This window comes from Artemia sp. Qi Xiang Cuo, chromosome 19 (assembly GCF_049724085.1).
Source record: "Artemia sp. Qi Xiang Cuo chromosome 19, ASM4972408v1, whole genome shotgun sequence".
Taxonomy (NCBI): Eukaryota; Metazoa; Arthropoda; class Branchiopoda; order Anostraca; family Artemiidae; genus Artemia; species Artemia sp. Qi Xiang Cuo.
Window position 1 is genome coordinate 43,431,999 of NC_142812.1, and position 144,179 is coordinate 43,576,177.

A 144,179-nucleotide genomic window follows, 5' to 3' on the forward strand; every position below is an offset into this window, starting at 1 on the left:
TATTAGTACAATGTCAGTAGCTGGTTTCGACAATACAGCTAAGTAACTAAATGTTTCGTCCATTGGTATTGATGTTATTAGTGAAAATAATATAAATCTGAAGTGTGTTGTTCTCTTATTTCATTTGCAGCTGTTGTTCAAAATATGTTCAACATTTTCGCTGGGTTCGGATAGCTTTCTTTGTAGAACCGTCACCTTAATATTAAAAAGGGGGAAGACTCCCTTCTGATTGGTCATCTTATAGACCTATAGCCACTGCATGTAACCTGAGTAAAATCCTTGAACATATTTTACCTCCTCATTTAAATGAAAATGTAATTTTCAGATCAAATCTAGTCGGGTTTCAATCGAGTACTGGTCTTCAACATGAACATCGTTTTGTTTTTTTTACCTTTAAGAACAACCTGGCTAAGAGGTCTCTACTTTGTATATATGCTTTGAGACTTTCTAAAACTTTCGACCGTGTAGTTCGATTTCATGCTTTTTTTTTCAATTTTTTAATAATGGTGTGAATCTCTCAGTTATTTTTCTTTTTCGTTTTTGGTATGAAAATTCTTTCTTCCAAGTTAGTAAATCTGGATCTCAGATTGTCCGTGTACGTCAGGGTGTCATACAGGGAGGGGTTTTGTCACCTAGTATATTCAAAATACGCATTTCTGGTATATTAGATGAAATTGGATCAAATTATTTCATTGGACTCTCACATGTTTCTTATCTTTCTTATGCGGATGATCTTCTACTTTTTCAAAAATATAAGTAAAGTTTCGAAAGTTTCACGTTTATTTTCTAAAATTGGTCTTTCTCTTAATTTTGAACAATGTGAGTTTCTAGTTTTTAATGGTCCTACTTCCTCTAATGCTGCCTTATTCTGTTGAGGTTTTTCTATAGCCTCTGTTTCTGCCTTTCGGTGGTTGGGTATAAGTGTTACTAATTCAATTTTTAGCCTACGGTAGTGCACTATTCGTAATGTTCAAAAGTGTTATTCAAATATTGTTACAAATCAAGGGAAGTATAATAGACGTGCACTGGGTAGGCTATACGCTACATTCTGTGATCATTCTGCCCTTTGTGCTCCTGGGCGTTTTCCCCTTCTTAAAAAAATGATGTTAACTAGATCCAGTCTTTTCATTTCAGATATTGGTCAACATGCCTGAGACTCTAGGCAGACATGCCTTTCCCATAACAAACAAACAAGCATATGTCCAACAAGAGAGTTATGCATACTCCCGCTATTTATCCGTGCCCTAGCCATTTAAACATTTGCCTTTCAATTACTTGGACTGTCTGTCTGTGCTTTTCTCTGTCTACAAGTAGCCATGTCTTGATGCAACCTTTGCAACCTACTGCAAAATACTTGATAACTGTGTTGCTAATATACCTCGAGTGTCTTTGTGGAGTTGTAAGGTCCTTGGTACGCAAGTAATTATGTAGGCAAACACAAATGTGTATGACCTAGTCAATATTCTCAGGCTTTGCATTAATTGCTTCACTGAACATTCTCCACTAGGCACCAAGAACTTCAAATGCATTTTCCATTATCATTCGACCGCAAGAAATCCTTTCACTAATAATATCCTCTGTTACTGGAACATAATCACAAAACTAGGGTCTTAATAGGTTTGTTTGCAAGGGAAAAGCTGCAGCTCCTACAATCACAAATTGTAAGTAAGTGGCGTTTCCTGTAATAATCTTATCACTGCCTAGAAGATCTAAAATACAGTCAAACACTTGAATTGCCAAACACAGAACCATCACTTTGCCGAAAATAACTGCGTATTTCAACATAGATAAACCGATTGTTTGCATCGCACATAGCCATCAAGACTATGCTGTAGAACTGCTTGTAGTTGAAATATTGTGACCCCGAGTTTGGTGGAGCCTGGATTCTAATGTGATTCCCATTAATAGCTCTAAGACAATTTGGAAAATGCCATTTCACCACAAACTCATGGGCATTTTACTTCCAGTCAGATTGCTCACTAGAAAATCATGAAAGTAATGAGGACAGCCTTTGGCAGATTGCATTCATAGTATTCCGTATCATTTAATTGACAATCTACCTTCCCAGGAAAAGTGTGAAGCTTTGGTTTCTCTGTGGACCACCAGCTGCAAGATGTCTTAATGTCACTTCAAGCTTTTCATTAGGTCAAATAGCAGCTACGAAGTTTATATTTTGTCTTTTAATATACGGTTTAAACAGAAACAGTAGTTAGTAAAATTTCCTAGTTTTTATTCTAAAATAGTCATGACATCAATCTGAATCCTTCAAACGCAGGCCATGTAATAGTTTATTTTTAATTTTAAAGCGTCATTTTCAATTCTCAATTTCAAAAATTCTTTGACCCAAAATAGTCTTTTTCTCATAGTCTCTGAGGCTTGTAAGCCTTTTCTCTTCTTTCTCCTTCTAAGTAAGCACAATAGCAAAACAGTTGTAGCCTCATGATCCATTTTTGAATCTTAAGCCAATTTTTCTGATGGCCAGAAAATAAAATCCATCCAGAAAAAGTATATGGACAGTATGAACTTTGTTCTGGAATGAACAATCTTGATTTCCAAGATGTTTTTCTATCCAGAAAAAAATTCTCCCCAGGAATATTTCTGGGCAGTGAGAACTCAGCTTTAGGAACTCAACTTGAGCACAAAATCTTGTACTTTGGCTTCCTTGATAATTCTTCAGTCATTTATATGAATCTTTCAATGTTTACCAGCATTTTTGATAATCAGATACTTATAAAAAAAAAGTGCTTTGAAGAACTTAGCAGCATAATTAGTATTCCCATCCAAACCAATTGAATCCAATGAAAAAAAATCAAATGCAAATCAATGCAAAATAACTCGGAGTAAAGTGATGTCCATGGGGGATGGGTATTTTGTATAAGAACCCCCTCTCTAACCTAATTTTTGAGTAACTCTTGAAAAAGTAAAAAAGAAAGGCATTTAAACATATTTTTGAAGCGTTTTTTCAAGTTGTTGTATGAACACACTTATTACTTCAACTGAATGCAGTTGCCGGTTACTCTGACTCCTGTTAGGATTCATTACTCCTGCAGAACTGACAAGACAAATGCTCCGAGCATACGCTAGCAGCATAAAAAAGTTAGCAAGGGGAAAAAAAACTAACAGACATCAATATAAAAAATTTTCTTCTAAAATTTATTGAGCTTTCATTGTTGTGTAGTACTTTTTTTCTATTAATTTATTATAATCGTTAGGCCTGTAAAGTCTAAGATGCAAACGGTTCCTATATACTAAGTAATCTGAGTTTTGTTGGATGTCGTCACCTTGGATCTTTCTCATTACTATGTCGTTATACACTGAGTAGTACAGCTTGTCTTTAGCTTGTTTTTGAAACCAGGGGGCGTTTTTCCACACTTAGTATTTGGTAACACTATGTCAACCGTGAAGAAGTTAGCGGGAAATTCAAAAACAGGAAGAATAAAGGGTTGAGTAGAGTAGCCCACGTAGAAGTAAATTTACCGCTGAATAGTTGGCTACTTCAGTATGCTTTTACCTAATATTAACTATTTATTTACGTTTTCTGTTTATAAGAAATTCTATTCATTGGTTTTCTTGATATATCCCAGGCCTACCTTAAATTGCAACCTAAATATTTCAGCTAAAGATTGTACAAGCGTCAGTGCATACCTTAGCCTAGTGAGCCCTTAATAGCCAACTACTTAGATGATATCATAGGCTAGTGTGTATTGAACTTTATTGGTTGCTGACTTGTGGGATATTTTAAATATAAGTTGAAATATAGTTGATACCACCAGATGGCTAATTTGACAGTGTACATAGGGTATATACAAATCTTGAAATTAGCCAACAAGTATTTAAAGCGTAGGAGTCCAGCTGAACATTAGAAAACATATTAAGAAAACAGTTATTACTCCATAATATGCAGAATAATCCTAGCTAATGCATTTTGCAGGGGGAGAGCCTTTATCTTCACTTCTTTCCTTGTTTTTCTAAGAAATTCCTGAATTTCTTAGGACCTATATATTCACAGAATCATATACACTATTGTACATGATTAATCATGTAGCCTACTCTCTCAGAGATCATGTACACTAGGTGATGCGGGCCAAGCGTGGCGGAACTGTCCTAAGTGTTTGTGTAGTGTGCCAAGCATGACTGAACTGTACACTTGATGTTCCAAGGTGTACACCACATGACGGTAAGTCAGCACCCCTCAGTTTTGTCTGGAGCGGAATATTAATAAGGTGTTTTGGTCAACCAAAACCAAAATAGATTCCATGGACAGTTAAAGGTGAAGATTCAGGAGAATCTTTACTGGAATATTCCACTTTGGAAAATTTGGAGTCCCCTCAATATCTAACCATCCCTAACCCTTGATGTACAGAGGGGGTGGGTCTTGCCTTTCACCAAAATCCCAAAGTACTGGGTACTAATTATTGAAATTGTCAAATTAAATCTGTTTTTTTTTCTATTGAGTTTCCCAACAAAGGATATTCTGTGTACAATCATGTCCCTAGCTATACTCTTGAAATACCTAACTAATCCTAACTATGCATGGGGCACCTAACACAAAACTATTTAACTATACATGATGTATTTTGATACTGATTTGATGCATATGCTTCCTGCTTTTGACCACCTTCTGGCTGAATAACCAGAATTCAACTTTTTTTCCTTTTTTTGTTCTATTGTCTTCAGAAGAAACTAGGCCCCCTTTACATTTACACAAACACACACACACCTTTTCCCTTGACCCCTTTTACCCAATTGTAGGCCTACCGTTTGGGTCTTCCAAAAATGAATTCATTCTTTCATGCTTGGATTCAGTAATGTTATGGATATTCAAACATACCTTTAGGACTAAATTCAGGCTAAGCTGGGTTGTTCTGTAATTTCTTTTTTATTGAATTTATTATTAATTTTTAAGGGACTATGAATTCTCCAGGAACTGGTACTTAAGAACCTATTTTAATGCCGAATTCAGGATTTTGAAAACTTTAACTCATGTTTTGCAAAGTCACCTTAAGTGGGATGTCAGAATGTTTTTAGGGGGGTTCTGTTTCTCCTTGTACACAGGTACAACAAGCAAGAAATTTACAGCAATCACTAGACCAGGTAATATCAAGAATAAGAAGAGAACAATATAAGAAAAGGTGATGTTTGAAATGCTCATGTGTCATGTTTTATTTAATAAAAAGAAAAACCGAAAACTGTATGAAATTGTTTTTAAAAATGTTTTATTTATCTTGGTTTTATTAAAAGTGAAAGAAAAAGAAGTTTAAAGTTGATGATGACTTCCACACAAATGCCAATTGGTCATTTAATCTACTAACCCTAATTGGGACTGGCCTGGGGTATGGAACACCCTTTTCTGCCAAATATTTCCCATCTTCAAAGCCACAATTAGAAAAAATTATGTCAGAGGATGCCACCTCCCATATTGCTGGAAACTGCTTGCTTTGTCTATTATGCTTTATCATGTTCACTTACTGAGCACAGTTTTGTCACAAGAAAGTTTCATTGTAATTCTAAATGGAAGGTATGTTGGGCAAGGTATCTCTGGAGATCTTTCCCCTAAAATGACAATTTTTTTCGCAGTTGTATCTACATTTTTTATATCCATTTTTTGCCCATTTTGAAGTCCCCACTCCAAAATGCTGGGAATTTCCCAAAACAGAATTACATTTGCAATTTACTTTATCATTTTTAATACTCATCACGGTCAGCATACATTGACACTTTTTCTAAGACCCCACTGCCTTTCCATGGCAAACAAATAAGTTCTAATGGGGATAAGTCCTTTTACTAGACAATGAAAAAAGATTGAACAAATCTGGATGTTTTGATCACTGGTGTTTGTGATCAAAATATCAAGTTTTTTTTTATCTATTTGAACTGTCTAATAAAAGGACTTATCCCAATTTAAACTTTTAATTTGTTTGTCAGCATACATTATAAAAACTATATTGTATTGCCTCTCTGTTGGAAAATGCAAGATTTGACCTAGTTGGGCATTTCCCTTTTCATGTGTCTAGCACATCATTACTACAAAAAGCATAGCAGCATCAAGGATAACAAAGAGAAAAGGGAGCTGTGGAGGTTTGTTGTAAAGAGAGAAATGGATATTACACCTCTGGATTCCCAGCTCTATATTTGACAGTCATCTTTATTTCCAAGAAATGGTTCTCCAAATGTTGCATAACTTAGTCAGGCCATTTTAGAGTAAAAATTAACTATGTTTAAAATAAGCTTAATTTTCCTTTTCGGGAGAAAAGATAATGCCAGAGAGGGCAAGGAGCTTTATTTATTTACTTACTTAGTTAGTTAATGCTCTTGTTCTGTAAGGTTGCTAGTGTAGATATAACTGGTTGACAGCACTGTCGTCATGTGGTATTATATTATAGTTCTTCAATTTGGGTGAGCAGTCAGTCTTCTCCAAGTAACCCTGTTCAGGGGTAGGGATGGGGCCTCATTTGAGCAGATATGGGTATCAAAAACGTTTTAACTGTGCACCTTTGTTGTCATGTAACATTATTTTCTAGTTCTTCAATCTGAGTGAGCAGTCAGTCTTCTCCAAGTGACCCTGTCCAGGGGTAAGGATGGGGCCTCATTTGAGTAGATATGGCTACCAAAAACGTTTTAACTGTGCACCTTGGTCATCACATAGTATTGTTTTTTAGTCCTTCAATTTGGGTGAGCAAAAATATAATTCAAGAGTGAGACACATAATCAGATGTGGATAAGTTGGCTGAAAGAGATTGTACTAATCTAAGAAATCTGACCAAATGCAAACATTATAGTCAAGGTCGTACCCAGGATTTTGTTCAGGTGAGAATCTTACAAAAACTTTGCAAGACGGATCAAAAATTTGTTATTATGCAATTTTGTTATTTTTTTTATGGGCGGGAAAAAAATTTTGGAGGGGGAGGGGGTAAACCTGTTACGTATCCGTATAGCTGTATCCAGGATTTTTCTTTTGGGGGGGGGGAGGGGTGGTACAAAAGGATTATTCTGCAGGGGTTTTGCAAAAAAAAGCTTTTAATAACGCATCAAAAATTTGTTTACATTTATTTTTGTTACGTTTTTTCGAGTCGGGCAAACATTTCGTGGGGAGGGGGTCAAACCTCCTACCCCCTGAACACGACTTTATTATCATTTTCGAAGCATTGTTATGCATAAACTAAATTTTAGCGTAAACACACTATAGATATTGATCATACTGTCAATAAAGCTTAAGTTAAACTTTAGCTTAAAGAGTTGGGGCTTACAACCACCAGGTGAAAAAAATCTCACTTATGTGGGATAGTCTCTTTTTGTTTTAAGTTTAAATGTCACTCTTTAATTTTGATTGGAAAAAAGTTTTTAATTTAGTCTTGTAAAAGTGTCTACTCAGTGGAAAAGCAATGAGTCTTTCTCTTGTTGTATAAATCATAAAATGGCATGTCAGATTTAAATGTGTAAGCTAGTTTTAGTGTGACTTGCATTTTCTAGTTTCTTTTCTCTCTCTAAATGATAAGTTGGGTGTTCCTAACCTGGTAAATATGGGGTTTAGCGTTGCACTAAGATTCATTTGAAAGCGTCAATCTTTCTGTTCAAATTCACTTTGGTAGTCTAGTTTGAGTCGTTTTTTTGGGAGCATTGAATAATTAATGTGGCACAGTTAGGAAAAAAAAATTATTTGTCCGTTTAAACCACATGGCTTGAAAAATTGGAAGAAAAATTTGAATGAGTGTTTTGTTGAAACTGAGTGAACAGTGGCAAAATAAAAAAAGAACAAGACAAAAGAATACGTTATTAATTATATCTAGTTCATTTGCATCTGGTCATTCCTGGTAATATCTTAGTGATTTCATGAAATTGAAGTTCAGTGATTATGAAAGCAGGGAGCACCAATTCAAGAAAACGTAGGGTATTTTTTAAGTGATTTACTTGACTTATATCCCATCTGGCCTTTGTGGCTGTATTGGGGCTTCTTCTCATCTCACTAGTCGTTGAATATGGCGACGGTATTTGGTTTTATCTGGTGCAACACCCAGGAGTTGGGTGAGGTTCTGGCCATTGAAGTTGTACCATCTCTTGCGAGATTGGCCACGAGGTTGTGTGCCATGTACCCGTCCTTCAAACGTGATTTTGGGGAGTTGATTTGATGACATTCGTCGGGTATGACCAAGCCAGCAGAGTTGCTGACTTCTAATTCAGCCCATGATAGTGGAGGAGTTTACAGAGGTCTTCATTGGATACTTGGTCAATGTAGGTGATCCCTGCTATGCGACAGAGACCTTTTGTTTCAAATGCGAATATTTGCCTTTTGTCATCAGCTTTAATTGACCATGTTTCACTTACATACATAGCAATAAAATAAAAGTTCAAAATAGGGATAATATCCTTTTTAATAGACAGTGTATAGAAAATTCACAAAAAATGCCAGATATTTCGGTCACATATACAGTGACCATCATCAGTAGTTTTACTACTGATGACGGTTACTGTATGTGTGACCGAAATATCTGGTATTTTTTTGTGAATTTCTATACACTGTCTATTAAAAAGGATTTTATCCCTATTTTGAACTTTTATTTTATCGTCATGGAAAGGCAGTGGGGTCTCCAAAATTATCTAATGCATAGCAATGGGGATTATGAGAGAGTTAAAGAGCCAGACCTTCAATGATTTTGATAGTAATTTTTGAGTGAATGTACAAAAATATATTTTTCGAAATCTAGAGGGGGGGGGTTCTTTATGAAAATACAAAGAAAGGCTTGATCTGAGCTTGAATCTCCTCCATTCAACATTTTTAATTTTTTGAATTCTCCACTGATGATAATTGTGATGAACATAGACCATTATTACATTGGTTTTATGGATTTTTTAAGTTAGCCTTGAGTTAAAGGACTTGTTTAAGAGTGAAAGGTTATATTTAATGTAACATAAACCACTTAGTATATAAATTATGTACGTAGTGTTAAAGCTGCTTAATGTTGGAAAAATTGCAGCTGAGTTAGAGGCTAAGCTGAAATGTCCCAAAGACACTAATAACCATTATCAAAAGTTTTATCTTGCCTTGTCCCTTAATGGTAAGTTCAGACTTAGTGTGGCTGTGGTAAATTCAAAGGACATTATGTAATACTCATCATCAGGGTGGTATTTACAACCCACCTATGAAATGAATCACTTTATTAATGAAGCACTTTATTAATGAAATAGCCTACTTGTAATCGCATTTCTGTCCAGTCCACTTTCCCATATCTTTCCCACTTCCCATAGGTCTCAAGTATATTAGAAGTATCTGGCGCCAGGGGCGTCCTGAGGCTCATTTTATTGGGGGGAGGGGGTTTGTAAATTCTACCAAATTGCTGCCTGATTTATGCCAAATTTTCTGCAGAAATCAAGAATTTTGCTAAATTTTGGCCGATTTTGCCAAATTTCTGCCATATGCCAAAAAAGTTGCCCCCCCCCCCTTGGGACGCCCCCGTCTGGTGCTCGGAAAAACGGAGGAGATTTACCGGGTTTTTTTCAGAGAAATTGCCTACGGATTGTTCAGGGTACCCGGCTGAATGACCGTATTTCAAACAGGAGGCTGCACGAAAAGTGTGGTTCAATCCCATTTTATATAGCTATAACGAGAGAAAGATTGGGATGGCTAGAGCACGTGCTGCGGATCAAGGGTGACAGATTACCAAAGATCGTCTTTTTCAGCTAACCGTCTAGGTCCAAACAGAAAGCAGGTTGTCCTTGCTTAGGGTGGATGTCGTAAGGAGAGATTTAAGTGAAATGGGAACTTCCTGAGTGGGTGTAAAGAGGGAGGCTTTGAATGGACTGGGATGGAGGAGGAGCATTCGTAGCTGTGTTGACCTCAGGTGGCTTGGTGCTGTGGTGAGTTGTTAGTAGTAGTAGCAGTATTTTTCCAAAATGAGATCGCCTTTTTTAGACACAGAAATAATCGATTATGTTTTTTTTTGTATAAACATTTTGTCTATCTTCGTGGCCAGATAAGAACTTTCCTTGTTCAAACAATAGTTCATTAATAACAAATGAAAAATACAGAACGGGCTTTTCAGTTTTCTTGCTCTCCTATAAAATTTAAATTTTTTGACATCTTTTCAATTGTGCAACCGCGTGCTAATTCAATTTCTCTCACTTACCATAAGATTCAGTGATGAGAAATACCTGCTGTAGCCTTGATGTTTTGACTGCATAATATTGGTAACTGGACTATGAGAAATTTGACAAGTCACAACATAATTTTAAGGGGTGGATTGGTCCTTTCAACTTCTTGCAGGCATAGTGGGTGTAATAGTAACAGCCACCAGTCAGCTGGCTTCTGCAGGCTCAGCTTATCAGTCCTTTGCTACTCTTGGAAGAGTTGCAGAAGTGTGACTCATGCTTACGCGTGTTGAAAAAAATGAGTGTCCACTGCCAAAAGATTAAACTGACAAAAGTTGACATAATAAATAAAAAAATGATGTTTTTGGAATTGGTTTCCTCAGGTTTAGACTAGCTTTGTAAGAATAAATATTCAAAACTTTGTGATAGTGAGACTTGTTTGTGAATAAACTTTCTGTACTGTAACGTGCTAATATCTGGAAGTGATTCGTAAACTTACCTTGCTCGATGCGTAATCCTGCCAAATAAGCTGTTTTTTATTTATCTACTATCATTTTTCAACTGAGAATACATACCTTGCTTCACCGTAATAGCAAAGACGAATTGCCACTATTTTTATATATACATATTTTATATAGCTACGTAATTCTAGAGACAAGTTTCCAAATATTTTTTTTGTGGCTTTGGCCCTCACACTACCTAATGATAAAATCTTGTGCGGACATGTGCAGACTCAGGATTTCTGCATGAGGGCCGAGCTCTTTGGCTGTTCATCAAATTCCTAGTTTCCTTTTCTCTTTCTATTTTCACTTTCTTCTCTCTTTACTTGCATTATTCATATCTCATTCTCATAAATAACTCACTTTTTAAACAATGCTCCGCGCAAGGGGTGCCCACTTTCCACCACATAGTACATCTCGGAACGCCACGCATGCTGTACAGTATCGCCACGCTTGGCACACTTTCCGCCACGCTTGGCACGCGCCACCAAGTATACATAATTTCTTGAAATTGGCACCCCCTGACTCTTTGTTGATGCCAGAATGTTATGTTGTAAATGTGTTCTGATTGCATGTATGATGGAGTATTCTTTCCTAAAGGCAGAACTCTTCCTAACATAATTTAACTGTGATCTTTTTTAGTATAAAGAACCTGTTCCAATCATGGGAAGATCTGCGATTCTGGGAGAGCAAAGAAATAACGATTTTTGTGACGTTGCGTGTGGCAGAGGCAAAACAGCTGATTCAACATTTGTTATTACTAAAGCTGGTCTTCTTTGTGAATTTAACAATAGAAGGGTACTTGACAAATGGAGTTGAGCTGAGGGTGAGTTTATTTCAAGGCTATAAGGGTTTCAAAAACTGAACATTCTTTTTCTTTTGATTCCAGTCTCTTATCTATTTTCAATTAAAGTAAAAGTCTTCATTATCAGGAGTTCTACATATACCATGAGTACCGAAAGGAAAATATAAAATTCGTTAAGTTTTAAGTTACTCTACAAAAGTTACAAGCCTAAGAAACTTTGCTTCGTTTACAGAAAAAAAGAAGAAAACACTTTCGCAACTATCTTCTTTCATTCGTGGATTGAACTCAAATATCAGATTCATCCTAGCTAATTTTCTACCATTCATATTTTGAATAGTAGAAATTTGAATGGAAAGTTTGATAAGATATTTGTACTTTTTTCCCCGTTGATTATCAGCCATCATATAATTATAGCTTTTTGTAGAAAATGAAATAAAAGATCTTTGAAAAAGGATTATTTATGCAACATAATTACGTTAGTGCAATATAATCAGCAATAAAATTAGGAAATATAAAACCAAAACTAAATATGGTTTGAATACTTTTTGTATGCATTTATTGTCTTTTACTATCTTGATATCTTGTTTTTTGGCTTGTGGGCTTAATAGAGTATTTAATTGCCTGAATTCTGTAGAATGCTTAAAGTGGTGGCTGGCGTTTATAACCCCCCCCTCCCGGCGATTACCCCCCGGAAAATAACCCCCCCCCCGAAAATAACCCACGCAGAAAATACCCCCCCCTCCCGGAAAATACCCCCCGCGGAAAATATCCCCCGGGAAAACCCCTCCCTCGGAAAATACCCCCCGTGGAAAATAAGGCTTTCTAAATTTTAGTATTTATTTGAGTTAATTTTTTTAATTTCCGGTGGGGGAAGGAATTTTGGTACTTGTGTATTATGCGCCACTCACTCAAGTTTATGCTGTGTAAAATTCGAAAACAAAACCGGTTTCTTCATCAGGTTTTTTTTTTCAGCTTAGCACGAGACAAGACAAAGACAAGTGACAGAATATATGGGAAATATATAATTTGGGCTATATATTTGCACATAGGGCGGGGAGGGGGATAAAGTATTTGGATGAAAACAATTCTTTCGAGGTACATAGCCACTAAATAATTACACAAGAATAGCGACGTGTCTGAAAATTTTGTTAACTAAAAAAAATAAAATGAAAAAGAATCCTAGTATAAACCCCCCCTCCCGGCGATTACCCCCGGAAAATAACCCCCCCCCCGAAAATAACCCACGCAGAAAATACCCCCCCCCCTCCCTGAAAATACCCCCCCGCGGAAAATATCCCCCGGGAAAAACCCCTCCCTCGGAAAATACCCCCCCGTGGAAAACAAGGCTTTCTAAATTTTAGTATTTATTTGAGTTAATTTTTTTAATTTCCGGTGGGGGAAGGAATTTTGGTACTTGTGTATTATGCGCCACTCAATCAAGTTTACGCTGTGTAAAATTCGAGAACACGCCGATTTTTTGTTAGTTTCTTCGTTACTTTAGAAATAAATTTGGGTTTTAAATTTGCACATTAGAGGGGGAGGGGGTAAAGTATAGTGGGTCTGTATGCACGATGTGTTTTTGGTACAATTATTCTGCAATAGATAGATAGATAAGTATATTTTAAAGCCAAATATACGACCATGAACACAGTTAAATAACAAATGAAAGGCACAAATACCATAAACTTTGATCAGCAATCATCATAAAACACTTAAACGAAACATTACATTAACCTGATAATAGTTCTTAATGCTTGGAAAAACGATGTTTGAAAAAAAAAAACATTTAACACTTGGAAAAAACACTTAAATGAAACTTTACATTTACTTTATACTAGGATTCTTTTGCAATGAAACAAATGCAATGAAATTCTCCTAGAGTGTAGTAATTGTAAAGAATTCCATCCTAAAGAGTTGACAACTTGCAACAACACTCAGCCTACATGTATCAATTGCAAAGGCCCACATGAATTTACCAATAAATCACTATGCCCTGCATATAAGAAAAGAGCACTAACACTCCAAATAGCAAATGAGAAGGCCATTCCATACCCCTTTGCAGCAATGGAAGCAAATGCTGCCCAACAATACCACATAAAGCCCGTAATGAAACCAACCAAAACCCCCAAGTCAAACGCCTCCAATGCATCAAGTACCCCATATGAGACACCATCCTCTAAGTCCCCTATCTCACATCCCTTTCAGAAGGAATCACCAATTAAACAAGCGTGCTTGTCCTGTGAGATATCGTCAGCCTGCCCCCCCCCCCCCCCTCCCAAGAAGAAACAAACCAGAAACACTACCAGGAATTAATCCCTTAACTGACAAACAGGATGCACAAACCAAACATGCAATCCCCAAATATATGCTTAACCTTAATGCTATAAATATTGACCTGCCAAGTGGAAGATCAATCCTGTGTAGAAATATATCCCGTCGTAGACTATCAGATATTAATTTTAATAAGAATAATCATATCCTTTCTCTCTTTCTCATTAATTGTTTTTATAAAATTTACCATATAATTCGTTCTGGAGCAAATGGATTAAATTTTGTTGCATTCTTATATAAGTTTTCTAATTCAAGTGGTTCAATTCCCCTGTACCCTAGTTGCAGGCATTGTAATATGAATAATGAAATAATTGACCATTGCCTGTTTGAATATAATACGCTGACGTCTGCAAAACATACCTTGCTTTGTAAAGTGTTAAAATGCTTCAAACACCACAAAATCTCACTATCAGCCAAGAGCCTAGCCAATTATACCTGTGCACAGAGCATAGAAATCGACATCTATAATCTCATAATTGAACTCCTAGAGTCAAAAGATCTACTGAAAGATATCTGAAAATATCCAATATATATGAGGCAATCAAGCCAGTAGCCCTGTAGCCCACAGAGCGAAGCAAAAGCAAAAGGGCTAAATAGTACTACTGAAAAGCCCGCCTGCTGTTAAATATAAGAAGAAGAAGAAAATATAGAAAATGAAGTATCGGAAGGTTAGCAGAAAGTCAAAAGCAAAAAAAAGCTAGTGCTATTCGCTATCCGTTTAGCCAAACTTATATATTAGACCTGTCTTTCGAATAATGTGCTGATAGCTAATTAGGAACTAAACCAGATGATTGGGTAAGTCGAAGGTAAATAATTAAGTCCTATAACATGACGTGACTTATTTATGTTGACCGAAACATCTTGAACATGAAAAAATCAATTTTTTTCAGTCAGATCTCTTATTCAAAAGATTCCCGAAAATCAGCAAAAACATAAGTAAAAATTAATTAATGAAGAAAAAATTAAGTGAAAAAACAAGAAAAGAAGATTTATGATACCAGCAAAAGAAAAGGGAAATATTCCACTTGTTCAGTGATTAATGTAGTATTTTTACAACGATATTATGGTTATCATACAATAGATTGTGACAAATAAATTAATAAGAAATCCAGTTACATTAAAGTTAATTCTGGCTTCAAACTTCTCTCAAGTAGCAAGAATCAAAATGGGTAGAAAAAAATCGCTAGTGCCATTTATCTCTTTAAGACTAGAACCACCCTGAATTACTTATTCAAGCGGAAAGTGAAATGAGAATGGGGATTGGCTACAAAAATTCTAAACAAACAACTGAAAATGTGACGTCACGATCAAAATGAAATATGGTAAACATTTTTTTTTCATGACAAGTGAATAAATATTTTCCTTAACGTTATATTTGCGGGGCCCAGGGCCGGAGCACATTGCCGAGGATCGAAAGCAAAAGCAAGCAGTCAGGTAATAAAAAGCCAGCCTGTCATGACTTTAAGCAGTTCTAGGCGTTTACCCCAGAGACGACTACCCCCCCCCCCCCAAAAAAAAAAATCAACCCACGGAAAAAAAAACCTCCCCGCGGAAAATACCCCCCCCCCCCCATAGAAAAGAAGGCTTTCCAAATTTTATAATTTATTTGAGTTTATTTTTTTAACTTTCGTAGGGGGAAGGAATTTTGGTACTTGTGTATTATGCGCCACTCACTCAAGTTTATGCTGTGTAAAATTCGAAAACAAAACCGGTTTCTTCATCAGGTTTTTTTTCAGCTTAGCACGAGACAAGACAAAGACAAGTGACAGAATATATGGGAAATATATAATTTGGGCTATATATTTGCACATAGGGCGGGGAGGAGGATAAAGTATTTGGATGAAAACAATTCTTTCGAGGTACATAGCCACTAAAAAATTACACAAGAATAGTGACGCGTCTGAAAATTTTGTTAACTAAAAAAAATAAAATGAAAAAGAATCCTAGTATAAAGTAAATGTAAAGTTTCATTTAAGTGTTTTTTCCAAGTGTTAAATGTTTTTTTTTCAAACACCGTTTTTCCAAGCATTAAGAACTATTATCAGGTTAATGTAATGTTTCGTTTAAGTGTTTTATGATGATTGCTGATCAAAGTTTATGGTATTTGTGCCTTTCATTTGTTATTTAACTGTGTTCATGGTCGTATATTTGGCTTTAAAATATACTTATCTATCTATCTATTGCAGAATAATTGTACCAAAACCACATTGTGCATACAGACCCACTATACTTTACCCCCTCCCCCTCTAATGTGCAAATTTAAAACCCAAATTTATTTCTAAAGTAACGAAGAAACTAACAAAAAACCGGTGTGTTCTCGAATTTTACACAGCGTAAACTTGATTGAGTGGCGCATAATACACAAGTACCAAAATTCCTTCCCCCACCGGAAATTAAAAAAATTAACTCAAATAAATACTAAAATTTAGAAAGCCTTATTTTCCACGGGGGGGTATTTTCCGAGGAGGGTTTTCCCGGGGGATATTTTCCGCGGGGGGTATTTTCCGGGTGGGGGGGGGGTATTTTCTTCGTGGGTTATTTTCGGGGGGGGGGTTATTTTCCGGGGGGTAATCGCCGGGAGGGGGGGGATTATAAACGCCAGCCACCACTTTAAGCATTTCCTTTTTTTAAATTGACTTTACAAAATTAAAATATGTGTAAATAAAATAGAGGATTAATAATCCAGCTATCTAAATAAATTAAATCAACAAAAACTTCTATATTTAACTTACCACAAAAAGATTACAAAGATCCATCCCAAAATAACAAAAAAATAAAAAAAGTTTTAATTATTATACTGACTAACCCAGAAATCTAGTTAAATTAAATCAAATCCCGATCATTCAGACTGAATTATAAAAATTTAGAGATTGTCCATATTTCAGATTTATTGTTACTTTACCTATAAAATACATGGATTACTATTTCGACTTGAGACCAAAGGGGGAGGGGGACACTCAGAAATAATACACACCAGGTGGCGCAAGCCAAGCTTGTCGGAATCTGTGCTGCACGAAAGCTGTGCAGCACACGTGGCTTTCTGAGATATAGGTCCCCCTCGCTTAAGACAAAAAATAGACAAACATCCATTTCAGTGTTAAAAGCACTTCGAATCTTTCATTTCATTAAAATACAACTACTGCAAATATCCTGATTCTACCTAATCTAGTTAAATTAATAAAATTCATTAAATTTATCTAATTGAATTAAATCAGCCTTGAATCATTCAAATACCATTTGAATTTAGAAATCGGACAGGTTCAAACATTTTTTATGACACCTGAAAAGACACATGGAGATTCATGATTTAATTTAACAGATGAATTGACGTAAATCCATTTCAGCATTAAAAACATGTTTACTCTTAAATTCAATCTTAGATTACTACCAGGTTCTTATAATCCTGATACTGACTAATCCAGCCATCTACATAAATTTGATCAACTTCCAATCATTCAAATTCTGTTTTAATATAGGCCTAGAATTCAGATACTTTTTTTTACTTTACCTAAAAATTAAAGAGATTTTTGTTTTACTTTAACAGAAAAAGTTGATACCAATGGCACAAAATTGTAGGAGGGCATTAGACCTACTTTAGATAACCACCTCCTTATATTTCGAAAAATACTTTTTTTATTTTGTCATTGAAAAATACCCTTTTTGTTATTTTTATAAAATCAAAAAATTGCCCCCTGCCTAGATTAAACAAATTATTTTCCCCTCTTCCCAGATTTAAAACAAAACCGATTTTATCCCCTCCCCCAGCATTTTCGTGAATTGGAACCACTAGTTGACACAAATCCATTTCAACACTAAAACTGTGCTTAATCATAAAATTCTGATTTCAGCGTGACTACTGTCAAGTTGGTTGGGCTTTCCGTAAATTTAACACTATAACTCTCTGGGAGTCAACACTTGTTAATGGTTTAATTATTTTCATGGCTCAACTTGGCAACTCTGAATAAAATGTGGTACTGCCCTAAAAATTTCATATTTCTTAACAGCCAAAAGAAAACAAGAAAATCGCTGTTTTCAGGTATGGTTAAACTGAAAATGTGTTCAGGGAGCAAAATATTTTTAATCTGATGTCCTTGGAGCTTTAATTTAAAACTGGAGCAGTCACAAATCAATTTCAGTGAGGCCCATTCAAACCAATATTTCACATGCAAATGTTGGAAGAAGGGGCTATTTAATACAAGGTGATTCTTTGTACACCCATATTAACATAACTACTACAAGGCTTATCTTTGAAAAAAAAAGTTATATTTGCTTTTCAGATAGCAATTAACTACATTTTGAATAGTGTCCAAAAGCATTCTCTTGATATCTAGCATGTCAAGACCTTATTAAAAGAAAATACACACTCAGGATTAAAAGAGAGAGGAAAAGCCCACGAACCCGTTGCAATTAATGTAACATGTGAGATGGATTTTGACGTTACATGAAAGATGACCGTGGACCACACCTGGCAGTAAGTCACATTGATTTGCATTCTTATTATATATAAAATAAGCTTCTTCAAATGAAAGTAAAGAGTGACATTAAGACATAAAACGAAAAAAAAAATTTATACTTAATACTTCTGAGGAGTTTTTCCTTGCGACACGGGGATTGAACCGGCAAACCTTCAACCGGCGTAAGCAGCTGTATCCACAACGCTTTCGCAAGGTATCAGGATCAGTAATTCGTCTAAAAGTCTATTCAGTTACTTTCAATAATAGAATTTTAATGGATGATTTAAAGCAACCTTTTTGTGCAGGCAAAAGCTGCTGTGAGGATTTATTTATGTAGGATTGTAGCTGACAATATAATTGAGTTAAGGTGAAGGTGAATACATAACTTGATGTCTTTTTTGTCCTTTTTCATGATACAATAATTAATTCTAGAGGAAATTAAATTTTGAGCCCTTAATAAGGCCCCAAAAGGTAAAATAGTCCATAGCAACCAAAAATTTCAAAGACCATTAAAAAAAAAATATCTAGCGAGAAAAAACTGCCATTTGTATAACTTGGGCGTTTCAAAAAGAAAAAGAAAGAAACAAAAGCCCTATTTCGAAAAGCTTTCTAACGCAACTTTTCTAATACTAAAGGCTGAATTTCTTAATATTGAAATTCAGATCCTTATAGAATCTAAAGTTTATACCTAATTATTTTGTCAATTATTTTTCGGTAAAATTTTTTACTTAAAAAAATATTACATGGTGGCTAGTTAGATTATGATTGTATTTTCAAAGTCAATCTTGAAGTGAAACTAAACCAGAGACTATGCCAAAACTATATATAATATAATAGGCTATAATTATGCTAATATACTATAGGCTATTAGTTATAGGCTATAATATACTAATAATTGGCTATAAACTATGCCAAAGCAGCGAATGAAAATCCAGGTTGCATTTTCGAGTTCGGTTAAAAAGTTATATTAGAAACGTAATGGAACTTCCTTGGGGTCAAAAGTAATGATTATCAACTGGAACAGGCACGTACGCAGGAATTTTTTTTCGGTGGGGGCCCAAATCCTTCAAAACAGTATATAAAAGGCGCATTATATTACGTAACATATACAAAAACCAAAAGCACACATATCAAGAAATAAAGACTCGCCCTACATTGCAAATTGTAACCTACGAGCAGAGCTAAGAGCAAAACTTTTCCAGAACCTCATCCACTCATAAAGAAACATCTCAATGGACGTTCAAAAGTGCCAAGCCATTTAGTCGACCTTCATCCATTCGGCTGCGGAGACAGGTTTTTAGTATTTTCGTTGAAGAAATAACCTCTCAGCACATGCTATAGAAATAGGAATGACACAGAAAAGCGGAGTAACATTTGGACGTTGGAAAATATGCCTCGCTCACACTCAGCCAGGCTCTGCACTGCCGTCTTTGGAAAAAGACTGGGATCTACTTTCATTCACTTAGCCCGCCATAGTTCAAGCTCAGCCTTGACAGCGGACTCCGAGCTTGTTAGATCTGAAGTATATGACTTGATCAGTTCTTTAGCATCGCCAATAGACTGTTTTACGACAAAAGATGCCAGAATTCCGCTGAGGCATTTCAGAATAACCTTGTGCTTTGTGAATCGAGATTCGAGTGATTGTATGAGTTGGTCCACAAATGGGATGAAAAGGGAAAATCGATAGTAAAATTCTATATGCTTTTCTGCAGCGATATCATTTGGGATGTTGACGTTGTTTCTCTTTCGTGGCATGGTAATGGTGATTTCCAGTTCTTGGCATATGCACGTGACTTCCGAAAACAGCTGACCGAACTTCTCCTCCGCCTTATTTCGTATATCTTGAAACATTTCTGTCACACTTTCGACACACTGAATGCACATAGCCATATCGATGTTTTCTGACTGCAGCAGCTTAGACAAGTTCAGTGTGTACCCCAGAAAAAAATCCATCAAACAGTTCGTGGTAACGAACTGTAAGTAAGGAGCGACCCGGCTCAATGGTAACCAAAACTGTAGAAAACAGAATTTTGATACGAATAGACATATCAAAAGAATCAGATTTTTAATACTGATTTCAAATCTATAAGTTTTATCAAGTTTAGTTCTACCCATCAAAAGTCACGCGCTCGAGAAAATTTGGCTGATTTTGAAAAAAAGGGGAAAAGGCCCCCTAAAAACTACGACGCCCTGCTAAAAATCACACCATCGGATTCAAGGCATAAGAGAACGCAATTACGGATGTGTGAAGCTTCTATCTACAAAAATGTAAAATTTTACATTTTTTGTCGGGAGAATTGTCCTAGGGGCGTGTTTAGTAGTTTGTTTATTGTCTTTTTTTCCCCAGGGGTGATCGTATCGACCCAGTGATCCTAGAATATCGGGGGAGGGCTCATTCGAACGGAAATTAAAAGTTCTAGTGACTTTTTTAAGAGACCAAAAAAATAGAGGGCAACTAGGCCCCCTCCCACGCTCATTTTTTTCCCAAAGTCACCCGATCAAAATTTTGAGATAGCCATTTTGTTCAGCATAGTCGAAAATATGATAACTATGTCTTTTAGGATGACTTAATCCCCCGAAGTCCCCGGGAGGAGGGCTGAAATTTATGAATTTTACCCAATGTTAACATATAGTATTGGTTATTGGGAAGTATACAGACGTTTTCAGAGAGGATTTTTTCTGTTAGTAGGGGGGGGGGATCGGGGGTTATGTGGGAGGATCTTACCATGAAGGAATTTTTCATGGGAGAAGGGACATTGCTATGAACGGGGATGCCGGATTTCTCAGCGTTATTTAAATAAAGATCAGAAATTATGTTTATAAAAAAACAAGTTTTTTAACTGAAAGTAAGGAGCAACATCAAAACTTAAAACGACAGGAAACATTACGTATATGATTGGGTTCATCCCCTGGTCAATACCTTGCTCTTTAAGCCAAAGATTATTTAGTACTTTCGTAAGAGCTATTTATTCTAATTAACGGCATTTGTGATTAAGGGGTCATTTTTAAAGAATTGGAACAAAATTCGAACCTTAGCTTAATGAGCAAGGTATTAACTAGGAGGCAAATCCTCTAATAAACGAATTAAGAATATAAGAATATAGAGGTTCGTTACGTAAGTTACGTATATTTATTACTAATAAAAACGTCCGTAAATAAAATTAAACAGGTTTCGAGAAAGCCATTTAACCAAATAAAAGTAAAATTGATATTCAATTTTTTTTTTTTTATTATTCATGTACGGTGAGCCAAAATCAAAACCTGCATTAATTCAAAAACGTTCAAAAATTAAATAAAAAAAACAAGTTTTTTTTAACTGAAAGTGAGGAACGATGTTAAAACTTAAAACGAACAGAAATTATTCCGAATATGAAAGGGGCTGTCCCCTCCTCAACGCCTCGCTCTTTACGCTAAAGTTTGACTTTCTCACAACTCTTATTTTTTTTTTAAACAATAAAAACTTTAGCGTCAAGAGCGAGGCGTTGAGGAGGGGACAGCCCCTTTCATATACGGAATAATTTCTGTTCGTTTTAAGTTTTAACGTCGTTCCTTACTTTCAGTTAAAGAAAACTTGTATTTTTTTTATTTAATCACAATAAGGGTCACTATATGGTCCAAGCTCAGGATGTTATTGAGCAGACTTCTGGCTTTTGAAGACACCAAGGAGTCCCCTTTTGTCTCTATGTGTTCTAGGGCCTTAAAGGTCGGAACAACTAACTGCTTTGATATCTGTATCGCATCGTGTCTTTCGACCCATCGAGTTTCGCACAATCTTTTCAGATTGACTTCAGGGTAAGTTTTTAAGACAGCGCTTCGCTAGGCACCGAAGTGAAAGAAATTTACTGTTTCACGAATAACCATCATACAGTGCTTGATATCAGGGATGTTGCTCGAGTCCGTCAAAACCAAGTTCAAGGAGTGGGAGACACAGTGAAAATACTGGATATTTGTTTGAGATAAAAGCCTGGGCTCCTGACAAATGCCCCATCATACCCTTGTCCTCTGCATAGTTTCATATCGAGACCAAGTTTCTCAATTCGAGTTAGTATAAATTGACAGAGGCTTTCACCTCGCAAGTCTTCAACAACAGCAAACTCGATAAACCCTTCCCTGATCTCAAAAGTTTCGCTATCCAAAAATCGAAGCCCTAGAGCCATCTGTTCCTGCCTCGATATGTCGGTTGTCTTGTCCGCAAGGATGGTGAAAACATGAGCCGATTTCACTTGATCAACAATCTCTGTGGTAATGAGCTGTCCGCAAATATCAACCAGTTCGTTCTGAATTCTGGGACTGCAGTACTGGGCATTGTCCGCACTTTTCTCAAACACCTCTTTCATTATTGGATCGTCTTTCATCCGATAGCGCAGCAAGATCCTAAAATTTCCATCGGTCTTTACAGGCTCTACAAAGGTCAATTTTCCCGAATCTTCATCCCCACGCAGTGCAAGTCCTTGCCGTCCACACAACAGTATTGTTTTTGTGATTAGACGGAGCCGTTTTCTGTTTATTTCTACTTCATCTCTTTTATGATTATTAAAGACTTCCATTATAGAGGACTTTTGCCCACTCATTGTTACCAGGAAACTTTCCCCCCAAACAACAGCGTCTTTACGGTAGGAGTTTGACTGGTGTTTAGAAAAGTCTTCCAGGGCGTTTTTACAATTCACGTGAGGCTCCAAGACAAGCTGCCCTAATTATTGGTGAGACCCCCTTCCGGCTTGATCACAAGCAAACAAAGCACAATATTTGCAGAAACACCCTTTTTTCACTGCAGAAAATACTAGCCAAGCGTACTTATCCATCCAGCTAACTTGAAACTTCCTTGTTTTTGAGCCTGTGACATGAACTGGGAAAGGGTAGCCCTTGTTTGGTTTAAAATGCCTTTTCAGTAAATTATACTTTTTTTCATCGGAAACCGAACCTCTTCCTTCTAAAAAGGTTCCAATGTCAACCTCAACGTTTATTTCTTCACGTTTGTCTGCTACTACCTCAGCATTTGGTATTGGTCCTTGAGCTGAAGTCGAAGGTTCAGTCGCAACGGCAATGTTCAGATGATCACTATTGTCATCTTTTTCCGAGTCAACCTCACTAATTCGTCGTTTTTTACCCCAAAGCTGGAGAACACTCTGTTGTTTTTTCGACATTTTTACACTTGTCCTTTCTTTAGCAACACTTGGTTTTAGACTGTCAACTGAATAGGCCTGGGTTTATTTGCAAGAACGACCGCTTTATTCCCTAGAGAAGGACCAGGAACAGGAAATGATCTTTCAAACTAACAGATAACTCAAAGATTGCTTGACAGAGGGTGAGAAGTTAGAAAGGAAATGGGTTAATTCGATGCTGGTGACCCTATTGGGTAATTACAGGCCGAAAAATCATCGAAAACGGTTAACAAATTCGGTCTAGATCAGTAATTAACCACTATCCCTTATTCTGCGTGAATGATCAGAAAATTATGCGAAAAAAAATTGTGAGATTTCGGGGGGGGGGGCGGATGCCCCCCCCTCTGATGTACGTGCCTGAACTGAATGCACAAAAGTAATGTATAACTAGAATACATAAGGTACTTAAGACTTCCTTTATTTTATATAACCCCAAGTATACACATTCAACACCTAAAGTATACCTTATAGGCTCATTGTGACGAAGTTCAATGAAGTCACTATAAAATCGCTCATACTTCTAAGATTAGAAAACTAGATCAATAAATTCTAGATTAAGATTAGAATATGCAAGAATTTTGGTTTTCTACGTTCTAAATATAGAATTCACTTGTCATCTACGAACAGACTGGGCCCACGTGTATTCTATATTTAGAACGTAGAAAACCAAAATTCTTGCATATTCTAATCTTAATCTAGAATTTATTGATCTAGTTTTCTAATCTTAGAAGTATGAGCGATTTTATAGTGACTTCATTGAACTTCGTCACAATGAGCCTATAAGGTATACTTTAGGTGTTGAATGTGTATACTTGGGGTTATATAAAATAAAGGAAGTCTTAAGTACCTTATGTATTCTAGTTATACATTACTTTTGTGCATTCCAGTTCAGGCACGTACGCAGAGGGGGGGGGGCCTCCGGTCCGCCCCCCCCCCCCGAAATCTCACAATTTTTTTTTGCATAATTTTCTGATCATTCACGCAGAATAAGGGATAGTGGTTAATTACTGATCTAGACCGAATTTGTTAACCGTTTTCGATGATTTTTCGGCCTGTAATTACCCAATAGGGTCACCAGCATCGAATTAACCCATTTCCTTTCTAACTTCTCACCCTCTGTCAAGCAATCTTTGAGTTATCTGTTAGTTTGAAAGATCATTTCCTGTTCCTGGTCCTTCTCTAGGGAATAAAGCGGTCATTCTTGCAAATAAACCCAGGCCCATTCAGTTGACAGTCTAAAACCAAGTGTTGCTAAAGAAAGGACAAGTGTAAAAATGTCGAAAAAACAACAGAGTGTTCTCCCGCTTTGGGGTAAAAAACGACGAATTAGTGAGGTTGACTCGGAAAAAGATGACAATAGTGATCATCTGAACATTGTCATTGCGACTGAACCTTCGACTTCAGCTCAAGGACCAATACCAAATGCTGAGGTAGTAGCAGACAAACGTGAAGAAATAAACATTGACGTTGAGGTTGACATTGGAACTTTTTTAGAAGGAAGAGGTTCGGTTTCCGATGAAAAAAAGTATAATTTACTGAAAAGGCATTTTAAACCAAACAAGGGCTACCCTTTTCCAGTTCATGTCACAGGCTCAAAAACAAGGAAGTTTCAAGTTAGCTGGATGGATAAGTACGCTTGGCTAGTATTTTCTGCAGTGAAAAAAGGGTGTTTCTGCAAATATTGTGCTTTGTTTGCTTGTGATCAAGCCGGAAGGGGGTCTCACCAAAAATTAGGGTAGCTTGTCTTGGAGCCTCACGTGAATTGTAAAAACGCCCTGGAAGACTTTTCTAAACACCAGTCAAACTCCTACCGTAAAGACGCTGTTGTTTGGGGGGAAAGTTTCCTGGTAACAATAAGTGGGCAAAAGTCCTCTATAGTGGAAGTCTTTAATAATCATAAAAGAGATGAAATAAAAATAAACAGAACACGGCTGCGTCTCATCATAAAAACAATACTGTTGTGTGGACGGCATGGATTTGAACTGCGTGGGGATGAGGATTCAGGGAAATTGACCTTTGTAGAGCCTGTAAAGACCGATGGAAATTTTAGGATCTTGCTGCGCTATCGGATGAAAGACGATCCAATAATGAAAGAGGTGTTTGAGAAAAGTGCGGACAATGCCCAGTACTGCAGTCCCAGAATTCAGAACGAACTGGTTGATATTTGCGGACAGCTCATTACCACAAAGATTGTTGATCAAGTGAAATCGGCTCATGTTTTCACCATCCTGGCGGACGAGACAACCGACATATCAAGGCAGGAATAGATGGCTCTAGGGCTTCGATTTTTGGACAGCGAAACTTTGGAGATCAGGGAAGAGTTTGTCGAGTTTGCTGTTGTTGAAGACTTGCGAGGTGAAAGCCTCGGTCAATTTATACTAAGTCGAATTGAGAAACTTGGTCTCGATATGAAACTATGCAGAGGACAAGGGTATGATGGGGCTGCAAACTTGAGCGGGCATTTGTCAGAAGCCCAGGCTTTTATCTCGAACAAATATCCAGTATTTTCACTGTGTCTCCCACTCCTTGAACTTGGTTTTGACGGACTCGAGCAACATCCCTGATATCAAGCCCTGTATGATGGTTTTTATTCGTGAAACAGTGAATTTCTTTCACTTCGGTGCCAAGCGAAGCGCTGTCTTAAAAACTTACCCTGAAGTCAATCTGAAAGGATTGTGCGAAACTCGATGGGTCGAAAGACACGATGCGATACAGATATCAAAGCAGTTAGTTGTTCCGACCTTTAAGGCCCTAGAAGACATAGAGACAAATGGGGACTCCGTGGCGTCATCAAAAGCCAGAAGTCTGCTCAATAACATCCTGAGCTTGGACTATATTGTGACCTTTATTGTGATTAAATAAAAAAAAAACAAGTGTTTTTTTTACTGAAAGTAAGGAACGACGTTAAAACTTAAAACGACGATTTCTATTCCGTATATGAAAGGGGCTGTCCCCTCCTCAACGCCTCGCTCTTTACGCTAAAGTTTTTCATTGTTTAAAAAAATAGAGTTGTGAGAAAGTCAAACTTTAGCGTAAAGAGCGAGGCGTTGAGGAGGGGACATCCCCTTTCTTATTCGGAATAATTTCTGTTCGTTTTAAGTTTTAACGTCGTTCCTCACTTTCAGTTAAAAAAACTTGTTTTATTTTATTTAAGTTTTGAACGTTTTTGAATTAATGCAGGTTTTGATTTTGGCTCACCGTACATGAATAATTAAAAAAAAATTTGAATATCAATTTTACTTTTATTTGGTTAAATGGCATCCGCGAAACCTGTTTAATTTTCTTTATGAACGTTTTTATTAGTAATAAAAATACGTAACTTACGAAACGAACCTCTATATTCTTATATTCTTAATTCGTTTATTAGAGGGTTTGCCCCCTAGTCAATACCTTGCTCTTTAAGCTAAAGTTCGAATCTTGTTCCAATTCTTTAAAAATGACCCCATAATCACAAATGCCGTTAATTAGAATAAATAGCTCTTATGAAAGTACTAAATAATCTTTGGCTTAAAGAGCGAGCTATTGACCAGGTGTTGAACCCAATCATATACGTAATGTTTCCTGTCGTTTTAAGTTTTGATGCTGCTCCTTACTTTCAGTTAAAAACTTGTTTTTTTTTAAATATAATTTCTGATATTTATTTAAATAATGCTGGGAAATCCGGCGCCCCCTTCATAGCAATGTCCCTTCTCCCATGAAAAATTCCTTCATGGTAAGATCCTCCCACATAACCTCCAACCCACTCCCCCTCCCTACTACCAGAAAAAATCCTCTCTGAAAACGTCTGTATACTTCCCAATAACCAATACTATATGTTAACATTGGGTAAAATTCAAGTAGATTGCTTCGTCTGGATTCTATACCCTGTATACACCTTTTCAAAGAGAGTGAGTATCCTCTCACATGGTCTTATGCCTCTTCCATTGTTATTCAATGGGACCTCTACACGTGATTAAACACGTTATAAAACTACGTGCTATTCGCTTATGTCCCGTTGGTACCATTCCAAACGAGTGGGGATTCCCTGCCTGTTCCTAAACATTGCAAAAAATATAACAGTATGAGTGTTTTTTTTTTTATTTTTTTTTATTTTTTTTTCTTGTTGTTGTTAAGAATTTAATAATAATTTAGGTTGGGACACTACAATCAGAATTGTTTGAATGACAGTTAAAAAGGGGTAGTGAGATTTGCGAATTGGAGTGTAGGATTTGCGAATTTGATCCTATTAAGGATTGACTTGAGAAAACCAAAAATACTCAGAATCGAAAATAAACGGGATATGCCTCAAGGGGAAGGCTCAGAGGTTCTTCGTTCCCCCATTTCTGAGGACAAGGGAGGGGAGGGGGTCAATTTTGGAGGGAAAACCAAAAATGAACAGAATTTAAAATAAATTGGATCGGCCCCAAGGTCAAGGAACATAGGCCATTTGGTCCACATCTTATGAGGGCAGGGGAGGGGTAAAATGTGTAGGGAAAACCAAAAAATGCAAAGATTCGAATATAAATGGGATATGTCTCAATGGGAAGGCTCAAAGGCCCCTCCTTCCCTCATTTCTGAGGACAAGGGAGGGGAGGGGGTCAATTTTCCGAGGGAAAACCAAAAATACTCACACTCTAAAATAAATGGGATCTGCCTCAAGGGCAAAGCTCAGAGGCCCCTCCATCACCCATTTCTGAGGACAATGGAGGGGAGTGGGTCAATTTTGGAGGGAAAACCAAAAATACTCAGAATCGAAAATAAATGGGATCTTCCTGAAGGGGAAGGCTCAGAGGCCCCTCCATCCCCCATTTCCGAGGACAAGGGAGGGGAGGGGGTCAACTTTGGAGGGAAAACCAAAAATACTCAGAATCGAAAATAAATGGGATCTGCCTCAAGGGGAAGGCTCAGATTCTGAGGGCGGGGGAGGGGGGGTCAATTATTGAAAGAAAGGTAGATCCGCCCTTTAATTTGCTTATTCAAATTTTAATCCTTTGGTATACTGAACTAATTATTATCAATATAATAATATAATATAATAATAATATAAATTTATTACCTGCCAAAACTGTAAAAGATACAATGGGCGGCAGAGTATAAAAAAGTGAAAAAAATGCAAAAAAAAACAGACAAACAACAAAGTACGGTTTAACACGAATATATACAATGAAATGGGCCCTCAACATCGACATTCAAATAACACATTCAACTCAAATCTGTCCCTGAAGAGTTACCCAAGGATGACCTAGAGTCATGAACTTTTTATGAAAACTCGCTACTCTGGCAGGAACTGCCAAGGTAGGGTCTATCTATCCAAATCTACTGATCAAATACCGGTTGTTGGACCATGGTGGTAGTCCAAGCAGATACTTAGCATATTTAAAATAAATCATGAGCAACTTTTTCGTCTCTGTCTTTGTGAAGCAACTTCAAAACGGAGAGATGTAGAGAAAGCTTGGTAAAACAAATGCATGATAAAATTGGGTCAAAATGTCATAACTATATATTGTCTTGCTCGTGACAAGCTTTCCATATGCAGAACGAACTGCTCTCAGGGCATCGGCGATAATAAGTAGGCGTGTGGCCTTGGGTGAAGCACCAATCGGGACTGCAAGGTAAGTAAGAGATGGAACAGGTTTGATTTCCGTATTATCTAGCATAACGCATATGTCCTCAGTCAACACTTTATAATTGAAAAATAACAATTCAGTTTTCGATGGATTAAATGTATTGCCGACACTAGCATATTCTACCTTTAATGCACTAAAACAACTCTTTATTCCATTCAGGGTTCTACTAATGTTTAAAATGCCGTCGGCATAAACTATGAGCGACACATTAATTCCATATAAAATACACGTTGTTGGTGCTTTATGTTGTACTTCGATTACGGAATTATTGAATAAATCTGGTGAATTTACTGCTCCTTGCCTAATACCCTTATTCACTGGTATATCAATTTCTAAAAGCATATCACAATCCCAACCAGGATACTTTATACTAACACGAAGATTAATATACATTGAATCAAGGGATCCGATGACCGAATTTTTTATGCCTCTCTCTGCTGCAGAGAGTTATATATGTTCGTGGATAGATGAATCGAAAGCACGGGCAAGATCATGGGCTGCGAAAACTAAAGAATCATTGTCATTCTCAGCTTCAGTCAGTATAGACACCAGAGAATAAAGGGCATGATAACATCCAAGCGATTGCTAGAACCTAAACTGATGTGGGGAACCGAACACTTGCTTCTAATTTCGTCACTAATAAGAAGCTCAAATAGCTTACATAGTGTGGTAGACACAGTAATAGGCTTATATGAAGAGCACTGGGAAGGAGGCTTCCCTCGTTTGAGAATAGGTGTTGTTACATCAATGCAAAAGGTATTTATGACGAGACTTCTTGTTAAAATAATTTGTAACAATAACAACATATGTTTAAAAAGTTGTTCTCTACCGTAGAGTAAATATTGGCCGCAAAGGTTATTGAGATCTCTCAACCGTAACTGATTTACTTATTTCAGGCCTTTACGCATTACACTTCTATTAAGTACCATGTTCTCTTTCGGCAATTTTAGCATTTCATCTAGCTCACTCCGGTAAGAATTCCGTAGCGCTTGGTCAGGACTTTTGAAGTGATCGGCGAAGTATGTATTCCAGGCCTCTTTTGTTGGAAGGGGGACCTCAGAGGTCGATTCTTTGGGCTTCACTAAATTCCGCCAAAGGAGTTTGGGATCGGACTTGCTTTTCTTGCTGTATTCGTCAATTATCTCTCTACGGTGCTTAAAAAAGGCATTGGCAAAGGCACGTTTAGTATGATTCTTCACTTTCCAGACTTGCCCAGATCTTGGCTTACCACTGTCACACCATAGGCGAAACCAGAACTTTGAAGTCTGGCATGCTTCTTTTAAATTTAGGTTAGCGGACCATCCTCTAATTTCAGTGTTTACTCGAACTTTTCGAGAGGGTACGGCTGCTGATTCGGCACACCGAAGGGCATGGCATATTGAGGCAGAGTAAATGTTCAACAGAAGTTTCTGCTCTTCGGCCGGGATGTCACTGTTGCACATCAGTAGCGGGAAAGGGACTTTGATCTTTTTAAGAATGCTATTACACACTTGTCGATACTATTGAATTGAAACATCTTCAAGCTTCTAATCTTACACAACTTTGAGCTTTAGAGCTGCGCTTTTTTTTTACTTCAGAGAATGGGCAAGCAAAACTCAAGGATATAGGTAAGTGATCGCTAAGTGTACCACCCATTAGTACCAACACAGATTCGTCCTGGACATTGAATGATTTAACAACATGGTCGAGATTAGATACAGAGCCACTGTTATGACAATAACTGAAGTTTTTATCTTTATCCACAACCTTGAAGCCATCTGGTAAGACTCCTAAAGCTATTTGTGTTCTAGGACTGTCAGTTTCAGTAAGGTCGCAGTTTAAGTCGTAAATAATTAAATATTCATGACCCGACTGCTTTATTCTCAACACACATTTAGCAAGTTTCTCGCAGGATAGGTTGAATTTTCTCTCTGAACGATCATTCTTGTAATTAGTAGGAAGGTAAACACAGATCAGAACAATACCATAGACGTCCACTGCGATAAAACTGTCTTGCTGCTCGACAAGTTTGGCGGAGATGTGATCTTTAATTACAATAGCAATGCCTTCAGATGGCCTTCCTCTACAGCTTGATTTCGCTTCTCTAATAAAGAACCGATGCTTGTCAGAGAACTTGATACAATCCAAGCTATCCTTGCTTAAGAAGTGTTCTTGTATGCAAACTAAGTCATGATCCTTGGCAAATTGTTTTATAATTGGCACCTTATCACGCAGATTTCCGTTCATATTCCAAGATATTACTTTAAGAGATGAAATGGTGGCTCTTGTCATTGCGGTTTCTTCATTGCTTTGAGGACTTCGGGACAACGGATGCTATAACAGGAGTGATTATTGGATTTGCAAAGCGCGCACCGAATAGGATTTTTGCAAGGATGCTCCTTTTTTGAAGCATGTCTTTCTTCGCCATATCTCGTTCAACGTTTAGAGTTTTCACATTTTAATGCTAGTTGTCCATAGTTTTGACAGTTGAAGCACCGGCGTGGGACATTAATAAACTCATCAATATGAATTCTTTCGTATCCTATCAAGGGCGGGTTCCGCATTGCATGTTGCAGATCACTTTTAAGGGAAAACTGCAGTTTGAAGGACCTGGTTGCTCGGATTTGCTCTGCTTTAACACAATTCGGGACCACGGCTAATACAGCATCAGCATCAATTTCTGTGGGTACAAGTCTAGCTATACCAGAAAAGGTAGGAGTTTTCATTTTGGGGTCCAAAGTCGCATTATCCCCGTTTAGAATAGCAACACAGTTTTTCAGCCACTTGTTTGTCTTTCAGGTTTATAAGCCATTCAGTTTGGGTTTGCTTCAGCTCACCAACATGATCTGTTATGCTTGAATCGTTGTTACATAGTTTGTCAATAAAAGCTTTTCTCCCAGCAGCGGAAGGTGGCGGGTTTGCCGGCTTCTTAAGAATGACAGCATAGGTGGAACTTGTCGGTGCTTGTGTTGGCAGGCTATGCGTTGTTCAGTCCTTATTTCGGGCAATCAGTGAATCTAACTTCGTATTCATTTCTTTAATATTTCTGGTAACAAATCCGCTGATTTGGCTACCGCAAGAGGGGACTTCTTGGGGCTCGGCAATAACAAAAGTCGGTAGCTCCACACTTTTCAGATCACATTCTTTTAAGATTTTCATTATGTCGAGAACATTTTCACTTTCAATATGTTTTATGGAGGGGCGTACGTTTGGATGAACAATAGAGTAGATGAGGGTTTTAGCCTCCTTGATCGATTCTTTCCCAAAGAAGTCGGTGCACGTCTTAGCTATCTCATCTTTCGGTACACCACTGAGCATTGATCTTAGCACAGTTCAGTACAGCATTCCAGACCAATTTTTTTGGAGTGGTCATCTTGGCCAAGGAAGAAGTCGCTCGTAAATTATTCACCGGCAACGTCGCTCGGCAAAAATTTCAAAATGGTCACCGGCAACCCTGCGCACGGGAGAAATTCTTTGGAGCTTTTACGTCAAGAAAAACGAGGGAAGCGTTGCTCCCCACTACCTATTCCCAGCAATTTAAGAGTCAAAGGACCCGGCAGGTACCTCTCCGGCCGTTGCACCAGGTGCTCTCCCCTCTTCTGCTCGTTTTCCTCCCAAAAAAAAAAACCCAAATCCCGCTAATACAAAAAAATATTGATTTGTGCCTTTACCTCTAGATGACGCTACGATGTAGACCTTCGTAGAAGCGGTGTACCTTAGGTGAATGAAACAGGAATGATTTCGATGCGGAAGAAAAGTACTTAAAGTCGTTATTGTTTGGCGTTGTAGAGATACTGGAAATTTTGGTTAATGGTGGGTATTTTAAATTTGAACAACAGAGAACCGTGTCCTGAAGACGTTTCTTAACTCTAGCATCAGATCTTCACTTAATTGTAGGTAAAATTCGCTATTCAAAGACTCTGTATATATATATCATAATATGAACGCACTCTTAAATCCGCTATTAAGAATTATTATAGATGACGCTGTTTTGCTTCCAAGCAAGGAGCATAAATTAGTAATAATGTTATAAGGCAACTCCAATTAAATAAATCTATTCTTCAACACAAATTATATGAGAAGAATTGAAAACTATGTTTCCTTACTGTTCCTGGGATCACAGATTCCAAATCGAGCACAACCTTGGTTAAAGAATCAAACTATTTCCATATAAAATTAACTTATTTCAAACTTGGTAATTTATTTGCTTCCACTAATTAGAAAGTTACTGTGCAGTTTTTTTTTTCTTTTTTTTTTTTGGAAAGAGACTATAATCCTTTGTCAGTTAAAAAAGAAGTTAAATCCAAAAAGATGTCTTTACACAATGGACTCTAAATCAAGACCCAGATAAGAAAAGAATATTCAATTCTATCAGTTTCCTGTTTTCAACACAAAACAAGCTCTTAACAATTTGTTTGCTATGTAATGTTCAAACTGTCATTACTTAGTTATTTCTCGGCAAAAAAAAAGTTGGGATCATCACTAATACATCAAGATACATCTGATCTTCTCTAAAATTAAGCCATATTGCCCTTTTCTTGATAAAATTAAGTTAAAATGGCAACTAATATTATTTTGACAAAACTATGTTCCAAATGTTAAAAATTCTTGTCTGAAGTAGTGGAATACAAGACCAACTAAAAATGTTCCTTCAGTTAAATTCAAATGCAGCCTAGATATTGACTTCTATTATGAAATTCATTTCTTTTGAGAATATCTTGTGGTAACCTTGTTGAAACTTTTTACAAAGAGTAAAAGGGCCTGTCAAAACTTCAGTGAACATGTAAAACAGATGATAAACAATTGATGTCGAAAATCAAGGGTCCTCTGACAAAAATAAAGTTGTCATATTTATGGGTACTTTCTCAAAATCAAGAGATTTTGATGATTATTATTTGTAACAATATTTCACATGTTAAAAACATTTTAAAAAGTTTTTTTTATATTGTAGTTTTACTGATTTGATGCTAGATTTCTCCATCTTCTGAGGAACTGCCGCTTGGCCTCATGCTATGTTCATATTTTTAAGCATTTGACTTGGCTGATCACAACACTCTAGTCTATTTATCACTGAATAAATTTGAAAATCACCCTCTCTTAGTAAATACTATATATGTTTTCTTTGATATAGATCCCAAGCTGTAAAATTCATAATATTCTCTCTGAACATTTCCCTAATTAGTGCAAAATTCATATTTCACCTAAAATACTTATAAAACATTTTTAAATCTTTTGTGTTACAAAATCCTAATAATCTTAAATAGGACATGCATATTTCAAGAATTCTAGAGTTTCCAGACAAACGATAGTCATCACTAAAATTTTTAAAGTAGATTAAACTAGTAGTTGCTGGACCAATGAAGCTGAGAGAAAGTGGGCCATTCCAGATAGCATTTATACAGAGATATATATTGTACATTATATTATGGTGACCTAGGTCACACAATTACACTTCAATATGATTATCCAATTTTGTCCCTATAGAGCACTTGAGGCAGTTTTTTGCTTCCACTATCTGAATAGTATTTTATACATTTACCCATTTAAAAAAGTTGAAGAGAAACAAAGAAATAAAGTAAAAAGAATATGCATGTCAAATTCACCTGGATCCACCAACAAGTACTCCCCAAGTATTTTGACATGCGCAAAATTGGGTTGCAACTTATGTTGAAAACAGGTAACTTTTTAGTTCTGTCAAATTTGTAGGTGAAAATGCTCCAATTTAAGAAAATCAGAGTTTTGTAACCTTTCCTGATAAAACTTCAAACTTCTAATCAGACAGCTGGATTTGTAGACATTTTTTCTATATACTTAAATCTTTTTCAAACCAAAAGTCTTTAAATTAAGCCTTCTGGAGTAGAAAAAGTGTTTTTTTTTACAAAACTTTAGTTTTTTAAGTTTTTACAAAACGTACCTTTAACCTAGTGGAATGCCAGGCTGACTAAAAATGTTCCTTCAGCCAAATTCAAGCATAGATACTGGCTTCTATTATGAGATTCCTTTCTTTTGAAAATATCTAGTAGTTACCTTGTCAAAACTTTTAACAGACAATAACAGGTCCTGTCAAAATATAGGTCACTGTTGAAACTTCACTCAACATGTAAAACAGATGAGAAACAATTACTTTATCAACAACAAGAGATTTTGATGATTATTATTTCAAATAATACTTCTCATGAAAGAAACAAACATAAAAACAAGTTTTTTTTTTTAATTGTAGTTTTCCTGATTTGATGCTAGATTTTTTCAATATCTGAGGAACTACTGCTTAGCCTTACACCATGTTCATATTTCTAAGAATTTTTCTTGGTTGATGACAGCATCCCAATTCATTTATCACTGATAGCTTTGAAGCAGACCCTCTCTTAGTAAATTTTGTACATGTTTTTTTGTATATGTTCACATTGGAGATGTAATTCTTGTGCCATATATGCCACACTGTGAAAAAAAGAAAAGTCATATGACCTAGGTCACATGATTACACTCCATATGATTATCCAAATTCCTTCCTATACTTGAGATAATTTTTTCAGTTTTTTGCTTTTACTATCTGAATAGTGTTTTATACATTTACACATTAAACAAAGTTGAAGAGAAACGAATACATAAAGTAGACAGAATAGGCATGTCAAATGCACCAGGATCTGCCCAAAAGCATTCCCCAAGTATTTTGACACATGTCAAATTGGGTTCTGACTTATGTAAAAAAAAAGGTAATTTTTGTTCCGTCAAGTTTGTTGTTGAAGCCACTCTAATTTCAGAAAGTCAGAGTTGTGTGGCCTTTTCTTATAAAAATTTTATCTTCTAATAACACCTATATATTTATATATTTTTTTAATCAACCCTTAAACCCAATTAAAAAAAAAACTAATTGAATGATTACTTAATATTCATGATGAAGTTGTTTTTTTTTTTAAAAAAACTTTTGACAAATTTTTGCAATTACTAAACGATGAAACTTGTCAACTAGTTGGCTATTAATGTCTCAATATGCTAATGTATGCACTGAAGCATTAAATAGCAAAATATCAATATAATTCCTTATAAACAGTTGAAATAGTTGTAAAATTCTAGTTTAGCTAGTACTTTTAACTAACATGAAAAGAGGTTAAGATAGTAAAAATGAAACTTTCAGTCATGAATCCAGGACAAAAAAAAAACATACTCAGGCAAGGTAATGCCAAGCTTCCATGTTAAATCTCCTCTTATTTTTAAGTCTTAGAAATTTCCAACTTGACAGGCCTATGTCTATTGACATTTTGACCAAACATTTTACCTTAGTTTCTTTTCTTGGGTTTCAGTTCTGAAAAATGCAATTCCTGTTATTTGAGTAGAATTTTAAGCCATATAAATGGGTTTTGGTGTAATCCTAGATAGTGGACTCCAAATAAAGAAACATGTTGAGAAAACCATTCTTACTTCAGAATATGCAGAAAAATCAGTTAACAAATTTTGCAAGGACAGAACCTTTAGTAAAATTCTATTTTAGCTACTTTTTGCTATCTTGGAAAGAGTTTAGGTTAGGAAAATGAAACTTTCTGAAATGAACCCAGGGCAAAAAAACATTCTCTGGGAAGGTATTGCCAAGAATCAATGTTACCCTGTTCTAATTTCTTAAGTTATTAAGTTTTATTGATTTCTAAGTTATACCTGAAAGTTTCCTAGCCTAGCCCCTTTCCAAGATAACAAAAATTAGCTAAACTAGAAGTTTGCCAAATGAACAAGACAACTGATTTTAGCTTCACAACTTTACTCAATCCTAATTTATGAGGTTTCAAAGATCTGCAAATGCATTTCCAAAATTTAGAAAAAAAAACTATTGATATGGCTTGAAATTCTACTCACATAACAGGAATTGCATTTTCAGAACTAAAAACAGAGAAAATAAAACTGATACCTAAATATTAAGTTAAAAAGTTGAATTTTACAAAAACTGTTGGATCATTGGCACCTTTACCCTACTTTGAAATTGGCCAACTAGTTGGCTATTAAGGTCTCAGTAGGCTAATGTATGCACTGACACTTAAAATAGCAAAATATCAATAAAATACCTTATAAACAGTGGAAATATTGGTAAAATTCTAGTTTAGCTAGTACTTTTAACTATCTTGGGAAGAGGTTGGGATAGGAAAAATGAAATTTTTAGTTATGAATCCAGGGCCAAAAACAAACTCTGGCAAGGTATTGCCAAGCTTCAATGTTAACTCTCTTCTGATTTCTACATCTAAGAAATTTTTCAACTTGACAGGCCTATGTCAATTGAAATTTTGACAAAACAAGCTTTTAGCTTAGTTTCTTTTTCCCTGGTTTCAGTTCTGAAAAATGCAATTCCTGATATTTGAGTGGACCCCACTTAGAAAAACATGTTAAGAAAACAATTCTTACTTCAAAATATGCAGAGAAATCATAGTTAACACACTTTGCAAGAGCAGAACCTTAGGTAAAATTCTGATTTAGCTACTTTTTGGGATCTTGGAAAGAGATTAGGTAAGGAAAATGAAACTCCAAAATGAAGTCAGGGTCAAAAACATACTCTGGAAAGGTATTGGCAAGCATCAGTTTTACCCTCTTCTGATTTCTAAGGTTTATTTTCTAAGTTATTAAGTTTTATTGATTTCTAAGTTATACCTTAAGTTTTATTTTTCTAACCTACCCCTTTCCAAGATAACAAAATTTAGCTAAACTAAAAGTTTACCAACTGAAGTGTATGAACTGTTTTCAGCTTCACAACTTTACTCAATCCCAACTTATGAGGTTTCAAAGATCTGCAAATGCATTTCTAAAATTTGGAAAAATCCAATTGATAGGTCTTAAAATTCTACTCAAATAACCTGAAAATTAAGGTAAAATGTGGTTTTGTAAAAAATTCAATAGGTACCTGTCAAGTAGACAAATTTCGGTAATTTTTTGGCAGTTCATATTATTGACTTACAAATAAAGCAAACATACTTCTTGATGCCTTTTTTTATGCTCTTTCCAAAAACAATAATCATTGTTGTTCGGAATACTCGGAATCTTGCCTTTAATGTAGTTAAAGAATTGAAGTCTCACCATGAGAAAAAGCTTGCCACAGATATCAAGACAAATCCCAAATCTTTCTGGAGACATGTTTCTGCCAAAAATCCTAACCATCACACCATTCCTGACCTCAGACATAATAGCATAACCCACTTATTGCCAATAGATAAGGCCAATGTATTAAATACCCAGTTTTCCTCTGCCTTCGCCATCCAACCTTATTCAACTATCCCTGCAACACCATCAAACTTAATATGTCATCCTATGCCAAAATTATCAATTACCAAAGATATGATCTTAAAGAGCCTGGAAAAACTTGATGTTAATAAACCCAAAGTCTCAGATGGAATAAACTTAAGGCTTCTTAAGGAATGCCGAAATGATTTCAACTCTCCCCTGTTCGCACTCTTCCAGCTATCCCTATAACATGCAGAACTACTACTAGTTTGGGAAAAATACTATATAACACCAATCCAAAAAAAAGGCCTCACAGGTAATGGAGGAAATTACTATCCTATTAGCATCACTTCTGCAGTTGTAAAGGTGCTTGAGAGATTTGTAAATAGAGCTCTAATTCAGCACATGGAAACTAATAACATCCTCACTTCCAATCAACATTGCTTCAGATCTTTAAGATCTGTTGACACTATATATCATAAACAGACACAATTATGTTACATAACTACTGAATAATGATTTATTCGTCTACACGGTGCTCATAAACCTCTCAAAAGCATTTGACAGGGTTTGCCATGGATTCCTCATCACCAAACTAAAAGCAGCAGCTGTTGATTATGTAATTGTTCAGTGGATACAGTTTTCTTTCGGAAAGAACACAAGCTGTAACAACTCTAAATGTGTCCCTCATTGCTCCTTGTCTACAACTGTTTAAAGCAGAGTTCCCCAGATGACCCTTCTTGGGCCAAGCCTATTCCACTTTAATATAAATGATGCCTATAATCTCCACTCACTCTTTTTTACTTTTTATGCTGATTATTCCAATCTTATTGGCGAATCAGCCACACCCTCTGACTGGTGATCTACTTAAAAGTTACTTGATATTTGTGGGATTTGGACTCATACATGGCTCCTCTCGTTCAAAACTGACAAATGCCGTTTAATCCACTTTGGCAATCATAACACACATCAATAATACTATCTCCAAGGTAACCCCCTTTTTGCAGTCTCTGAAGAAAGAGATCTTAGTCATTGTTGATTGTCAACTAAAGTTCAGCACCCATGCAAAATCTGTATTGTTGTCTACTCTCCAATCTCTTGGAATGATCAGAAGAACTATCGCTAGCAGATGCCCAAGTGTGTTTATGAAGCTCTACAAGGCACTAGATCACCCGCGCCTAGAGGTTGGAATGTCTCTAACGTCACCCTATTTCAAAATGAATAAAGAAATTCTAGAAAGAGTTCAACAAAAAGCAACCAAAATGGTTGAAGGCCTCAAACAAATGCCATACAAAAAGCATTTACATTACTTGAAGCTTCCTACTCCTGAAGCGACCCACAAAATTATTTCCAAAAATGTTCTCTCTTGTCTCCTTACTCCCCCCCCCCAAACAGTCTGTGACGAGAGGTTATTCCAAAAAGATCTTCAAGCAATGCTCCTTAGTCCAAGAAAGAAGCCATTTTTTTCAGACAAAAAGAAACAAACTTGTGTACTCTACTCTCTGAAAATACAGTGGCTGCTGATTCAACAGGTGCATTCAAGAAAAATCTGGATAAAGAATAGCAACAGCAAGAGTTCCTATACAACTGGGAAGCTGCTGAGTCCTCAGCCAAAATTTAGCAAACAACCCATAGAAGTCATAACAGAGCATTAGAAGGATGAAATCCTTAATTTTGAACTAAGCTGCAATTTAAGGTAATTAATTTTACCTCCACGCCTATATATACCAATTTAGGGTTATATATTTGCAAATTGGGGGGGGTAGGGTTAAATTTAATTTAGGATGCAAATGTTTGGTAATTTCAAACTTTAACCCTACCCCCCCCCCCTACTGTGCAAAAAAAAACCCTGGATTGGTATATATAGGAGGGGGGGTGAAAATCATTTATTACAAAAATAATTATTATATTTGTAAAGAGCATAAAAAGATATCAATTAGTAAGTTCACATTATTCAAAAGTCAATATGAACTGCCAAAAATCTACCCAAATTTCTAAGACTTAAAAACCAAAAGAACATTAAAATAGAAGCTTGCCAATACCTTCCCAGAGTGTGTTTTGGTAAAATTGAACTTTAGCTACTTTTGGCTATCATGGAAAGGGGTTGGGTTAGGAAAATGAAACTTTCAGGGATTGGTCTACAGGCTAAAGTTTGGCCTGGGAAGGTATTGTGAAGTACCTACCTCCACCCCTTCTCCCTCTAGAGGGTTTCTTTTTCTCTAGGTTTAGTTCTGTAAATGCAATTCCTGTTATTTGAGTTGAGTTTTAAGCCATGTGAATGTTATTTTTTTCCAAATTTAGGAAATGTATGTGCACATCTTTAAAACCTTATAAATTAGGATTGAGGAAAGTTGTGAAGCTGAAAACAATTTTGTTGTACTTTATTTAAGCAGAAGATCTATTTTGCAAGGTTTTATTTTTATACCACAGATTTTTAAAGGTCATGACCCTCTAGAGAGAAGGAGTGGAGGTAAGTACTTCAAAATACCTTCCCAGGACATACTTTGGTAAATATTTACCAAATCATATTATTGAGTTACGATAAAAAGTGAATATACCACTTGGTGCCTTTGTTTAAGCTCTTAGAAATGTAACAATCATTTTTGTCAAAAATGAATTTTAGCCCCCATCTCTAAATATATATCAATTCAGGGTATATATTTGCAAAGTAGGGGGTGGGAGGACAGCTCAAACATACATCTCATTTATATCAGAAATAAAATTACCCCCAACCCCCTAATGTGCAAATATATACCCTGAATTGGTAGGCCTATATATAGGGATGGGGGCTAAAATTAATTTCCAACAATAATGATTATTATATTTGTAAAGAGCATAAAAAGAGGCACTGAATGGTATATTCACTTTGGTTGTTACTCAATAATATAATTTGGTAAATATTTTCCAATACTTTAGCCTGTAGACCCATCCCTGAAAGTTTCATTTCCCTAGCCTAACACCTTTCCAAGAGAACTTTAAGGTCTCACTGGGCTAATGTATGCACATAATCTTGAAATATCAATAGCTGGTCAAGGAGGCACACTTGTGCCTCTATAAAGAGGCGACCCACCACAATGTTAAGTGATTTCAGGTCCTAGAGGTCGCAGAGAGACGGTGGTAATTGCATTTTGTAGCCCAAGCTCAAACTAAGAAACTTGTAAAATTTCATTCTCCTCCGACTTTATCTTCATGGGGTAAACTGGGCCGTAAATTTCGACCCTCCCACCACAGCCCCCCGTTAACGTTGTTTGATTGGGCTTAAATTTCGAGGTTAGGCTTTTCTAGGGCCTGGGAGCTTATCCTCAAAATTTCAGCTCAATCCAATTACTCTTTCCCTGTTTTCAAAAGACCAAATATAGCCACTTAAAATTCATCATGCCTTTTTTTTCTTAGCCACGCCTAGAGGCCACAGTTGGCAACGGATCTGGGTGAATGAGGACTCATTCGAAGCAGAATTCGACCTGTTAGGGGCTTTTGATATTTTCAGACCGAAAAATTTATCCTCCGTATTTATATTTACGATAAGCCTTGTTTTCCCTCAATAACCCCTGTGAATTTTTCCCACCACAACCCCCCTTGACCGTTGGCTAATCGAGATGTAATTTATGGACGGTGCTTTCTGACAGACAGGGAGCTCATCCTTAACATTGCAGCTCAATCTGATTACTTCTTTTCTGTTTTCCAAAAACCAAATATCAAGTTTCGTGTGAATTTGCTTGCGTCGAAAATAGCTTCCATTTACTAAAATACAATTACAATTGTGTCTGTTTAGTCCAGCGGTTGATACTCCAGACTGTCAGGCGGAAAACCCGGGTTCGATTCACCGTCTAAGCAAATTTTTTATATACTGAATTTAAACTTTAAAAAGAAACTCAGTTTCTTTTTTAAATTATTTGAAAAAAATTACGTTTTCTAAAGAGTTAAAGAGGCTGAGTTACAGGGTCGACCCTTAAAACGTACAGGGATTAGGAGGCACAGTTGGGGGGTTGTTAAAGAGGCTCAGTCACAAGTTCGAACCTTAAAACGTACAGGGATTAAGAGGCACCCTGAACGACGTGATTTGAGTATTCAGGAATTAAAAGCCTTAACACAAGAATGTTCAAGAGCGGGGGGTTTGGGGGGCGGCAGCCCCCCAACTTTAACTCCTGACACGATCAGCTAACAGTTAGTCAAGCAATAATAAGTAATAAACTGTACAAAACGTGCAGAAATTATATGAAAAAAACTACGTTTTCTAAAGAGTTAAAGAGGCTGAGTCACAAGTTCAAACCTTAAAACGTACAGGGATTAGGAGGCACAGTTGGGGGACTGCCACCCCCCAAACCCCCCGCTTTCGCAGCCTTTAAATAAAAAAAAATCTTTAAACTGAAAGTAAGGAGCGACATTAAATCTTAAAACGAACAGAAATTATTCCGTATATGAAAGGGGCTGTGCCCTCCTCAACGCCTCCCTCTTTACGCTAAAGTTTGTATTTTTTAAAAAAAAGAGTTGTGTGAAAGTAAAAATTTAGCGTAAAGTGCGAGGCGTTGACGAGGGCACAGCCCCTTTCATATACGGAATAATTTCTGTTCGTTTTAAGATTTAATGTCGCTCCTTACTTTCAGTTTAAAGAATTTTTTTATTTAAAGGCTGCGAAAGCGGGGGTTTGGGGGGCGGCAGTCCCCCAACTGTGCCTCCTAATCCCTGTACGTTTTAAGGTTCGACCTTGTAACTCAGCCTCTTTAACTCTTTAGAAAACGTAGTTTTTTTCAAATAATATATATAAGATGCCAGTTAACGTATATCAAACTAACTAGCCTAATTATCAATAAAATTCCTTATAAACAGTGAAAATACCTAACTAGTTGGTCTCAGGTACATATACAAACTGAAGAAGCCAACTATTCAGCGTTAAACATACTTCTGTAATCAATCAACTGTAGACAATCAAGGCATGTGTTCAGTGTTTCCACTTCAAATTTTTTCAAATCCCTAGTAGACTCGTGGAAAATCCTTAGAACTCCCCATTTTCAATACCAAAATCCCTAAAGGTTTCCCCATTTTCTGATTTCTTCAAGTCACAAACCTTGTTATGCTGACTTTTAATAGCATTTGTTCAAGACGATTTATTTTGCAACTCAAGACCTTTTACTTGTACCAAAATAGATTCTTGTTTATGTCTTCATTTAAAACAATGCTTTGTATTTATCAACTAGTTAAGTTCGGTTTTGATTTATAGATTCCAGTGCCAGATCTCAGATTCTGGACCATATGAATATATTTTTTTTTGTCCGTTATTTTTTGCTTCTCTAGTGTTTTTTTTTTTTTTTTTTTTTGCAGCCCCCTCGTTTTTATTTGAATTGTAAAGTTGGATGGGCATGAATGGTTTCCAACCGGTCGCTTTTTTAAATATTATTTTTGTTTCGACTTTTTTCATATTGAATTGTGTTAGATGTCTAAAAAAATGTCTGAAAAAAATACAAATTTATCTGCCGAGGGATCTGTCAAAAGGTGACTGAAATTATAATGTTTAAGGATAGATAATTGCTTAAAATGTACTTTGAGTAATACAAAAAAGATAAAATATGAATCAATACTTAGGCATTTCTCACATTCGTGTAGTAAGGTGCAGCAAGGCGAAATAGACTAAGTAAGAGAAATAGATTTCAATTCTGTTTTTAAAAATTTCAATTTCAAAACAGATTTCAATCCTGTTTTCTGCTGCGCGTGACCAATCAGAGAGCCTAATTGGTTGCTTCAGTAGGTCAGTGGATATGGTGGTAAAAAAAAATATTTTCAATATTGATGAGAATTTGCCTCATCCACTCCTGTTCCATTTGTTTCCATCCCATGATACTTTCCCATACTTTCAAACAAAGGGTGGGAGGAAATCAGGCCTTAGTGACTGAGCTGATTCAGGGTCAACCATTTCTGCATATTTGTAAATGTCGTCATCAAAACGAGATCGAGTATGAATCTACTGCACAGATTCAATGGAAAAACATTGTGCAGCTCTGCGCCATGAAATTCAACTGCGTCATGGGGCACATCTGGATCTAATTCTAGTGTCAAGAGAGAGACCTGCCCATTCGGATCTAAGTAAATACTATCGAGAGGAAGGCAAACACTTCGGTCATTCATATTCAATTGAAATGCATTTGTTGATACATAGTCCTTCTTCATGAATCTCATAGACAGTTCCTTGATACGAGATTCAGTCACTAGTTTCAAGCAATAAAACAGTAGTTTTTCAGCTTGAAAAGGTAAATTAAATTCAGTAACTAACCACAATGCAAAGGCACCAAATTCAGGCATAAACCTCATGACTGGGTTCAGATTTGTGTAGACAAGCGTTGGCCTCAGGTGACTTTGTGCTGCGGTGAGTTGTTAGGAGTAGTAATAGTAACAGTTTTAGCGTAAAGAGCAAGGTATTGAAGTGGGGGAAACCCTTCATATACGGAATAAATCTATGAATATTAATACACAAATTTTGTTTTAATTCTCATGTACGGTGAGCCAAAGTCGGACCTGTATTAGCTAAAAAAAATGTTCAGAAATTAAATTAAAAATAGTTTTTTTTTTAACTGAAAGTAAGGAGCGACATTAAAACTTAAAACAAAAAGGAATTTTTGTTTTAATTGTTTTGAAAAGTAGATTTGCGACAAAGAGTCAAACTTTAGGATAATGAGTGAGGCATTGAGGAGGGGACAACCCTTTTTATATACGGAATAATTTCTGTTCGTTTTAAGTTTTAATGTCGCTCCTTACTTTCAGTTTAAAACAGATTTTTGTATTTAATTGCAGATAAGAGCTTGAAACCTCTATAGAATAGGAAGTTATTCACGCTCATATAGGCATTTCAATAACAAACAAGAGAATTTGGACAATTATTGGAGTATTGATTAGATATTAAAAGTAAAAAATAAAACCATTAAACAATTCCTAGAGGACATACCCCACCCCTTCAGGGGAGTAAGTCCAGCATTTTTATTGGGGCAAGAGGGGTCCCTATCCATATTTTCAAGGGTCAAAGGATATTTAATATTTATTTTCTCCAAATTATTGGAAAGGGGGCAGCGGGCCCCAACCCCCAAAGGCACCCCTGCCCCCTTATTCCATACCGACATCAGTCATCAAACTATGAAAGATTAACTAATCCAGTTATATTACAGATCTCTTTATTTAAAGCACCAAGTCGTATTTTCTTTTTCAATAATTTCTTTTTTCTTTCGGAAAATTATGTTTAATGCATACCTACCTTCTTTTTTTTCCAATGACTCCAATGAAATCTTTTTTGGAACTGATAGATATTAGAGAGGGAAAAACCTTAAGTATGAAGAAAAAATTGACCTGAGCAAATGTTAGGAAATAAGAAGTATAGAACATATTTGCAATTTTGCGATTTAGTAGGTTTGCCTATCATTTTGATGACAACGCTCTGGAGTCTTTCTATTTCTGATATGGTGCAAAATTAGAAGTTTTAAAGGCGGTATATTTGCATAAATGTTAATTTGGAACTTATTGGGAGGTGTAATGGACCTCCATTTTCCTTTTTTTTATTAGTTAGCCTCCTGTATGACTTATTTGATTGAATAATGAATCAATGCCTTATATCGTGAAAAGTCACTAGATTTAAGAAAAAACCTTAGAAATTCCTTTAAAAATCCAGAATACTTGAAAAAATCCTAAAAATCCCCAAATCCCTAAATGAAAAAAATTGCCCCTAACAGACGTCAAAAATCCCCATTATAGGGGGAAAATCCCTAGAATGGAAACACTGCATGTGTTATTATTTGCGGTGAAATGTTCTCTTTTCCTCAAGATTAATTCGTAGGAGGGTTACCGAAAGACCAAACAATTTCGTAATGTCAAAGCTATTATAACCCTAATTTTTTCGTAACTTTTGATAGGAAAGTCTCTGTTTATAGCAGGGGGCCTTTATCTCACTATCAAGAGTGGAACTTGAAGGGGGGTGTTGCCTAAGTGTAAGAATCGTATCAAAAAACTTACTACCTCCAGCCCCTCCAACTCAGATGGAACTCTAAGTGGGCTGCCAAAACCTGTACATAGTTTCTCTTCTAGTGCATTATTAGATCTAAGTGATACTTTTGATAGCGGGGAGTCGGACGATAGATTTTACAGTGCTAGATCTGGACAAACCATTGATTCGCCGAGTTCTGAAAGGTCATCAACTCCCTTTGATAGTGGAAGCTGTGGAATGATTAGTGACCTTAGTGTTTTTTTCAGCAATGTTGACTGTCTAACTTCAAAGTTTCAAGAAATTAAGTGTGTTATTACATCTGGTGCTTCAGATATTTATGCCTTCTGTGAAGTGAAATCAAAAAGGACTACTATCCCTCTGACGGAATAACAGATACAGATACCGGGATACAAAATAATCAGCAACCTATCAAAGCAAGAAGGAAGGGGAATCGTCCTATACATCCGAGATACTTTCCAGGTAGGAAATATTAATATTGAATTTTATTATGAGCCTTACCTAGAACAAGTGTGGATATCAATAAACGTACCTGGTGAGCCAATACAGAGTGGTACAATTTACAGATGTCCGAGTTCCCCTACTTTCGAGAGGTCCTTTTTTGAAGTAGTAAAATCAATTGATAGACTAGTAATGCTGACAGGAAACCTTCTCATACTCGGTGATTTTAACCTACCTTCCGTCAAATGGATAGATGGAAGTGGCTATTCTGGACAAAAATCAATTGTACCATTTCTTGAGTGTCTAGCTAGCTATTCACTTTGCCAAGCTTTAAATTTTCTGATTAGGCGCCGGGATGGCCACCTCCCGTCATTGCTGGACGTAGTAATAGTAAACAACCATGAACCGCTCTTAAACGTGGCCCCACTACCGCCCTTCGGTGCAAGCGATCACGCTGCCATACAATGCTCCCTTAGACTGTATCCAGAAAAATCAGTTTTTACCAAACATGTGTATAGAGATTACCGTCTGATGAAGCAAGAGTTGGCGGGGCAGGATTGGTCCTTTATCACTGAGAATGATGTTGATAAATCGTGGAATATGATGAAGAAAATACTGCTAGAGGTCTCAGAGAAAAATAATGCAGTAAGATGAGCTCGTAAACCCAAAACGCTACCATTTATGGCCAAAGAATTAAAGAGAGCAAGAAATAAAAGAAAAGGTTTTGAAGACTATATAAACAGAATATACACAATAAGAACCACTACACAAAATATACCAAGACACGAAATCAAGTCAGAAATCTATCCAGAAAGTTATTTGAACAGCATGAGGAGGCTGTAGCAGCAGCAAGCAAGTTAAATCCAAAACGCTTTTGGAATTATGCCTCAGTCCGTAAACCTGGTAGACACTCTGTTACGCGACTTAAAGAGAATGACCGTATGATAGATGACCCAATAGAAATTGCCAATGCCGTAAATAGGTAGTTTACATCTGTATTTACTCCACCTGATAATGCCCCTCTTCCAGACCCCCCTCCCGCTCCCCTCATAACCCCGATGCCCCCGATTACAGTCAATAGTGTAGATGTAGAGGCACGCCTAAAAAAGTTGAATCCAAATAACTCGGTGGGACCTGATGATGTACACCCAAGGCTTCTTAAACAATTGCATGTTGAACTATCAGTCCCGATTAGTCACCATTTACAGAACTCCCTAGATGAACAGTGTATCTCGCAGGATTGGCGCATGGCCCACTTAACTCCCATCCAGAAGGGTGGCAGCACAGAAGACGCAAGCCATTACCGGCCAATCAGTGTCACCTCTGCAGTCGGGAAGCTACTAAAAGCGATTGTTAACACTGCAATCCTGAAACACTTGACAACCAATTAACTATTCTCATCATGTCAGCATGGCTTTAGGTCTGGTCGGTCGGTTGAAATAAACTTGATTGATTCTTATAATTATATCACCGATCTTCTAGACCAGGGGTTCCCAGTCAACATCATACTACTCAATTTGGCAAAGGCTTTTGACAAAGTCTGCCGTAAAGGACTTCGAATCAAGCTCCAAGCTATTGGGGTGAGTGGTTGTGTGGTTGAGTGGGTGATGCAGTTCTTAACAGATAGGAAACAGACGGTTGAAGTATTTGGCGAGGATGGAAGGACGTTTTTCTCCTAGGTGGCCGCTGTTGGAAGTGGTTTCCCCCGGGGCACAGTTTTGGGTCCGGCTTTATTTAATATATATATATATATATATATATATATATATATATATATATATATATATATATATATATATATAAATGACGTGCCAAAAATCCTAAACAACAAAGTAAGCCTCTACGCTGATGACTTGAAACTTATCCGTCATGCAGACACAGTGGAGAATATTAAGTCGATCCAACTGGACCTTGATACATTCACTCACTGGACTAATATTTGGAGGCTTGAATTCAATGCATCAAAATGCAAGACTCTCCACCTTGGGAAGAAAAACCCACACACTCAGTACCATATGGATTGTAGGGATGGGTCCAGAAATGCCATTTCCAGCAGCCACGCGGAGAGAGATCATGGTGTCCTGGTAGACGACGAATTGAAATTTCATATTCATGCACAAGTGACTATTGCGAAGGCTAATCAGACTCTTGGCTTAATCAAAAGAACGTTCACTAGCAGATCTCCAACTGTTATGACCAAGCTATACAAGAGTCTAGTTCGACCAAGGCTAGAGTTTGGAATGGGTATCGCATGCCCAATCAATAAGACAGACCAAGCAGCTCTAGAATCAGTCCAGAGGAGGGCAACGAAATGTATTAGAGACCTCTATGATGTCCTTTATCCATCCTGTCTCCATAAGCTTAGAATACCATCTTTAACATATCGTCGCAAACGAGGCGATGTGATAACAGCATACAAGCTTCTAAATGCTGAGGATACCATTCCTGGCCTTTTCCAACCGGACAATTCAAATAGAACTCGTGGTCATTCTCAAAAGCTTTTCCGGAAACGAGCCAACACCAGACTAAGGAACAAGTTCTTCTCAAAAAGAGTTGTCAGCTTGTGGAACTCCCTTAGTGAAAAAACGGTAACCTCTACCAGCGTGGATGCGTTCAAGTCATCAGTGGATAAGGAGTGACTCAACAAACCGTGGTGCACCATTTGGGATGCCACAGATCATGATTAACTATTATCACTGAAGCTGGTGGACACAGGATTCGTCCTATTGCTAGCAAGTGCAATTTAAGGTAATTTAAGAAAAAAAAATAATTAAAATGATCTTCTTTATTCTTAAAAAGAAAATTCCTCGATATTGTCTTTAAGATCATGTCGTGGAGAAGCAAAACAAATCACGTGTATATTATGAATAGTGTGTATTTACTCAAATTCTGACAAGGTTTGCCTTAACTTGTTTTCAATTTGCCATTGATTTGGATTTAATTTAGGATATTTGAAAGAAAAAGACAAGTAAAAATTATATTTCTATATATTAAAATATAGCTAAGCAACTCAGTCAGATAATTACTTAGGATTTAATTTAAAACTTATTTTTTATCCAAATATAAGATACATTATATTAGAAACTTATACAGCGCAGGAAACATAATCAATTTTGGAGTATGGTTAACTTGGCAGTTTACTTTTTCCACTTTCTTGCTTCCCTTACAAGAGTATCCAGGGTTGTCCTAGAGCTTGGGAAAGGAATTGGCTCTTTTGACATGCATAAGATCAGTAACACCTTGGATTGAGTGTATTTCTGAGTGGGGTCTTTATTGTTTTTAACTCAGAAAAGTAAATGCCCTTCTTCAGTACTGAAATGGGTTAAACATGTCAATGTAAGCATAAAATTTGGAAAAATTGTGAGGAAGATTTGTCAGCTTCATCTTTTAAATTGGCAACACACTTACAAAATTTTACTAATGACAGATTAATATCTAAATACGTTTCACTTATTATAAGAGGAAGATGTCTCCACTCTTTGTCTAGCGTCTCAAGACCAATATGAGGGACCTCAGAGGGGGAAGGAGTTATGATGTCAAAAAAGTGATCATGGTACTTGGAAAAGGCTTAACATAAAATTGAAAATTCTGGCTCAACTAATCCAACCCCTTCTCAACGCTTGGGCATAGCCTTAGTTATAACCGATAATTAGCTCGTTTTAACAGTTCCAAATATTTTGTCGATATCAGCTGTTCAAAATCCCATATAAACAGAGCAAATTATGCTTATAACCTGATATTATGTCCGACCAATTGTAAAATTGGTGGGGGTGTTACTCAAAGAAAAATACATATATCATCTTGTAATCTCATATATAAATTATAAAATATTGCTTCTATTATTATCTACCTATTTTTTTATTATAAATTTTTCTTCCTGACTTCAGTTTGCTCCTTCTTCATATTAATTAAAAAAAACTTTTTCCACAAAATAAGCTTTTCAAAGAAAAGTAAAGAACTCCATTAAACCAAAAATGGGCAAAAATAAAAATAAAATAATCTGCCAAGCGTGAAATCAACACAAATAAGCATCAAAAAATAAATGAAACCTGAAACGAACAGTAATTACAATAAATAACTGATTCAAACTCAAAACGAATAGAAATCTAACATAAGTAGGGCTCAAAACCCTTATACCTTTTTAAGGCCAGAAGATAATTTGCACTTAACTGAAAAAAAAATAAGTGTTTTAACTTTTATACCTTTAATAAATCAAATAATATTAAGATTTTGACTGCTAAATATCAGCAAATGTATATTAAACTGACAATGCACATTCATTATTATTTTTTTCAGTAAAGTGCAAATTATGTTCTAGCCTTGGGAAGACATAGGGTTTTGAGCCCAACTTATGTTAATTTCTGCTTGTTTTGAGTTTGACTCGGTTATTCATTGTAATTTCTGCTCGTTTTGGGTTCATTTATTTATCGATGCTGATTTGTGGTAGTTTCACGCTTGGTAGATTATTTGATTTTATTTTTGCTCAATTTTTGTTTAATGGAGTTCTATACTTTTCTTTGAAAAACTTGTTTTGCGACAAAGGTTTGTTTGATTAATTTCTGTTCGTTTTATATTGTCATAGTCTTTCCGGGAAAAAAAGAAAATAATACTATAAATATTTTTGTTTTTTAAGACTTTATAATTTGGCCTGCTATTTGTATGCTGGAAAGAAATTTTCAGCAATTTTTAACAACATACACCCTCTTAAAAATCTGGACACAAATAGTAGTGTTTAATTTAGTTTCATACCTCCTCTAGTTGATCTGAAATGGAAAACTTGATACCATTTGCAAAAAAATATGTTTACTTTCTTTGATAGCTTGGATACATACGCTATTTTGATTTGGTTAAATTTTAAAAGCAGAAGCAGCGCCAAAAGTTTGGACATAATGCCCTCAGTCGTTCTTGGGATACTGCTGAGATGCTTTATTGGGAATTAGCATTAAAAAAGTGCATTTTGATTTAATTTTATGGGAACATTTAGTTTTTAAACATAAAGTCAAATGGGAGGGTGGGCGTGGAAGGGGGTTTAGTTTCCCTCCAATCAATTTGACTATTAAAAAGGGCATCAGCCGTTTCTATTTTCAATTGAATGAGCCCTTTTCGAAGTTCCTACGACAACTTTTTTGACACAAAGTGCCCTGGTCTAAACAACAATAACAACAACAAAATAATGCATTATATCCACATCGATCTTTACTATAAAAATGTCAAACCTTCCAATTATTTTTGACTATTAAAAAGGGCATTAGGCCTTTCGAATTGCAATTGAATGAGCCTTTTTCGAGTTTCTACGACAACACTTCCTATAAACACCTTATATGGCCCCAGGGCATAAATTACAAATCTTACCCTAAGGGCTGTGAGGGTGGTTGTCATCCTCTAACACCTAATTTCCGGAACTTTCAACTACGTCACCCATAATGGCTATCTCAAAATTTTGATTGGATGTGTCTGGGAAAATGGTGGGCGTGAAAGGGGCGTTAGTCTTTCTCCAGTCACTTTCAACTATTAAAAAAGGCACTAACCCTTTCAATTTCCAATCAAATGATTCCTTTTTAATTTTCTACTACAACAGTTTCAATAAAACTTTATATGCCCCCAGGGGATAACTTAAAACCTTCGCCCTGAGGGCTGGGGTGGGGGTTTTTCATCCTCACAGACCTAATTTCCAGAACTTTCTACTACGTTGAACAAAATGGCTATCTGAAAATTTTGATTGGATGTTTTTGGGTGAATGGTGGGCGTGAGAGAGGGGTTAGTTACCGTCCAATCACTTTCAACTAATTAAAAGGGCACTATACCTCACAATTTCAATTTTAATGAGCCCCTTTTGAAGTTTTTACGACAATTCTATCATTAAAAACCTTATATGCCCCCTGGGCATAACTTACAACCTTTGCCCTGGGGACTCTCGTGGGTTTTTCATCCTTAAATACATAATTTCCAGAAATTTCAACTACTTTGAACAAAATGGCTATCTCTAAGCTTTGATTCAAAGTGTTTTGGGAAATGGAGGATGTAAGAGGGTGGTTAATTACTCTCCACTTAATTTTTACTATTAAAAAGGGGAATTTCAATTTCCAATCAAATGAGCCCCTTTTGAAATTTCTACAACAACTTTCTATAGAAACCTTATATACCCCCAGGGCACAAATTACAACCCTTGCACTGAAAGCTCTGATGGGGTTTTTATCTTAAAAGACCTAATTTCCAGAACTTTCAACTACGTTGAACAAAATAGATATCTCAAGATTTTGATTGGATGTGTTTGGGGAAAAGGTTGCCATGAGAGGGGGGTCAGTTGCCATTTTCAATAAAAACCTTACGTGACCCCAGGGCATAGACTAAACCCCTCTACCAGAAGAGTATGGGGATCATTTCCTGCTCAAAGATGTATTTTAATGCACAACAAAAATTGATGAACAAACTAGCTATCAAGAAATTATGATCGGATATATTTGGGGAAATGGTGGGCGTGGAAGGGGTGTTTGGTGTCTTCCAATCACTTTCGACTATTAAAAAGGGCACTAGCCATTCCAATTTCCAATCGAATGAGTCATTTTTGAAGCTTCTACGACGACGCGTTCAGTAAAATACTTATATACCCCCAGGGCATAACTTACAACCCTTGCCCTGAGGGCTGTGGGGGAGTGTCCACCTCAAAAACATAATTTCTATCTGGAAATCCAAAACACTGAATAAAATGGCTATCTAAAAATTTTGATTGGATGTGTTTGGGGGAGAGGGGGGCTAGTTGCCCTCAAATCACTTTCGACTATTAAAAAGGGCACTAGACCTTTGAATTTCCATTCGAATGAGCCCTTTTTCAAGTTTCTACGACAAAGATTTTTAATAAAAACTTATATGCCCCCAAGGGCATAACTTATAACCCTTGCTCTGAATACTGTGGGGGAGTTTCCTGCTCGAAGGTATAATTTCCTGAACTTTAACTGCGTGGAACAAAATGGCTATCTCAAAATTTTGATTGGATGTGTTTGGGGAAATGGTGGGCGTGGAAGGTGTGTTAGTTGCCTTCCAGTTACTTTTGAATATTAAAAAGGGCACAAGCCATTTCAATTTCTAATCAAATGAGCCCTTTTTGAAGTTTCTACAAAAACGTGTTCTATAAAAACTTTATATGCCCCAGGGCATAACTTACAACCCTTGTCCTGAGGGCTGTGAGGAGGTTGTCGTCCTCAAAGACCTAATTTCCAGAACTTAAAACTACGTTGAACAAAATGGCTATCTCAAAATTTTGATTGGATGTGTTTGGGGGAATTATGGACGTGGGGGGGGGGCAAGTGGCCCTTCAATCACTTTCGACTATTAAAAAGGGTACTAGCCCTTTGAATTTCCAATTGAATGAGCCTGTTTTGAAGTTTTTATAAAACGTCTTCAATAAAAACCTTATATGCCCCCAGGCCATAGCTTAAAACCCTTGCCCTGAGGGTGGTGAGGGAGTGTCCTCCTCAAAAATATATTTTCTATATGGAAAACAACTACGCTGAACAAAATGGCTATCTCAAATTTTATTTGGATGTGTTTGGGGGAATGATGGGCGTGGGGGGGAGGGCTAGTTGCCCTCCAATCACTTTTGACTATTGAAAAGGGCGCTATCCCTTTGAATTTCTAACCAAATGAGCCTGATCTGAAGTTTTTACAACAACGGCTTCTATAAAAGCCTTATATGCCTCCAGGGCGTAACTTAAAACCCTTGCCCTGAGGGTTGTGGGGGAGTGTCCTCCTCAAAAAAATATTTTCTATCTGGAAATCAACTACGCTGAACAAAATGGCTATCTCAAAAATTTTGATTGGATGTATTTGGGGGAATGATGGGCGTGGGGGGGGGGGGGCTAGCTGCCCTCCAATCACTTTTGACTATTAAAAAGGGTACTAGCCCTTTGAATTTCCAATCAAATGAGCCTGTTTTGAAGTTTCTACGACAACGCCTTCTATAAAAAACCTTATATGCCCCCAGGGCATAACTTAAAACCCTTGCCCTAAGGGTTTTTGGGGAGTGTCTTCCTCAAAAACATATTTTCTATCTGGAAATCAACTACGCTGATCAAAATGGCTATCTGAAAATTTTGATTGGATGTGTTTGGGGGAATGAGGGGCGTGGGGGGGGGCTAGTTGCCCTCCAATCACTTTCGACTATTAAAAAGGGCACTGCCACTCCCATTTCCAATCGAATGAGCCCTTTTCAAAGTTTCTACGAAAACTCCTTCGATACGAAGTGCCCGGATGGAGAAAAAAAAAACATTCTGCCCACATCGTTCTTTACTTAGGCAGCGCTAGCGCACTGCCAATGATAATTTTAGTATGACAGATGACCAAAGCTTAAATATATACGAATGTTCGTATATATATATATATATATATATATATATATATATATATATATATATATATATATATATATATATATATATATATATATATATATATATATATATATATATATATATATATATATATATATATATATATATATATATATATATATATATATATATATATATATATATATATATATATATATATATATATATATATATATATATATATATATTTATACAGTGCTGTGGACTCAAATTCAACTTATGGAAGTTGGTCACTATTGACAAGATAGTGTAAAGTCTCTTTGCTTTTTAAGTATTCTAGCATCATTGCAAATGATAATCTCATGAAACAGAATGTTATCCTAACTTACTTTGCGAGTAAGCGAAGTGGCTATTTTCTCATACTAATAACTGATTGATTTTGCAGTGTTTGTAGTGATTCTGTAGATTCTTGTAGTTTTGTATTTATTTACTCTTATTACGTCTAGACTTTATTATTTAATGAGCTGACCTTTTCCTCTAGAAGAGGTTTTGTTGGCACCAATAGCAACAGATTTTGAACTGTATATGAACCAAGTTAGACTTCAACAGTTAAGAAATAGTGCTTATGTTCAAAGTCCGCAGTTTAACCCTCTGGGAAGCTGATAAGTTGTATTTAAGTTCCTGGAATTGCCATCTTACTACAGGTAATGAGGATGTGCTACAATATCTCTCTAATTCTCAAGGAAAAATTAGTTTTATCGGTATATTTGAAAGTTTTTTGAGTCAGGAACACTCTCTTCCGTTGTATTTTTTTCTAGATTATAATTTAGAGACTAAAACTAGACATCACTTCATAGAGCGGGAATTGTGTGCTTGATTTCAAAGTCTTGTCTTACTAAGTAAGAAATGATATTGATGCTTGGTTAGAGGGTAAGTTTGAAAGTTTTAATCTGGAATTAGATTTGGAAAGTAGGAAACTGTTTATTATTGTTGTGTATAAGAAATCGAATGCTAGCTGGGACAAATTTTAGCATGGGTTTGATCAACTTGCACGTGCGGTGTCTCGAACAGGTCTAGATCTTATTTGTATGGGTGATTTCCACTTTGATCTGCTTTCATTGAATGGAGTGTATCTTGATTATTTTAATTTGATGGTTGCTCATGATCTTTTCCCCCTTGTGAATATTCGAACACGTGTTACGAGTCATTTAGCCACTCTCATAGATAATATTTTTGTTGGTTCTAAGAATTTTGACCGTAGTTATGCTGATGTGGTTCTATACCCTTGTTCGGACCATTTCACGGTTGTCGTAACGGTACCTTGTGGCCGAATAAAAAGAAATAAATTAAAAAAAGTGAAGACTCGGACGTTAAAAAAAAGAATTTACAGAGGATTGTTGATGAGTTAAGCAACATGGATTTTAGTGAAATATTAGATATGAAAGATGACGCTTCTGGTGCATTTTATTGCATGATGGGGATCGTACAGCTAATATATGATAAGACTTGCAAAGTGAAATGTTTGAAACTATATAAGAATGAGCCCAGGAAGCCCTGGATAACTACAGAAATTCTTGAAGTGTCAGATTTGATAAATCAATTATATGTGGATTATTCAAATAATGAGTGTGCCGAAAAACTGGAAGAATTCAAAATAATATGCAATAAAGTGAACTCGATGAGAAGAAAAGCTAAAAAAGAATACTTTGCGAATCATTTGAGTTTAAATAAGGATAATACTAAAGGAACTTGGAACGTTATTGATGATCTATTGGGAAAGAAGAAAGAAGCTCAACCCAAATCGCTACTGATTCAGGGAGAAACTATTAATGATTTAACGATTATTACTAATAGATTTACTAAAAAAAAATTTCAAATATTGACCAAAATGTACAGTCAGAAGGGCTGCGGAATTCTAATGATGATTTTTTGGACTATGAATTTGTGGATGATAGAGGAACTGGAAGTGAAATTGAATTTCAGACGTGTACCGAAGACAAAATTCTGAAGGTTGTGAAAAGAATGAAATCTGATTTGGCAGGGACAGATGGCATTAATCTTAGGAAATTTAAATCAGTGATATGTTATTTACGACCATGCTTCGACCACATAATCAATCTTTCCCTCCAAACCGTTGAATTCACTGATGCAGTTAAATGGCAAAAGTTATCCCTTTCACAAAGGTGGTTCTAAGCTAGATATTGACAATTATACACCCATATCAATCCTACCCCTGTTTTCAAAATTATTTGAAAAAATTTTGCATAAAAGACCTTATGATTACCTTACAAAACGGAGATGCTAAGTGAAACCCAGCTCGGCTTTACGAACGGTCACTTGACTTCGGACATGTGCATTCCCTCTGTGATACTTTTCCCTCTCCTTTTCAAGTGAAGTGTGGTGTACCTCCAGGGGTCTGTCTTGGGACCACTTCTGTACTTTGTGTTAATTGATTCAATGCGTTTCTACTTACCTGACTGTTTTATTATAACTTTTGCGGATGATACTGCTTAAACTGTGTCTAGTCGATTCATTGATGATTTGTTGTTGAAAGTAAGTAGGGTTTTAAAGTCTTTTTCTTTGCATTTACAAGTTTGAGCCTTTTGTAATTGAATGTTAAAAGCACAAAACTAATTTTATGATATTAGAAGAGATGGTAAGCAGACTAGTGTTGATGGAGAGATATTTTCTAATTGTAGGGCTTTGTCACAGGTGCATGAAGTGCGTTATTTGGGTTTCCAGCTTTATTGTAATTTGGCTTGGAGGCCCATAGTGATCTTGTTGCAGCTAAAGGTGCTAGAGGTCTGGGAATTTTGTGCCGATTAAGACATGTTTTACCATTATAAGTTCTTCTAATACTGTACCACACTTTTGTTGTGCCTTATATTTCTTATGATTGTGTCTTTGATCTAGTAATTTCTATGCAAATTTTATAAGGGTGCAGATTCTTCAAAATAAAACAGTACGTCTTCTTGGTAATTATGAAGAGAATGTGAATGATACCGCGTCGTGTTTTAAGAAATTATGATTGCTTAATATTGGTCAGATTGGCGATTATCAAGCTGCTTTTTTTGCTTGTTGATGTCAAAATTATCTATGTTCCTTAGTTTCTACTGATTTTTTTCGCGTAAATAGTTCGCTCCGTAGGTACGTGATTAGGGAGGTGGATAATTTTATTGTTAAGTACGAAGATACCACACATGTAGGTTTTGGAATTAGGTATTTAGCTCCGGCTATTCAGAATGATATCCCTGCTGGCATTCAGGAATCTGAGTACATTGGGTTATTTAAAATAAAGTTTAAGAGGGAAGTTAATTTTGGTATTATTTGTTATTTGAGAGAGTGTTTCTCTACCTTTTTTTTTTTAGTTTTTTTTTAGTTTTTTTTTTTTGAATGATTTTAGTTATTGGCTGAGAATTAGAGAATTGCCAACGTCCATCATCAGGCTTTTGATTCTTCCCCGGGAGGTTGTGTATATATAAAGTTTATTTTGTAATTATTTTTAAATAAAATTAATTTGTTCAAAATCGTCTATTGCTAGGTCAGATGCTATTTTATCTATGTGGAATTATGCTGAAATTTGGGTCCATGGGAGTAATTTTAATAGATATTTTGCAAATTTAAAATGTACTAAACAGAGATTACGTTTATCTGTTTGTGAGAAAATCCTTCAAATTAGTGCTGTGTATTAAAAATGTGATGGTGCTGTTGAATTAAACAGTTTAGTAAGGATTATTAGGTTGAATTTTTTTTTTTTTTTTTTTTTTTTTTGAGGACTAAAGCATAAGATGCACCACACTTTTTTTCAAGGCAGGAAATCCGCAGCAAACGGGTTTGCTTGAGGGTGACCGGATTAAAAGTCCAAGATAAACAAATTGTTTAACTGGCTTTCCTAAAAACATTCCAGCTGGAATGACGGAGTGGGACCCGAACTGCCCCAATTAAATAGGAGAACTACAAATTTTTCAGAGTTAAATTCCATCCCCACTTTAAAATATTCACTATCAAGCATACTGAAGTTTTTCTCAATATGCTGTTTTGACCTGTTAACATCATTCCCATAAAAGACAAGTGAGACTTTTTGTTGCTGCCTCATTGTATTAGGATATGTATTTTGATTGAGCGTCAAAGACACTGTTATTAAAAAGAGAAGGTGAAGTGATAACACCTTAACGCGTACCTGTATAAACAGAAACAAAACAATTAAGATCCTTCGGTGGGCTATTGGGACTATTAGAAAGCCTATTTGGAGGAGCATATATCAGATTAGACGAATTGTAAAATGATAACTTTCGTGAATTTGTAATTTTAATGTGTACTTCAAGCCGGGAATATAAATTTCTGAAGGTGCGAATAACAAAGAGGTGAACGCCTCTTTTTACCGTATGATGGAGCATAGCTCCGTGTACCAATGAGTTCAATGCATACCTAACATCGTGTGTGACTAGAACAAGACTTTCTTAGGCCAGTTTAGGCTTCATTAGGATACAAGCTTTAGAATTAAGGGCATCAACACACCCAATTTTATTCTGAAGACCAAACTGGTATGACAGAAGCCTTCATTTTTCCTTTTATTCATCAATTAAAAAGCAGCTCAAGCAGATTAAAGTTAACTCGACAAAAGTAGTTCAAACAGTAAGCGATAAAAAGGTTAAATAACAAGAAAGGCCACACTGCCTCTGCATCGTAATCGCAAACAGCTTGCATAAACCACTTTAAAGGCTTTTTGTAAGACAGCGGAACCTTAACCGTAAATGAATGTTTCAACCTTATATCCAAGGCCAGTCTTTAGTAAAACACATGAAAATATAAACGAAACTTGTATTAAAATACGACTATTAAAACTAAAATCTTTTTAAAACATACAAAAAACAATTATTTCTGGAAAGTTCAACAAGGACTGGTACATCAAGTGAGGTGAAAAAAGCAAATGATTCGATTAAATTAAAAATAATTAAAAATACACTTTCAATGATAATCTTACCTTTTGGGAAGCTAGCCTAATTTATGATAAAATCGTTATTAGTAACATACTCTTTTTTTCAGGTCACACGTTTAAGCTCCAAGTTGAACGAAAGAAACACAAAATCTGTCCCGATGCTCCAAAACATGCTCATTGTTTGCATGAATTGCAAGATATAATTTATTTTAGTTTTGTTTTAGTAAAACGTGCGTTATTCTTTTTATTCAATTTTCCCCTTAAATGATTTAGTTTATGAACCCTCATTTTTACAAATTTCACTTCATAATTACAGTTTTTCAGATATATTTATTCGAAATAGAAGACGAAATATATAAGTGTTTAACAAGTTGCCTAGGGTTGTACACACAATAGAAATCAAAAAATTTTTCCAGTAGGGTAAGTTCACTTGTCCTAAATGACTAAATTTAATAGGTCTCCAGTTTTATTTTTATCTTTCTCCAGTTTTATTTTTATAAAGCTCCAGTTTTATTTTTATCTTTCCTTATGACATCTTCCCAACCCATTTGGCGACGACCTGCTTTTTGGTTGGTCGATAAAGACAATATTCAAAGTACTTTGCTTCCTACAGAAAACAGGCCAATCAATATTTTCAGCACCCCCTTTTATCAAATTGCTTATAGAGGTGCTTAATTACAGTTTTCCTGAAATCGTTAAGTATTTCTTTTTACGAAAAATCATATTCATAAACTTTATTAACTTACCTCTTACCTCAAAACCACCTGATTTAAAAAACTCATTTACCAAACCATCAGCCCCTGGCGTACTATCATTTTTTGGCCCTTTTAGTACTAATACTAACTTTCCTAAAACAATAAATCTTCATTCACATTCTGTGTCCCAATTTTTTTATTATTTTCTATACCTTTTTTTTGTAACTTTGTCACGACTTAGCAGATTCTTAAAATGTTCTTCCCATCTCTTTTTAACTCTTTCCTTATCTTAAATTCGGGCCTCGTTCCTGTTTTTAACTGTGACAAATCCAGAGTGACTAACAAGATTGAGCGCCCTCCAGAGGGACAAAAAACTAGAGCAAGGTGCTTCAGCACACTTTAAAAGTTGATTCAGCCTACTTCGAAGGGTCAAGATAATGCCCAGAAGAGCAATGATGGAGAATAGATTGTCAGGTCATTTATATTAAAATTTCTTATCACAGTAGAACATTTTCTTTTGTTTTTATTCTACACTGGGCCCTGAGTATGAACTTCCTGTAAGAGAAAATTGTCCTGGCAAAGGAAAAAAAATACCAATTGATAAAAAATACTTTATTGATAAGAAACTATCAGAAGCTAAAAAATTCTTGTTGCGAGTTAAAGGAATAAAACAAGTCAAAATATTTGAAAATGCATGTAAAATTCAGAAATGCTAATAAACAAAAAACAAAATTTTGTAAATGATACTAGATTAAAAATTGAGCTCAAAATTAGAAAAACACAAAATTAAAAAATAGACTATAGTTGGGCTGGCTGCATTAAAGGATGTTTATATATAATTTATTCTTAATAATTTAAAGAACATAAGAATATTTTTTTCTTCTTCATCACCGCTATATTAAAGCCAATATAAGGTTTTTGTTTCAATGTTAGTATTTCCATTTTTCTGAACCTTTTGATTCTAGAAGACATTCAAGAATTTCCTATTTAAATGCAGTCTGTTCCTTGAGTTCTGCTTCACTTGTTCGTTAAAATAAGTATTAATAAAAAAGTTTTTGAAACTTTTTTCATGTATCTTCATTTACAAGATAAAGATTGTAGTATATAAAGGTTCAATTTATTTGGTATATTCCTAGAAAAGGGATGTATTATTAAGGGTCATTTTCCGAGTTATAATCTTAAGGAGAAGAAAGAAGTGAATAGCCTAGGAATTTTAAAAACAAAATACTCGACTGTTCTGCACTTTCAACCTACTCTCAACAAATTGTTATAAAATTAAGATATAGCCTACAAGTATATACAGACAACATCTCTTATATACAAGTAAGACAGTTATTCTCGAAAACTCCCATTATGTCAGCCACACCTTTCCAAAAATCAACGTTCTATAGCTGTGTTTGGTCACCATCTTTGCTGTGGGTTCTAATATCGTAATAATCCTTCAGAGGCTCGTCCTGTCGTTTCACCCCTTTTTCAACTGCGTAAAAGCACAACGCGCCTTTCCTATACCATTTTTCACGTTTTCAATCCATCGACCAAAATGGCAGACCAGATAAGAAATTTAAGCTAACGTGTTTTTTTTCTTGTTCTCAAGCATTACTTTCTGGTTTATGTTTCATTCAAGTACAAGCAAATTAGTCTTATGAAAAATAATTTTAAAACTCCGGGACAGTTAAAATCAAAAAAAATTTTTTATTTTGCTAAGCTTTTCAACTTTATAACTCCTTCAGTTATATTCTTCCCTGAATATTGAAGCAGCGTGAAACTAATTTTTTAGCTAATTCTATTTTAAGGCTATTGAAAAAAATTGATAGTGCACATGGTACATGTGTAGTATTCCGAACACACTCCAGAAGTGAAGTTAGGTTAATGACATTGAAACATACCAAAATATGACGACAATATAATTCTTTAGAATTTTTTTTATCGAAACTACGTCAAAGCATTATGGAAAGCAAGTCGCCCAGAACGTATTATATCAAATACCTAACATATCCTAGCCTAACCAAAATACGAGCTCTATATCAAATATTTAATTATAATATAACTACAACGTAGTTTTTCCACTGAGCCAAAGCTAATAGTCTCCGAATACATATAGCTAAACCAAATTTTCTCAGATCTCCAGAGTAAGCTTCACGAGTGTTTTTGGGAAGATACATAAGTACCCTGCACATTTTAGTGCCATTTTTAAGATTTTTATTCGATTCGACAGAATTAATGTGGTGAACAAACCATTTGTTCAAGGACTTAATACGGCTGCCGTCAATCAAAAGGCGATATCTAACATGACGAGTGAAATTGAGATTTCTGCGTATCCCAAGTAAAAATACTCCTTTCTAAAGATTGGTCAAGTCGAAAACGCAATATCTGCAAAAATAGCCAAGATATATGGTAGTTTCATTTGGCATTACCTGGAAAATTTCCATACTCTTGTGACTCAACATGCGATATCTACACATGTAGATATTGCCTTTTAGATCTTTGCTTTTACTTCCAATGCACGATCAGATATCGCCAAATAAAGCCACTTTTCATCACATTCATGGTTATGTAGACGAAAGATTCCGTAAAACTAATGAGCAGAATCATGAGCCGTTTTTATTTATTTATAAATAGCTAGAACGAAAGTGAAAACATTATTATTAAACCATCAATAGCTGCGTTTTTCATCTCATGGAAAGTTACTGTGAAATGGATATTGGAGCTCCGTTTGACCGTTTTTCATCGCCTGGCAAACCAGCGATTGCGAAAGACATCCAGGAGTTACAAAAACGGCTTTTTTCAATAAATTTGGTGTGAAATTCAAAAAGGAATAGAACATGGACCCAGTAAAAGCATTCATCCTTTTTGAAGCACTTACAAATGATGAGCAGGAATCTACTGAATCTCTTGGTAAGAAACTTTTGATCCCTAGTTACACCCCTGCTAACCCCTTAACTTGAAGTGTACATTTTTTAATATACTGTTGTTTGTTTTTTTTTAATATACTGTTTAACCTGTTTTAGTGTTTCTATCAAACAGTTTGTGGTAACGAACTGTAAGTAATTGTTTGTACATATATTGGTTCATTGACATTGATCATATTGGCCCTAAATCTCACTCAAGACTGTAAAAATGGAACTAATGTTAAAGAAATGCAGATGGGTGAAGATGGGATTTATCAAATGTTTGCTCTTGATTTCAGGAATATCCACAACATTTCTCTCTAATTGGGATCTCTTCAAACTCTTTGTCCTTGCCACCTCCTCCAATGGTAGTTATAAAATACTTTTTTTTTTCAGAGAGGCCACCTGAACATTGATGGCAAGACATCATATCAGAACAGTTGATAACTCTGAAGCATTACCCTTTGCATGCAGAGTTTGATGATAGAAGACTATTCTTTGACAAGGTATTACTCATAACTCTCTGGTACCTAGGAAACCAGTCTTCTTTGAGGAATGTTGCTGAGCGTTTAGGGGTTTCAAAATCAACTGTCCACACATGCGTTCATCAGATTTGCAAAATTCTATCCGAGCTTTCTTCTAGGTTTATCATTTGGCCTAAGGATGCAGCACACAGCGATGAAATTGAAGCAGAATTTTTTGAAAAAGCATATTTTCCAGGCGTGATCGGTGCAATAGATGGGTGCCACGTTGAAATTGTGTGTAGTGACAAATCCTTTCAAAAGGCATATTTCAATCGAAAAGGCCATCATAGTATGCTTATTCAGGGGGTTTGTGACACCAGCAAAATCTTTACTAAGGTTTACATGGGATTCCCAGGATCTTGTCATGATACCAGAGTGCTTTCCAATAGTTCACTTTGATATGACCTTGCTTCCAATTCAAATCTGGTTTCTTCTGGCAAGCATATTGTTGGGGATTCTACTTACCCTCTTTATGAGCAACTTATGGTGCCATAGAGGGTTGCTAGCTCCCTCATCTCATATCAGGCTAACTTCAATAAAAGACTCTCTTCCACTCGGGTTGTAATAGAGCATGCCTTTGCGTTATTTAAGGGACGTTGGAGAAGGCTTAGATGTGTAGAAATGACTTTGGAATCAGTGCCTTTTGTAATAGCAGCCTACTGTGTTCTGCCAGCTCAACGAAGAAGAGTTGGAAGAATGGTTTGACGAAAATGATCAGTTTGTTAGGAAAGATGTCACATCATCCATTGCTGTAGGAAGCACTCGCAGCAGCAACACAGTAGTTGCTCTGCAGAAACGTGATAGGATTGCCTGAAATTTGCCATGAATTCACGCGCTTAATTATTTACTTACTTTAAATAAATTTTCTTCTTTATTCACAGTGGCAGTAGCTGCAACCATGATTGAAATCATGATCAAACCATTCTTCCAACTCTTCTTTGCTGAGATTATGCAGAGCAGAACGAACGTTTTAGTTTATTATGTAAGTCAAATAAACCTCTCATTAACCTTCTTTGTTTGTTTGTGCTATTCAGTTTGAGGGTCTAATCCCTCTACCTTATAGCGTGTCCAGACTTCCCAGGAAAAGCAGGCCAGACTTGGCGGTTTTTTCAAAAAATATCTGTACAGGACTATCAGCTATAAATTGATATAAAATTAAAAATATAATAAAAAGAATATAGTATAAAAATTAGTCGCTTTCCAACGAAGAGATGCTCCAACGATCTTTTTTTTAATTTTTTCACCGGCGCCTGCCAAGACTTGAAGTAGTTTTTCAAATTGCTCGTCCTTTTTTCGTCCCGCTTCTTCCTATACTCTTTCTCCTCTTCACTTAGTTGAATTCTCCTTTCAATCACAGACACGACTTTTTTGCGAAAGCTAGAATTTTCTTTTTGATATTTGCCTTTCTGTTCTTTGAGGCTATCAAGTGCCGTTTTCAAATCTTTTTTATGGTGTATTTAGCCCTTTTTGGTGCTGGTGGTGGTATCTTGGGAGTAGAGCCAGAGCTATTGGGTACTTCAAAATCAGACAAGTGAATCTCTTTAGTAAATTCTTCTGATTTAGCACTATCTGTTTTTTTCCTATTTACTGGGTTAATAGTGTCATAGGTGTCGATTAGCAAGGGGGAGGTGGCATGTGAAGACCCCTCAATATCATCAAGCTCGTCATAGAATGGTGGTTTAATAACAGTGCTGCTTCCAGTTCGTGCAACTGCTTTTTTATATGAGCGATATGCATCCTTCAGTGTTGTCATTTTGTTAGCAATTTTACCTCTTGGTTTGTTACCAAGACTGAACCCCAGTTTGGACATCTCACTAGCCACGCTCACCCAAAACCCTCGTGGAGCCCCAGCCTGGTAAGAATGAAAGTATGTTTCACTTCGAATAATATTCAAGAGAACTTTCACAGCTATTTCATCATTTTTTGCACTTTCTGGGTTTTTTTCCCCATTCCACACTGCTTCACTTTTAGGGAAGTATCTGTTTATGAGATGGTCAAATAGTCCTTCAGATGTGTGGGGTTTGACCATCCCAGATGTTTGGGGAGTCGCTTCTCCAAGAATGGCCATCAACTGTTCTCTCTTATAACAATCTGCACCCAAATCTTCCTGTCCCCAGAGTAATTTTTGGTCTCCATCTGTAAAAGAAAAAGGATAAGCACATTTTTAAAGGAAAACTCTAGCATTAAAATAATTGGACTCTTAGCGGACAAGTTTAATAGTATTTTTTTTTCTGATTTTTTTACGCACAAAACATTGACCTGGGACAAGTCTAAGTAGAAATATCTCATGGCTGGTAATACAGTCATTTTTGAGTTCGAGACCCCTGATCTGGTTTTTCGCGTCCATGCTATCATATTGGCATAACAGATTTTTGACTGGGCGACTGCAGGTTCCTTCCTAATCAGCAATTATCTGCGAGAGATAAAGAAGAACAGTGTTGATTTGAGACTGAGTGAGCATGAGTGAAATTCTACTCTTACCCTAGTGGGCCAAGGAGAATTTGAAAACATAAAATAAGACTTCATTCGAAACCAATTGTGGCATTTTTAAGGCTCAAGAGTAGAGACTATGGGGAAATCTGTCATGTGCAATTAGATCATCGCAGTTGTCCTTATAACTCTGTTCAAAAAGCTAAATTTCATCAAAGCACAATATCTTGAGCTATAGTGATGCTTCATCTTAGTTAGCAAAGAAGTTGTATAGTAAGTATAAAATATTTGGTAGGTTTGGAATAGAGGACCATATTGAGATATTGTTAAAGATGCAGATTATCTACCCTAGAGTATCGGGACGGAGGTGCTGCACAATAGACTCAGGATAATACAGTAAGAAGGGAATTATTTATGTCTTACTTTTAATTGGCGGAACTTCTGCCACTTTCAAGCCAAATTAACAAAGTAATCTTAGTGCAATGGCGCTGCCTAAATAAAGAACAATGTTGGCAAAAAGTTTTATTTTTTCTTTTCCATACCAGGGCACTTCGTATCGAAGGACTTGTCGTAGAAACTTCGAAAAGGGCTCATTCGATTGGAATGGCAAGTGCCCTTTTTAATAGTCGAAAGTGATTGGAAGGCAGCTAACACCCCTTCCATGCCCACAATTTCCCCGAACACATCCAATCAAAATTTTGAGATAGCCATTTTGTTAAATGTCGTTGAAAGTTCTTGAAATTAGGTCTTTGAGGATGATAATCCCCTCAGGGCCCTCAGGGCAAGGATTATAAGTTATACCCTGGGGGCATATAAGGTTTTTATTATGGTTTTATTTAGGAAATTATGACTTTGAGGATGACAACCCTCCACAGCCCTCTGGGCAAGGGTTGTAAGTTATGCCCTGGGGGCATATGAGCTGGTATGACCTAAGGTGCAGGCTTGAACATAGGCCAAATCATACCTTGCATGTCAGCTATATTAATCTGTGTCCAGTCTTTGTCACTACCAGCCAGGGGTGCCAATTAGGGGAGGGGCAGGAGGGGGCCATGGCCCCTCTAGACTTTGAAAATGTCCTTCTTATTTATATTTTATAGTTATTTTAGCTGTATGCTATATTAAACCAGCGAGACTGGCTAACTGGTCGTTTTTATTAGCCACCCCAGTGCTTGTTTTTTAACACCAAATAAATGTCACAATTAACAACGCAATTTTATTAACTAACCCATAACTCGAAAAGTGGTTTATGTGTACGGTTGATTCAAAACTGAGCCCCTGTTTTAGGTATATTTGCTCAATGTTGATTGTTTTTTTGCGTCTTCATTGAAAAAAATTGAAAAGGAAATTCTTGCCCCCCCCCCCAATATTTTCGTGAATTGGCGCCACTGCTGCCAGCAGGCCTAGCTGCCAGTCCCTTTAGATTAGAGGGTTGCATCTTGACAATGAAAAGCAGGTTATCATAACAATACTTTAAATTTGAAGTCTAGCTTGGTAATGGAGCAAGTTAGAGCTCTGCTAGGTATAACTGTGAGTCCCCGCCCCCTCAATTTTGAACATCACTTTGGATAGCTGTAAGGTAAAAATGTCTATTGGAAAGGATAATTCTTTGTGGCCCACTTTAGCTAGAGTGCTGATTCTTTCTGGCTCAATTTAGCTAAAGTGCTGATCTTCTGAAAAATACATAATAAGCCAAAAGTCAGGTACAATAAAGCATATCAATATGTTTCACTTGTTGCAGGCTGCCAGTCATGCAAACGAAAAAAAAAACAATTCCCTTTGCATAAAAAGAGGTTGAAATTTAAAACTATTAATTATACATGAGAATGCCAGACAATACATACCCTTTTTACTAACTCAGATGATAAAGAAATGTAGATAAACATAAATGTTAGAGAAAAATACTTATTGCATGAAATGAGAGTCAAGAAATAAAATATACACAACTGTATCTTATGAAAAGTCAAATAAAAGACAAATATAGAAAGACAAATATAGGGCTTTAGTGATGATTCATTTTGAATTACCACCATATTCAACAAAGTTCTGAAATCTTTTGACAATACAAAAAATGTTGTGTCCTGACTGCTCTGCACCCTACACTTCAGGAGGACCTAATCTGCAGCTTTACCAGAAGTATCAACAAAAGATAGAAATATAGACCTCTATTCTATTTCTCTTTTATGTAAGACTAATCAGAATTACTTGGTTGCATGAGTGCATTAAAACACATTTGGGTAAAATTCTACTAAAAGAAATTGTTTTTAGTATTATCACTGTTAGATGAGGTGTTGTTCACTTTGGTATATAAGCTGTAGTAAGATATTTAGCTATGTAAGTGAGGAAATTAATCAGAGGGTTAATGTATTTTTCACATTGATGTAATAAGCTAGTTAACCTTATTTACCTTATTACAATCCAATAAATTAAAAAAATACACTGCAAAAATTATACAAAGCTAACATTTAATTAACCTAGATAAACAAATGTGGGTAAAATTCTACTTAAGCTACTTTTGACTATCTTAGAAAGGGGTTAGGTTAGGAAAAATGAAACTTTCAGAGATGGGTATACAGGCAAAAGTATGTCCTGGGAAGGTATTTTGAAGTACCTACATCTACTCCTTCTCCCTCTAGACGGTCTTGAAATTTGCCTACATGACAGTCTTGAAATTTTGGCAAAACAATATTTTACCTTGATTTTCAGTTATAAGTTTCTTTTACTGTGGCTTTACCTCATAAAATGCAATTTCAGTTATTGGAGCATTATTTTAAGACATATCAATGTTTTATTTCCAAAATTTAGGAAATATATTTACATTTCATTAGAAACTAATAAGTTTGAATTGGGCAAAGTTTTGAAGATGAAAACAATTCTGTTTTACTTTATTTAAACAGAAGATCTATTTTGCAAGGTTTCACTTCTATAACTCACTGATTTTTACAGGTCATCAAAGGTCAGGTACTCTGTGGAAGGAGGAGTGGAGGTAGGTACTTCAAAATACCTTCCCAGGACATACTTTAACCGATAGACCCATCCCTGAAAGTTTCATTTTTCCTAACCTAACCCCTTTCTAAGAGAGTCAAAATTAGCTTAAATAGAGTTTTACCCATATTTGTTTATCTAGGTTAAATAAATGTTAGCTTTGTATAATTTTTACAGTGTATTTTTTTGATTTGTTGGGTTTCAATAAGGTATAAAAGCTTATTACAGCAATGTGAAAATACATTAGCCTTCTGATTAATCTCCTCACTTACATAGTTAAATATCTTACAACAGCTCATATACCAAAATAAACAACATCTCATCTTACAGTGATCATGCCAAAAACAATTTTCTGAAGGTACTAACACATTATGACAAATTTGCCATTCTCCAGGCCAACAAGTCTTCTTTCAGTGAATTTCATAATCTCTCAATTTCAAAGTTCGCGCTGTTCTTCTAATGGAGCTCCAGGAGAAAGGTGTTTCCTATCTCCTGGGAGCAATCTTCTCCATCGTTCTATTACAGCAGATGAAAAACGGACAACTTATTACTCCAGGCCCCAGGAGATAGCAAAAAACGACCAAAATACATCCAGGAGTTCCTTCCAGGAGATGAAAAACGCAGCTAATCTTCTATTTCTCAAAATTTTCCAAGCTGCAAAGAGTATTATTCTACTATTTTAATTCAAAAGTCTTTTGGCACTTAAAATATAGAAATACAGTTAGATTTTATAAATGATTTTTTTAAACCTTTATATATCTACCTCTCTTTACTAATACAAAATGAAAAGCAAACATTATTCTAATGATTTGGACTGTTGAATCTTGTGAACCCCATCCTTGTTTTTTATTATTATAATTTTCGTTCTACATTTTACAGCAGCACATTTTATAGATGACCTTATTTCTAAAGAGTTTTTGGTTTTGATCTGCTGTGTAAAAGGGAAGACGAATTCCTAGTGTTGCTTGTAATAATCTACATATGATAAGAGACTTTAAGTGTATTGGAGGAATCTGTGGTTGACTCACATCCAACTCCAAGCATGACTGAAAATATCACCCCATCTGAAGCTTCTGATATTAAGAATGGTATGTTATATAGGCCTAATTACTTTTCCTGTTCATAAAAAAAACATTTATGAATTCAAAATTTGTTGAAGAAAATTTTTTGTCTCGTTTATAACAGCATCACAACATACCAGAACTACAGATTACTGTTATCACATGGGTTCCATTGTGTCACTAGAGAAAATGTTAGGAGAGGTCGCTTTTACTGATTGATTTGGGTGATATTGCTATTAAAATTTCTTGTTTTTTGGCCAATCTTCCTCTATTTACTTTACCTCATGTGTTTCGATCAATCCATTTCCCTAATATAAAAAAACAGTAAAATAACAGTGCTTTACATCACCTTTTTAGCGACTCAATTGTTTGTACTGAATGGCTGAAAAGATTAGGGGCGCCTCACCCTCCAATATGTGATACTTCTTTAGTTGCTGAGGGTGAGATAATCTCTACATGATATTTTAAAATAAATTGTTTTGGTTGAACCAGTTTTTATAAGGAATTGGTCCCCTGTTTCCTGGTTCTACCTATGATAATTGACTATTATTTTGAAAAAAAGATATTTGGATACAAATGAAACCAGATATTTTTTTAACATCAGTAAGTTTTAACTTTGATTTCTACAGTACTTAACTAAGCCTGACATCATCATTTTTTTTCACTTTTAACTGCAGATTATACAACCATAAAAACTTAGCATTTCAATAATTTTCACCTGTTCTGGCAAATGGGATTTAGATTTTAGAGTTTTACCTTAGAGTTTTAGCCTAAAGTTTTAGTTAGAGTTGAAGTTTAGTTTAGTTATAGTTAAGAGTTTAGAGTTTTTAGTTGAGAGTCTTAGCGCATAGGCGTTTATATAATTCTAGTTTAGTTTAGTTTTAGTTAATAATTTTGACTTTGACCATTTACTGTTAGCATAAGTTTTTATTTATAGTTAAAGGTGAGTTTAGCTATAGTTAAGAGTTTAGAGTTTTAGCTTAAAGTCTTAGTTAGAGTTGAACTTTAGTTTATTTTTAGTTAAGAGTTTCAAGTTTTACCTTGAAGTCTTAAATCAGATTTTAACCTTTAGTTATACCTTAGTATAGTTTTATGAAATAGATTAGCGTTTTACATTGTAGTCATTTATTAAAACTTAAGCTGTATTTCTTGTTCATTTTCGTTTTATGTAATTGTTTAGAGTTTTATCTTGGAGTGTTAGCTTAGAGTTTTAGTTAGAGTTCTAGTTTAGTTTATTTTTAGTTAAGAGTTTAGAGTTTTACCTTAGAGTCTTAGCTAAGAGTCTTAGCTTAGAGTTTTACTTAGGGTTGAAGTTTAGTTTAGTTATTGTTAAGAGTTTAGAGTTTTACCTTAGAATCTTAGCTTAGAGATTTTTCTTAGAAGTAAAATTTTTTTTTATGAGAGCAAGTTTTCTGTCAGAAGTAGCAATTTTTCCTTTCACACTAACAAATTTTCTAATTGAATCAACAACTTTTTCCTCAATACTAACAAACTTCTACTTAAAAATATCATATTTTTGTTACAAGCATAATTTTTTTCCGTTCATGATAAAAAGTTTTCAGTCAAAAGTAGCAAGTTTTCCTTAACACTTACAAATTTTCTCATCAAAGTAACAATTTTGCATTAACACTAACAGAGTTTTAATTACAGCTATCAAATTTCTCTTAGAAGTAATAATTTTTCGTCAGTGATAACAAATTTTCTGTTAGAACTAACAACTTTTATGTCAAAGATACCAAATTTTTCGTCAGTGATAACAATATTTTGATTGGGATAACAAGTTTTCTGTCAGAAGTAGCAAGTTTTCTGCCAGAAGTAGCAATTTTCCTTTCACACTAACAAATTTTCTCATTGAATCATCAACTTTTTCCTCAATACTAACAAACTTCTACTTAAAAAATATCAACTTTTTTGATTGTGATAACAAGTTTTCTGTCAGAATTAGCAAGTTTTCTGTCAAAGATACCGATTCTTTCTTAAAAGTAACAATTTTTCGTCACTGATAACACAATTTCTGCTAGAACTAGCATGTTGTCCATCAAAGATAACAAATTTTTCTTAGAAGTAGCGATTTTCTTCTAACAGCACCAAGTTTTCCGTCAAAGATAACAAATCTTCTCTTCGAAGTAACAACTTTTTCATTAACCTAACCTAACCTTTACTTAACACAACCCAATTTCTCTTGAAAGTCACATTTTTTCATCAGTGATAACACGTTTGCTGCTTGAGCTTACAAGTTTTTTCTCAAATATACCAATTTTTTTCTTAGAAGTAGCAATTTTCATTATGATGACAAGTTATCAGTTAGAAATAACAAGTTTTAAGTCAAACATACCAATTTTTTCTTGGATTTAACAATTTTTTCGTTGATGATAACAATTTTTTTCTGTTAGAAGTAGCAAGTTTTGCTTAACACTAACAAATCTTCGCATCGAAGTAACAACTTTTTCTTAATACTAATAAACTTCTACTTAACACTATCAAATTTCTCTTAGAAGTAACAGGTTTTTAACAAGTTTTCTTTCAAAGTTAGCTTTCACTACGTTTAAGTTAGGTTCATCTAACCTCCAAAATCATAGATTAGGTTAGGTTAAGTATAAATAAATATAAATAAATAAATAGAAACATTTCTCCATGTTTAAGTGGTTTCTCTACATTTAAGTTAGGTTCATCTAACCTCCAAAACCATAGGTTAGGTTAGGTATGAATAAATATTAATAAATAAATAGAAACATTTCATCATGTTTAAGTTAGGTTAGGTTAAGCTTAGCATGAGCGCTCATGATAAGCTAACCTAACATAACTTAAGCATGGTACAAAGTCGACCTGGGGGGATTTTCCGGCGAGTATGGTTAGGTTAGGTTCGGCTAGATCAAGTTAGGTTAGGTTAGATTAAGTTAGGTTAGGGTAAGTTAGGTTAGGTTAGGTTATATACTTAGCCTATCACTATATTATATTACATACTTAGCCTACGTACGCGCGCGTACGTAGGCTAACCTAACCTAACTTAACCTAACTTAATCTAGCCTAACGTAACCATACTCGCCGGAAAATCCCCCAGGTCGACTTTGTACCATGTTTAAGTTAGGTTAGGTTAGCTTATCATGAGCGCTCATGATAAGCTAACCTAACCTAACTTAAACATGATGAAATTTTTCTATTTATTTATTAATATTTATTTATACCTAACCTAACCTATGGTTTTGGAGGTTAGATGAACCTAGCTTAAATATAGAAAAACCACTTAAACATAGAGAAATGTTTCTATTTATTTATTAATATTTATTTATACTTAACCTAACCTAATCTATGGTTTTAGAGGTTAGACGAACCTAACTTAAACGTAGTGAAAGCTAACTTTGAAAGAAAACTTGTTAAAAACCTATTACTTCTAAGAGAAATTTGATAGTGTTAAGTGAAATTTTATTAGTATTAAGAAAAAGTTGTTACTTCGATGCGAAGATTTGTTAGTGTTAAGCATAACTTGCTACTTCTAACAGAAAAAAATTGTTATCATCAACGAAAAAATTGTTAATTCCAAGAAAAATTTGGTTTGTTTGACTTAAAACTTGTTATTTCTAACAGATAACTTGTCATCATAATGAAAATTGCTACTTCTAAGAAAAAAAAATTGGTATCTTTGAGAGAAAACTTGCAAGCTCAAGCAGAAAACGTGTTATCACTGATGAAAGAATGTGACTTCCAAGAGAAATTGGGGTGTGTTAAGTAAAGGTTAGGTTAGGTTAATGAAAAAGTTGTTACTTCGAAGAGAAGATTTGTTATCTTTGACGGAAAACTTGGTGCTGTTAGAAGAAAATCGCTACTTTTAAGAAAAATTTGTTATCTTTGATGGACAACTTGCTAGTTCTAGCAGAAATTGTGTTATCAGTGACGAAAAATTGTTACTTTTAAGAAAGAATCGGTATGAGCGCTCATGATAAGCTAACCTAACCTAACTTAAACATGATGAAATGTTTCTTGAAAGGTTATGAAAGGTTATATACTTAGCCTATCACTATATTATATTATATACTTAGCCTACGTACGCGCGCGTACGTAGGCTAACCTAACTTAACCTAACCTAACTTAATCTAACCTAACCTAACTTAATCTAACCTAACCTAACCATACTCGCCGGAAAATCCCCCCAGGTCGACTTTGCACCATGTTTAAGTTAGGTTAGGTTAGCTTATCATGAGCGCTCATGATAAGCTAACCTAACCTAGCCTAACTTAAACATGATGAAATGTTTCTATTTATTTATTAATATTTATTCATACCTAACCTAACCTATGATTTTGGAGGTTAGATGAACCTAACTTAAATGTAGAGAAACCACTTAAACATGGAGAAATGTTTCTATTTATTTATTAATATTTATTTATACTTAACCTAACCTAATCTATGGTTTTGGAGGTTAGATGAACATAACTTAAATGTAGTGAAATGTTTCTATTTATTTATTAATATTTATTTATACTTAACCTAACCTAATCTATGGTTTTAGAGGTTAGACGAACCTAACTTAAACGTAGTGAAAGCTAACTTTGAAAGAAAACTTGTTAAAAACCTATTACTTCTAAGAGAAATTTGATAGTGTTAAGTGAAATTTTATTAGTATTAAGAAAAAGTTGTTACTTCGATGCGAAGATTTGATAGTGTTAAGCAAAACTTGCTGCTTCTAACAGAAAAAAATTGTTATCATCAACGAAAAAATTATTAAATGCCAGAAAAAAATGGTATGTTTGACTTAAAACTTGTCATCTCTAACTGATAACTTGTCATCATAATGAAAATTGATACTTCTAAGAAAAAAATATGGTATCTTTGAGAAAAAACTTGCAAGCTCAAGCAGCAAACATGTTATCACTGATGAAAAAATGTAACTTTCAAGAAAAATTGGGTTGTGTTAGGTAAAGGTTAGGTTAGGTTAATGAAAAAGTTGTTACTTCGAAGAGAAGATTTGTTATCTTTGACGGAAAACTTGGTGCTGTTAGAAGAAAATCGCTACTTTTAAGAAAAATTTGTTATCTTTGATGGACAACTTGCTAGTTCTAGCAGAAAGTGTGTTATCAGTGACGAAAAATTGTTACTTTTAAGAAAGAATCGGTATCTTTGACAGAAAACTTTCTAATTCTGACAGAAAACTTGTTATCACAATCAAAAAAGTTGATATTTTTTTAAGTAGAAGTTTGTTAGTTAGTATTGAGGAAAAAGTTGTTGATTCAATGAGAAAATTTGTTAGTATGAAAGGAAAAATTGCTACTTCTGACAGAAAACTTGCTACTTCTGACAGAAAACTTGTTATCCCAATCAAAATATTGTTATCACTGACAAAAAATTTGGTATCTTTGACATTAAAACTTGTTAGTTCTAACAGAAAATTTGTTATCACTGACGAAAAATTGTTACTTCTAAGAGAAATTTGATAGCTTTAATTAAAACTCTGTTAGTGTTAATGCAAAATTGTTACTTTGATGAGAAAATTTGTAAGTGTTAAGGAAAACTTGCTACTTTTGACTGAAAACTTTTTATCATGAACGGAAAAAAATTATGCTTGTAAGAAAAATTTGATATTTTTATGTAGAAGTTTGTTAGTATTGAGGAAAAAGTTGTTGATTCGATGAGAAAATTTGTTAGTATGAAAGGAAAAATTGCTACTTCTGACAGAAAACTTGCTCTCATAAACGAAAAAATTGTTACTTCTAAGAAAAATCTCTAAGCTAAGACTCTAAGGTAAAACTCTAAACTCTTAACAATAACTAAACTAAACTTCAACCCTAACTAAAACTATAAGCTAAGACTCTAAGGTAAAACTCTAAACTCTTAACTAAAACTAAACTAGAACTCTAACTAAAACTCTAAGCTAACACTCCAAGATAAAACTCCAAACTCTTAACTAAAACTAAACTAAACTAGAACTCTAACTAAAACTCTAAGCTAAGACTCCAATATAAAACTCTAAACTATTTACTACAAATACCCTAAGGTAGAACAAAAAGTAAAAATCTTGGATAAGACTCCATTGTAAAAGTCGAAACTATTATATATAACTAACCTAAACTACAACTAAACATCAGACTTTAAAATGAAAATCTAAACTAAGACTAAAAACAATTAAACATAACAAAATCCCAGATAACTTGAACTAAAACCTTATACAAACTCACAATTGCAAAACTCTAAATTCTTAACTAAAACTAAACTAACCGAGAATTGAATCAAAAACTATGCGCTAAGACTATCAAATATAAAATCTAATTTGTAATATAAAACTCAACTTGACGTTAACTATAACTAAAACTTTATACTAAAAGTCTATGGTGAAACTCTAAACTCTTAACTAAACCTAAACTAAAATTCAACTATATCAACAACTATAAGCTATGACTATAATCTAAAAACTCTAAACTCTAAAATATAACTCAACTAGACTTTAACTCTAAATAAAAATTTAGAATAAAACTCTATGTTAAAATTCTAAACTCTTAACTAAAACTAAACTAAAAATCAACTCTATCAAAAACTCTAAGCTATGACTCTAAGCTAAAAACTCTAAACTCTTAACTATAACTAAACTAAACTTCAACTCTAAATAAACTCTAAGCTAAGACTCTAGGATAAAACTCTTAACTAAAACTAAACTAAACTAGAACTCTAACAAAAACTCTAAGGTAAGAATCTAAGCTAAAACTCTAGAGTAAAACTAAACTAAACTAGAACTCTAACAAAACTCTAAGCTAGGACTCTAAGCTATGAATCAAAGCTAAAAACTATAAACTCATAACTATAATTAAACTAAACTTCAACTCTAACTAAAACTCTAAGTTAAGACTCTAAACTAAAACTCTAGACTCTTAACTATAACTAAACTCTAAGCTAAGACTCTAGGCTAAAACTCTTAACCAAAACTAAACTAAACTAGAACTCTAACTAAAACTCTAAACTCTTAACTATAACTAAACTATACTTCAACTCTAACTAAAATTCCAAGCTTAGACTCTAAGGTAGAACTCTTAACTATAACTAAACTAAACTAGAACTCTAACAAAAATTTTAAGTAAAGACTCTATTCTAAAGTTTTATACTAAAACTAATATAAAGTAGAACTTTAACTAAAAACTTTGTGCTAAAAATATAAGCTCAAACTCTAAACTCTTAAATAAAAATAAACTAAACTAGAACTCTAACAAAAACACTAAGCTAATACTCTAAGCTAAAACTCTAAACTAAAACTAAACTAAACTAGAACTCTATATAAAATCTAAGCTAAAACTCTAGGCTAAAACTCTAAATTCTTGACTAAACTAAACTAAACTTCAACTCTAACTAAAACTCTAAGCTAAGACTCTAAGCTAAAAAACTCTAAACTCTTCACTATAACTAAACTAAACTTCAACTCTAACTAAAACTCTAAGCTATGACTCCAAGCTAAAACTATAAACTAAAACTAAGCTAAACTAGAACTCTAACAAAAAACTCTATGCTAAGACTCTAAGCTACATCTATAAAACATTAACTATAACTGAACTAAACTTAAAATCAGACTAAAACTCTAGTCTAAGCTAAGACACCAAGCTAAAACTATAAACTAAAACTAGACTAAACTAGAACTCCAACAAAAACTCTATGCTAAGACACTAATCTAAAACCCTCAACTCTTAACTATAACTAAACTAAACTTCAACTCTAACTAATATTCTAAGCTAAGAATATAAGGTAAAACTCTAAACTCTTAACTAAAACCAAACTAAAATTAAACTATAACTAAAACTATAAGCTAAAACTCTAGACTCTTAACTAATTTAACCTTCAAATCTAACTAAAATTCTAAGCTAATACTCTAAGCTAAAAACTCTAAACAATTAACAATAACTAAACTAAACTTCAAATCTAACTAAACTCCAATATAAGAGTCTAAGCCAAAACCCTTAACTCTTAACTAAACTAAACTTCAACTCCAACAAAAACTTTAAGCTTATAATTTAATCTAAAACTCTAAACTCTTAAATAAAACCTAAATAAACCTCAACTCTAACTAAAACTCTAAGCTAAAACTCTTGGCTAAAACTATAAACTAAACTAAACTTCAAATCTAATTAAAACTATAATCTAAAACTCTAAGCTAAAAAATATAGACTCTTAACTATAACTAAAACAAACTTAAAATATAAAGAAAAATAAAATCTAAAATTATAAAATATAAAGTATATATAAACTATACTATAAATATAACTGAACTATAATAAAATACTCTAATCTAAAACTATAAACTAAAAATAAGATAAAGTAGAACTCTAGCTTAAATCTAAGGTAAAACTCTAAGTTCTTAACTAAAACTAAACTAAACTAGAACTCTAACAAAAACTCAAAGCTAAGAGTCTAAGCTAAAACTCTAACTCCAACCTAAAACTATAAACTAAAACTAAGCTAAACTAGAACTTCAACAAAAACTCTAAGCTAAAAACTCTAAACTCTTAACTATAACTAACCTAAACTTCAACTCTAACTAAAACTCTATGCTAAAACTCCAAGCTAAAACTATAAACTAAAACTAAGCTAAACTAGAACTTCAACAAAAACTCTAAGCTAAAAACTCTAAGCTAAAACTCTAAGCTAAAACTCTTAACTAAAACTTAACTAAAGTTCAACTCTAACTAAAACTCTAAGCTAAAACTCTAGACTAAAACTCTAAACTCTTGACTAAACTAAACTTCAACTCTAACTAAAACTCTAAGCTAAGACTCTAAGCTAAAAACTCTAAACTCTTAACTATAACTAAACAAAACTTAAACCCTAACTAAAGCTCTATGCTAAGACTCTAGGCTAAAACTCTAAACTCTTAACTAAAACTTAACCAAACTAAAACTTTAACCAAAACTATAAGCTATGACTCTGGGCTAAAACTCTAAACTCTTAACTAAACAAAACTTCAACTCTAACAAAAACTCTAAGATAAGACTATAAGCTAAAACTTTAAATTCTTAACTAAAACTAAACTAAAATTGAACTCTAACAAAAACTCTAAGTTAAGACTCTAAGCTAAAACTCTAAACTCTTAACTATTACGAAACTAAACTTCAACTCTAGCTAAAACTTTAAGCTAAGACTCTAAGGTAAAACTATAAATTCTTAACTAAAACTAAACTAAACTAGAACTCTAACAAAAAGTCTAAGTTAACACTCTAAGCTAAAACTCTAAATTCTTAACTAAAACTAAACTAGAACTCTAACAAAAACTCTAAGCTAAGACTCTAAGCTAAAACTCGAAACTCTTAGCTAAAACTATAGTAAACTAGAACTCTAACTAAAACCAAACTACAACTCTAACTAAAACTCTAAGCTAAGACTCCAAGCTAAAAATCTAAACTCTTAACTATAACTAAACTTCAACTCTAACTAAAACTCTAAGCTAAGACATTATGGTAATACTCTAAACTCTTAAATAAAACTGAAATTAAACTAGAACTCTAAATTAAACTAACTAAACTATAACTAAGACTCTAAGCTAAAACAACAAATTATTAACTATAACTAACCTAAACTAGAACTCTAAAAAAAGTTCTAAGCTAAGACTCTAAGCTAGAACTCTAAACTCTTAATTAAAACTAAACTAAACTAGAACTGTAGCTAAAACTCTAAGTTATGACGCCAAGTTAAAACTCTAAACTCTTAACTATAACTAAACTTCAACTATAACTAAAACTATAAGCTAATAATCTAAGGTAAAACTCTAAAAATCTTAACTAAAACTAAAGTGAACTTCAACTCTAACTAAAACTCTAAGCTAAGATTCTAAGCTAAAACTCTAAACTCTTGACTATAACTAAACTGAACTTCAACTCTAACAAAAACTCTAAGCTAAGACACTAAGCTAAAACTCTAAACTATTAACTAAAAATAAACTAAACTAGAACTCTAACAAAAACTCTAAGCTAAGACTCTAAGGTATAACTTTAAACTCTTAACTATAACTAAACTAAACTTCAACTCTAAATAAAACTAAGCTAAGACTCTAGGCTAAGAATCTATGCCAATGGGTTAAATAAAAAACCGGTAAAATGTTGGATAATTTCTAAGTCTAAGAAATTAAGTCCAAAAAAACTTAAAAAAATTCAAAACAAGGGAGGGAGGAAGGGAGGGGCTCGGGAGGCCTTTGGGGCCCATTGTGGTTGGGGGCCGGGGGTTCCTTCGGGGTTGGGGTATGGGGGTTGTTGGGGTAGGGGACCTCACAAGACTGTTCAAATGGAACTTGTGTATTATAACGATTACAGAGTTTCACCCTCAAATCCTCTTCTAAATCATCTTCTAAAATCATCTTCTAAAATGTCTCTAACTGTTTCGCCCAAATAATTCCCTAAAATGTCTAAAACGGTTTAGCTCAAATAATCCCTAAACGTAATTTCTGCGTGTTCCTTTTGTTTTGTCATCCCTGAGCTGTCACATTTGAAATTTCTAAGAAACCCTTTCCCGCGTTAATCTCTTCATCTCATAAATGTTCCTAGCTACACTATTAAGGTTTCGTTAGAATATCGATTTATCTCTCTGACTTAAAGATCGAAGAAGCCGTATTTAAAAATAGAATTTCTATCTCTTTAAACTCCCGCATAATTCCAAGATAACAAGTGATGTCATTTCTAATTCTCCTTTCGTGAATCAATAATTCCCTTAGAAACAACAAATTAATACCCCTTTCGTGAATCAATAATTCCCCTCGATTATGCGAATCAATTCCTCGGAGATTCACTTCCCCCTCGAGTCCTAGATCAATACATCTCTTCCCCTAAGTGAAGCCATATGCATTCCCCTCTGTATCTTAACTATCAAATAAATCGACCTTGAAAATACATCAAAGTTAGAAAAATCCTGTTTTTTCATTCTCAGTGAGAAAAACCATAAATTATGTACTGTCAACGTTAAACTAAATTGTAGATGGCAGCAGTGGTGCCCCGTTGGGCTGGTACCCCCCTTTCTACTATCAACAGCATCTGCTGCTGCCATCCTCTACTCCCTCGTTCTTAATATGTCAAGCAAATATGGTATACAGATTATATTGCAAACTTTTATTTACACTATCCTGCGCATTAGCAAGATTTTTGCATTGCTACAATCGGCGTTTGCAAAGCTTGGAATTAAATTTATTGCCAAAAAATTCGGAGATGTATTTTCTCTGAATATATATATATACATTACTGGGAGTCCGGCGGCTTCGACGTCGGGTCCAAGCACCTGGCACGCGACAGGCATCTATATATAAATTTTCATCTTCACTTGTCTTTCAACCGCAGACGATCTAAGCCTTTTCTTGATGTCATGACGGCCAAAAATGTCGATTTGCCAGTTTTAAGAATTAAAATCTATGTAGCCGATTGCCAGGTCTAGCCCAGTATGCAGTGGCGCCAATTCACGAAAATGTAGGAGGGCGCAAGGAGTGTTGTTCAATTTTTTTTTAATTAAGATGCAAAAAAAAGAACAACATTAAGCAAACATACCTAAAACAGTGGGTAGCAGCAAGGTTGCTGCTTGGCAAAATTGTCAACTAATCTATCCAAATCCAGTTTCTTTACCTCCTCTTTTTCAACGGCCGTGTGATTTTCCTTTTTTTGCCATGGCCCAAAGTGGCTTTTATTGCAATAGATATCTATCTATCTATCTATCATGAGATCACTGAGTCTGTCGTTTCCCATCGTCGATTGCAGATAGTCTTTCACACGCCCTAATGCGGAGAAGAATCGTTCATTACTGGCAGTGGTCACAGGCAAAGTAGCAACTAGCTTCATCAGTTTTAGCGCTGCAGAATAGGCAATTGGGAGGTTAGATAAGATTTTGACAGCTAGAAGAAGATCCATTTTTGGAATATAACTTTTTAACATATGCAGCTTTGCAAGAGAAAGCTGGGATTCTATGGCAGGATCATCGACACCGAGAATCTGTTGATAATGACACATAACTCTTTCCACTTTCGAAAGTTCGAGAAAATTGGAACTTGAGGGGTCGAAGGCAGATAAAGCGTCGAGCAGAGCCATATTCTGCATGAAACGTTGTTCCATCTCACTCGTGAAACGATCTATTACCTCAAAGTACAGAAGTTTACCGCAGTCTGATTCAACTGGCTGACTGATATTGCGTTTACCGGTTGTTGAGTTTGAAAGAACGTCTTTGAGACGAATGGAAATGGCTTGAATTCTCTTGCTTTGAGCACTGGTTTTAGATTGTGGAGATTTCGATTCCTGGATATCGTTTAAAGCCAAGTATTCAGATATGTTTTTGCTTAAGTTGTTCCATTCGTTATCATTTCTCAGCTTTTAGAGCGTCTCATATGTCCCAGAAATCAGTGCAAGTGCCTAATAAATCAACATACTTCCGGATTGAAGTTGCTCTGATAAATAATTTACAATGACTAATACTTTTTCCATTATGTGTAAAGTTGAAACAAAAGAGGCAGAGTTGATTTTGTCCAGTAGTCCTTTTGCTTCACACGCTGCCTCGCCGTTGGAACTATCAGAGACTGCGGCAAGCACAGCAACAATACAATGAAGTCTTGCCTTCACCTTCGAAATAGAGCGGACTGCGTAAAACCAGCGAGTCTGGACGGTCATCTCTAGCTCCAAGACTTTTTGCCCGCTAATACGCTGGGATTCCACAAATAGCTCGTGTCGAGTATTGCTGCATGATATAAATACGTAAAGTCTTTGCACCACAGAGAAAAATTCGAAAATTTAGCTGATGTTTTTCAGACAATCAGTCAAACCAAGTGTAGTCTGGGGGCGTGACAGTGTCAAAAACTGCACGAGGCACCCTCTCCCTAAACTTTACTTGAACTCCGTTAAATTCCCCACTCATAACGGATGCACCATCATAACATTGGGCAATACACAGCACCGAATCTACACCAAGCTTTTCTATAGTTTCAAAAATCGAGGTGGATAAGCTCTCGGCGTCTAATTTGTGCATGTGATAGCAGCCGATTGGTCGCTCCACTACTTTTCCATTTGTTATGTACCTGAGTAGGATCGCTAATTGTTCTTTTCTAGAAACGTCTGTTGTCTCGTCCACAAGAATAGCAAAGTAATTAGCTGATTTTACTTCTGAAATAATATCTTGGCGCAAGGCATTTCCTATCAGTGCAACTGCGTCATTTTGGTACTGATGACTGCAATAGTGACCATATCGGCGCTGTAACTTGGCCTTCAGCTTTTCTTCGCCTTTAGACATTTCCTCCATCAATTCAACCAAATTACCCCGGTTTGCAGATGTTTCTGATTCGTCATGACCCCTCAAAGCAAGACCCTGGCGGCCAAGAAAGCAAATAGCGCGAAAAATGTACTTCACATGATCTCTATTTTCCTCTATTCAATCTCTATGAGATCTGGATTGAATTAAGGCATTCGCTATAGATTTCGAAGTATCAGTACTCATTATCTTAAATTCCGTCCATGCTGACATACAATGCCTATGTCTTTCAGAACCATCATGTTGCTTTAATAGAGCAGAACTGTCTTTCCACTTACAAAATCCTGACTCAATGAAAGCCCTTTTTCCAGCAGTTTCTCCAGCCCTTAGAGTCCCCATACAAAAATGGTGGCAAGAAAAACAAAGAACGGAATTCTAATTTTTTTAGCATCTATCCCATTCAAAAGTCGAACAGTCCCATGCACGTAATATTCTACCATTAGACACGGAAGCTGCATAAATCTCAAGAATAGGTTGAGCTGGCGAATTATGACACGTTCCCAAGATGTCTGAGAGAGTTTCTTGACTGCTGCTGGAACGCGCAAGGGGTTCAGCGATGCAGACCCAACTTTCATGTTGACCTGAGGCATTTATTGTTCCTCTTGTTTCCGAAATTCTGTCACTTGTGGGGGAATTTATCTCAACTAACCCGAGACTTTGGGTGCTGACACTATTGCCAGTTTCTTGCACTAAAGTTTCTTCATTTTTCTTCCGCATTTTCACCGAAAAAAAATCCCAAGTTTTTTTTTCTTTTTACTCATAGTTTGATTACGATGTAAACCTTGCTTTCTGCTGATAAAGTGTTTACTTTGATAAGCGTAGCCGAATCATTCAGAGTTATGGGTTCTCGTGGAGAAGGCAGAAGAGTCTCTTTCACTATAAACTATGTGTTTTATTGTACTAAGTTTATGTACAGTAGTTTAAAATAGATGCAGTTAAACGAGCAGTAGACAAGGACTTCACTCAGACACGGCAAGAGAAGAACTGAAGAAACATGTAGAAACTCACTTAGAAATCACTCCCATACTCCATGGTAAAACTACCCCGCTTAGAAACCCCATAAACCAATCACTTACATTTCCTGTTCACGACAGTCCCATACACTCCGCTGGGACTAGTCATCCCATAAACTATTCAACAACGTCAAGAATCTGCTGACTAAAACCCCCTTGAAACCCTAGAACACATTTCCTTTCCCAGCTACTAAAAAAGGCAATATACAAAACTCATAGTCTACAACGAATTCTTCACAAGAACAATAAGGAAACGGGTACTGACCACATGAAGCTTAGTTTTGAATGAACCCTACTCAGAAATAAAATAGTGTAGACGCGCTCGCTCTTAGACATTTCAAAACAAGATTATATAATTAGGGCACCAGTTTCTTGGTCGTATTTATTGGACCAGTTGCTGGTTTAATATAGCACATAGCTAAAATAGAAAATAGCTTTGAAATTTAAATAAGAAGGTAATTTTCAAAGTCTAGGGAGGCCATGCCCCCCCCCCTGCCCCCCCTAATTGGCGCCCCTGTAGTATGGCTACGCCACAGGCTTGTATACATTGATTCTCATTGTCACTTATCTTGTAACCGCAGACAATATGAGCCTCTTCTTGATGTCAGGGTGTCACCATTGGTTTGATACAACCACCATGGGGAAAATACAAATTCTTCCTTAAAGTTGTGACCTTTTTAGATCGTTTTAGTGGCCAGAAATGTCAATATGCTAGTTAGGAAAAAAAACTGTGTAGCCGATTTTGAAGCTGGTCACCGGCATTTGGCTTGTGGTAGGCTTGTATATATTGATTTTCGTTGTAAGAGCAACCTCCAAGTGAATCAGCTTTGTTTGCTACTCTTTCCTTGTGAAAATGGAGGGCTCTCCAGAGAACACATAGAGCATTGAAGGGTTTTGTGTTCTAACAGTATAATTCTTTGTTTTCACTTCATTTTTGACATGTTCTCATACTCGCTTTCTCACGATTGCTTGTGATTCTCACTGCCGCTTATCTTTTAACAGGGTATTTCCTTGTTCTGGCTCTGGCATATCTATTAGCCGCATAGTTCTTTGTTCTTCACTTTTATTTTTGAGTAGTTTTAGTTCTTGCTACTGCTTATTTTCGAACCGTATGTTTCTTCATTCTTCACTATTATTTTTGACTTGTTCTAATTGTTGCTGACGGAAGGATTCTGACTGTATATATTTGTTGTTCATTTTAGTTTATCATTACTTTAGACATTTTTAATACCCTTTACCTTAGCTGCTCAGATTGGTTTTGTCACGTTTGAAGGTCTAGGTTGTTCAATTGTCCTCTAAGCATTATGAAACTTAAAATGCCTTTTATAAACAAACTAATTACAGTTGATATTTTATTCTTAGCCATGTCCCTTTTGTAAAGTCGCATGCTTCACAGATATAAAAACGATACTTTCACTCCAAAAGCTCTTTACAGCTCTTAACGAATTTTCTCAAACTTCTGACTTAAATATTTCGTTTTTTTAGGCCAGAAACTCCCAGGAAAAAAATATGGAACCGTTTTCGAGAAAATAAAATACATACATAAATAAATATTTATTGCTCGTTTAAAGAGATAATATATACTTATAAATATATATATATATATATATATATATATATATATATATATATATATATATATATATATATATATATATATATATATATATATATATATATATATATATATATATATATATATATATATATATATATATATATATATATATATATATATATATATATATATATATATATATATATATATATATATATATATATATATATATAAATATATATATATATATATATATATAAGTATATACTTGGGCTTTATATTTGGGTTAGATAACTTCAGAATTAGGAAGCTAAATACTCGAATTAACCCAAGGCGATAACAAGTATTGAAGGACCAAGTTATGGCGTGGTCGCATAATTTTTAATGGAATAATGAAATATGCTAGACTCTTCTTCAGTAAACGATTAATTTTTTTAGATTGTTATTAAGGTTAAATCTAACTAAATAATTTAAATAATTAAGCGGTTTCTTAACTTATAAAGTAATGCTATGATTTTTTTGTTTAGTAATGTTAAAAAAATGTTACAATTACTTTTGAATCAGCTCTACGAGTTGATGAATAAGAAAAATAACTACAATGCCCATGCAAAAGTTAATTGCAAAGCACAATTTGCATACAAATCTGAACAATATTAGCAAAAAAACGAAAATCAAAAGTTCTAAAACATCCTTGACTGAGCAATATATATTTTCATAAGAATTTGGTAATTAGACAGTGTTTCCACTTCTACTTCTTTTTAGGAGATCTACCGGATTCCCAATCTATCTCTTGGCAAGAAAAGAAGTTACGAAAGCTTATTTCAGTAGCAAATAGATTAGATGACTCTCAGGCTTAGAGCCCTCTGTCGATTTTCTACCCAAAATCCTGGAGGTTTCAAAGATCGTTTGAAAATAAAAATAGAAACATTGTAATTACTTCATTTTCCGATTTTTTTTTTCATTATTTCACTAAATAACTAAATGAAATAAAACGGTGATATTTATCACAACGTTAACTCTTGTGTTAAAAATGGGTATCAGCATTTTTCAGAAAAAGACGAAGTACTTCTTGGTTGTCATACAAGACTCACTCATTGTTACTGTAACGCCTATATTTCGTATTTGACATTTTTAACCTTTAGTTTTTTTTTTCGTATTCTGACCAGTGGCCCGCGTGGCGCAGGTACTGGTCTCCTGATTTTCTGCCTTCGATAAGAAGTGCAATGCGTGGTTTGAGGCAAATCATTCGACGCTTCCTCTGTTTTTTCCCCAGATTTCCGAAGGTACCCATTTGGTGTTGGGTTGACTCTGGCTGATTTTAAGGAGTAACACCAAATGGGATTTTTTTTTTTTTTTTAAAAAATCTGACGCAGAGTACAATGATTGTATCACAAAGAACTGCTTGGGGCAGAATTCTGGTCGTAAAAACGGTATAACTCATCTCAAATCATTGGCAACGCTGGTTGAACATAATACAATAAATCTTGTCTTTGCATTAATGCTTGTACTAAACCATAGTCACATCTGTTGAAATAAAGCCCAGTTTTATGAATGGCATGAGATTTTTGCTTATTTTGGGGCCAAGCTTGCATTTCAGAAACGGAAAATTAAAATTGCAAGAAATTGGTTTTTTAAAGTTTGCCTTAACATTAATTTGCTTCCAAATGTTATCTTCTAATGCTACGTCTTCTTAACTTGTATCAGATTTCTGCTAGAGATAGAAAAATTGCCATTCAAAGCTTCCATTTTTTTTCTAGTTTCTAAGAACTATGCTTTAAATCTTGATTTTGATTGGCCAATCAAAACTTTTATGCTTGAAAGTTGAACAACTTCGAACTCTAGAAATTACGAACGGCGTACATAATTGGCGCTGTAGTTGTACCTATAGTACGGCCCGGCCATAACAGACATACTTGAAGTATCCACAAACTATCGAAAAAACAATATCGGTAAACACTATCGGAGTATCGAAAAAACCAAATGAAGAAAATGTTTTACATCTGGACGCTTAAACTTTAAAAAAAACATAAGGGTAAACATATACAAAAGAATTTTAATTCAATTTTCATCTTATGGTTTTAACCTTGAACAAAGCCAGAAAACATAAGAGGTTGAAGAAACATACGAGGCAAATCACGGCCAATGAAAAAAACAGAGAAAATTTCAAAATTCCGATCGAGACCTCCGCTCAACCGTTTTATTTTTTTTTTTTTTGTAGAAATAAGTTTAAAATATGTAGATAACAAACATGTAGAAACACATAGATAAAACAAACATATGGATGAAAGTACAACGGACAATATAAAAGAAATCCTTAACATACAAAAACAAAATAGAAAATGTTTATTTTAACTTCAAAGTATTATTTGCTACGTTGGATTTTTGTTGTGGCTACTTTTTATGGCTCCTTCTATTATTATATTCATTGTGTTCAATACTGAAATATTCATGTTAGCCTAGAGCATTTATAGTGAACAAGCCTATTCTGTATGATTCTTCCTTTTCTGCTCTTCTATTAAAAATTTCCTTGCGTCTCTGCAACAATGACCTCCATTTTTGCCGAACGAATTCCCCTTTTCTAGCCACTTTCTCCTCTCCAACCTTGCCTCCCTCATTGCACTTCAACAAAAATCATCCTTCGACCACCAATAAAGTTTTCCGCTGAAAGATACAGAAGAACTTTTGTCCCGTACATAGTCGATATGTTAAATAGGGAAACATTCTGTTTCCAACTTTCATTTTACCTTCCAATTGTTTCTCTTTGTTTCGCAAATATTTTCCTTAACTTTATGAAAACTTACTTTTTTCCGACTTTTTTTTATTGATTGAAAATGGAAATTTGACCCATCTGGGCTTCTGATAGAATATTTTAAAAAATAAATCTTATCCTATCTTCTAAGTACATTAATTCCTTTTTTTTTCTTTTTTTCACTTCTGCCCTAAAACGTATTTAGAAGAAAAAAACAATTTCACTGATAAACAGAGTCGGCAATTATTGCCAGATAAGAGCTTTAATTTCCCCAGTAGGTGTAGATGGAATCAGCTAGAAAATTACTCCATAAGAGTCACAAGACGTGACACAAAATTACTAACACGCTTAATTGCAAAGTAACTCAATTGATAACAAGTTTAACCACATAGTAATTACATTGACAACACGCTTAAATGCATCAAGCTAGAACAGTAAAGCCCTATTTTCATTTGGCGCTTAACATCTAAGCTAATGAATCAATAAAGCTGTGATCTCAATACACAATCTCAATACAACATGGCGTTTCTAATGCCAAATTGGCGCTTCCAAATGGTTGTTTTCATTTGGCGAACTGCCAAATGAAAACATGGCTTTTGGGAGTTTTCATACGCGAGAGTTTTCAAACTGCATCCATAATCACACTCACTTCAAGCGTTTCACATAGTAAGTTATCAATTTCATCACCTGGGTCTTTCACTCTGATAGACACTCCCACTAGTATTCAGCATTTGTCACTCACTAAATAGAAAGAGATAATGGTATTAAGGTCCTATTTTTGTCACTCTCGGTTGGTCCCATGTTTCTTGCAGTATTTCACCGATTTTTTATGTTCATTTCGGTCTTTGGGGCCCCATTACTTTGTTGGCATGCACGCATTTTTCATTTTCTAAAAGACAAAATACTTATAAGAATACAAAAAAAAGCAATGTGAACTAGCTTAGCTTATTGGTTTTTAGATTTTCAAGTACTATATGTGCGTGTACTATTAAAGAACATTAAATGACAAGCAAACATAACTTTTAAATAGGAAACATCGTCTGCTTCTTAAAATTCACAGGATATAACAAATAAGGGTTTTGAGCTATTCATACCATAAGTGATTGTTCTCAAAAAATTCTAGTCGATATTTCCTACCTCCTACGACGCAAATATGCAAAGTAAATTTTTCCCGCATTCTAAGCTATTAGAAAAAACAGTGTGAGATGCGCCATCATCTTTTGGAAAAAAAAATGTGAGATGCACCATCATCTTTTGGGCACCAAAAATTTATCTTTAGGCTAATGTATTTCTTCCTTAGTCCTCGTCCCGCCTATTCTAATAATTCAACTACAAAAATTGACCCCAATTGTCATCCAAAAAAGACCATTCTCCTTCAGCTTCTTCATTCACATCATCTGGCTCCCAAAACAAACCGCCAAAAGATCACTGATATAGTTAATCGCTTTGCTCTTCTGTATTTCCTAGTTTAGTATTCTGAAAGCCTGAACTTTGACAAGTTTCATTGATCTTTGGGCCCCTTTCAAGTAAATATCGATTTAATTGTCCTAGCACAGACCTTTGATTTCTTGAAAATTATTATTAATTCTAAATTATTATAAGTTCAATATTATGACCTCCCTATTGGTAAAAAGGGAGGTGTCACATTAGCATATGCGCGTAATTATCCTTCCCAAGATCAATTGCTACCCCTAGAATTGCAGATTACGTCAACACATTTTGGTTAAGCCTAAGACCCAAATTATTACCACCAAATTAGTTTTACTGTTTGTTGTTGTTTTTAAAAATCCACAGATTGAAGAGCTGTAGAAAAACAGCACTTTTTCCGGCAATTACATAGAAATGCTAACTTTGTTCTCTGCAAACCATGGAAGACGAAAGCAATTCCCTGGTAGGTGTTGCTGATGATTTAAAGTTAAATTACCTTTGCAACTCCTTCGACTTAAAAAAAAAACAATGTGAAAACACCAACAATAAAAGACAATGTTTCTCTTGATTTGCTTATAATTATACTTTCTAGAGTAGATCAGTTCCTTAACCTCTTTAGGGAGGAGGAAGCCAGAGGCGGATCGAGGATTTTTTTAGGGGTGGGGGCAAAATAGGTTGATCCGATAGAAACATTTTTAGGGGGATTGCAAAATAGGTTGATCCGATAAACTTGCGTTAGGAGCAACTAACGCAAACTTGAGTTAATTAAGTAAATTACAGTACTTTAGACTACGCTAGGGAGGGGAATCACTCCCCTCGCCCCCCTGGATCCACCACTGGAGGAAGCTCCTACTGCTGTTTATTTTTGAAATATTTTTCCATCTTTAATTACATCTTTTCTGTTGCTGAGTTTTCTTTTCAGCAGGCTGTTGGTAATGAACTTTTTTCCTTTAAATGTTGGGTCTTAAATTAAAAGGACTAATTATACCTTTTAATGACTATGAATTCAATAGGTACCAGAATTAATTAGCTGCTATCCTGACTTAAGAGTCCTTTGGGTACCAAAATTTGTAAACTAAGATTGAGCTAGGTTCTCTAGCTTTTATATATTGACTAGTTAAGTAGTTTTCTAGTATTTATATATTGAGCTAGGATTTTTCTAGTTTTTATATAATGTGTTGGATTACTTTGCCTGGGTCGGGTAAAAAATGTCATTCGTTTGTGGCCTTCAAATGTCCTAATAATTTTGACTAAACAAAATAATTTTCGTCTCCGTAATTTTGTAAAACAATATTGATGAGATAATAAAATAATAGGAAGGCCAATTATTGTAAGTTCCATATTATGACTTCCCTATTGGTAAAAAGGGAGGTGTAACATTAGCATATGCGTGTAATTATCCTTCCCCAAAATCATTTAAGTGGAAAAGGCCTTAATATGGCCTTTACTTTTCTTTAAAGAACTTCTTTTTTGGAAAGTTTTTTTTAATAAATGATAATAGTGAGTGCTGTGGCTGAATAGTAGCTGAAACTCTAAGAAACACAGTCTTGATAACCATGGATATATACAAAGAAACAAATTTTAAAACTTATTCAAAATATATAAATTTCATCAATTTTAATGTGACATATCAAAAGTGACGATCATCAGTAAATTTACCCAATTTTTTTTATAAGGGGAAAGACACCCCTAAAACATTAAGTGATCTTAATGAAACCATGACATAAGATACAGCATATCAGAGAACCCTACAGTAGTGGATTCAAGCTCCTATATAGAAAAATGTGGAATTCGGCATTTTTTGCAAGAAGAAATATCACGCAGGCGTGTTTATTTGTTTGTTTGCTGTTTTTTTTTCTCAACCTTTTCATTTATTGTTTTATTGATTTTGTTTTCTTTTTTTCTTTTTTCGATGTAGATGGGGTTGATATCTCTGGGCCTGGTTGAAATAGTGCGATTTAATGTTCATTATGTATGCTACTCAACTTCAGCTGGGTTTTCAGCTGATATTCTGTGATGGTACGATTTTTGAACGGCTCAGATAAGATTCGGTTTTAATCCTATTTTCAGCATAGATGTCAATCATTGTAGCATTTAAGACAAAGCGTTTAGTTACCGAATGGACATTAATTGCCAAATTTGTCACTAAATTTAATGTGTAGTGTACGCCTTTATCACAAAGTGACACAATTACAATAAAAGAAATTTGGTGCAAAAGGTTCAGACGTCAAAATTTCTTGATACGGTATGGGATCAGGGTTGCCAACCTTTTGGTCAATGAATATGTCCCTTGAGCATCCAAAAATGTGTCCTTTTCAGCCAAATTTTGTCCATATTTTGTCTATAATATGTCCATCTTGAAATCTCAGAAACTAATTTTTTTACGACTTGTAAACCTCTTTCAAAGCGGTCAGTTAGCATCAAATACAATGCAAAAGATTCATTTAGTTCAACCATAAAAATGAACTAGTGTGAAAGCACAAAAATCATAAAAACATGTAAACAGTAAAAAACTAATTTTCGGAGCTTAAGGCTCATCTTCCTATGAGAGTTCCGCTTGACAGGTATGGTCGGCATGAGGGTCAGCATTTTCACTTCTTTTGGTAGCTTTTTGCCGATAGGAGTATTTCTTGAGCATGTCATAATGTGTACACCAGGAGTCAAGTAACGCTGTGGAGCACTAGGCATGCTGGGTTGCCCTTCAGTCAGTGGGGTGACATCCCCAAAGGCATAATTGCTCAATCTTTGAACAATGTTGAACAAAATAGATAACAACTAATTCTGATTGGAAGCTGGTTTCCGGAACTAATAGGCGCGGGGGGGGGGGGGGTTGCCCTCAAAGCAATTTTGACTCTTATAAAGGGCACTAAACTTCAATAAAATGAGCCCCAAATGAATTTTATACTACTACTCAATCCATAAAACCTTATATGCCCCTGGCGTATAGTTTGCAAGCTGTGTCCCAGGGATGTTATGGGCTGTATAAACATCGAGAGCGTTGTTATATGTTCCTTGGATAATTTTTAACAGCCTTTCAGTCTAAAAATTTCTTTTGAATGCTCCGAGGGAAAATAACGCGTATGTGGAGGGGTGTGGCTCCACCATTCTCCCCCAAGGGTGGAGGTGGGGGACTTACTCCAAGTGTGGCACGGCCCTTGTGTTTCAAGAATCATTCTTTAAAAATTACGGGGAGTAGCCTCCGTCATATACGGAATAATTTCTGTACGTTTTACGTTTTTATGTCACTCCTTATTTTCGGTAGAAAAAACTTGTTTTTGTATTTATTTATGATCGTTTTTCAGATAATCCCAGGAAATCCACCCCCTCTGTGGAAAATTTCCCCACAAAACATTCCTTTGTATAAAGTTCCTCCCATCATCCCATGTAAAATTCTTCCACCGGGAAATTACACCCGGACAATTCCAACCCTACTGCGAATTCTTCCCAAAAACTTTTTTGCCTACGATTCTGCCTGAAAAATAGTCCTTACCATACTTTTATTATAAGAAAGACTTGTATTCAATTAGTTTCTGATCCTTTTAAGGTCATCGAGGAATATTCCGGTTTGGAAAATCCCCCCTGGAAAGTTTATTCCCCCAGGAATTTTCCATGGAGAATTTCTCCTGGTGATAATTACCCCATTGAAAATCCCCCCTCCCCCCCCAAAAAGAAATATCCCAAGAGAATTCCAACTCCGCTGAAAACTTCCCCCGAAGATTTCCCTTAGAGTGTCTCTACATGTAAAATGGGATCAACAACGAGAAAAAAGACAAATAACAAACATTCTGTATACAAATTCCACCACGTAAAATTTCCCCTGAAAAGTTCACCCCCAGAAACTTCCATCCCATTGAAAAATTCTCCCCATAGAATATCCTTCCCCAGAAGATCCTCTTCCTCCCTTGGAAAATATCGGTATACTTCCCTATAAAAAAAAATACTATATGTAAACAATGGACAATCACCAACGGTGGCAACCCTAGCCATGTTGACCCAAACAAATTTAAATAAGTGAAAATGTTGCTACCTGAAACCCGAAATCAGAGTTACCTTCTTTCAAGGCACGTCAGCTTTTCAAAAATTATTTAAAATGCAAAAGCAGGTTGATGCTTTATTCTTAGTTTTCGCAAATATTTCTAATTACTTAGGACAAAACTAGTTTCAAACGTATCATTGTATTTCATAAATAATGATGAAAAACAAGTAGTTTAAATGTGCATTTTGCGATACTATAATTTTGCGTACATTGTTTTTGGTGATACAATATTACAAATTCTTACACATGAAAAGACTTGTAATAAGTAAAACACATATAATCGAAATATAGAAGCAGAAACAAGGAGTAATTTGAAATTACCATAAAATCCTAATTTCTTTATATGTATATTAAATAAGAAAAAACAAAATTTTTTTCAATTGAAAGTAAGGAACAAGATTAAAACTTAAAACAAACAAAAATTATTACGAATATGACGGGGATTACTTCCTCCTCAATACCTAGATCTTAACGTTAAAATTTGCCGTTCTTTTGCAATTATTTAAGAATCTCTCGTGAAACACAAGGGCCGTTTAGTAAACTTTGTAACTATCAAAGTAATGATCCATGGTGCTGTTCTGTTAGCTGTAAACCGCGAGAGATAGATGATAAAAGAAACTAACCAAACAGGCTCTTTCAACAGAGAATTGGATTGCAAACGGTGATTTCTAACTTTGTTTACAATGTTTAAACTTTAATTTTTTGTGGTTTAGGGGGGGGAAGGTACCTAAGTTAGATTACGCATTTAATATATTCTATGCTTTACCCCCACCCCCCTAAAATACAAACTTGTTTCTAAACTATTTAGGTCCTAAATATTTATTTAGGACAAAAATAGTTTCAAACTTTTCATCGTATTTCACAAATAATGATGAAATATAAATAGTTAAATTGTACATTTTGCAATAACATAATTTTGCGCAAATTTTTTTGGATGATATCATATTACAAATTCTAGCACATGAAAAGACTTGTAATAAGTAAAACACATATAATCGAAATATAGAAGCAGAAACAAGGAGTAATTTGAAATTACCATTAAATACTAATTTCTTTATATGTATTTTAAATAAAAAAAAACAAGATTTTTTCAATTGAAAGTAAGGAGCAAGATTAAAACTTAAAACAAGCAAAAATTATTACGAATATGATGGGGGTGGCTCCCTCCTAAATACCTGGCTCTTAACGCTAAAGTTTGACGTTCTGTTCCAATTATTTAAGAATCTCTCATGAAACACAAGGGACATTTGATAAACTTTATAACGATCAAAATAATGATCTATGGTGCTGTTCTATTAGCTGTAAACCGCGAAAGATAGATGATAAAAGAAACTAACCAAACAGGCTCTTTCAGCAGAGAATTGGATTGCAAACGGTGATTTCTAACTTTGTTTACAATGTTTAAACTTTAATTTTTTGTGGTTTAGGGGGGGGAAGGTACCTAAGTTAGATTACGCATTTAATATATTCTATGCTTTACCCCCACCCCCATAAAATACAAATTTGTTTCTAAACTATTATATTTTCATCATATTTTGTTTTATTTTATTAGCATTAACCAAACTTCACTTCTCAAGTGGCTTACAGCTAATAGAGCAGTACCTAATCTTTTTTTAAAGAGTCATAAAACTTTAGCGTGAAGAGTGAGGTATCGAGGAGGGCAATCCCCTCATATTCGTAATAATTTCTTTTCTTTTTAAGTTTTAATGTTGCTCCTTACTTTCAGTTGAAAAAAAAACTTTTTTGGTTATCCTGTATTAAACACACTTTCATATACTGCAATGGATACCAGTCACGAAAAAACTGGTTTTAATGTGTTAATTTAAGACACCGCTATAGGGTAATACAATGTATAGCGTGGTCTTCATTGCGTATACGATATTTAAACTGTTGTTTTTTGTTTTTTTTTGGGGGGGGGGGAGAAGGTACCTAGGTTAGGTTAGGTTACGTAATAATATATATTATGCTTTACCCCCACCACCCCCCCCCCCCGCCCCTTAATGTGTAAATATATACCCCAAATTTGTTTCTAAACTATTATATATTCATTCTATTTTATATTATTTCATTAGCATTAACCAAACTAGCAATACATAAAAAGAGTACGTTTAATACAGGAGTACCACTTTTTTTTTATTTAATTTCTTATTATTTTTAAATAACGCCTGGAAATCCAGACCCTGCTCCATAGAAAATCCATTTCCCTAGATGCATCCAACAGAAATTTTGAAATAGAAATTTTGTTAAAAATGGTCTAAAGAGCATATAGCAACGTCCTCAGCGTTTACACACCCCATAAAAGCCCTGGGACATGGAATGGGTAGTCGTATAAACTTCAGATGGGGCTCATTTGATTGACGTTTAGTGCCCTTTATAAGAGTCAAAAGTGATTTCAGTGCAACCCCCCCCCCCCAAACCTATCATTTCCGAAAACCAGCATCCAGTCAGCATTTGTTGACATCGATTTTGTTCAGCATTGTTCAAAGGTCCAGTAATTATGCCTTTGGGGATGGCACCCCCCTGATTGAAGGGCAACCCAGCTTACCTAGCGCTCCGCAACGTCGCTTGACTCCTGGATTGTACTTTATGTCATGAGCAAGAAATACTCTGATTGGCAAAAAGCTACCAAAAGAAGTCAAAATGCTGACCCTCATGCCGACCATACCTGTCAAGTGGAACTCTCGTAGGAAGATGAGCCTTAAGCTCCGAAAATTAGTTTTTTACCGTTTACATATTTTAATTTTAGGTCAAGTGCTTGCTGAGCTTCATTTTTTTTTGTAAGGGGTTCGAAATAATACAACCTGACTTTTCTTGCTGTTAATGGTCATGCAGTTAACGAGAGACCATTCCTGTACTCTATTCAGAAGAATTTGAGCAGAGGTGACGACGGATGGTGAATTAGGGCCGGTGATGAAAAAGTTGCTATCGTCAGCATAAAGTACTGGGTGCACTGATGGACCCAGGCCTGTAACCAAATCATTAATATAAAGGAGAAAAAGTACTGGACCAAGAACAGAGCCCTGCGGGACGCCCCTCCGGACAAGTAGGGGATGCGAGGTCATGCCGCCCAGACTCACACTCTGTGCTCTACCAGAGAGATAAGAGCCGAACCATGAGAAAGGAATTCCACGAATCCCTATGTTCTTGAGTTTACTTAATAAAACACTGTGATCAACCATGTCAAAGGCCTTAGAAAAATCCAGAAATAAGCCAATTACAGTATTTTTAAGGTCAAGTTGGGAACGGATAAACTGTTTGGCGTCGATTAGTGCATGAGCAGTTGAAAATTTGGAACGGAAGCCATATTGATGAGAAGAAATCAACGAATCTGAAGGATTAATCCCAAATAAAAAAGAAGAAAGACGTCGGAAGATAATTCTCTCGAGCACTTTGGATACAACTGGGAGAAGTGAGATTGGACGATAATTACTTATGTCAGATGAATTTTATCCCCCCTAGAAAGTTTATCCCCCAGGAATTTTCCATGGAGAATTTCTCCTGGTGATAATTCCCCCATTGAATATCCATAAAATCTTATGTACCCCTGGCACATAACTTAGAAGCCTTGTTCCAGGGCTCTTATGGGCTGCGTTAACGTTAAGAGCATTGTTTTATTTTCTTTGGATTATTTTTAACAAAAATTATCTCTCAAATTTGGGTTGAATGCATCTAGGGAAAAGAATACGTGTGTGGAGGGGGGTTGCTCCACCCATCTCCATCGACGGTGCAGGTGGGGGACTTACTCCAAGTGTGGCACGGCCCTAGTGTTACAAGAATCATTCTTTAAAAATTACGGGGAGTAGCCCCCGTCATATACGGAATAATTTTGGTACGTTTTACGTTTTAATGTCACTCCTTATTTTCGGTAGAAAAAATCCCAGAAAATCCACCCTCTCTGTGGAAAATTTCCCCACAAAACATTCCTTTGTATAAAGTTCCTCCCATCATCCCATGTAAAATTCTTCCGCCGGGAAATTACACCCGGACAATTCCAACCCTACTGCGAATCCTTCCCAAAAAATTTTTTAGTTACGATTTTGCCTGAAAAATAGTCCTTACCATACTTTTATTTGAAGGAAGACTTGTATTCATTTAGTTTCTGATCCTTTTTAAGGTCATTGGGGAATATTCCGGTTTGGAAAATCCCCCCTGGAAAGTTTATCCCCCAGGAATTTTCCATGGAGAATTTCTCCTGGTGATAATTACCCCATTGAAAATCCCCCTCCCCCCCCCAAAAAAAAAAATATCCCAAGAGAATTCCAACTCCGCTGAAAACTTCCCCCTGAGATTTCCCTTAGAGTATCTGTACATGTAAAATGGGATCAACAACGAGAAAAAATACAAATAACAAACATTCTATATACAAATTCCCGCCACGTAAAATTTCCCCTGAAAAGTTCACCCCCAGAAACTTCCATCCCAATGAAAAATTCTCCCCATAGAATATCCTTCCCCAGAAGATCCTCTTCCTCCCTTGGAAAATATCGGTATACTTCCCTATAAAAACAAATACTATATGTAAACAATGGGCAATCACCAACGGTGGCAACCCGGGTTGAGCCAAACTAATTTAATTGAACGACAATATTGCTAGCTGAAACCCGAAATCAGAGTTACCATCTTTCAAGGCACGTCAGCTTTTCAAAAATTATTTAAAATGCAGAGTCAGGTTGATACTTTATTCTTAGTTTTCGCAAATATTTCTATTCATTTAGGTCAAAAATATTTTTAAACTTTTCATTGTATTTCACAAATAATTATGAAAAACAAATAGTTTAATTGTACATTTTGCAATAACATAATTTTGTGTACATTTTTTTTGATCATATTATATTACAAATTCTAGCACATGAAAAGACTTGTAATAAGTGAAACGCATATAATCGAAATATAGAAGCAGAAACAAGGAGTAATTTGGAATAACCATAAAATACTAATTTCTTTATATGTATATTAAATAAAAAAGAACAAGATTTTTTCAATTGAAAGTAAGGAGCAAGATTAAAACTTAAAACAAACAAAAATTATTACGAATACGACGGGGGTTACTCCCTCCTAAATACCTCGCTCTTAACGCTAAAGTTTGACGTTTTGTTCCAGTTATTTAAGAATGTCTCATGAAACACAAGGGCCGTTTAATAAACTTATAAAGTTCAAAATAATAACCTTTGGTACTGTTCTATTAGCTGTAAACCACGAGAGATAAATGATAAAAGAAACTAGCCAAACAGGCTCTTTCAGCAGAGAATTGGATTGCAAACGGTGATTTCTAACTTTGTTTACAATGTTTAAACTTCAATTTTTGTGGTTTAGGGGGGGGGAGGTACCTAAGTAAGGTTACGCATTTAATATATTCTATGCTTTACCCCCACCCCCATAAAATACAAAATTGTTTCTAAACTATTATATTTTCATCATATTTTGTTTTATTTTATTAGCATTAACCAAACTTCACTTCTCAAGTGGCTTACAGCTCATAGAACAGTACCTAATCTTTTTTTAAAGGGTCACAAAACTTTAGCGTAAAGAGTGAGGTATCGAGGAGGGCAATCCTCTCATATTCTTAATAATTTCTTTTCTTTTTAAGTTTTAATGTTGCTCCTTATTTTCAGTTGAAAAAAAATACTTTTTCGGTTATCCTGTATTAAACACATTCTTTTATATACTGCAATGGATACCAGTCACGAAAAAACTGGTTTTAACGTGTTAATTTAAGACAGCGCTGTAGGGTAGCACAATGTATAGCGTGGTTTTTATTGCGTATACGATATTTAAACTGTTTTTTTTTGGGGTTTGGGGGGAGGGGGAGAAGGTACCTAGGTTAGGTTAGGCTACGTAATAATATATACTAGGCTTTACCCCCTACCCCCTTAATGTGTAAATATATAGCCCAAATTTGTTTATAAACTATTATACATTCATTCTATTTTATATTATTTCATTAGCATTAACAAAACTAGCAGTACATAAAAAGAGTGCGATTAATACAGGAGTACCACTTTTTTTTATTTAATTTCTTATTATTTTTAAATATCGCCTGGAAATCCAGACCCTGCTCCATAGAAAATCCATTTCCCTAGATGCACCCAACAGAAATTTTGAGATAGAAATTTTGTTAAATAAGGTCTAAAGAGCATATAGCGACGTCCTCAGCGTTTACACAGCCCATAAAAGCCCTGGGACAAGGGTTGTAAGTTTTGTCCCAGGGGCATATAAGGTTTTATGGAATGGGTAGTCGTATAAACTTCACATGGGGCTCATTCGGTTGAATTTTAGTGGCCTTTATAAGAGTCAAAAGTGATTTGAGTGCAACCCCCCCCCCCCAAACCTATCAGTTCCGAAAACCAGCATCCAATCAGAATTAGTAGACATCTATTTTGTTCAGCATTGTTCAAAGTAGACCCCGAAGCCGCGCCGAAAAGCCGCGGCGCGCCGCCGAAAAAAAAAACGGCGGCGCGTCGCCGCGCTTGCATCCGCGCGCTGACGCCGCCGCTGAGTCTATCGGCGGCGGGGTCACTAATACACCACCGTTTTTTTTTCTCTTTTTTGGTTATCAATATAGACCTCCGGGCTTCAAACGTCCTCCCGGCTAATCTGTTTTTTAAAAATAAATACTTTCATCTTAGGCTCGCCATGTACACCGGTTCATAGGAAGGAGAAGAAGAAATTTTTCTTGAAACATAAATTCTACCTTCCACTTTAAAATTCTGTTCATTTTTCTTTCTGATTTTTTCGGATGAAAAGAGGTAGGTAAAAGAGCATTAGGCAATTCAGGATGTTGTCATAGGCAGGGCAATCGAGATATCTAAGTAAAGAAAAATGTTGGCAAAATTTATTATTTTTTTTTTTTTTTTTTTTCCATACCAGGGAACTTCGTATCGAAGGAGTTGTCGTAGAAAATTCAAAAAGGGCTAATTCGATTGGAAATTGGAGTTGCTAGTGCCCTTTTTAATAGTCGAAAGTGATTTGAAGGCAGCTAACATCCCTTCCACGCCCACCCTTTCCCCAAACACATCCAATCAAAATTTTAAGATAGCCATTTTGTTCAGAGTAACTGATTTCCAGAGAGAAAATATGTTTTTTGAGGAGGTTACTCCCCCACAACCCTTAGGGCAAGGGTTTTTTAGTTATGCCCTGGAGGTATATAAGAACGATGTTGGCACAATGTATTATTTATTATTTTTCCTTTAGACCAGGGCATTTCATATCGAAGAAGTTGTCGTAGAAACTTTGAAAAGGGCTCATTCAATTAGAGATTGGATTGGCTTGTGCTCTTTTCAATAGTTAAAAATGAATGGAAGGCAACTAACGCCCCTTCTACGCCCAACAATTACCGAAACACAACCACACAACAATTTGAGATATCCAGTTTGTTTAACTTAGTTTAAAGTTCTGGAAATTAGGTCTTAGAGGATGACAACCACCCTCACAGCCCTTAGGGTAAGGGTTGTAATTTATGCCCTGGGGGAATATACGGTGTTTATAGAAAGCGTTGTAGTAGAAACTCAAAAAGGGATCATTAGTTTGGAAATCGAAAAGCCTAGTGCCCTTTTTAATAATCGAAAGTGATTGGAAGGCGTGACATTTTTATAGTAGAGATTAATGTGGGTATAATGTATAATTTTTTTTCGTTGTTTGTGTTTAGACCAGGGCACTTCGTATCGAAGGAGTTGTCGTAGGAACTTCAAAAAGGGCTCATTCGATTGAAAATAATGTCCTTTTTAATAGTCGAAAGTGATTGGAGGGAAACTAATCCCCCTCCCACGCCCACCCACCCATTTTCCGTTATTTTTAAAAGGTAAATGTTTCCTTAAGATTAAATAAAAATTCACATTGTTAATTCTAATTACCAATAAGGCATCTCAGCAGTATTCCAAGAACGACTGGGGGTATTATTTTCAAACTTTCAGGGCTTCTTCTGCTCTTAAAATTTGACCAAATCAAAATGGCGTAAGTGTATCCAAGCTATCAAAGAAAGTAAACAAATTTGTTTGAATGTTATCCTGTTGTCCATTTACGGTCAACTAGAAGAGGTAACAAAATTAAACTCTACCATTCGTTTCTAGATTTTTATATGAATCTGTGGTATTAAATTTTGATGAATACTAATTTCAAGCGCACAAATAGCAGGCCAAACTATAATCTCTTACAAAAACTAAAATATTCGAAGTATTCTTGTCTTTATCCTCAAAAAGATTATGTGGACATAAAATGAAGAGATATTAATTAAAAAAACTGTTTCCAAAAAATAAGTTTTTTCAAAAAAAAGTAAAGAACTCCATTAAACCAAAAATGAGCAAAATTAAAGTCAAGTAATCTACCAAGCGTAAAACTACCACAAATCAGCATCGATAAATAAATGAAACCCAAAACGAACAGAAATTACAATAAATAACCAAGTCAAACTCAAAACGAGCAGAAATTAACATAAGTCGGGCTCAAAACCCCTATGCCTTCCCAAGGCCAGAACATAATTTGTACTTTACTGACAAAAATACAAATGAATATGCATTGTCAGTTTAATATACATATACTGATATTTAGTAATCAAAATGTTAATATTGTTTGATTTATTAAAGTTATAAAAGTAAACATTTATATTTTTTCAGTCGCCGCCACCGATACTGAATCACACATTCGCCGCCGTCATTTCGGCGTGGCGCGGCTTCGGGGACTAGTTCAAAGGTCCAGTAATTATGCCTTTGGGGATGTCACCCCCCTGATTAAAGGGCGACCCAGCTTACCTAGCGCTCCGCAACGTCGCTTGACTCCTGGATTGTACCTTATGACATGCGCAAGAAATACTCTGATTGGCGAAAAGCTACCAAAAGAAGTGAAAATGCTGACCCTCATGCCGACCATACCTGTCGAGCGGAACTCTCGGAAGATGAGCCTTAAGCTCCGACAATTAGTTTTTTACCGTTTACATACTCTTAGTAAATATTTTATTTTTAGACCAAGTGCTTGCTGAGCTTCATTTTTTTTATAAGGGGTTCGAAATAATACAACCTGACTTTTCTTGCTGTTAATGGTCATGCAGTTAACGAGAGACCATTCCTGTTCTCTATTCAGAAGGATTTGAGCAGAGGTGACGATAGATGGTGAATTAGGGCCGGTGATGAAAAAGTTGGTATCGTCAGCAAAAAGTACTGGGTGCACTGATGGACCCAGGACTATAACCAAATCATTAATATAAAGGAGAAAAAGTATTGGACCAAGAACAGAGCCTTGCGGGACGCCCCTCCGGACAGGTGGGGGATGCGAGGTCATGCCGCCCAGACTCACACTCTGTACTCTACCAAAGAGATAAGAGCTGAACCATGAGAAAGGAATTCCACGAATCCCTATGTTCTTGAGTTTACTTAATAAAACACTGTGATCAACCATGTCAAAGGCCTTAGAAAAATCCAGAAATAAGCTAATTACAGTATTTTTAAGGTCAAGTTGGGAAAGGATAAACTGTATGGCGTCAATTAGTGCATGAGCAGTTGAAAATTTGCAACGGAAGCCATGTTGATGAGAAGAAATCAACGAATCTGAAGGATTAATCCCAAATAAAAAGGAAGAAAGACGTCTGAAGATAATTCTCTCGAGCACTTTTGATACAACTGGGAGAATTGAGATTGGACGATAATTACTTATCTCAGATGGATCGCCTTTTTTATGAATCGGGATAACAATTGCTGATTTAAATATTTCTGTGAAGAATCCATTGATCATAGACAGGTTTGCTATATGCACAACGGGTTCACAAACATAGGAAGATGCAGTTCTAAGAAGCTTATTACTTATCCCAAGGAAGTCAGGTGTACTACTATTAGAGAGAGATTCGATAAACTCAAGCACCTCATTACTATCAGTTGGAGAGAAAAACATGGAACTGGGATTCTTGATAGGGTGTAGTGACTCGGAGGGGAAACAAGAGTTGGCGTCTTATATATTAATGAAATAAATGTTAAAAGTACCCAGTACAGAAATTGGACAGATATATCTTCCACTGAAGTCCTCAAGATTAATAGGTCTAGATCTTAAATTCCTTTTTTTTTTAAAGTGATTTATTTATTGTTGACCCAATTTTTGACAAGTTACCTTTGCAGTGAGTGATTTTTGAATAATAATAATTTTTTTGCTTCAAGGATGATTTTGGTATATAAGTTTTTGTATTTTTTATAATTAGTTAAGTCAATAACGCTACTGGTTTTGCAAGCTAACTTATACAGGTCATTTTTACCGTATGAAGAGATTATCAGGCTATTGGACATACAAGGGTGTATATGGGTATTTTTTTGGTTTGATTTACAGACTCGAAAGGTTGAACTGATAAGATCACTCAGTCCCTGTGTAAAACCATTTGTGGCTGAATTAACATCCTGACAATCCAAAACCTTGGACCAGTTACTAGTTACTAGTTATTATAGCAAATAATATTTACTAGTTATTATTTATCATAGTGAATAATTTAGTTCCATAACTGAATATTTACTTTTGGTCAAGTAACCTTGAATTAAGACTGATTAACAGTTCGTGAATCTGTAGTGTCTCGTCAGAATAAATGTCGGGAAAAAAGCAGCCCCCAAGACTACCACCCGAGAAGGATACTCCCACTGAAACCCTTGGCCAGTCGACCTTCCTACCTACTTCTAAAATTCTTTCTAGAACCCCTCCCCCCAACTACGCAGTCGAAAACAGTTAGCCACTTGTCTGGAATTCAGGCATTAGCCACAACTAACTCTAATGAAAGAGGTGAGACGCCTGGCAAAAAGAGGAAAAAGGATGAAACTCGTTCGCCAGTGATAGTGCAACCCCTCCCTTCAAGTGTCCCAGAAACTAGCAGTTACAGATTACAGATTATGCTCAGGATATCATCAACATATGGCACAAAGTATATGTTGATGCTGCAACGAATACAAGACGAAGGGCAATGTTCCTGTGCGTCCAAAAAAAAAATTGTCAAACATGGAGACCTGACAGCCCTCTGCCTGGCTCCTTTACGAACATAAATACACCACTTATAGGTAATAGAAGGACTACCGCTGGTGTGAGGAATCTTAATGGAAATATTAAGATGATTAAGGTTATCAAGGTGATTCAGATCATTTTGTGAGCTTTATCATAGGCTGATCGTCACAAGGACAAAGAGTTCATTAGCAAATTCCCCCAGGGGACTATAATTGTTAACATATGTCGAAAATTTATAGTTTGACTGAACTTCGACCGAAAATACAGTGAAATTTTTCGTCCCATTTGTTATTGAGCTTGTTAATCAAAGCAGGTGACAACATAGGGGAATCCAAAAGTGGCCAAGTTGCTCAAATGATAGTTCTTTTGAGCTGATTTTTAGTATTTTCTTAGCAGGTATGTTAGAAATTTTTTAGGGACTCACCTTTACTGAACTTTAGTAAGAAAATTCTACTCGGTTAAATTGAAAAGACAAAATCAGCTTTCCAATAATGAAAGTCTAACTAAAATTAGAATATATATATCTTCGACACAAAATGCCAAAAGTTAAATAGTTTTTAAAAGACTTTCGGGAAAGATATCAGCTTTTAATTTTCTGTAATTTACTTAAATCTCTTATCCAAGTTCTACAAGTTATGGCAAGACTGCCTAGGCAATTCGTTGTGAAATCAGTAAAGGGTGAAAAGAGGTACTCTGTGATACGGGTTTACTATCTTTGGAATGGGAGTAAGATCTCTGCTTACGTAAGATACCTTGGGATAAGAAGAAGACATTTAGGGAGGAGGCAAGGTCGGGGTTGTCCTTAATTTTGCCTCATATGTGGAGATATGGCTAAGACGGTGGGTAATATGATGGGTGATTGTAAAAAATTGAGCGAGTTGTGAAAGGAAGTGTATGGAGATTGTAGGTTTGATGAAAGATGGCTGTCGAGTATAAGGAGGGATAAGTATTTTTGTAAGTGTAAAATAAATAGAACGATTTATCAGGATAGTAATGGAGCACAGAAATAGATTTGGTAATTGGTGTAATGTTGTTATTTAGGCAGCTTTTATGTTTATGTAGGGTTTGTGTTAGTTTTAGTTATGTAGATTAGAATCTACTTTTCCATTTTGTATTGCCATGACCCTAGGAATTTTTGAGTAATAAAGTTATTATTATTAATATTATTATTATTGATATTAGGTTTGATAAAGATCTCATAATCTCGTTTAATAATGCCAAAAAATCGTTAATCATTTATTATTATGTGTCGATTTATTTTTTCGTTGTTCTCTTTCATTTTTTTTTTTATTTTGCTGATTAAACCTAAATTTAAATATCAGGCTATTTTTGAAAGGGCGTGTAGTCTTAAAAGGTTTGAACTTCAAACAATTGTTGGGTGTGTTTGATTGATGAATAAAACCAATGTTGTTGCTGTTTTTAATGACTTCTTTTTGTGGAATAATTTTTTCAATTCCACTCAATACAATGTTTCTATTTTTTCGTCCTTTTGTTCAACCGATTCCATAGCATGGGTGCCCATAAGCTTAATTTCAGAGGAGGATTATCTGGTCTAATCGGCACTTCCAATATTGGATATCAACCTCGGCCCCGTGCCAGCACATGCATCAAACACCACCAACGAAAAGCCTGGTTAAATGCCACCAAAGTGTCATACAGTCGCGGGTGCGCTGCTGCCGGCCGCGGCTGCGGCGCTCTGCTGATTTATAATTAATTTGAGCCAATTCTTTTCTTGTATGATTAAAAAATTTCGATTTTCCTGCTTTGAATTTAAGTGTGGCTTTCAAAATTAAACATACAAGTGCGCACACAAATAGTTTGCAAGAATTCCTTTTGCTTCCAAGGTGAGTTTTTATTCAGCACTAGTACTTGTAGCACATCCATTGAATAGACAATTGTCTTTTGAAGAGTCACCAGATTAAATTCCAGGTAAGAATTTGAGACTTAAGGACTTCTCAATTTCAATAAACCCTGGCATAGCAAAGAATCAATATTTCTTGAGTCCTTGCAATAGGCAGGTATTTATAAATACTGAGGTTTTGATTCCGTGACATAGCAGCGTTACTTGAAACAGTAGGTTATGGAATTTTTCACTTTCCTTACTGTTAAATTATGAATTTAACATTGAGGAAAATTAATGTGTTTCCTTGTTTATCATAAGAACATTGGAGGTGGAATAATTAGGAGCCGACTAGGAGGTGTCTAATTAGAGGAGGGGGACCTATTTTAGACATCAACAGAAATGAATGAGAAGGAAACTACAATGCGGGTCTCCCTAATCACCATCTCAATAGTTACATCTATTATACCAACTGGAAAATTGATTTATCTCCTCCTACTCTGTCTAAATTTTCTTAACAAGTATTTCATTAGTTTGAATATTTCACCCATATACAATGGTAACTATTTTAAATGCACAGACAGTTAATAGTAGAGACCTAATTGTAACAAAGATTAATTTTAAAAAACATAGTCTTTCTGAGGGAAGTAAAAAGTGAAGTTGAAACTTGAAACGGACAAAAATTATTACTTCACAGCTTATCTTATATATATCAACAAAACTGGTACAAATAAACAAATTAATTATGGTTCCCTGTGCTTTTAGGATTATTAAAAACTAGCGCTTTACTGAAAACACAAAAGTCAAGTATAAAAAAAAGGAGTATTGATTTGGTAGCCAAAAGTGAGTATGTAGCCTGAAACAATAAACGAATCTATAAGGCTTTTCAGAGTCTTACACCAGTTGTGACGTCAGTAACTTTCAGTATACAATTAAAATTATCTTTATAAAATTTAGATAATAAAATTATCTAAAATTATTATTAAATATAAGCGTAAAATTAAATATTTTTTTAATAACCGCTAAGTATTTGAACAGCATACAGGAATATTGGACTGATTTATCAGGTAGCATTTTCGTCTCACCAGCAATAATACCAATAGCGAGTAATATACAGTCTTTAATTGTAAGAAATATGCTTTAGCATTACTTGAAATGAAGATCAAATAAGACAGAATATGAACTCTGGAAATCCGATTATTTCTCTTTATACAACAGTGAATTTCAAGCAATGATATAAATTCTAAAACTTGTATATAGTCCTGGTGCTATCAAGATGGTTTTACTTCGAACTTGTATCAAACAGTTCGTGATAACGAGCTTTAAGTAAGGAGTGACCCGGATCACTGGCAACCAAAACTCTAAAAAACGGAATTTTGGTACCAATAGATGCATCAAAAGAATCAGATTTTAGTTCTGATTTCAAATACATAACTGTCATTAAGTTTAATTTCACCCATCAAAAGTTACGCGCCTGAGAAACTTTGGCTGATTTTCAAAAAAAGGGGGAAAGACCCCCTAAAAGTCATAGAAACTTAATGAAAATCGTACCTTCATATTCAGCGTATCAGAGAACCCTACTGTAGAGGTTTCAAGCTCCTATCTACAAAAATGTGAAATTTTTCATTTTTTGCCAGAAGAAAGATCACGGATGCGTGTTTATTACTCTCCCCAGGGTCAATCGTATTGACCCAGTGGTCCTAGAATATCGTAGGAGGGCTCATTGGAACGGAAATTAAAAGCTCTAGTGCCCTTTTTAAGTGACCAAAAAAATGGAGGGCAACTAGGCCCCCTCCCACGCTCATTTTTTCTCAAAGTCACCCAATTAAAATTTTAAGATAGCCATTTTGTTCAGCATAGTCAAAAATTTAATAAATATGTCTTTTAGGATGACCTAATCTCCCACAGTTCCCAGGGGAAGGGCTGCAAGTTATGAACTTTGCCCATTGCTTACATATTGTCTTGGTTATTGGGAAGTATACAGACATTTTCTGGAAGGATTTTTTTCTGGTGGGGGGGGGGAGCTGGAGGAGGGGGTTACTCGGGAGAATCTATCCGTGGAGAATGTTTCTTTGGGGTAAGGGACATTTCTATGAAGGGGGCGCCGGATTTCCAAGCACTATTTAAAAAACGATAAGAAATTAAATTTAAAAGAAAACAAGTTTTTTCAACTGAAAGTAAGAAGCAACATTAGAACTTAAAACGAACAGAAAGTTTTACGTATATGAGGGGGTTCTCCCCCAAGTCAATACTTCGCTCTTTACGCTACAGTTTTTTTTAGTGCTTTCAAAAGAGCTATCTATTCTAATTAAACGGCCTTTGTGATTCAGGGGTTTGTGAATTAAAAAGTTTTTTAACTTTTAACGTAAAGAGCGTGGTATTGACTAAGGAGATAACTCCCTCATATACGTAATAACATATACGTAATAAAAAAACAATAAAAAAAACAAGCGATATGCCTCAATAGTAATTGTAACTTTAAAAAATGGAATTTTGATGTCAATAAACATATATCAAAAGAATGGGCTTATAATTTTGATTCTAAATATATAAATTTTATTAAGTTTAGCATTACTCATCAAAGGCTACGAGCCTGAGAAAATTTACCTGATTTTTTAAAGAGGGGGGAAACATCCCCTACAAGTGAAAGAATTTTAATTAAAATCACACCGTCAGATTCAGCGTATCAAAAAACCCTATTACATAGGTTTCATGCTCATATCTGCAAAAATCTGCAACTTTGTATTTTTTGCCAGAAGAAAAATATACGAATATAGAAGTTCGTTACGTAAGTTAATTTGTAAATTACGTCAGAACCAAATTTAGAGAAAGCCATTTAGCAAAAGAAAAGTAAAATTTTTATGCAAATTTTGTTTACTTATTCAATGACAGTGAGCCAAAATAAAAGCTGTATTAACTAAAAATCGATCAAAAATTAAATAAAAAAAACAAGCTTTTTAAACTGAAAGTAAGGAGCGACATTAAAACTTAAACCGAACAGAAATTATTCCTTGTATGAAAGGGGCTGTCCCCTCCTCAACGCCTCGCTCTTTAAGCTAAAATTTGACTCTGTCTCACAACTTTATTTTTTAAAACAATAAAAAACTTTAGCTTAAAAAGCGAGGCGTTGAGGAGGGGACAGCCCCTTTCATATACGGAATAATCTGAAAATTAAACTTAGCTATGCTGTATTGTACAAAATGCTTTTTTTATTTTTACAAAATAATTTGAATGCCTTCAATCCAGAGTGGGTTTTTTTTCAGTTTATTGCTTTAAACTGTGGACATTTTTTCCGAAGGATTTGTTTTCATAAGCCGATACAAATAGGAGAACAGTTGATAATTAAACACTTCTTTATAAAGTAAAAACATAAAACGGGGTCAGAGCCATTCGAAATGTCTCAATATTATTATATTAAACTAATTACAAGCTACTTTAAACAGGTAAACAAGTAATTTATTCCTTGATTTCCCCAGATGTAATTATGAATATATAAATTTTTTTATACTCTCCATGCTTTATCTTTATTGCGTGAAATGACAACCTATTGCGTTCTGATTAACGAAGATCATGGTATCGCCGATACCTTGGTCTGACTGAAATCGATATCGTATCGGTCTTCAGTCAGTTCAACATTTCAAAATTTATTTTTATCAGAGATATGCATTTATAAATTGGTTCAAATATTAACTCAGTATATAGCTTTTATTCCAAGGAAGTTGTACAAACGGTCTATTGTAACTAGTTTCTTTGTTTATCTTTAAAATCTAATTTTAAAATTGTAACCAGTTTTACTAACATATGCAAAACATTTTTATCGACAATTTTTGTAGTAAAATTAAATAAAACATCAACTAAAAGTAATTTTTTTAATTTACCGCTTTAAATTATGGTCATTTGAAATGTTACCTAATTCATCTTTTTCGGTTAATTCTACAGGAATAGGAGAACAGTAAATGATTAAGCATTTCTTTATTAAGTAAAAACATAAAACGGTGTCAAAGTAATCATTAAACGAACAATCAATGTATCTATTTAATGCGCTAACTGAACAAGTAGAAAGTTTTACCCATTGAAAGCCATTTAAAATGTAAAAACTTTGATTCAAATAAAAGAAGGTTGTCTGCCTTATTTCCTCCAAGGTTTTGTCCCTCAAATATATTCTACATCCACTGCCTCAAAGTGAAAATGCGCCTTAAGTTCCATTTTTTCAGGGAAAATGCACCGATTCAAAAAATTCAATGGGCGACCGCCTTACATGTTCTCCCTCCGAAGGGTGGGGTAATAAAAAATAAATTTTAGATAAAAATTCAACACAAATTAAACGCTAAAACTCAATTTAAAATTAAAAACTTAAGTTAAGTAAACTGGATTTAATTAAACATAACTAACTAAAACTTAACTTGACCTAAATAAAACTTCATTTAAACGAAAAAATAAATACTTAACACAAAAGATGAAAAACATCAAATTTTTAATAGTTGGCTCAAAATGTCATGGAATAATATTTCCCACTGAAGGGTGACTATTGATGAACTTTGAATTTTTTTAATTTAAGCTTTCAGAAATAGATCAGATAGAACAAATAAAGCCCAGAAATTGGGTATGAGTCTTATAACCTGGATAGACCTTGATTTATAAGGCTTCGAAGAATTTGTAAAGATTGTCTTTACAAACTAACTTGACCTAAACTTGTCTTTACCTAAAACTTAACTTGACCTAAATAAAACTTCATTTAAACGAAAAAATAAATACTTAACACAAAAGATGAAAAAAAAAGGAAATAAAAAATCCGCAAATACCAATATGACTAATATGGTTAAAGAAAGCCACATATCTCATTATTGTTAAAAAAAACATTCAATATGGCTAAAAATTCATTCCACGAATCTCATTATGGCCAATATGGCTTAAAAACTACAAATCCCAGTCTGCCTAATAATACTATTGGAATAATTGGCAACGTGTTTTCAAAATCTAGAGTTATAGAAAATTAGAATGAAATATTTGTTAAAAAAAAATATTTTTTTCTTAAGTTAATACATGTCTCCTATGGAATGTTCTAAGCGTTAGAAACAACGAGCGCGTTGCAATTTAAGCCTGAAAACACCTTCTCAGGGCAGCTACTTTCCAAGATAGTCTCACCATTTAGAATCTTACCAATAATGACTAGAGAACCAGTTGCAGTTTTCAGAATTATTTTGCGAACGTTGTCACATACAGATATTTTGCTGATTTAACGACTTTGCAGTAACAAACCTTCGAAAAGAAAGTTTCAGAACTGATACAAAATTGTTTACTAATGTTTCACGGGATGGTGATTTTATTTTAAGACAGTTGGTATATAACATTTAAATGTATTACTAATTTATTATTAGATAAGCAAAAAAACTGTTGTTGATCAGGTAATTTATTTCTAAAATAAATTTGTTTTGCTTATTTTCTGCCAAGTTTTGCTCCTCAAAATTTTTCCGAAATAAGAGGCAGATTTAAGATTAAACGAAAGAGGAAAAGAGAAACTACGTTACCATTACCATGGTAAAAAGTCTTCTATACTTCTTCTTTAAAGTCTTCTTTAAAAATGTTCAATTTTTAACAATGCTTGATCCACCCTCAGCTTCTCCCTCGCCCTCAATATATCACTCAAATAAGTTATGCAGATGACACTGCTTGATGCACGATTTCGAACAATGCTTGATGTAAAATCTACTGCTCCTTCGTTCTTAATAAGTCACTAAATTTTTTACCGGAAGCAAGCTCCACGAGATGAAATTTTTCTTGTGATCAACAGCATCTGCTGCTGCCATCCTCTACTCCCTCGTTCTTAATATGTCAAGCAAATATGGTATGCAGATTATATTACAAACTTTTATTTACGCTATCCTGCACATTAGCAAGATTTTTGCATTGCTACAATCGGAGTTTGCAAAGCTTGGAATTAAATTTATTGCCAAAAAATTCGGAGATGTATTTTCTCTGAATATGTATATATATATATATATATTACAGGGAGCCCGGCGGCTTCGACGTCGGGTCCAGGAACCTGGCACGCGACAGGCCTCTATATATAAATTCTCAACTTCACTTGTCTTTCAACCGCAGACAATCTAAGCCTTTTCTTGATGTCATGACAGCACACCACAGGTTCAATACAGCCATCCTGGGAAAATAGGAATTCTTTCTTCAAGTTGTAACCCATTTAGATTGTTCTTATGGCCAGAAATATCAACTTGCCAGTTTTAAGAATTAAAATAAATGTATCCGATTGTCAGGTCTAGCCCAGTATGGCTACGCCACAGGCTTGTATACATTGATTCTCATTGTCACTTATCTTGTAACCGAAGACAATGTGAGCATCTTCTTGATGTCAAGGTGTCACTATTGGTTCGATACAACCACCATGGGAAAAACACAAATTCTTCCTTAAAGTTGTGACCTTTTTAGATCGTTTTAGTGGCCAGAAATGTCAATATGCTAGTTAGGAAAAAAAACTGTGTAGCCGATTTTGAAGCTGGTCACCGGCATTTGGCTTGTGGTAGGCTTGTATATATTGATTTTCGTTGTAAGAGCAACCTCCAAGTGAATCAGCTTTGTTTGCTAGTCTTTCCTTGTGAAAATGGAGGGATCCCTAGGGACCATATAGAGCGTTGAAGGGTTTTGTCTTCTAACAGCACAATTCTTTGTTTTCCACTCCATTTTTGACACGTTCTGCTACTCGTTTTCTAACGATTGCTTGAAATTCTCACTACCGTTTATCTTTTAACCGCGTATTTCCTTGTTCTGGCTCTGGCATATCTATTAGCCGCATAGTTCTTTGTTCTTCACTTTTATTTTTGAGTAGTTTTAGTTCTTGCTACCTCTTATTTTCGAATCGTATGTTTCTTCATTCTTCACTTTTGTTTTTGACTTGTTGTAATTGTTGCTGACGGAAGCATTCTGACTGTATATATTTGTTGTTCATTTTCGTTTATCATTACTTTAAACATTTTTTATACTCTTTGCTTTAGCTGCTCAGATTGGTCTTGACATGTTTGATGACCTAGGTGGTTCAATTGTCCTCTAAGCATTATGAAATTTAAAATGCCTTTTATAAACAAACTAATTACAGTTGATATTTTATTCTTAGCCATGTCCCTTTTGTAAAGTCGCATGCTTTACAGGTATAAAAACGATACATTCACTCCAAAATTAAAGCTCTTAACGAATTTTCGCAAACTTCTGACTTAAATATTTCGTTTTTTTAGGCCAGAAACTCCCAGGAAAAAAATATGGAACCGTTTTCGAGAAAAAAAAATACATACATAAATAAATATTTATTGCTCGTTTAAAGAGATAATATATACTTATATATATATATATATATATATATATATATATATATATATATATATATATATATATATATATATATATATACCCTTTTAGGTATAATTTTGAGGTGCTGATACAACGTAGTACATTCGAACAGTCTATGGTAAAATCCAAAATCTCTAGTACATTTCGGTATATTATGGTTGCATGCACCTGGTCAAGTTTTACTTTTCTGAAATTTTGAAACTCCTCCACCATCTTAGGGATAATACGAAAACCAAAGGGATTTTCATCGACCGTAAACGTGGCACAAATAAGAAATCTACGCGAATTTGAAACGTTTCTAAGAGAAAATAAGGATAGTGAGAAGTTTGCATCCTTTTCTAGTTATTCTAGATTTTTTTTTTTTTTTTTTTTTTTTTTTTTTTTTTTTTACAAAATCTGACGCAGAGTTCAATGATTGTATTACAAAGAACTGTTTTGGGGCAGAATTCTGGTCATATAAACGGTATAACTCATCTCAAAGCATTGGCAACACTGGTTGAACATAATACAATAAATCTTGTCTTTGCCTTAATGCTTGAACTAAACGATAGTCACATTTGTTGAAATAAAGCCCAGTTTTATGAATGGCATGGGGTTTTTCCTTATTTTGGGGCCACGGTTGTATTTCAAAAACGGAAAATTAAAATTGCAAGAAATTGGTTTTTTAAAGTTTGCATCAACATTAATTTGCTTCCAAATATTATCTACTAATGCTACGTCTTCTTAACTTGTGTCAAATTTCTGCTAAAGATAGAAAAACTGCCATTCAAAGCTTCCACTTGTTTCTAGTTTCTAAGAACTATGCCTTAAATCTTGACTTTGATTGGCCAATCAAAAAATTTAAGCTTGAAAGTTGAACAACTTCGAGCTCTAGAAATTACGAACGGCGTACATAATTGGCGCTGTAGTCGTACCTATAGTACGACCCGGCCATAACAGACATACTTGAAGTATCCACAAACTATCGAAAAAACAGTATCGGGAAAACAGTGTCGGAAAAACAATAAAGAAACTATTAGCAGTTTGACGCAAACAAGGGTAAACATATACAAAATATTTTTAATTCAATTTTCATCTTATGGTTTTAGCCTTGAACAAAGCCAGAAAAGATAGGAGAATGAAGAAAAATACGAGGTATATCCCAGCCAATGAAAAAACAGAGACAATTGCAAAATTTTGATCGAGACCTCTGCTCTACCGTTTTTTTTTTTTAGAAATAAGGTTAAAAGATGTAGATAAGAAACATTTTTTTTTTTGTAGAAATAAGGTTAAAATATGTAGATAAGAAACCTGTGAAAACACATGGATAAAACGAGCGTATAGATGAAAGTACAATGGACAATATAAAAAAATCCTTAAGATACAAAAACAAAAAAGAAAATGTTTATTTTAACTTCAAAGTATTATTTGCTACGTTGGATTTTTGTTGTGGCTACTTTTTATGGCTCCTTCTATTATTATATTCATTGTGTTCAATACTGAAATATTCATGTTAGCCTAGAGCATTTATAGTGAACAAGCCTATTCTGTATGATTCTTCCTTTTCTGCTCTTCTATTAAAAATTTCCTTGCGTCTCTGCAACAATGACCTCCATTTTTGCCGAACGAATTCCCCTTTTCTAGCCACTTTCTCCTCTCCAGCCTTGCCTCCCTCATTGCAATTCAACAAAAATCATCCTCCGACCACCAATAAAGTTTCTCTCATTTAACCTTTCAGCCGTTTCTCTTAATTTCGCAAATATTTTCCTTAACTTTTTGAAAACTTACTTTTTTTCCTGACTACCCCTATTATATTGACTTTTTTCTGCTGATTGAAAATGGAAATTTGACCCATTTGGGCTTCTGATAGAATATTTTCAAAAATAAATATTATCCATCTTCTAAGTACATTAATTTCCTTGTTTTATTTTTTTTTTTTTTACTTCTGCCCTAAAATGTATTTAGAAGAAAAAAATCAGTTTCACTGATAAACAGAGTCGGCAATTATTGCCAGATAAGAGCTTTAATTTCCCCAGTAGGTGTAGATGGAATCAGCTAGAAAATTACTCCATAAGAGTCACAAGACGTGACACAAAATTACTAACACGCTTAATTGCAAAGTAACTCAATTGATAACAAGTTTAACCACATAGTAATTACACTGACAACACGCTTAAATACATCAACCTAGAACAGTAAAGCCCTTATTTTCATTTGGCGTTTAACAACTAAGCTAATGAATCAATGAAGCTGCGATTTCAATGCACAATCTCAATACAACATAGCGTTTCTAATGCCAAAATGGCGCTTCCAAATGGCTTCCAAATGGTTTTCATTTGGCAAACTGCCAAATGCCAATTTTGTGACAAATGTTTTCTTTTGTGCTTATCTCTGAAAATAAACACTAAAATTATAGTACCTTTTTGAACTGATGAGCTTTTTGCAATTAATATCATTATACATTAAATATTCAGTTTAATTTATTAGCTCTTTTTAAAGTTGTTAAAAACGAATATAGTTTCCCTACAAACAAGCCTTTGGATAATACCTCCTTTCGTAAATGTAAATAAAAACCAAAAGCCTACTGCGTCATTGGCGCTTAACTAAAAACGGACTATATTACAAATACTTTCTTTTCCAGTTCTTACAGCATTGAAACTAAAAATACAATTATAGCGAAATAAATTCTTGAACTGATGGATCTTTCAATAATTCATATCATTATAAATAAAATGTTAAATTTGTAGGTTTTTATACTTTTCAAGACTGATCACGACGAATAGAGTTTTCACTAACGTGACAATGACTCAGTAGGTCTTAGAGTCTTAAAACAAGAGAATAAGATGAGTTCCAACCTCTTGTTTGTAAGGATTTGTGATAGTTTAAAGCTTAATTTCAACATTCTATTTAAGTTGCACTTGTTTTAAGACGTATTTATTAATTTAAATTAATATCTATTGTATATTTGTTTGCATTGATTGTTTATTTAATTTCTGTTCGTTTTAAGTTTCATTTGTACTTCAATAGGAAAATATTTTTTTCGTCTTAAGGTTGATTTTCATGTTCAATCAAAGCTTCACTCGCTTTAAGATCTATTTATTTATTTATATCATTACTTGTTGTATGTTTTTGCTATGATTGTTTATTTAATTTCTGTTCGTTTTGGGTTTCATTCATTCTCCAATAGTAATTTCTGGTCGTTTTGAGTTAGAATTTCAAAAGGTATTTGTATCTGTTTAGCTTAAGTTTAAAATGGCCTTTACTTTTCTTTGAAAAACTTATTTTTTCGGAAAGTTTTTTTCAATTTATTTTTGTTAGTTTTTGGTTGCAAAAAATTTCAAGTTTTGAAAAATTCCTTATTTCAAATTCAAAATTTAAAAAAAAACAAATATTCATCAAAGTATAAAAACTGATATTAAAGTAACAATATTAAAGGGAAAAAATTGGTTTGTGTCAACCTCGGACTTTTTATTATCTGATGTTTGAACTATTTTTAGCAAAATTGCTATCCCAAAATTTTTATCGGATAGGTTTGGGGAAAAGGGGCGCGGGGGACTAGATTAAGCTTCAGTCTCTTTTGACTCTTTAAAAATGAACTAGAACTTTCTATTTTCAATCAAATGAGCCCTCTCTGAAGTTTATATGAGCATCCCTTCTATAAAAGCCATATATACCCCCAGAGTTTAACTTACAACGCCTGTCCCTGGGCCCTGGGGGGTTGTGTCGACTCTGGAGTTTCAATATCTGACGGTTGAACTATTTTTAACAAAATGGTTACCTGAAATTTTTATCGGATGGGTTTATCCATCCGATACACCCAGAGGTGTGGAGGGCGGGAGGGGCTAGTTGCCCTCCGATCTTTTTCACTCTGAGAAAATTAACTACAACTTTTAATTCTCATTCAAATAAACCCTTTCTGAATTTTATGAAGTTTATACAAGCATATCTTCCATAAGAACCATATATATGCCCACGGATAAATGATTAAAACACCTGCCCCGGCCCTGGGGGGTTGTTTCGACACAGGAGTTTTTTTTATCTGACGTTTGAACTATTTTTAACAAAATGACCATACGTAAAGGAGTTTTTGTTCTCTGACCTTTGAACTATTTTTAACAAAATGGCTACTTCAAATTCTTTATCAGATGTATTTGGGGGAAAACGGCTTGGGGGGACAGTCTGATCACTTTCGACTCTTAAAAAGGGCTGTATTTCAATATCCAATCAAATGAGCCCTCTCTAAAGTTTATACAAGCATCCCTTTCATACGAACAACATATGGCCCAGGGCATAACTAACAACGCCTGCCCCCTGGCCCTGGGGGGTTGTGATGACACCTGAGTTTTCTGACTTTTGAGAAAATTTATAACTTAATGCCTATCTCAAAATTTTTATTGGATGCATTTGGAGAAGAGGGGCTTGGGGGGCTAGTTGCCCTACAATATTTTTTGACTCGAGAAAACTTAAATAGAACTTTCAATTTCCAATCAAATGAGCCATCTCTGAATTTTTTACGAGCATCCCTTCAATAAGAACCATATATTTCCCAAGGGCATAACTGACAACACCTGCCCTCGGGCCCCGGGGGGTTGTGTTGACCCCTGAGTTTTCGTTATATGGTCTTTGAAATATTTTTAAAAAAGGCTATCTCAAACTTCTCATCGGATGGGTTTGAGGAAAAAAGGGCGTGGAGGGGGGAGGCTAGGTGCCCTCCAGTCTTTTTTTACTCTTAAAAAGTGAACTAGAACTTTCAACTTCCAATCAAATGATACCTCTTTGAAGTTAATACGAGCATCCCTTCCATAAGACCCATATATGCCCCCAGGGCATAACTTATAACGCCTGCCCTCGGGCCCTGGTTGATTGTGTCAACACCGGAATTTTTGTTATAATCTTTGAACTATTTTTAACAAAATAGCTATCTTATAATTTTTATTGGATGCATTTCGGAAAATAGGGTTTAGGGGGGGGGAGCTGGTTACCCTCCAATATCTTTTGATGCTTAAAAAGTGAACTGGAACTTTCAATTTCCAATCAAATGAACCCTCTCTGAAGTTTATACGACAATGATGTCTATACAAAACCTTATAGGCCCCCAGGGCACAACTCACAACCCTTGCCCTGAGGGTTGTGGGGGAGTTGTCATCCTCAAAGACCTAATTTCCAGAACTTAAAACTACGTTTAATACAATGGCTGTCTCAAAATTTTGATTGGATGTGTTTGGGGAAATGGTGGGCCTGAGAGGTGGGTTAGTTGCCCTCCAATCACTTTCGAATATTCAAAATGGCCCTAGCCCTTTGAATTTCTAATCGAATGAGCCTTTTTTGAAGTTTCTACGACACCGCCTTCTATAGAAACCTTATATGCCCCCAGGGTATAACTTAAAACCCTTGCCTTGAGGGTTGTGGAGGAGTGTCCTCCTCAAAAACATATTTTCTATCTGAAAATCAACTACGCTGAACAAAATGGCTGTCTCAAAATTTTGATTGGATGTGTTTGGGGGAATGATGGACGTGGGGGGGACTGGTTGCCCTCCAATCCCTTTCGACTATTAAAAAGGGCACTAACCCTTTAAATTTCCGATCGTATGTGCTTTTTTTGAAGTTTCTACGACAACGCCTTCTATAAGAACCTTATATACTCCCAGGGCATAACTTAAAACCCTGCCCTAATCGTTGTGGGGGAGTGTCTTCCTCAAAAACATATTTTCTATCAGGAAATCAACTACACCGAACAAAATGGCTATCTCAAAATTTTTATTGGATGTGTTTGGGGGAATGATGGGCGTGGGGGGGGGGGCTAGTTTCCCTCCAATAACTTTTGACTGTTAAAAAGGGCACTATCCCTTTAAATTTCTAATCGAATGATCCTTTTTTGAACTTTCTACGACAACGCCTTCTATAAAAACCTGATATGCCCCCAGGGCATAACTTAAAACCCTTGCCCTGAGGGTTGTGGGGGAGGGTCCTCCTCAAAAAGATATTTTCTATCTGGAAATCAACTACGCTGAACAAAATGGCTATCTCAAAATTTTGATTGGATGTGTTTGGGGAAATGATGGGCGTGGGGGGCCTAGTTGCCCTCCAATCACTTCCAACTATTAAAAAGGGTACTAGCCCTTTGAATTTCCAATCGAATGAGACTTTTTTTAAGTTTCAACGACAACGCCGTCTATATAAACCTTATATTCCCCCAGGTCATAACTTAAAACTCTTGCCCTGAGGGTTGTGGGGGAGTGTCCTCCTCAAAAATATATTTTCTATCTGGACATCAACTACGCTGAACAAAATGGCTATCTCAAAATTTCGATTGGATGTGTTTGGGGGAATGATGGGCGTGGGGGGATGGCGAATTGCCCTCCAATCATTTTTGACTATTAAAAAGGGCACTAGAATTCTCGATTTCCAATCGAATGAGCCCCCTTTGAAGTTTCTACGACGGCCCCTTCCGTATGAAGTGCCTCTGGGGAAAAAAATAATAATAATAAAACATTGGAGCCGTATGGCCTTTATTATAGGCAACGCTACAGCGTTGCCTCTGATACTACCAAGGTAAGTGAAGCTGCCCACCTGTTCAATCTTTTCATTACCCAACGTCGCCTTTTCTTCTTCGCTTATTCCTAGCCTTAGTGACTTAGTTTTCTTAACATTAATTTTCAAACCTATTCTAGCACCCTGAACTCGCAAAACCTCTGAAACTTCATTCATTTTGCTCACACTTTCATCTAGGATGCTTAATCATCAGCATAATCAAGTCCAGGATAGGTTTACCTCCCCATTTGATTCCGTGGTCTCCCATTGCCTTTCCTGTGCTCCTTAAGACAAAATCCATCAAAATAATCCATATGAAGGGGGATGGAACAAAACCCTGCTTAACTCCTGATTTAACACAAAACCAGCTGCTAATCTCATTTCCTACCTTAACCGCAGTAGTGTTATTCTCGTACATAGCACTAATCACTTTAATGTATTTGTCTGGTATACCATACAGGGATAAAACCTTTACCAAAGCTCTTCTATCAACAGATTTGAACGCTTGCTCGTAATCTATAAAACTGAGGATCAAAGGTGTTTGACAACTCAGACACTTCTCAATTATTACCCTAAGAGTGAAAATTTGGTCGACGCATCCTCTACCTTTTCTAAAGCCGCGCTGTTATTCCCTTAAGATTTTGTCTACGGTAGCTCTCAGTCTAGAGAAGTATCATATTAGTAAGTAATTCGCTTCTTATAGAGACCAGACTATTCCCTCGATAACTACCATGCTCTATCTTCTCACCTTTGTTATAAAATGGCTTAATTAAGGTTTTCATAAAATCGTTAGGTACTTCCCCTTTTTCAAAAACCATATTCATAATCTTCAGTAACTTATTTCTAACCTCAGAGCCACCGTGTTTAATAAACTTACTTACCATACCATCAGCACCTGGGGCCTTATTATTTTTTAATCATTTTAGTACTGTCGCTAATTCTTCCTCACAAAACAAATATTTCTTCACATCCATGGTATCACAAACTTTTTCATTTTCCTCTATATCTTTTCCTGCAACTCTATCTCGGTTAAGCAAATTCTCAAAATGTTCGGCCTATCTCTCTTTAGTTCTTTCCTTATCGCTAATTGTGGCCCCATTCCTATCTTTAACTGGGCAAAGTCCGGATTGACTGCTCCCTCTGAATTTGTTAACGTGCCAGTAAAATATTTTTTCTAGCTGCATCTTCCAGATCCATAACAAAGTTACCCGTGATTTTTACGTTGTGTTCCCTAAGGTCATGTTTTAGTGTTTTCTCCACTTCCCGTACATTCCTTTTGCTACCATATTGTCTATTGCTAAACCAATACTTGTAGAATCCCCTTCGCTTCTCTTCCAGACCTAGGTCCTTTTTACTAATTAAATAAAAAAAAAGTTTTTTAAACTGAAAGTAAGGAGCGACATTAAAACTTAAAACGAACAGAAATTATTCTGTATATGAAAGAGACTGTCCCCTCTTCAACGCCTCGCTCTTTACGCTAAAGTTTTTTATTGTTTTAAAAAATAAAGTTGTGAGACAGGGTCAAACTTTAGCGTAAAGAGCAAGGCGTTGAGAAGGTGACCGTCTCTTTCATATACAGAATAATTTCTGTTCGTTTTAATGTTGCTCCTTACTTTCAGTTTAAAAAACTTGTTTTTTTTTATTTAATTTTTGAACGTTTTTGAATAAATGAAGGTTTTGATCTTGGCTCACCGTACATGAATAATTAAAACAAAATTTTCATATTAATTTACTTTTATTTAGTTAAATGGCTTTCTCGAAACTTGTTTAATTTTATCTACGAACGTTTTTATTAGTAATAAATATACGTAACTTACGAATTAACTTACGTAACGAACTTCTATATTCATATATTTTTAATACGTTTATTAGGGGGTTCGCCAACTAGTCAATACCTTGCTCTTTAAGCGAAAATTCAAATTTTGTTCCAATTCTTTAGAAATGACCGCTTAATCACAAAGGCCGTTAATTAGAATAAATAGCTCTTATGAAAGTACTAAAAAATCTTTGGCTTAAAGAGCGAGGCATTGACTACGGGGTGAACAGAATTATATATGTAATATTTTCTGTTCGTTTAAAGTTTCGATGTTGCTGCTGTTGCAGTTGAAATACTTGTTTTTTTACATTAAATTTATGATCTTTTTTTAAATAATGCTGGGAGGTCCGGCGTCCCCTTCATAGCAATGTCCCTTCCCCCATGAAAACGTCCTTCATGGAAAGATCCTCCCACATAACCCCTGACCTATCCACCCCCCACTACCAGGAAAAATGTCCCCTGAAAACGTCTGTATACTTCCAAATAACTAATACTATATGTTAACATTGGGTAAAGTTAAAAACTTTCAGCCCTCCCCCCGGGAACTTCGGGGGATTAAGTCATCCTAAAAGACATACTTATAATATTTTCGAACATGCTGAACAAAATGGCTCTCTCAAAATTTTGATCAGGTGACTTTGGGAAAAAAATAAGCGTGGGAGGGGGCCTAGTTGCCCTCCATTTTTTTGGTCACTTAAAAAAGGCACTAGAACTTTCAATTTCCATTCCAATGAGCCCTTCCACGATATTCTAGGACAACTGTTTCGATACGATCACCCCTGGGAAAAAAAAAACACAGACCCCCACACCCGTGATCTTTCTTTTGGCAAAAAATTCAAAAGTCCACATTTCTGTAGATAGGAGCTAGAAATTTAACCCCGAGGCTTCTCTGGTCATCGAACTCTTGTAGTGTGTTTTCAATTCAGGCTCGTTATCTCTAGAGAAGTCTTTCCCCCTTTCTTTGGAAGCCAGGCAAATTTCCCGAGGTATGTAGTTTTCGGTGAGTAGAACGGAACTTGGAAAAATTTATGTGAGTTAAACCAACATTAAAATCTAGTTCCTTTGATGTATCTATTTGTATCAAAATACCGTTTTCTAGAGTTTCGGTTACCATTGAGCCGGGTCGCTCCTTACTTACAGTTCGTTACCACGAACTGTTTGATATTCTTAGCTGCAGTTCTAGCTTTCTTCCCTAAGACACCTTCAGCAACTTCACAAATTATTTTTCTAAAATTATTCCAACCATCTTCCGCATTATCAAATTCTAAACTCTGAAGTTAAGTATTCAACTGTTCCTGGAAAGTTTCTCTCAAATTCTCATCCAGCAGTCTTCCAACATCATAACTTCCCGGGAGGTAGTTACCTTTCCGAAACTTGAGCTTCAAGTTGAGCCTTGACACTACCAGATAGTAGTCTTTACTTTTAACTTCAATAACAGCACTACTATATACCCTAGTATCTTGTATTGATCCTGCCAGTCTTCGGTTTACAATAACATAATCAATAAGGTTAGCTGTCTTACCATCATGTGAATGCCATTTTAACTAATGGGCCATTTTATGACCAAAAACCGTATTGGTTATAACTAGATTGTTATACCTACAAAATTGCTAAAGTCTGTGTCCATTACTGTTTTCTTTTCCTACACCAAATTTACCTAGAGTAGGATACCATCTATCCCTATTTCTACCGAACTGGGCATTAAAATCTCCTAGTAAGAACATCATATTTCTACCTGGGACCCTGCCTAATTGCTCCTGTAACTGTAAGTAAAATTCATCTGAGTCACTAGTATCTCCGTCAATCGGTTCTACAGGGGCATATACTACTATAGGTGATGCTCTAAACTTTTTAGTCATAAAATGAGCAATTAGTATTCTATTATTAATACCTTCCCATCCTAAACAAGACGTAGCAGCTTCCTTATTCATCATGAGCCCTACTCCCTGTCTATGTACCCCATCCTTCCTACCTGAGTAAACAAATTCTATATCACCTAATTTCATGCTTCCTATGCCTGGCATATGAGTTTCTGAAACTCCTAATAAGTCCAGTTCGAATCATCTGAATTCGTCAGTCAAAATGTCTATACGATGGTCATTTTTTAACGTCGTAACATTCCAAGTTCCAATTTTCATGTTCTTTATATCATTGAAATTATTTTCGCCTCAGGAAAAGCAATGATCCCGGATATCAGTGCAGGACGGGGATCACATATCTTCTCAAGCCTATACCGAAGTGCTTAAGCCGGCTTAGAACCGGACAGCAAGAAGTCCCTGGGACCTCCATGAATGGAGGCTTTGTGCAATCCTGGGCCCATCTTGGTCACAACATGGTTTTCAGCACTTAACGATGCTCTTCTATCAACAAGATTCGAAATCCTGCACAAACAATCTCAAGCCTATTACCTCCGACTGATTATATATTCATGCCTACAAATATTATGCTACTACGGGGAGGCAGCCCATAATAGATAAATTAGCTAGGAAGTGGTTTTTCAGCCCGAAGACGCCTTTCAAAACATACAAAGCCCAGAAGAATTGTCCATTAGTCAGAATCCCGTGCGAATGCTGTGTCGTTTACTAGGCTATGATTTCCTCGAGGGGCGCCACTCCTCAAGTGGGAATAGGGTCTCCAGTATTAGTTTAGTTCCTATGGGAACTATCTGTTCCTGATTTTCTGCGGCCCGGCATAATTTTCTTGAAATTATCTAACACTTATGTGGGCAAGTGTTCTCAAAGTTGAAAAATCTGAAGTGCAGAGCTATCAATTAAAAAACTATTTAATTAATGGACTTTCCTGAAACTACTGAGTGAAAAAAGACAAAGACCCATAATGAGTGAGAAAAACCCAGTAAATATTTTGCACTCCTTTGGAAAAAGTGAAGATGAAATAAGTGATGAAAATAGTAACAATAGTCAGCTGATCAGTCAATATGACTTATCAGAGCATCCACGGTCCTCGTCAGAAAACATTACAAAGAACATTCAAGAAGGAGGCGAAAAGAAAAAACGCCAAATATCAAGAAAATATTATTCAAAATACCTGAAAATTGGACTTATTCAAGAACGAGGCAGTGAAGTGGACCCAAGACTTCTTTGTGTTATTTATCATGAAAGTTTATCCAATGATGCCCTGAAACCGTCATAACTTAAAACTCACTTCCAATCAAAATACCCAGATCTAGTTGACAAACCACTTGAATATTTTCAAAGCGCGCATGAAAGTATGAAAAAGCAAATAGGGGCTTTAAAAAGTATGGTTGCTGAAGATAAGACCCTATTAACGGTGTCCTACTTGATAACACTCTAAATTGCACAGAATAAAAAACCATGTACGATAGGAGAAGACTTAATCGAACCTTGCATATTACAAGCTTGTGAGCTGTTTTGGGAAAACAGGCTATCCAAATACTGAAGTTAATTCCTGTTTCTGCTAACATCTTTAGGAGCAAAATTGAAGAAATGACTGACGATGTTGCAAGTCAAGTTACGAAAATGGTAAAAAATGCACCATTTTACTCAATTTAACTTGATGAATTTATAGACATTAATAACAAAGCACTTGTTCTTTTGTTGTAAGGGTTGAGTTTCAAGAAGAACTTCTTTGCTTGCTGAACTTGCAGGGCAGAACAACTAGCTTCGATATTTTTAAAGCACTTAACAATTATTTCCTGAAGCATGAAGCTGAGTGGAGAAAATGTATTGACATATGTACAGACAATGCTGCAAACATGACTGGACATTGCTTTGCAAGAGTAAAAAATGTTAGTCATCCAAACATTCTTCTGCCCATTGCATTATACATTGTGAGCAGCTTCTGGTAAAAAAAAAAGTCTCCAGAAATGAATAAAGCATTATCCAGTGCTATAAAAATTGTGAATGAAACTAAACATACAGCTCTTAACTTTCGGATGTTTAAAATGCTCTGCAAATAAATAGGTTCCCAGTATACTCACCTTTTTCTTCATGCTGATGTAAGATGGCTGTTGAGGGGCATAATACTGAGCCGACTATTCGTCTTTGCGTAGATTTTTTTTTTAAAGCAAAATAATCAGAAACTTCAAGAACTCTTGTCTGATGAAGAGTGGATAGTCAAGCTAGCATACCTGGCAGATATTTTGTCTCTGTTAAATGAACAACAAAACATATCTTTGCAAAGACGTGTTAAGAATGTGTTTACATTATGAGGAAATACAGATACTTTTCGACAGAAAATATGACTGTGGCTAACGATGTTGGCAGATAGAGATCTACAGATGTCAATAAATGTCTATAAATATATGAGAGAGAAGGATCTCAACCTCAACTGTAAAGGGGTATCCATGAGTATTCAAAAGCACTTTCAGTCACTGACGTAATTTTCTCATTTGTCATACCCAAGAGAAGAAGATCCCATGCATTTAAATATATCTATTTGTATCTAAATTTGTATCTAAATAGATCTATTTGTATCTAACATCGAAGAGGACAAATTAAGCATATAGGAAACAGAAAGCCTCATTGATCTTTCTTGTGATGACAAATTCAAATTAGAATCTTTAACAAGAGCTTATTTTTGGGTCTCTCTCAAAAATGACAATCCATTACTGAGTGAGAAAGCTATGAAAACTTTGATTAAAGGTTCAATTACATATTTATGTGACAAAACATCTTTATCTGTGACAGTAATTAAAACTCGGTACTGCACTCGGCTTTAAATAGATGCAGCTCTTCGTCCTGCACTAACATAATTGAAACCACCACCACACACACATATATATCAATATAATATATGCGGTGAATGTCCGAAATCTAGTTAATGTCGACATTCACCGGTGTATGTTCGAAATTCCTTTTTCTCTGCTTCGATTCAATTAGCTTTGCGAGTAGCTTTTTCAGCCTATGATGGTAAAACTTAAAGTTAGGTTAGATTATGTTAGTTTAGATTAGGTTACGTTAAATTTGGTTCTAATCCGAATATCAGAAATGGGTTAAAAACCCAACTTAAGCTAACCTAAACCAACCTATCCTCGTCTAACCAAACATAGTCTAACCTAACCTCCATCTCCCATCATCAAACCTCGCATTAAAATCAAAAAATTGACCGGCAATGATGACTAAATCCAGGGAGAAAAAAAGTATTTTGGACATTCACTGGTGAATGTCGACAATAACCAATTTACGGACATTCACCATAATTTATATATATAATGGCTACACAGCGCCATTTTTTTTGTGCCAGAAGCTGCATAATATCAAACATTTTGTCAGAATTTTATAATATTTTTTTAGTTTCCTTTGCCAATATATTTTTTTTTTATCCATTGTTTGTCCTTTTCAAAGTCTATTTTCTAACTCTAACTCCTTCTCTCTTTCTAACTCAAGTCAACCTTCTCCGTGTTGCCGATAACAACTTTGATGTTTTAGAGTTGCAATCGCTAAATCTAACCTTCACTCATTTAAACAACGGGGTACTTGCCCTCCCCCCTTTCGCATGCCAACAGGGCCAACAGTCCCCTCTGCACCCCCCCCCTAGACGCTACACGACTGCTTCTACTGTGACTACTACCACGTCTACGACTAATAATACTACAACTACGACTACTACTAGTTCAACTACCTCTACTACTACGACTAATAATACTACAACTACTACTACTATGACTACTACCACTACAACTACTACGACTGCTACCACTACAGCTACAACTACTACAACAGCAACTATTACAACTTTGACAGTTACGACTACTGCTACTACAGCGACTATTACTATTTTTACTGCTACTAATACTTACAACGACTGCTACAACTAAAACTAGGTCTACTATTACTAAGACTACCGCTATAATTAATACGACGACAGCTACTGTGACAACTACTACTGCGACTGCTACAACTATTTCTACTGCGACGACGACTACCAATATGAGTATTACTGCTGTGACTACTACTGCTACGATTGCAACTACAATTACTACCACTACTACGATGACTACTACAACTAAGCCTGCTTGTACTATGACTACAACTATTATAATAGCTGCTACTACGACTGGGACTACTTGCGACTACTACTACTGTTGTTGTGATTCGGCTTTGACTGTTACTGCTATTTTAACTCCTAATGCTACTACTACTATAATTATTGAACTAAATCGAAAGAACTTCAGAGCATTCAGGTTGTCAAAATGCAATATCCTCAGGAACGGAACAGGGCATTAAGTTGAAACTTTAAGGGAAATTTTAAGGTGGTGTAAACCTAATCAAAAGACTCTGTGTGTGTCCAAACTGCAGCATCTGTGCAATATCCCAGAAACAGTTAGGGGTATTACGTTGGAACTTTCAGGGCATGTTGTTGGAGATTTTAAAATAAAATCAAGAAGTCACTATGTTCATACAAGGTCGTCAAAATAGCATATCTGCGACGTCCAAGGAGTGGCTAAGGTTACTAAGTTAGAACTTTCAGGGCATGCTGATGGGGATGTAAACTAAATCAAAAAGTACTTTGAGCATTCAAAATTGTCAAAAAGATTGTATGCCCGATTTCTCAGGAACGGCTAAGGGAATTAAGTTGAAATTTTCAGGGTATGGTGAGAGGAATGTTCAATTGCTATTTATCTATATTCAAGGTTGTAATATGATGGTGGCCAGAATGGCTTCAGCCTTATAGAAGCCCAAAAATAATGAGGATTTGCAATATGTTTGTTCGAACAATATTCCACGTGCCCATCCATCCAAAGTTCTATAAGAGAGAGAAGGACTTATTGACAAAACATACAAACAAAAAATTATTGCTACTTCCCCTAAAAAACAAAATTGTCCTTGGGGGAGGTAGAGAAAACAAAATCCTTAACACAAAAAAAACACTTGGCCACCGGACACCACTAATACTACCATACTAAACAATAAATTTAAAATAATATCATACATTATACTTTTCCTCTGGGAACATTATATAAACAAAAACCCCACAGTAAATAAATAAATCCATAAAAACTCATATTCAGCAAGAAGCAGTTCCTTAATGTTTTTTTCTAAATATATGGGGGGGGGGTCTCCAATAATCTTAATATCACTAGTTAAACTATTCCATTCCCGTGTACCTCTATAAAAAAAAGAAAAAAAAAAAAAAAAAAACAGAAAAACATGAACGGGTAGAAATACCTCTAGGTACATAGAAGTCAACACTACCCCTTGTATCGTGAAAAAGAACAGTAGACCAAATGGACAATAAATCACCAAAATAACGAGGCTGAATATCCTGCTGCAGTCCAAAAATAAAACAATAATATAATTCACGAAGGCCTGTTAGGGAAATTTTCAAAGTTGGGTAGATTTCTCGAACAGACTTAAGTGGAGATACGCCGGCTAAAATTCTTACTGCGTGATTTTGTACAACTCTTATTGGTTTTAGGATAGAAGGAAAAGTAGAAAGCCAAATACTCGAACAATGAAGTAGGCTATATACGGGTATTTTGAACAAAAATAAAGATGGCGAAGGGCAGATTTAGGAAAACAATGTTGGAGTTTCTTCATTATACCTAGATTTCTTGCCAGAATTTTACTAGTTAAAGTTAAAGTTTGTTAATTTTTTTTTACAAAACATAAATAGCAAGCCAAAGCCTTAAATCTCAAAGAGCAAAATCGATAAATCTTTACAAATATCCTTTTATCATCCAATAAAAAAAAACTTTCTTGATTAAAAAGCCGCAGAAATTATGCTAAAAACTTTCCACAAAAAAAGTTTCAAAGTTTTCTCTTCTATAACGTTAATAAATCCGAGGTTTCTAAGACTTTCAAGAACGAATATCAATATATGCTAAACTTTTAATCTACATTTAATTAGTTCTTTTCAGTAATCTTGGTTATTTTTGGTGGGTTTCTTTCTTATTTTTCCCTATTTCTATAGTTTTTTTTTCAAAACAGTAATTAAGTTTCTTTTTCAAAAAACTTTGGTAAGAAAGCATACACAAGGACCAACTGGTGCTAATGGTAATCCTAAAAATACAATAAATGATTTTAAACAGAAATTTTGATAACACTGGACAAATGATCAAAATTACTCACGCATCGTTGCAGTTTCGACTAGTACATTTGCAATTTTTTCCTTTGGGCAGTTCCTTTGAGGAACTCCCAATAGATTTCTATTACACCTAACACCACAAAAGCGACTTATCTATCGAAAACTTACGTCTTGAGTAATTACCAGGACTAGTTGCATATCGTCACTTTTGACAGAACCGTGAAGCCATATCTTATCGACTTGTCTTGAGTAATTACCAGGACTAGCTGCATATCGTCCCTTGTGACAGAACCGTGAAGCCATACTTATCGATTTATCTTGAGTAATTACCAGGACTAGCTGCATATCGTCACTTGTGACGGAACCGTGAAGCCATATCTTATCGACTATCTTGAGTAATTACCAGGAATAGCTGCATATCGTCACTTGTGACTGAACCGTAAAACCATATCTTATCGACTTGTCTTGAGTAATTACCAGGACTAGCTGCATATCGTCATTTGTGACAGAACCGTGAAGCCATATCTTATCGAATTGTCTTGAGTAATTACCAGGACTAGCTGAATTTCGTCACTTGTGACGGAACCGCGAAGCCATATATTATCGACTTGTCTTGAGTGGGCATCCACCACATGGCTAATATGGGAGTAAAGTTTGTTTGTGATGCAAATGGATGTTATATTTAGATTGAGGATGCAATTCTAGGTATTTATTTGCACATTAGGGGGGTGGGAGTATGTTCTGAGAATATATAGGTTCTAAGAAATTCATGAATTTCTTAGAAAGACTGGAAAAACAAGGAAAGAAGGGAAGATAAAGGCTCTCCCCCTGCAAAATGTGTTAACTAGGATTATTCTCCATATTATGGAGTAAGAATTGTTTTCTTGTTGTTTCCTTATGTCCAGCTGGACTCCTCGGCTTAAAATACTGGTTAGTTGGTTGGCTAATTCAAAGATTTGTATATACGAGCGTGAAGCCTCAAACAACACATGTTTACGCCTAAATTGTCTAATTTTTACTGAGCCTACTGATAAATATAAGAGAAGGTGAGGGAATAGAATTTAATCCCTAGTTTCTATTCATTTGAGTATATTTGAACCAAGCTTGGAATACAGTTGTTGTGTAATACCACAGCAAATATATTCGAGCAGAGTATGGGTAAATTAAAAGTTACATATAAATAACTTACAAGTTATTGTAAGTTACCCATATTCTGCTTACCTGCAACGAAGAGGGAGATGGTACATCTAACAAGTTTGTTCGAAAAAATCCTATTCAAAACTTGCGAAAATGATATTGAATATTAAAATCATTCTTGATATTCCAGAGCGTTTTTTTTTTTTTATGGATGACCGTATCCCAAGTCGTAGACTTTTAAGAGGGCTCATTCGGACGAAAATTCAACAGCGTATCCTTTTATGAAGAGAGGACGGAATCTAAGGCTGAAAAAAAAAACAATGTAGGCTCATATTTTCAAACTTTCGATTAGACACACTTCAGATGAATTAAATATTCAGATAATGACAAATTCAACTCCGATCTCCATTCATTCCGAATAATACATATGCATGGAGGAGAAAAATTGGAACTTCTTGAGAGGGTGTAAAGAGGGAGGTTTCAAATAGATTGGGGAGAAGGAGCATGCGTAGCTGTGTTGACCTCCGGCGGCTTAATGCTGCACTGAGTTGTTAGTAGTAGTAGTAATAATATAGGATTAAACGTATTATATTGAATCAGCGACAAAAGCCAAATGCGGAGCCCGTTTGGATAGTTTCATCCCTGTGTATCTACTCCTACTACAAGTTTTTTCCATCTTGTAGTGCACATATGCTACTGCCTGAGCCTTGGTCCAGTTTTTTTAGGTCCACCCCACAGTATATAAAATATAGGCAGTATTATCTTTCCCTATCTCACCCATTATAAAAACCCGGACCGAGAACTCCAGAGAACGTAGAAACATAAGCGACATTAGATCTTTTCACGGGTAGACAAGTCAGATTTCACTTGAGCGAGAAACTTGGCTTCAACGTTGGAACACTAAGTTTTGAAGAAACTAATTTTAAATTAATTTATTCCAATACATATATGAAAATCGGTAATTAGTAGTACAATGTTATTATTAGATGTTTTTAGGAATTAAAAGTAGGTTTCGAAGTCTCGAGTTGGTTTCAAAGGTATTTTGAGAAAGTTTCTGCCAAAATACGTGTTCTAGGGTAATTGGACCGCTGATGGCAGATCAAATGAGAGGAGCTATTTATACACGCTAATGCAAGAATTTGTGGGAGGAGCTATTTATTCGCACCGAGAATGAAGAGCCAGAAATTATCTGCGGTAAACTTACTGCAATATCTTTATACTGTGGTCCACCCTGACATTAAATTAATTGCAAAAGGAATTTACATAAGTTCCCCTCTAGTAATCACCATCTCCTACTATCCTTTGGTTAAAATGAAAAGCTAACAGTGCATTCGTAATGTTAATAATGAGCTATCTGTAGTTGTTTTCCGCACACTCAAAACCAGCTTGTATCAATTGTAATTTTTTGTCATCTTATAGACAGGAAAACTAATATTCGAAACTTCTGTCTCTTCTAATTTCAACACGAGAAATTACGAACAGGATACAATTGGCGCTACGGATCGTGCGTTATCTGTAAATGTAACTATAATGTGTCTAGAGCGTATAACCGATGGATCCTTAAAAACTGATACCAAGATACATGATCTTTTGCAAAATGTGAACTATGTCGCAACTTTGTTCTACCTTAAATATTGTGAAAATTGAAATGTTACAGCTACCTTTTCCTCAAATTTCAGTCTTCTTCCAAGTCACAATTTCTCCTATATAGAAATGATCACAATTTCTTTAAAAACGCTTGGGAGCTATACTCATTAAAAACGCCTGTGAGACACTGCAAGATATTCACGAATTATAATTATTTCTTTTTAAAGTTAATAGCAAAGAAGACAAGAATAATTTCATTAAAAGTGTGAGCTATGCTTCCAATTTATGTATAAATTGGAATCCTGCAGAAGTTCCAAGTTCCTGAACCTATATTTCTGTCACACCTGGCTAATGAGGATAAGCATGCTTTAGGCCATTTTTGGCTAATCAATTTGTTGAGGAATTACATTTCGTGATAAAGAATGATTGATTTCAGAAAAATGAAGTTCATTCTGATTTATTCAGTCTGAAATGAGAATAACATCAAATTCCTGCCCACTACCCTATTTGCTATTAGGCAGAAAAATTTTAAATTAAGCACTTAGGCTGAGATCAGTTAGCTGTAAGAAGCAATAAATTGAAACAGTAGCAGTAATGCAAGATCTAGCAGAAGACAGACCTATTGGTTATATGCTGTTTGTGATATATTTTTTTATGATATGAAAGCAAAACAGAAAATAATTGGACAAAAAATTTATATTCCTTATTTAAACCCAGGCATACTATTGCTAAGAATATCTTTTTATATTGGTTTATTCTTACGGATGACATTGAATACTATTCTTAGGCCTTACTAAGGGTTATAAAGTTTACAACTTAGCCAGCAGAGTATAAGAACCAGATTGAGACTAAAATGGGCAAGTGCTGAGGGATTCCTCTGTGAAATAGGTTTTTCAATTTAAGGTCCAATTCTGGGAGCCAATGATATCAAATAATGTTGGAGATTACATAGCACCAAACCTTTTATAAAATCAATAATCTTTAAGCAATTTGGAAGCTTCAAACTAATATAGGTAGGCATGACATCACCACCCTCTTTGTTCATGTGATTTTTTAGACAGACATCTGACAAAAACCTGAGACCCTTCACATTTTTTATCCAACTCATCTGTGCATTATTAGTTCAACAAATATAACCAGAAAGTTAAGTGTCAGGACCAATATTTAATGTTAAATTATTGATAAAAAAAATGAACTGTCACATGATTATCAAACATTATTGAAACATGACATCCAATCATCAGTCCTCAGATATGAGGTTTTCAGGTCTACTTGGACCTCGCCCTCATCTTCCTGCGCTTTCTCTTAAGTCTTCTCATACGCTTCTTCCTCCACTTTGCTCTCATGTTTACCTGAAAAAGAAATGGTGTATAAGAAAAAAAAACACAAAACAGCAAATATCAAGGTGTCCAGAATGGAAGAGATCAGTATTCTAATAGCTTGTAGAGTAATAAAAAAGAGCATTACAAGAAGAGGTGTTAGCAGTAATTAATATTAGACCAACTTCTTACATTGATCGAAAGTCAACCTTAAAACTTGTCTTCCATAACAGAACCCGAAAATATAGGTTTTTTGTTTAAAAAACAAAAGCAACTAGCATTAAAACTAGAAATTATAAGACTATTAGCGCCCCCTCCCCAGGAGAGGTTCAAAAGGAGTAAAAATCCCTAATCTTATTTAAAAGGGTTATCTTTATATTCCTAATTTGACAAAAACATCCAGGTGATGGTTGCCCCTCCCCCAAGAGAGGATTCAAATAAGTAATAATCCCAGAGGGTTATCTAAATATTTTCTTAATTTTTATAGAGTAGCAAAAAATGATCAAGCATTTCACACTAACTGTTTTGTTTAAGAACCAAAAATAGAAGTTTGTAAGACTCTAGTATAGCATTCACATCAATTATAGTACTAATTTAATTAGCCCTTTCACGAATGCCTTCTGAGTTGTGGCAAGGCTTGCTGCACATCAGAACTACAAGCTATATTACAACTGATTTTCTTTCTTCACAGTTGCTCAGTCATTGAAGGATGAGGGTATTCATACAGTGCAAACAGTAGACACTAAAGAACTGAAAAGATATACTTTGGAAGACAAGCTCCCAAAACAATATGGTCAAGGACCTAATAATTGATAGGTAGAAACAGTTAAACTGCATAGTAATAAACAGTTTGAAAACTAGCAAGACCATTTTCAGTCCCCCTAAGCTAGGATTCCCACAAACAACACTTGTAAGCTGTGGCAGGATCCTTAAGATGCAAATTGTTTCAGTCATTTGCAAGGAACTAATACAGTAGGTTTATTGGTAGAGTAGCTGCATTCACAAAAAAAAAGATAGTGCACTACAAATAACAAAATTAAATTAGAGAGCACTATATTTTCTAGAATAAACAACAATTCAATAAACGCGAAAATGAAGGTGAACATTGACACTGTTTTAAAAGTTGACAGATAGCAGCAATTAAAAAAGAAGCTTAGCAGAGAATATGGAAGCATATGAAGCTGATATGCAGTGTTTGATGTGTTCAGTTAGGAGATGGTGTGTGTGAGAAATTGTATTTCTAATGGGAATGCCAAGAATTATGAATTGGTCAGATCTTTCAACTTCCAAGTGAAATATCAGCAAGGAATGGGCCTTTCCTGTTAAAGAAGACTATTTTGGATTTTTCAGCATTGAATTCAAAACCAGATTTTAAGTATTAAGTTTGCAGTTTTCGGATTGTTTCAGAAATTTTGTCTAAAGTTTGGCTGAGGTTAAAAATGTCATCAGTGTAAGTAACTAAGGAGAAATTGAGATCAGAAAGAATGCAATATATCTGACACTGATCTTGAGCTTTGAGGACATAATAATTGATATAAAAAGGTGAAGCAATGGCACCTTGCCTTGCTCCTTTCTTAACTAATACAGTTTATCCTGTTGCCTAAGCATACTATGAGAATTCAGTCTGCCCCAGTTCAATCGTGACTGGTCTAGTGGACTGGCCATTGGTGTTAACTGCAGCACATGATAGGCTGAGCTGTAAGAAAGCATCAGTACATCCAGCAAATAAGAATCAGATTAAATTTTCCACCTAATGTTAAGTACCTATCTTCGCTTCTTCCCTCTTCAAAGGCCACTGACCTTTGATTGCCTATTATAATCTTTGTGTTATAGAACTGAAACCTTGAGAAAGCCCACTACTCAAATAATTGTGTCAGTTTGATGGGTTTACTCTCCATGAGTCATTGTTGTGTTAGGAGTCAGGCCCCCATGCAAAATCTGTATCATCATCTATCCTCCAATCCCTTGGAATGATCAAAAGAACTATCTCCAGCAGATGCCCAAAAGTATCCTGTTTATAATCTTCTGAACAAATAAGTCAGTATACCCAGGGGATATCCCTACCAAATTGATTGTGGAATGTGCCCAGTATTTAAGTGTACCTCTAACTGCTATTTTTAACCTATGTTTTATAGATGGTATTTTTCCAGTGTGTTTTAAACGAGCTATTATATCTCCTATACCAAAAACTAAGACCCCAAAAGTCCCCTCTGACTTAAGACCAACATCAAAAACCCCCATTTTCTCTAAAATCTTTGAAAGTTGTATTTACCATTTCTTTTTTGATGATATTCATAATAAAATCAACCCAAATCAGTTTGGCTTTAGGCCGAATCATAGCACCAGGCATTGTTTAATTTATATACTTGATACTATTTTCAAACATCTTGAGTTGAATAGTTCCTATGTTGAGGCTGTTTTTGCTGATATTAGCAAAGCCTTCAACAATTTGGATCATAGATAATGCAGATAATGCAAGTTATAGATAATGCAAGGGCTTTAGGTGCACGAGATTTTGTTTTACGTATGTTAGCTTGCTTTTTGTCTGGCCGTGAGCAATGTGTAGTCCTCCCTAACGGGGATTCATCAGGTTTTTCCCCGATTTCCTGTGGAGCACCTCAAGGGACTAAGTTAGGTCCTTTAGCATTTGTAATAGTTTTTAATAATGTTTTACCAAGTTTTGACAACTCTTTTAAATTTGTGGATGATTTGACATTACTGAAACTTTGTCAAACATCTAATACTTTGAATGTTACACTTGATTCACTCATTAACAATTTAAAGAATGATCTTGACAATGTTAAACTCAGCTTAAGCATACCCAAAAGCAGTTTCATGTTATTTTCTTTTTTTTTAAATATACCCCTTATCAATAATTACCTTTGCATACCAAATTTAAACTGCTTGGTGTGCAGTTGGACAACAACCTTAAATGGAACTCCCACATTTCCCACTTATTTAAGTCAGGACAGTCTATACTACATACAATGAAGGTTTGGCTAGACTTGAACTTATTACATTGGAATCACAACGTCATATCCATGAACTTTGGCCACAAGTGCCTTAGTTCTGACTATCATCGACGTTTTCTCCCTCCCTTTAAAGAAAATCCCCCAACCCTTCCTAATACAAGACTCAATGCTCTTGGAGCTCCAAACACCCAACTGGACCTGAATCCCCAAATGTTGACCATGAGGTACAAATACTCTTTTGTCCCCTATTTTGTTTCCCATTTTAATAATTAATGACTTTTGCTTTATGTTTATCCCCTAACATCTGTTTTATTATTGATTCAATTTTTTGTTTTATGTTTATCCCATAACATTTGTTTTGTTGTTGCAATTCTGACGTGCTTATGCTAGCTTTTGTGCTATTTTAGCCAATAAATCATTCTATTCCATGATTATGGCCCACACAATTATTTCCAAAAATGTTCTTCCTGGTCTCCTTGCCCCCCCCTAGAACATTTTGTGACTAGAGGGCATTCCAAGAAAATCTTCAAGTAACACTCCTCAATCCAAGAAGAAGCTATTTCTTCAGCCAGCGAGTGTCAAACTTGTGGTATCAACTCTGAAGATATGTGGCTGCTGATTCAACAGGTGCATTCAAGTAAAATCTTGACTAAGAATGGGTTCAGCAGGAGTTCCTGTACAACTAGGAAGCTGTTGAGTGCTCAACCCAAATGTAGCAAGCAACCACATCAAAGAAACTAGAGAAGTTATCATGGAAAGGAGTTAAGTTAGGTGACTAAAACTGCAATGGATCCAGAGCCTTGGTGATCCCCTGAGAAAGCATTTTGAAGCACATACCTACATCCCTTTCTATTCAACTTCCCCTACAAGCTATTTGTTATATGACACATCAAGAAATGAAAGAAACAACAAAGAAATCCAATTTTAGAGCTATCATATACCCCCCCCCCCCCACCCAACAGGCCCCTAATCTAGAATTTTACCCTTTTTATGGTCAAGTTACATTTGTGAAAATTCATACCTAGCCCTGTACTGTCAGTTATAATGCATTTTGTGGTATAATACTGCAATTTTGAGAGAAATACAGCATACTGCAATTGTACTGTAAAGTGGTTTTATTTCCACATTAGTACCAAGTGACATCACTGTATGCAAAATGTCACAGTATGGGGCAAATTTTTGCCCTCAATTTCTAATGATAGATGGCAGGCTACAGTGAATTTGGTACAGAAATTGAACTACTAAGAATATTAAAAATTTGGATGACTTAAACATGGTGGACTGACTTGGTGCCTATTCTCACAAAGAAATCCCCTGTATGAAGTCATGTACCCAAACATTTTGAAAATGACACCAGGAACAGATCCAAGGGGGGCAGCCAGTCCTTGGTGCCTGTCATGGGGGGGGACTGGCTCATAAGCCAATTTTAAATTTAACCAAATACAATTTTGACCCTAATTTTCAAGTCCTAGAACACACCAGTGTTTATCTTGAAGATGTATTTAACTATGACTGCATCATTTACTTCTAATGAAAGAAGCTACAGCAAACTAGTTAATCAAAAACTATCTTAGAAAAAGGACATTCAAAGAAAAAGGCAAAATCCATGTTATAATATGATTTTGCTTCAAACCTTTCATGTGAAGACATTACAAAGACATGTACTCCAAAAAAGCATTTAAAGTTAAGTTATAATCTATAGGATATGATTGATTGTATATAGTGTAAAATTGTGAATATACTGTATCACCAATGAAATATTGTTTAACTGTTGAATTTTCCATTGTTTTAACAATTTTTAAACCAATTTTAAGAAGTGGCCTATGAAAAATATAGTGTATAATTTAGAGCAGCTAGCAACTAGTTGTATTTTGATTCATAATGAAATTCTGATTCTTAATTTATGTCTATTTCTTAGCTATCTCATTAGAGTTAATTGGAAATTTACCAAAATCTAACACTTCAAAAGAAACCTTTAGTTTTCATTTATAAGAACAAGTGACAAGAAATCAACCTTTTAAAAACACGGTTTTTTTAAAAGGCCTAGGCATCTTAGGGGCATTAATATTCACTGAAAATATACCTTATCTCAGTGGGACAAATACTGCTGAAACACCCATTTTTCACTTGAAAAGCATTGATCTATGATGCTGTTCAAGTGATAACACTCACACAGCCCAGCCCTCCCCCTCATACAGCTCTGAACCAAGCTGAGAGCTTGGTATCACCTCTCTCTTACATTACTTTTGGCTAATTCCTTGTCATGTGCCTTCTGTGCAGGGTTTCCAATATCCCCAAATTTTTGGGGATTTGCTTAGGCCAAGGGGCACCAAAGATAAATCCAGCCCTACATATAACCCAAAATATACATTAGAACGTTGTTCTTTCAATCGATTGAGCTGTTGTTAAACTGGTTAGGCTGTGTAGACAATCCAGTTTAGCCTGAGTGATTGTGCTGAATATTGATTGAATAAAAAACATCTACTTTTTAAAATAAGTTAAAAATATGAATAGATAATAACTTGACAATCTGATCTACAGCCTATAGGCTAAATATAGGTAATTGTCTGATTAACTCACTAATGAGATAGCTATTCATTTAATTCTCAAATAAACTTCACATCCCCCCCCCAATATGCAAATATATACTCTAAAATGTATATGCCCAGGATTTTCTATTATTTTGCCAAATTGCTAGATCAATTTGAATAAAAGTGACATATGAAAATGTTGGTCATATTTACAACTCAAGATATATACCTACACATTAGGAGGGGGGATTAAAGCTCATTCCCCACTCAGATGAGGGTTATATTATGATTCAGGATGGAATTCTGGTTCTAAATTTGGATAAATTTTACAGTAAGTTTGCAGTTTTGAGCATAATTTAGCTAGGGTCAAATACATCACCTGATACCTTTGTTATGCTCTTTCAGAATTCAGCAATTATTTCTAAGGGGAATTACATTTTGAGCCCTTAATGGAGCCAAAAAAGCTTAAACAGTCCAGTAACCAAAGTTTAAAAATATGTTTCTAAAAAAAATTCTCTAGTGAAAGAAAACTACCATTTGTAGCTGATTCAGGAGTACTCATTACTATTTTCCTTGCCTTTAATAGGTATTTTACTTAATTATAAATTTTTTATCAAAAACAGCTCCATATTTTTTTTGAAAATTGCCACCCTGGGATATTCTGGCCTGAAAGAACAATTTAGATAGGTCACTAGTTTGAGAAAACTTAGAGCCTTTTTATGGAAAAAATTCATTTGAGTGGCATCATTTTTATATATATTTCAAGAGCAAAAATTACATCTTTTTCCCCTCAGGAGTGGCCAGTTTTAGAAGGAATGATGGGTGCAAAATTACACAAGATGACAAATGACAGAACAGCTAAAGAAAAAGGCAAAATTACACAAGATGACGAGCAACATCATTGACAAAATCCCGTCCCAGGCTGTTATACAAGATATAGTGCAGTCCTCAGTAAGAAACCTTGAAACTACATTGAAAGCTGAAATTTCAAAGTCAATCAGTGATATTAAAGCACAGGTGTCTACTCTTGAACATCAGGTTGCCAATAAATGCTCAATCTCTGATGTGCATGCTGAGATTCAGACCCTTGTTCAACAAGAGACTGCTAGCATAAAATATGATTTTTCTCAATATCTTGACAGTGAGGTCCAGCGCCTTTTCGCTGAAGAGCAGGATAGGCAGCGCAGAGCTCTTAATAAAGTTGCATATGGTATCCCATCACAACCGGACGAACAGCTCTACATCCAGTCGTACCTCAGCCAGAAGTATAAACTTCAGGACATATGTATTACAAAGGTGAGAAGACCACCCACCCCTGCAAACCCACAGTGTGCAAGTGCGCGCCCGCCTCCTATCCTCTTCTCTGTACCAAGTTTTGACATCAAAAGGACAATCATCAACCGTTCTCGTGAACTCCACGAAGACATTCAGTTTCGTGGTGATGCTTCAAAGGCAGAGCATAACAAATGTAAAGCTCTTGTAGATGAGCTAGAGGCGAAAAAACACTGGCGAAACAGATCTCATCATCTTCAAAGGACAAATAGTGTCAAAAAACGTAGCTGTTCATCAAGGTTGGAAAACTCCAAAGCCAACCTCAAACCAGTCCTCGATGGAAATCTAACAGTTTGTCCCTCACCTGTAAATAGCCCTGTTTTTTTGCAGTTATCTTCTTTGTTTCATAATACTTCAAGTGTTGATATAAGTGTATCCTCTACAGAAAATGAACGTAGTCAATTACGTAGTGAACTTTTTTTGTCATGTGATAGCTCGAGTAATTCGAGTTTCGTAAATGCCGTTTCTGAACTTACTTCCATACCACTTGTGTCTATCGCAGTTGCAGCTCCTGGACCTCTGCTGCTAGACGGCATGTCACAAAAGTCTCGGAAAAATAACACCCTACGTGTCATCTCGAGCAATGTTGACTCTCTTACGAACGAGCTTCTGGAAACCCAAGTGCTCTTAAAAGAAGAGGCAGCAGATATTGCCGGTTTGGTGGAGATTCTGCCAAAGTATACTGCAGTTCCTTCTACTGAGAGTTTGCTGCAGATATATGGATTTCAGTGCTTCACTAATCTAGGACAGCCAAACTGCAGAAGAGGAGTTGGTGTCTATGTCAGAGAAGGCTTCTAGGTTAGTGTTATCAACCTTCCTATTTTTAATGTACCTTGGGTTGAAAGTATATGGCTTGATATTAATCTTCATGACAAAAAAGTCTGTATTGGGTGTATTTACAGAAGCCCTAGTGCACCCTGTCTTGAAGAATGTGAATCATCACTTAAAAAAATTATTGATTGAATGGCTTCCTTGGTATCACAAACAGTTGCATCCGATTTGATAATAATTGGCGATTTTAATTTCCCCTTGGTTGAGTGGGTGGATGGACTTGGTCATCTGGCATCTGGCGGTGGGGATTCACCATTTGTGTCTTGTTTATCTGACAATTTCCTTCACCAAACGGTTGAAAAACCCACAAGGCACCATGGTGACCGGAAACCCTTCCTTGTTGGACCTTGTAATTCTGAGTGACCCAGACTCTCTCATCAGAAATGATTTTCTTCCTCCAGTTGGTAACAGCGACCACTCAGTTATCCTCTCTGTGCTGTCTATGAATAGTCGTCTTCAAACTAACTTGCGCCCTCAAACTTTTAATGACTATCATGAAATACAGCAGGAATTGGTATCAATTAATTGGTCAGAGCTCATTACTTCTGATATCAACACGTCATGGTTGAATGTCAAGGAAACTCTCCTGTCAACAGAAAAGAAGCACTCCCATATTTTTTATCGAAGACAACCAAAAACACTTCCGTTTCTCACAAAGGATACAAAGAGGTCTATCAATAGGAAAGCCAGAGCTTGGAAAAGGTACAAAAAGAAAAAAAACACAGGAAAATTGGCTAAGGTATGTAAAGGCTCGGAATCTCGTCTCGGACTCAGTTAGGAAACTGAAGTCTGAATATGAGGAGAAGCTTGCCACTGATATCAAGGCAAACCCCAAATCCTTCTGGAGGCATGGTTCTGCTAAAAGTCCTAACCGTCACACCATTCCTGACCTAAAACATAGCAGGGTAACGCACTCGTCACTGATAGATAAAGCTAATTTACTAAATGTCCAGTTTGCCTCCACTTTCACCACCTAGTCTTGTCCAACCATCCCTGCAGCACCATCACATTCTGTATCTACCCCAATGCCTAGCCTGTTAGTTACTGAAGAAATGGTCTTATCTAGCCTTGACAAACTTGATGTTAATAAATCCAAAGGACCTGACGGGTTACACCCAAGGCTTCTTCAAAAGTGTAGAAATGTCCTCGCTTCTCCTTTGTGCAGACTCTGTCCCTAAAAAACGTAGAGCTGCCTACAGATTGGAAAACGTCATATGCCACGCCAATCCACAAAAAAGGCCCCAAGGATTGTGCTGAAAATTACCGTCCCATCAGCATCACTTCTGCGGTTGTAAAGGTGCTCGAGAGATTTGTAAATAGAGCTCTCATTCAGTTCTTTGAAACTAACAACATACTAACTGCTTCTCAACATAGCTTCAGATCTGGTAGATCCGTGGACACTAACCTAATACAGACATACGAGTATGTAACATCACTGCTGGATTGAGGATTTCCTGTTGATATGGTGCTCCTGGACCTCTCAAAAGCTTTTGACAGGGTATGTCATGAATTCCTGATTGCCAAACTGAAGGCAGCAGCTGTTGATCGTGTGACTGTACAATGGATACAGAGTTTCCTATCAGAA

The 144,179-nt window shown here is 35.3% G+C and overlaps 2 long non-coding RNA genes and 1 pseudogene across 2 annotated transcripts in view; 2 read left to right on the plus strand and 1 right to left on the minus strand.

Moving 5' to 3' along the window:
• Positions 1-6,527: 6,527 nt before the first annotated feature.
• On the plus strand, positions 6,528-60,073 carry LOC148940885 (uncharacterized). The gene is made up of 3 exons (XR_016143378.1): positions 6,528-6,807; positions 11,226-11,409; positions 59,908-60,073. It is a non-coding gene; the product is annotated as an uncharacterized LOC148940885 (long non-coding RNA).
• LOC148940886 (52 kDa repressor of the inhibitor of the protein kinase-like) lies at positions 24,610-26,197 on the plus strand (annotated as a pseudogene).
• A 74,680-nt stretch (positions 60,074-134,753) lies between the features above and the next one.
• The window catches only part of LOC148940887 (uncharacterized), a 19,015-nt gene continuing 9,589 nt past the window's right edge, over positions 134,754-144,179 (minus strand). The window contains exon 2 of the long non-coding RNA XR_016143339.1: positions 134,754-134,961. This is a non-coding gene — a long non-coding RNA (uncharacterized LOC148940887). The remainder of the gene's footprint in view (positions 134,962-144,179) is intronic.